This window comes from Nilaparvata lugens, chromosome 3 (genome assembly GCF_014356525.2).
Source record: "Nilaparvata lugens isolate BPH chromosome 3, ASM1435652v1, whole genome shotgun sequence".
Taxonomy (NCBI): Eukaryota; Metazoa; Arthropoda; class Insecta; order Hemiptera; family Delphacidae; genus Nilaparvata; species Nilaparvata lugens.
The window spans coordinates 13,787,207-13,931,385 of NC_052506.1; the positions used below are offsets into that span (position 1 = coordinate 13,787,207).

The following is a 144,179-nucleotide window of genomic DNA, read 5'->3' on the forward strand; positions in this document are numbered from 1 at the left end:
GAACCGGGTTCCCTTAAGTTGCCTCTTGATCTTGGTGAACAAAAAGAAGTCCGGTGGTGCCATATCTGGACTGTATAAGGAGGATGTAGCAACGTTACCCTTGACTGTTTGGCCAACTGCTCGGTGACGAGCAGGCAGGTGTGTGACGGAGCATTGTCGTGATGGAGGATCCACGAATCGGCAATCCCCGGACGGACTCGATGAACCCGGGCGGTTAGTTGACGGAGCACCTCTCTGTAGTACTGGTCGTTTACAGTTTGGCCACCAGACATAGAGTTTGTGCCACCCGGCCAAACTGTAAACGGCCAGTACTACAGAGAGGTGCTCCATCGACTAACCGCCCGGGTTCATCGTGTCCGTCCGGGGATTGCCGATTCGTGGATCCTCCATAACGACAATGCTCAGTCGCACACCTACCTGCTCGTTACCGAGCAGTTGGCCAAACAGTCAAGGGTAACGTTGCTACATCCTCCTTATACAGTCCAGATATGGCACCACCGGACTTCTTTTTGTTCCCCAAGATCAAGAGACAACTTAAGGGGACCCGGTTCGGGACTCTGGAAAACTTTCAACGTGATACGACGAGGGCTCTAGACATCATGGAGGTTGCCGACTTCCAGGGAGCGTTCAGGGATCGGAAAATCCGGTATCAGCGTGTTATCGACTCCAATGGGGACTACTTTAAAGATTTCTAAAGAAAAACTCTACATATTTTGCTAATAAAAGTTTTCCTGAGGTCAGTCCGGTTACTTATTATACAAATCCTGTATAAGTTCAAGCATTACTATTATTATTGGTAGACCACTACTGCTCATTTTTAAAGGGTTGTCATATTAGATTCAGCTAATGTAAGCTGAACTGGAGCAGTTCTCAAAAACAGAGCGATTGTGCTTTGATACTCCACAAAAGTATTGCACGTGTTCGATGATTGGAGCTTGAGTTTAGTGAAAGAATAGAAAATAAAATATATTATTTGAAAATAATGCACATTTGTATCATCCTTGATGAAAGGTTGCTTGAGTTTTTAGAGTTATGAAAATTGTTTTTAAATTATCTTCATTAATTCCATGACCTATTAATGGAATCATCAGTGGAGTGGCCGTAGTCGAGTGGATCAGATGCTGGCTTTATGATTCAGAGACCCGGGTTCAAATCCCGGCCCGGGCAAGATATTTATCTCGGGCCACTCCCGTGTATCGGATGGACACGTTAAGCCGTCGGTCCCGGTTGCCTAAAAAGCAGTCGTTAGGTCATGTCAGAGGCCCTGAAATTGATCAGTTGCGACCTGAAAACTCTGACACCAGACCTGAGCCAGCCAGGTCACACGATATTATTATTATTATATCAGTGGTATTCTCATTGGACTATCTAAATTCAAATTCTCCAGATTTATGAATGAGAACAAAAAACTTCACGGTTTCTCATTTCTATACGAGAAATTGTTACCTTTTTTAATCCCCTTCCAACACAAAACTTCCTCAGCTTAACCACCTGATCAATGAGTCCAGATTAAAAATTCACTATGTGAAAAATTAATTTCCCTGATCTCAAGAAATCTTTTTTTGTCAGATCTGACAAGTTTTTTCCTGTGTTTTAAGCTTTTGCTTTTATATACAATACCGGTACACATATATTATTCACTTTTTTATCAGTAAACTTTAGTAGAATTTTCACTTTTAAGGCTGTACAAAGGCTGAAAATAAACTTTCTACACGTGATATTTTTCTAAGTTTTTCAATTTGTATATCATCAAGCTAACAAAATGAAAAAATTTTCTCAGGAAAACATTTTTTTCCGATCATTACTTTTTGAGATATGAGCGCCTGAAGTTTGAATTTTTTGGACAGAACATCTCAAATTCGGTAAGATATAGATCCATGAGATTTAGAGAATAGATTCTTCATGGTATTGTTGATCTAGTAAAACAAAAATTTTCTGAAAATATCAATTTTTGAAAAAGTTATTCAATTTACCAAAAATAACTCAACTAAAAGTTATTTTTAGTAAATTGAATAACTATCTTAAAAAGTGATATTTTCAGAAAATTTTTGTTCCACTAGATCAACGATACCATGAAGAATCTATCATCTTCTGAATCTCATGGATTTATCTCTTACCGAATTTGAAATGTTCTGTCCCAAAAATTTAATCTTTAGGCGCTCATATCTCAAAAAGTAGTGATCAGAAAAAAATTCCTGAGAAAATCTTTTCATTTTGATAGCTTGATGATATACAAATCGAAAAACTTTGATAAATATCACGAGTAGAAAGTTTATTTTTAGCCTTTGCACAGCCTTAAAGAGAAAGGTTTCTGTAATGTTTTAATGCAAATGAACGATAATTGAATCATCAACTGACATCACAAAATACATCAGTTGATTGATAAACACAATATAAAACATGTAGTACCTTTTTTATTGAAAACATTTTAAAAATTCAAAACATTTCAACGACTAGTTTCGACCTACTTTGGTCATTTTCAAGTTGAAATATAATACATGTTTTTATATTGTTTTTATTAATATGAATAAAGTAGCTCATACAAGTGATTTTATCAGTTGATTGATATGGCTTGAACCTCACTACAAAGAGAAATTTCCTGTCATAAATTTAATGAAGAATACAGTGCGATACAAATCGTAATCTGCCTCATTTTCATGTTTTCAAAATCCAAAAGTTGTGACGTAGTTTTGATACTGAACCAAATCCACATGTGAGATGGATCTCTTATTTCTGCTTGCTCCGTCCATATTACTGTCCTTGTCTTCTCCATAAAATGAAATTTTGAATTGTAAGAGAATAATCATGTAGTTGATCCATGTGATGAGGATCTGTAAAATCATATGAATAATTAGAATTACAAAATAACTGTGGTATCCAAAATAACTGTAAAATCTATCGTTATCTATTTTGTTGTACCTTGACTGCCAAGGTAATTAGAATACCTCAATACCTGTATTCTTATTAGCTTCTCATCATCTACTGTGTATCTGTTTTTTGAAAGGGTTTATTTAGAACCAAGTTTATCTGAGTGTTGTGTTGAAATTTTGTAAATTATGCGGCGTCGGTTTTTTTAACTAGGCTACAAAATATTTACAGAAGTTCTATCATGAAATTAGGTTTTCGTTTTATGTAAAGACTATTGAAAAACAGGTCTGATTTGAAAAGTGCATTCATCCATTGAATAAGGACATTTATAGAATAATAAGGCACATTAAGTGCTGGTTCACAGCAGTCGGTTAAATTTTAATCGTGATTAATTTCATGAGAACCAATCAGAGAAGACTATTTTTCGAAAAAGCCTTCTCTGATTGGTTCTCATAAAATATATCACGATTAAAATTAAACTGACTGCTGTGCAACCGGGCCTAAGACTTATAAAAAACAAATTCCAAAATTTTTCATTGTTGTCGCATTATTAAGGTTATTAAATACAAAGTAGAAAGATTTTTCTGAAGCTATTGAAATTTTTTATAACTTAACTTATATAGAAATAGTAAAAGTAATGTCAATTTCTAGTTGAATCTTATAATTATTTCAATCTCATCTAACTTACCGAACAAAATAATTGTCTGTCAATCCTGCCATAGCCACTAAATATTATTTGCGTATTGGTGATTGATATTTTTTTCAGAAACCGCTTTCCCTGCAATCATAATGAATAATTGTTAGAGGTTGAAAATTACTGAGATTCACAATACATTAGTAGTGATAGTTGATGAATAGTTACATTGCGACATTTAAAAATGCATCAATACCGTATTAAGTTACATCAATGTAATAATTGATATAAAATGAATATATTTTTTAGTTTGTAAACGAAGTATCTTATCTCCGCACATTTCATTGGTATAGGCTATTATATTTTAATCTCGTTTTTCCAAAGATTGAACTGAATTAATTGATATTATAATTTACTTATTTAATTTTTTATATAGCAGGAAGACTTTTCATTTCATGGACTCATAGACATTACAATCGGATTTATGTATCTATATTTTGACTTTTATACATGCATCATAATATTTTTTTTTCAATAAATGGAAAATCGTACTCGCCTGTTCATGAAGAGTAATATCACTTAGTGCATTGTCAGATAGAATTCCCAACATTTTCTTTTTGGTGTTATCAACCAACTGTAAAATTACACAGCAGTCATTAGCTCTTAAATCTATTTTTTATAAAGTTCGTTAAATGAAAATTATAGTTGGGTACTTTTCTATGAAAATAGATCAATCTCATCCCTAATATATTCTCAATATCTATTCATTTCAGTTATTGTTCATCTAGGTACTTTATCTGAACTTAGAAAAAACAAGAAGCCTATTGATCTCAGACGAATAAGTTTAGCATTTAGAGATTCAACATTGAATGTGCATCATGAGGCAGATAATAATTTTTCATTTATCAATTCTAATAGAAAATAATATCATAATCATTTTACACAGATTATTGAACTGGAAATGAGAGTTATAGTCTCATTGATTTGGATAATATTCTTCCTTCCACTAATATAACACAGCCTAGCATATTTAGGGTATAATATTGGAAGTTTTTCAAAATGAGTGTTATTGTAGCCTGTCACATCAAATAAAGTCGAATTCTATTGTCGTCTGCGACGAATAAACTTTCACCTGAAGTAGTTTAGCGTTGAATTTCCCTCTGTTGATTCTGCAAACTGCATGATCCTTATTACCTTATTGCTATTATAATTTTATTATTATAATAAACTATTACCATATTCTTATTACATATCTCTCCTCGCTTCTGTTGAAAAAATCAAAATAACAAACTAATGGTATCAGACTTGACTTGACTATCATACTGGTAGACTAGTTTATGATAATCTATACCATAATAAAGGAAAGAACTGGCTTATACACGTACGGGATAGGAAAATTTTGTTTGACGCAGCATCACGTCTGAACTACTGAACTGATTAACTTGAAATTTTGCATAAAGATTTTTAATTATTAACAGAGTATGGTTATAGGCATACTTTTAATTTTCCAAGATTTCATTACGTCAAGTTTTCAATTGTGAAGTTTTGTAATACCCTTGCGGAGCACGGGTCACCTGCTAGTAAGTAATAATTTACTTGGCTATTTTCATGTGAGGTGATACTTTGGAACAAACATAGTGAATTTCCTAACTGACAAGGTTTGTTTACCATCTATCAATATATATTCGACAAAGGTAAGTAGGCTACAGTATTAGAAGGTGATACTCACAGCTTTTTGTGCTGATCCAGCTGTGGTTGAGCCAAGCCAGAGGTACACCAGGCATATCGTCGTCTGGCCATGTAGTCCCAGGACAAGGTCGGTGAACTGTGACCTCTCTTTCGAGTCTCGGAGAACCTTCAATAAGATCTCGATGGTCATGTAGCGAAAAATAAACTCGTAGAAGACAAACCCATGGAAAAGTAACTGTAGAAAATTGATGGCCAACTGATAGCCGTAGATGCTGGAGAATGTCAATGTTAGACGACTTTGCAGCTTGGCCAATTTCACCCATAAGTACTCATAGTGAGCTCGGTCAATGCAGCTTTCCTCCTGTCTCAAGTCTTCTTTGTAATCGTCGGAAAGTTGCAGAGCGGAATTTCTCAGCGCATCAGAGAGCATGTACCACATTAGCTCTGTGTACAGTCTTATCAGATATATCACTGAGTAGAAAACAGTGACTAAGAATGATAATCTGGCATCGAAAGGAGGCCCTACACAACAAAGAACAGACAAGTTAGATTGGTCTGGTAATAAAACATATACATTTTAAAAACATATTGTCACCTGGTCATATGGGACATATACAGGGTGATTCATAATTATGGTAAAATATTTTAATACGTGATAGTAGAGGTAAAAATAAGAAAAAAAGTTCCTATAAACATATATCCATAAACGCTTAATTAGCGAGCTATACAAGGTGAAAGATTTCGCCCGGAATTCAGTTCCTCTGTTGAAATACACCGATGCTGAATTGTTTGGGGACTAGTTTTTGAAAAACTTTTGCTGGATTCATATGGAAAAATATCTGAAGAATTGAATAAGACTAGTCTGGAAGCTGTAGTGTGAGTAGTTTTTGAGAAAAAAGTTGAAATATGCAAAAAATCTAAGTAGAAAAACACAGACTTCTACGTTTGATGCCCAATAACTTTCTTTAATGACCAGTAAACAAATAATTTTTCGCAATAAAAATTGTAGAGAATTTAATTCTGAAAAGAATGATGTAAGCTGTGTAAACTAAATTTAAATAAAAGTTGGATAAAATGTATTCTTATGTAGTACATTACACACCAAAAATTTGCTGTTTTATGAGGAGAGAACTAATAATTCATAGGTTGTAGCTGATTGCAAATAGAATATGGATTTTAATAACAGCTGTTCCAAAACAGCTGATTTATTTTGTTTTAAATAAGGAAATATTTAAAAGAAATTATCAGCTGAAAATTATTTTCAGAAATATTTTAGCTCACTGTTGAACAAAAAACAAACTGTAAGTTAGGCCTACTGCAGCCGTGCTGTGTTTTTTGTTTAATCTATTAACCAGTTATTTGTAACCATTTCACTTTGCTTTTGTGTTAAGTGTTAACTTTTTAAAAAATGGCAGGTAATTTTAGACATTATTCATACTCCGAATTAGCTGACATGCATTTTGAAAACAAATAATTAGCGAATGGAATGTTTTTTTTTATGGAATGGGACACTACTCTAATAGTACTGAAGCAAGACGTTTGTATCAAGAGAACTTTCCTAACCGAGTATGTCCAAGTTCAAGGTTTTTTGCCATTATTCATCAACGTCTGTCTGAAACAGATTCTTTGATATCCAAAGAGCACATTTATGCAGGCAGACCTCGATCTACTAAGACTGTTGAGTTAGAAGAACAAGTGTTCTTAATGAAATTTATGAACATCCCGAGAAGAAAACGAGAGAATTGTCAGTGCAGTTTAATGTCAATCAATCTATTATTTGGAGGATACTAAAAGAGCAACAATTACATCCATACCACCTCCAGAAAGTTCGTACTCTATTGCCACGAGACTGTATTCCCCGTGCTGGTATTTGCCGATGGATTTTAGTAAAACTTGTTTACCCAAACTTTTTAACAACCGTTTTATTTACCGACGAGGCACACTTCACAAGAACAGCTATCGTTAACGTCCACAACTAACATATTTGGGCAGCTGAGAATTCTCATGCCATCAATCCTAATCTTCCACAACATCAGTTTTCAGTAAACATTTGGGCAGGAATCATAGGAGCAATCTACTTCTGTTCGAGCTTCCTCCCAGGCTTAATGGCATATCTACTAGTCTTTTGGTATAAGTTTAATGTCATTTAGATATGCTACTTTCATATAAAAAAAACGTTTCATAAAAAACCGAATATTTTATTTGCAATCAGCTACAACCTATGAATTATTAGTTCTCTCCTCATAAAACAGCAAATTTTTGGTGTGTAATGTACTACATAAGAACACATTTTATCCAACTTTTATTTAAATTTAGTTTACACAGCTTACATCATTCTTTTCAGAATTAAATTCTCTACAATTTTTATTGCGAAAAATTATTTGTTTACTGGTCATTAAAGAAAGTTATTGGGCATCAAACGTAGAAGTCTGTGTTTTTCTACTTTGATTTTTTGCATATTTCAACTTTTTTCTCAAAAACTACTCACACTACAGCTTCCAGACTAGTTTTATTCAATTTTTCAAATATTTTCCATATGAATCCAGCAAAAGTTTTTCAAAAACTAGTCCCCAAACAATTCAGCATCGGTGTATTTCACCAGAGGAACTGAATTCCGGGCGAAATCTTTCACCCTGTATAGCTCGCTAATGAAGCATTTATGGATATATGTTTATAGGAACTTTTTTTCTTATTTTTACCTCTACTATCACGTATTAAAATATTTTACCATAATTATGAATCACCCTGTATATGAATCATGCATATATTTATCTCATATTGATCAGGATTTTAGAGTTTTTAAATTAAAAGTTCAATGAACAGTATTTTGTCTGAACAATCTTTTGTCATCGACAGAAAGATTGTTTATTTTAATTGTTGTCAATATTAACGTTAGCTTCTCTCTGTTTTTATAGCAAACGTGCGTTTGTGCGACAGATAGAAATATGTACTTGAGATGGCTTTTATGTTTGGCATTGACTGAGTTTATATTAATACCCAAAATTTAGCTTTCGTTCGGCAGAGTTCGTTCGGTAGGACTGTGAGTAAAGTCCGGTTGTTCTGGTGAAAAGGATATATTTTTCTCTTGTTTTATAATACAGTTTTCCTGTCGCAGTTCGGGCAGTTTAGAATTGTATTATTGAATAAGACGGGATCTGAACTTATTTTACTAGATCAGTTATTTTATTTTTATTTAATAATAATTAACGTCGCGTTTCAACCAGTGAATGTCAAAGGGGGAAGCCATCTTCAAAGATGGGTGTTATCCTTTTTGAGTTTTCTTTTTTATATTTTTCATAACCACAAAGATTGTATCTCTTAGCAGCAAGCAAGTAGTTTCCCCATTAATTTCATTTAAATATTGTTTTCTTCTAATAAAGTAATCTTGATTGTTTTAATTGTAATATATGTTAAAGATTCATTAAATTATATGGTAGATTGTTCACCTTTTGATTGTATCATTACAACCATCAAAAACCATTACTTATAGTCTTCTTTTCTCCTCATCCTTACAATATACTTTTTTCATAATAAGTTGGTAGGCATACTATTCATTCCTTTCAACAGTATTGTAATTAATGTGAATTTAGACTACAAGAGCAACCTTTTGATAGTATATCGCAACTTAGTGAATATTTCGTAAAAACTGTACAAGTCTTTTTATCTCCATTTGATAGACTAAGGTTGAGCTTCCAACTATCTGAGGCATGTCTAAAAGATTAATACTGTATTAATGTTTTGATTGAAATTATGAATATCTGTATCTGAAAACTTGAATAACCGGTATTGTGATTGATTTGAGCAACACTACTCCAATATTATCATCATATATGGTTTTGTATAGTTGTACAGTAGTGAAGGTGGAAAAATACTATATACTATACTATAATAAAGGAAAGAACTGGCTTATACACGTACGGGATAGGAGCATTTTGTTTAACGCATCATCACGTCTGATACTGAACTGAAATTTTGCATAAAGATTCTTAATGATCCGAGTATTCTCGGTTTAGGATCATCTGTCTTGAATATTTAACTTCCTTCCAATCAATTTTCCTTTCCTATCCAGGGGCTTCCTCATCCTAAATAGTCTCGGTCGCCCTCTTGACGTACCTTATTCATCCGATTCCTTTTGTTTTACTCATTCATTCACTATAAATAATCAAGCATTAAAATTCAAGTAAAAGTGACTCATAACAGTTATGAAGTAAGATTGGTATTTTTCCTTTTTTCTTTTAATATGAGTGTTTGTGGAAAGTGCTCCAAGCAGATTATTCGTACAGAGAAAAATAAAATAGTCTGTAAAGTGTGTCGGGTTACATTCCATGGTACATGTTGCAAGCTCACAATTAATGAAATAGAGTTTTTATCTGCCAGCAAACAGTGGATGTGTGAAGCGTGTAACAAGGAGAGAAGACTTAGTAGAGGTGAGCCCAACTCTTGTTTAGTTAATACGGAGTTTTCACAAACCACAAAAAGTATGGGAATTACATTGGAGGAGCTCAAAGAAATCCTGGAAAAGCATAAGCAGGAAATACTCGACGGCCAGAGCAAGCTAGAATCGCAACTAAATAGATCAATTGAGATGTGCTTCGGCCTAATAAAAGAAAATTCTCAAAAGATAGCTGAACAGCAGGAGACTATTGTTGCTCAAAAGGCTATGATTGAGACACTAAAGGCAGAGAAAAAGAAATGCGAGTCGAATATGAGTGCTATGGGGAAACGTCTCAGTGAGGTTGAACAGTACTCTCGAAAAAACACGCTGGAGATCTTCGGAATTCCTGAGAGCGCGACTGAGAGTGATGCATCACTCAAGAAGACCGTCGTCGACGTAGGGAAGCGCTGGGGGTCGCCATCAAGGAGGAAGCAATAATCGCCTGCCATCGTATTCCAGCTGCCAATCGCCCTGACAAAGGTATCATTGTTAAGTTTCTGCGAGGAGATGAACCTGACGGGCTGCTCGCGAAGAGAAAGGTGAAAAGAGACTTTTCAACTAGACACATACCTGGACGCACGGATGACAACCTCATCTACATAAATATCTCGTTGTCTAAGGAGAGGAGGATTCTTTTTTCCAAAGCACGTAAGTTGAAATCACAGTTCAACTACAAATATGTGTGGACTGACAGGAATGGTAGGGTTAAAGTGAGAAGGGATGACGACAGAAAATCTAAGGTGATTGTGATTGATGATGAGAGTGAATTGAATCGCATTATAGAGAGGGAAACTTTGAAATGCGGACCTAATGATAGTTAAAAATTTTACAACTTATTTCAATTATTTATCATACAATGTCAGACTTAATTCAATGTTTTTTTCACAATGTCATAAAATGCTATCCTATGTTACTAATTTTATTCCTTGCCCTGCAAATATGTTGTATTGTATGGTGAACTTTTTAATTTCTCCTGGAATTCTCTATTACAAGAACTTAGCCTATACTAGTAATAAGGTCACGAGATGCATTGGAGTATGTGATTATGATTATGCAGAGTACTACAAGCATGCCCATATTATGTATGTAATAGGAGATTATGCATCTAGGCAGATCATCTTTATTTTTGATTACATATTTGTATTGAAATTTTTCTATATCATATTCTCATACCGTGCTGTGGTTCCATTGTTTTTTCTGTGTTATTGTTGTTTCATGTCCACATACACTAAATTTACTTCTAAAATTATTTTTGCGTTGATATTATAGATTATGCCAGTAGCAAAACTTCTTTGTTCAATTGAGGAAACAAATACATTTATTACAGGATCAGAAGGCATCTGCATATATCACCAAAATATAAGAAGCATGCACTCAAATTTCGACTTATTTCTATTGCATCTTAACAGCCTTTCTGTGAAACCATTAATAATTATACTTAGCGAGGCGTGGTTACAGCATGAGAAGGATGTTCTCTTATACCAAATAGATAACTACGAAAGCTTTTCCGCATTTTCTGCTTTGTCTAGAGCTAGTGGTATAGTGGCTTATGTGCATAAATCTGTTGTTGCAGTGTTGGGAGATTTCGCAATTCCAAATTGTGATTGTTTGCTTTTAAATTGTATCTATGGTAGTCTCAAATTTTCGGTAATGGGAGTTTATAGATTGCATATTGGTGATCGTCAGTTATTTGTTAATAATTTGAGACTCGCTCTTGAGAATATTCCAATAAATGAATTAATTTGTCTAGGAGACTTTAATATTGATATAGGCTCAAACGATATAATTGCGGATGATTATCTTGACTGCTTAAACAGTAATGGGCTCGAACAGTTGATTGATATCGATACTAGGGTAACAGAGATATCATCGACTTGCATCGATCATTTCTCTTATCGCTCTATCCGGGTCACTATCAGTAGAGTTGCCGTAATAGATAACTCAATCACAGATCACAGAGCGGTAATAGGCTTCTTGCCAGTTGGACAAATGAAAAGAACTTTGTGTGATTGTCCTGAAATAAATAAACTAGATTATCAGCTACTTTCTAATAACATCAGATCCCATTCATGGACCAATATACTCGAAATAGATGACACAAATACTGCATTTAACAAATTTTATGAAACCTTCAATAGTATTTTAAATAGATCCACAATTAAACGTAAACTAAAAAATAAAATCAAAATGATAAAACCGTGGATGACACCTGGATTGTCAAACAGTATTGCTGTAAGGATAAATTATATAAGTTACATAAACGAATGCCAAATAATACCGCTTTAAAGAATAAATTCATAGCAATGAGAAATAACGTGAAGCAATGGGTAAAAAACGCAAAATGTAAATATTACTCTGACAATCTGCTTTTACACTCCAAGAACTCTAAAAAGAAATGGGAAATTCTGAAATCATTATTACCTGGTGAGAGCAATAGTATTCAAAATATACAGTTAAATGAGGATGGAAAAATCATCAGTGATAGTAAAAGCGTTGCAAATTTGTTCAACGAGTATTTTATTGATCTACCTGAAAAACTCTCCCAATCTCTTCCACAAGTATCAGATGATATAGTCCAGCAGTACAATTACGAATTTCAAAGCGAGCAAAGTCATACGACCATCTTTCTCAGCCCGATTGATGAATGTGAAATAATTCAAACCGTTAAAAAACTCAAATTAAACGTCAGCTCTGGTAATGATGGATTAACATCAAGAATCTTAAAGGAGAATATCACTCACTTGTCCACTGTTATAGCATACTTATTTAATTTGGCGATAGTTGAAGGGCAGTTTCCAAAAATATTGAAAACAGGTACCGTAATCCCTATATTTAAAAAAGGGGATAGGATGTCCAAAACAAACTACCGTCCCATCTCACTCTTACCTACTCTATCAAAGGTGTTTGAGAAACTTATTAAAAAAAGATTAATGAACTTTTTAGATAACAACTTTTTTTTCTCCAATCAACAGTTTGGTTTCAGGCAGAATCTCAACACCGAGCTTGCCCTTCAACATTTCCTGCAAAATATATACTTAGGATTAAATAAAAAACAAGGTAATTGTGCTGCTGGATTGTTTATCGATATCAGTAAAGCATTTGATACTGTAAATCATGATCTTCTGCTACATAAACTGTGGCGAGCAGGTATTAGAGGTGCACCCTTGGAACTGCTTGGAACTTTCCTACAGGGAAGAAGTCAGGCAGTAAAAATTAATAATCAAATTAGTGACTTGCGTGATATCTGTCATGGGGTCCCTCAAGGGTCGGTCCTGGGACCTATATTATTCTTGATCTACATTAATGACTTATTCAATGGTGACTTTAAGGGACAATTAACAACTTTTGCAGATGACACTGCCTTATCATACAGTCCGGACCAACAGGACCAACTTGCTTATGACATGCAACAGGACTTGAATAAACTGTCATTTTGGTTCACTTGTAATAAGTTGGCAATGAATGTTCAAAAAACTAATTACATCTTGTTCAGTCTAAGTGGCAGTAGAAGTTTTCCTATGCCTATCTTCCTCCACGGATTTCACTGTAGGCGTGACTCTTGCAGTTGCCCTGTTGTGAAAATGGAATCCAATGTAAAATATCTAGGGGTGCTTCTAGATCATAACTTGAATTGGAAGTCCCACATTAAGTCCCTCAAGAAATCTCTTCAGTTCTACCTTAGAACAATATTTAAATTAAAGCAGATGTGCAATAAAAGTACCCTGAAAGAGATTTATTACGCATTTGCCCATTCAAGAATAAGTTATGGATTGAGTTGTTGGGGAAGTACATATTATTCCATTTTGGATCCCATTATAAAGCTACAGAAGTCTTTTATCCGAATAATTGCTGGTGTAGGATACAGGGATAGCACTTTACCACTATTTCAAGAATTCGAGATACTCCCTCTGAGACACATGTATATCCACAAGGTACTTAATATTTTCTACCTGCTGAGTGGGAATGATGGTGTAATAGTAAGCTATTGTGAGGTGGTGGAGGGCTCTCATTTGACGCGAGGAGTACTGAATCGCCATCTCCGAGGATTGAGACCTAACTGTACCCTTTTCAAAAAATCTTTTATGTTCCTCACCCCAAAATTTTCAATCTTTTACCTATACACATCAAGATTAATTTTGGGTCCCAAAATAATAAGTATTACATCAAAACTAGCATAAAAAGATGGCTACTAAACTGCGATAGGGTTGGGGTGGAGATGATGTACAACTCCGTAATATAGTTCCAAGGGCTGTTCATTTATTTCCTTGTACACTGCGTATTTCCATATTGTGCTTGCTAATTTTGACTTTTGTCTGAGATTTGCGTATCATGTCTTATCTTGAGCTTGTTGTTATTTTATTTTATGCATAGAATTTTCCACTCTTGCTGATTTATGTATTTCTGTCTTTATCAATTCATCTCAAATTAATTAATTTATTATTCTTATTGTATTTTTTCATTTAAAGAAAATAGGTATTGTATACACTATTTTAGATAGTTCTTAGTTTTATTTAGTTATATATTTTTCTCTCTTTCGTTTTCGTTTTCAATAAACGTCTTGTATTCTATTTCAAAATTTCTCCAATCATTCATGTAACTTAGAATGTCGCGAGACTTCACGTGAAAAAGGAATCGCTGTACCAAACATGCTTTCAAAGTCACTAATGAAGATACATAGTAAGCTATCATGTTTATGTTATGGTTGCGTAGAAAAATAAGGAAATAAATCATATTTATGCAAGTTATAACCACAACTACGATTGAGTGGATGAGAGTAATTATAGAGCAATAAATCTTCTGTAGAATGGAGTGGAGTTTTCTGTTTCCATCAGGTTTGATATGAAAAGAGTAAATTCCAAGGAGAAGAAGAGAATAGCCAAGTAAGTTGAAACTTTTTTGAATTGTTGAGGTGGATGGAGTTGCCATTCTTTGATTTGTCAAAGCTGCAAAAGAAAATAATACAGTGATCAGTTAATCAACAAACGCCACTATATAGTAGCGGCAACAGCTAGAAACTTGGGAACACATTTACGAGAATATTAAATATATTTTATAATAATTCATTACGGGTACATTGTAAACATAATTTGGGAAAACATGAGATTTGGGTACCGTATCTTATTTTTGTATTTTGAGAAAGCAATATTCTTACGTTAGTAGGACAAGAAAAGTGAAATAAATTTGAATTTATAATTTTTTCCTACAGTTACCTTGAAAAGTGACCATTCCTGCACTGATTACAGACCGCAAAGAATCACTTTTCTTTTTTCGCAAAGTAATACTTTGCGCACTAGAGCGGAAAAGTGATTCTTTATCTATTATCTTGCAGCCATCCCAATCAGCTGTTGACATTGTTGGCGTGTATTTTGAATGCAAATTTGTTCTATCTATATTATTTCTGATTTTCAAATAAATAAAAATGAGAACTCATTAAATTATACATTTTGAATATTATTAATTATTCATTATTTCAAATAATTTTTCTTCATTCATAAATTGATTGGTTGAAAACTTATTTAGAAATAAAGATTTACTCAAAATTATTCAAATTTTCAAATTAATTGGATTAATTTAATTTTTTATTTGAATAAATTATCGAGTATTAATTTTCAATTGAATTATCAAGTTCAAAATAAATTAAGAAGGAATACGGTTTAATTTGATGGATTTCAGCCATCATTTTATCCATAATCAACCACTCATATTCAATGGTAACTGTAGGAAAAATTTAATGTGAAATACGTTAGCAAAGTTCCTCTGCTGCACTCAAGAAACCATTCCGCCCTCGCCTACGGCTCGGGCGTAAACGTTTCTTTCGGTGCAGCAAACTGTCACTTTGCGCACTAGTTGCGCAAATAACTAATCCAACTTGCGAAAGGCCAATGAGAAATACCGTACAATTCCGGTATAATTAATTGATAGACACATTATTAAATGATATAATAAATAGGACATTTTTTTAGCCTAAGCTCATTTCACACCGCTGTCTGAAGCGCCTCATTAGATGTTACGCTTCACACCTCAGACCGCAACAGAACGTCGAATACAGTAGTAATTTGACTGTGCGTGTGTGTGTGTGTGATATCCATCAAGTGGATGATCACACATGTCACACGTAGACCGCTGAGTCAGCTTTACGATTCTGCTATGGCATATAAATTACTCCAATACTACTTGCACTCCACTAAAGCTACTTGAAGTAGCTACTACTAGTATCCTATCAGCTCAAAAGCAAGGATGGTGTAAAATAGAGAGCTTTAGCAAATTTAATTATAAAAAAATAGAGAGCTTAAAATAGCTTATTATAAATATAGCTTATTATAAAAAATAGAGAGCTATATATTTAAAATAGAGAGCTTTAGCAAATTTAATTATAAAAACACAGAGTAATTAATTTTATCCCTTATCAATCAAACTCGAAAATTGTGGAAGACCTCCACATTACTTCTACAGAGCATACAGGTCGAGCTTACATTAAAAGCATTATATCACACTTTTTTCTATGTATTTAAACACGACATGCAGTCAAATATTAAGTAAATAATTAAAAACTTTCAATAACTAACTGAAGTACTTTCGACCGTCTAGCGATCATTTTCAACAGTGCCGACCGGATATGTTTTGTTGGTTAGGAAGATTTTTGGTGTTTATTATGTAATCGAAAAGTTTGTTAAATTTTAAATTCAGTTGTTCATTTAGTATGTTGTTATTGTCTAGGATGGTGGCTTTATAAATTTCGAACTGTTCTGATGTATTTATTTCATACCATCATATCATGTATTTAATTTATAAAGCAGCCATCCTAGACAATAACAACATACTAGATGAACAACTGAATTTCAAATCTAACAAACTTTTCGATTACATAATAAACACCACAAATCTTCCTAACCAACAACACATTTCCGGTCGGCACTGTTGAAAATGATCGCTAGACGGTCGAAAGTTTCATTCAGTTAGTGAAAGTTTTTAATTATTTACTTAATATTTGACTGCATGTCGTGTTTAAATACATAGAAAAAGTGTGTTAATACATAGCAGCTTGGAATGGATCAAGAAACCATCACCTTTAAGCATTATAAGTTTAGAATTTACCTAAATTTGGTCCTGTTATAGCTTTCAACTATTTCTTGAATGAAGCTAAAAATGATCAGAATACCAAAATTCCACTGTGCTATACGTACAGTACAGGTCAACTAGTTGGTGTGAAGCAATGAGAACAAAAAAGTGTACCTATCCCTCTTACAATATAATGTGGATCACGCCAGTCTCACAGGAGAAGGCAATGCTTCAACTTGCATTATTAATGATCTCTATTACGTTGTGTAATTACTGATTATGTTAAGTGTAGTAGTAGTAAAAGTATTAATTTGGATGAGTGTAACATTAATTATTGTTAATTGTTCATTAATTTAAGAGTATCAAGTTGAATACCAAGTTATTATTTATTTCATTTTCAACAAAATTTTGGAAATGCGAGACGTTGAATGATGTTTTGGTGGGAGAGACACTTTGAAAAATATTGCTGCAGAGTTTTTAAATACTGAAGGAGATGGAAATTTAGTTTTGTATTACTGTGAAGCAAACGGTAAAGGCTAGATAGTTTTTGCAAGCTGCATATGGATTTGACTTATCTAGTAATTACACTGGAAAATAAATTATAAATCAATATTTAGTGTTAGTGTCAGTATATAGTGTTTCGAAAACAAGATTTTTTAATAAGACAGACTACTATTCACGTTTACACCATTCATGAATACTGATAATTTTAGATATAGGATACGTCTAATCGTTTATCATCAATTGAGAGTTTTGAGAATTTAAAATGTACGTACTTTGAGAGATAAAATCAGGGAGCCAAATAAGTAATAAACATTAGTACTGAATAAGAAACATTAGTAAGCAGAAAAATGGCAGAACTATAAAATCAATCAAAAATAGTTTTTTAACTATTATGACGACACAACAGACTAATATTTTGAATAATAGTTACTAAAAACTAGTACTGACGTGGGTGAGTACTTAACTATTTGAATACTCAAAAAAGAAAAATCATACGAATTTACTTTGAATACTTAACTATTATTAAAAATATTAGACTGTAGGCGTCGTTATAATAGTTCAACAAACGAATTATTAAATCGCAGTCCGTCATGGATAGCGAATAGATGAGAATAATAGTTTCTTGGCTGGGTCAGAGTAAGGACCTACATCATCCACGCATTCTTTCCATTTATTAATTGTCCCTCAGTATATAATTTGGCCTAATTAGAGATATAAGAATTATTCGAAAAATGACATGCATTAAGGCTATCCCCGCAAGACAAATTCCGATGCAAAAGATTCCCTTGTGGACAAAAACTCACGGCCAGCCACACTGACGATTTGCACTTAATTGGAGAGGTGATTACCGTCTTCAAACTTCAATTATTATTGCTACCGTATTTAAGGTTGGTGTTCCAGTATGTAAATCACAACACTGTATTTTGAATATATATATATGTTTATTATATACCATTATTAATATCACAACTTAGAATAAACATGACGAGTTCTTACAAAATGTATGTAAAACAATAAAAATCACTGTAAATGTACATCAACAACAGATAATTTCTGTAATCGTTTGCAAGTACATTGAAGTCGCTGTAAAATAATTTTATCTGCTTTTAACGGAATATTATTAATTTTACACATATGACGAGTAACTTTATAAAACTCACTGGCACACTCACAAAGAACAAGACCATCAATACAATGTAGCAATAACTATTATTAGGATAAAGTTATTAGAAAAGATAACAATATTAAATATCATAGATAGGTTAACTTCTTTGGGTTTTAACAGACAAATATCAAAATTTGGGGCTACAGTTCATTCTTGCAATAAATCTTAAAGATAAATATTGTGAATCACATTTTAAATTAGAAACTATCTGAGAAAGACACTCATTGAAATGTTATCGAGTTTCGACAAATTCAGTTGATTTTAGATTAAAATAATTGATATTTAAATTATTGATATAATTCTAAGTAGTTGATATTTTTCATTCCAGTTCAGAATTGTAATAATTCTGTATAAACGTTCAAGGATAAAATGTTACATATTACATATTTTCTTTGAACAAAATAGTGATATAATTGGAAATCTCATGGAGTTGATCTTTAATTTATTTTATTATTTATTTATTATTAAAAGAAACAGTATGATGAGCTATGGTGCGGTTGTATAACAATACTCCCTAAATTAGGTAAAAAATATGGAGAATCTATCTTGCAAGCAATTCAAAACTAGTAGGCCTGCGCAACCATTTCAATAAGAATGCCAAGTTTCTTAGGCAAAGGCCTACTTAAGAATACTCTTGAATAATGATTCATACAATAACGTATTTAAAGATGAAAATAGGTGAAGATTTTTTTCATTTTTTTTTCATTTAATTATGCTATAGATGCTGCACCAGGAGTTGGCCACTAGCTGCTATTTGAAACAATGAAAACTAGGGGCCTTCTAGAAGTGCAGTTGATTGAACAAACATATCAAATGGACATTTCACTGGTTAACTGCTATAAACCACGGGAATTGCTATTGGGCAATATTCCAACAACTCACCTGAGTAGTATCAAATCACACAAAATCTTATGTAATCTACTGATTCACGGGTTTCTTAGAGACCAAATCCATGAACTTTCCAACTCTAGTGTTGTAAATACAAATTAAAAATTATAGAATTATTTGTGCTGATAGAACCTACATTCTTCTATCATTACTAAACGTTTTATACTCATATTCTTCAAATTGGAGTTTACAAAAAATATGACTAGCTTATTTATCATATAGAATAGATTTCTAACTCAATCACAGAAAAGTATAATTTGTTCTTTCACATAAATATTTATAGTGAGGTCCACGTTATAATGGCAGTGGATTAAGATAGGAGAATAGCGATGCCAATTCTCTGAATTAATTAATTATATTTCTACACTGTCAAAAACATAATTGGCATCGTTGTGGACCTAGAAAAGGATAGTACCACCGGCTTTGTCGAATGATAGAAAAGGAAAGCAGAACCAAAGTTGATCTAATACTCTCATTATAACGTGGACCTCACTATAGAATATCTGTTCCAACTCCCTCATTGGAAAAACAAATTAATTAAATTGAATGTTAGGGTAAGGAGTTTTGGTGGAGTATATAATATATCTCGTAAAACAACGGTACAATAGAATATTCTAAGAGGTCAAATAATGCTACGTAAAATATGTTTCAAACAATTATTCAAAACTGAAACTGAATTCTCAAATTCAACACTAATTTTCTTAAAATGATAATAGTATTGTACCTAGGCGTTTGCCTCAACCAATAAATGAAAAATATGATAAGAAAGGCCAGCTTGGCCAACAGGATAAATTAAATTAAGCTTCTTTTGCGTTGCAATTTGCAATTGCAAAGAATTGTTCTAAAATTTCAAAAAAAAAATGTATTAAACCTTATTTGAAATTTGAACAAATTGAAATTTTGAAGGAGAAAATATGGTACTTCAATAGGACAATCACAGTAGAAATTGATCGAATAATAGAGTAAACTTGGAGCTATAAATTTCGAAGCCACACATTTATAAAATGATTGCATTGAACCACCTTAAGATCTAAGCCAGTTGACATGGTATGATTCATTCACTGACTATAACAGCAGTATGCTCTCCACATTATAATGGGAGATTGTTTATAGATTAAAAGTGTTCAACATTCTACCTTCAAGATGAATAATTTTTAAGGTACACAAGGTTTCTCGATATTCGTCAAGGTCAAATTACAAACGTGGTGTTTCAATTACGTCATATTCTGCTTTAGCAACAGAATAATCAATGTTATTTTTAGTGAGCAGTTGTTACTAAAACGTTAGGATTGGTTCTTCTCTGTGATCTAGAATATCTGCAAAGAAACAAAGTAATATTATTTAACGTAAGGCAAACTTCAATAATACATTTATTATCAATCATAATCATATAGTTATAAAGACTCTAAAGCCGTGTACACACTGAACAAATGTTCAACAAATATGTTTGTTGAGGAGCTTAGGGACAAATATTTTAAAATGTTTGGACAATCATTGTTTTTCAAACAAGAAAATTAGGCGGGATGCACACCGGAGAAACGCGTTTCGTGAAAAAAGTTTCAGGAAACGTGAAACGAAAGTTGCTCGCAATCGACTGATAAGATTAAGCAGGGAACGTTTCTTTTGTATGCATGCGCGAGTGAAACGGATTGCATGAAACAAGTTTCATGAAAGAGGGCTTCACGAAATGCGTTTCTCCGGTGTGCATCCCGCCTTACTGTTTTTCCAAACATTTTCAGATTTGACAGCTGTAAAACATGAAACCTGTTCTTCCCACTTACAAATATTTTGCTTGGTGACGCGTCCACACTGGCCACGGGCAAACATTGTTTGTCAAACATGATAAAATTTGCCCAAACTTTTTCAACAAACATGTTTGTCGAACATTTTTTTCAGTGTGGAGACGGCTTAAAAAGTCTCAAGTTTTCTTCTGTGTCAGATTAGTAATTGAAATGTAAATCTACCATAATTAGTCAAAATGATAAATTTTCAGAAAACATCACCGAACAAAATTTTCTCGGCGGTTTTATATGTATTTTGGGGCGCTGAATTCGAATCTGAAATTTGCTGACACGTCAAAGGAAGTCAGAAATTTTATTGTCTTCATTTTTGTAGGCTACAGAATGCTTTTTCTTGAAAACCCTGAGGTATTCGAGATAGAATGGAAAAATTGAAAAAAGTCCTAGAATTTGGGGGTTTTTAGGAGTAAAACACACTCTAGCGTGTCAAAAAAATTTTTATTCGAACTCAGCGTCCCGAAATACATATGAAAACGTATGAGAAGAATTCTTTTAGGGCTGTTTAGTGAAAATTGACCATCTGACTCAACTAAGTAATGTTCATAAATAAATTTGCAAAAATTCATCTGAAATAACTAATTTACTCAACCAAGTAATTTAGCTTGGTAAAAATGTATGTACTCTTTCCATAAACAAGTCAAGTTTTCAATCTGGATGAAGAAGAAGGTAATTGAAAAGAGGTACATCATGTGAATTATCCTGTATATCAATCACTACTTTGTCATTGCCTTATTGTGGCAAATATGATATGGAGAGAATACATTGAATATGTCATATTACTTCATGCATATTTGTGTCAGTGGCGGGGGGTGGAATACTCCACCGTTCATCGCAAAACCACCCCCCACCTACCACTCAAGTGGGTCCAAATGCCCTCTTTTAGAAAATGTTAGAAATGCTAGCAAATTGTTGACTTTTGAAGCTTTTGGAGTACCTGAAAATTTTCCTCTAAGCTCGCATACAAAAGGCAGCGAACTGAGAAGAATTCTCTCCAATTTCACCTCTTGTATAATTTTCAGTGTATCCTCACTACCAACGTAGATAGAAAGGCAGTGATCCGAAAAGAATTTCTTCCAAATTAATAATACTGTTTTCCTCTTCAACTTCCACCATGGTTCACCCTTCACATTCATGCACATGAAACACTATAAAACCACTATTACTAACTTACACGAATAAAGATAACCTCACTTTTAAAACAATAATATTTCAAATGCGCGAATTTCCGTTGAAGCTTTAGAGATGGTGGGACGTGGGAAAGAGGAAGAACGCAGCTACTGAAAACCCCCGAAAGTAGCCAAGAACGCTCGAAGCATGAATACATCGCAGCCGATTGCCATGTATTTCGAGCATTATTTGAATGGTCTGAAACCTGTAGGCTCTAGCCATGGACTGAAGGGGGACTGGAGTGATCCGCAAGCCTTCTGTGCTTCTTATTTATATTGAGCGTCATACTCATCATATTCTAATCGTTTTTTTTTCAATTTCGGAGTTTTTGAACATAATTTCGGGGTTTGAAGCATACAAATGTACATTTGATAAGAGTGGAGATTATTGACCGAGCAAAGTGAGGTCTAAGATTCAAGTCGACGGTTTGGCATTTCTCTTAATGTTTAAATGTTTGTATGTTGCGCATTTACGGCGAAACGCGGTAATAGATTTTCATGAAATTTGACAGGTATGTTCCTTTTTTAATTGCGCGTCGACGTATATACAAGGTTTTTGGAAATATTGTATTTCAATGATAATATAAAAGGAAAAAGGAGTCTCCTTCATACGCTAATATTAGAGTAAAAATCAGACTATAGAATTATTCATCATAAATCAGCTGACAAGTGATTACACAGATGTGTGGAGAATCCAGTCTATTGCTGTATTTCCATAAGGTATATAGTTTCAATCAGGTACTTGTGGATGAGAATACTGCGTGAGGTCTACTGTTCAAAGAACTACTACTAGTATTTTTAGTCCAATTTCTCTACTCATCGCCGCATCAAAGGATGACCGGACGCCTCGCCACTGTTGTGTTTACAGTATATGTCATATAAAGTGTTCACAAGTCAATTAAAATGTTACCTACCTTTAATAATGCTCCCCCATGGTAACGTAACATATGTTAGGAATGCATTCAATGGAACTGACTGCGCTCTCTTGTTTTCCTTCCAGAAGTGAAATGTCTGCGTGAAACCACGCATAGTCCACAGTGGATTGTAGGCTCCATCATCAAGTTCTGTAATCAACAAGTATGGCAAATTAGCACACCTTAACATACAAACTAGATTCAGTGGTTTATATTATCTTGTTCAAATGTTTTCCAGATTTACTAAATGAATAAATTGCAGTTTAGTTGATGCAAGGAGGTTTTTGTTAATAATTGATTTTGTAAAATCAATAATTTGTGGGTCTCTTCAAATGTTTTCAAGATTTACCGAATAAATTTCAGTTTAGTTAATGCAAGGAGGTTTATGTCAATAAATTATTTTTTAAAATCAGTTATTAGTGAGTCTAATTGCTACTAAATATTGATTCATAATGATCCACTGATTGACCCATTAAAATTGGCAATTGAAACTCTGAATTATTCTACAGGCTAAATGGATTCTATCTAAAAGTGCGGAAGAATATAACTTACAGAATTTAATCATTTCAAAAGGGCAGATCAAATCATTGTTGATCAAATATTTCTTAGATTATATTTACTTCATCTGTTATTTCTAAATCAAACATAATTTAAATTTAGAACCCGAGCTAATCCATGACTTTGCCACACAAGACAAACCACAATATAGTTGAATTACACAATTCATCGTCGCATCTCAATACAACTCTTCTAATACAATCACTTCACAAAAATCTCAAATGGAGGAAATAATTCAACAATTTAATCTGAAACATATATCAAAAGTAAGGATTCAAAACTCACAGGTTTTCAAATTTTGCGCACAGCTCAAAAGAAATCGAAGCCAATTTAAAAAAAACATATTCGGCTTAATCGTGCTATAAAAATGCAAAGAGATCAACTTCACAACATGCGATACACTACTTGGCAAAACCAGATGAAAACTTGGCAAACACGAAATAGATTGAATAGAAACATGCACACTTACTAGATAATAGAGCTCAGAGATTCAAGAGGAGTGAACTTAGAATAAATTTACTTTGAAATGCATATCTACAAAATACTGTTTAAATTGAAAGTATTGCAGTTTAGTTTCCGAAGTGATAAATTTCTATCTCTTACTTGAGTGAAGTACTAACAGACCAGAAGTGAATTTTAAAACTCTATTGCGAATGAAAATCAAGCACCAGGTCATGATATATATTGAACCTTATATGATTTATCTATAATTAATTTATTTATCAATTTGTACAACATTACTCTAAATGATATTAGAAGAGGAGAACAGGTGAAATTTTTTATAATGATCCTATATAACCTTTAAAAATTTATGAATTCAGGGCTACTTTCTTGTATTTATAAAATAGAATTATAGTACCCTTTAAAATTAATAAAATATAAAAAAAACAAGAATACAAATTGTAAGTTGCCAACGTTACAATTTGTATTCTTGTTTTTTAATATTAATTTAAAGGGTACTATAATTCTATTCTATTCATTATAGTTTTAATGATACACAATTATAAATTAAAACCAATAACTGAATATACATAACCCATATTGAAGAGATAAATCCACTCTGATGGACCAGACCATTTGAACAACACTGATTTCTCTCATGATATTCACAAAAAATAGTTTAACAGATGGACGCTAATTTGAATAAATAGATGGAATGGGTTGATAATTTCATCTTCGATTTGATATGAACCTTTCATTGAAAAGTAAATTCCAGTGTTTTTTGGTTTGTTTAGTGGGAATCCCTAACACGGAAGTCCAACCTTGCCTGAAACCCTGAATATATATCATTTGAGCTGTCAATGGGCCAAATGACTTCAGCCGGGACCGACAATTATTTGCCCATCCAATAACAAGGGAGTGACCTGACTAAAAACATTTGTTAGTAACCGCGTTTGAACAACCCGAGGCTGCTATGCAAGTATCATATTATATGACCTTTGTCATGATTGTTATCAGTAAGTATTGTTCATCATCGAGAGAGGCGAGGTTTTTGAGCTAGAATGGACAGTTATGATGATAGAGTGGTAATAGAATGGAACATACCAGTAAGGCTCCGCCGAGCGAACGCCTTTCGGCCGCCCACATCGCACCAGTAGGTGATGGTGGTGCCATCAGAGGCCATCTTCTGGGCGGGAGCCACATACTGTTTATTCAGCCACTGCATGCGCTGGTTCTTGAAGTCTTTTATGTTTTTTGGCAACGAATTGGTCGAGTACTTGTACTTGGGTTTGGGTGGCGAATCGGCGGCGACCTGGACACTGGACGCAGTGACATCGACGCCCACCTCCAGGTCGGTGCCCTCCCAGCTGGACGTCGACAGGCAGTCGTGGAACTCGTCCTCATCGCTGTCCGACGCGTCGGCAACCTGCTCTTGTGGTTTCATGCCCATGCAATGATCGTGACAAACACAACGAGAAGTGGTACAGCAAGTAGTGGAAGAAGAAGAAGAAGCTAAATGGACCCGCGTACAATCTACAAACAAAAAAAGAGAGAAAAACACGCTTGCAGTCGACCGATAAACAAGCTCGCTCAGTTTGATCAGTCAGGGCACGCTGATGACATGCAAGGGCAAATGTTCGAAAAGAGGAATAAGTATTGGCCTCTTCAGATGGGATTATTAGGCTGGTTGGTTGATCAGAGCACAAATCTCAAGTATGTGTGAAGTCTGTGTGAGCCTTTGAAGTACTTGTAGATAGGAAAACATATTCTACATAAATATTTGTTGAAGAAACAAATATCTGTTTATATAGTATCAAGTTATCAAGCTTATATAGTATCAAATTTCAAGTTTCTTGTTGGAGAAACAAAACTTAAGAAAGAGAAGCTATCTTCAAAAGTTAATAATCATTAAAAGGCTCATAGATGTTTGCCAAGAGCTACCTATCTCATAAATTCAATATACTCAAGTTTGGATCATTAAAAAAATATTCATTTCTCATTTTTATTTTAATTATATTTATTCAACAGAAGTACCTACAACTATTTCTTGTGAAAATTTGAATAAAATTTTGGTTGTTTTTTGTTTGAGAGTGTAATTGATTGAAAACATTTGACAAACCTACATTGGGACTGTAAAACTGCTAGAGGTACATTTTTGGGTTGATTTAGTGTCTTCTCAAAAGTTTAATAATAATTCTACACTACCGAATCTTATAGCCTATTACTTTGATTTTGGTAAGAGTACTTCTCCAATAGATTTCTATTTATTTGTCCAATAGCTTCAGTACAAAGAAAAGTGTTGTTGGTTATCCATCTTGTTTTCACTATTATTATTACTATTTAATTTTGTAAAACTTTAAAGTGAAAAAACACTCACATTCTTTGATGTGGCATATCAAATAATATGAGTGTTTTTTCACTTTCAAGTTTTACAAAATTTAATAGTAACAAAGAAGAGCTTAATAGACATGGAAAATCTCGAGTTTTTATGGCAATTCCATCAGAGTTATTTGGATTTAGAACCACAGAAGAATGTGGTGTTATAATAGTTTAATATCGTTAATGTAATATTATTGGAAACTACAAAAAAGCTATTTACAGTAATTTGCTATCTTAGAAAGAAGAGGGGAGAATTCTAACTATAACTTTATAGCAATGAAATACGAGTAATTTATGAAGAATCCAGTCAATAAATACATTTTAGAATACATCAAATTTACAAAAGAATTTTTGGTTTTGAAAGAGGTTTATTATTGAGTTGCAAGGAGTAAAACATACTAAAATTCATGGGCGTGAGTATATGGTGGAAGGGGAATGAGGATTTATTTATTTGTTCCCACAGTGAATCGAAAACGATTTACTCTAGAGAAAAATATTTTGTTTATTTCAATTATTCCATTTTCAATGAATAATAAATAAAGATCACTACATTTTCTACAACGTTTGTTCTTTACAGTTTTGTCAGAAATTGAACATTTTATGAGATACGCCGTCAATTTTTATTCTGGTATACATATGTAGCTTTCGGTGTTGTAACAAGTCAAGTCTATTTTGGTATAACTTCAGCCTTGTGATATGAACATCCAAGATTTGTGGATCGATGTCATAAAAAGCATTGATTCTTTGACTTGCCCTTATTGGATGACCTACGTCTACTGTTCTCAGAACTACTAGAATATTACAGTACAGGGAGATGTATTTATTGTATGAATCAATTTAAAGAATAAATATGTTAAAGTTCAAAACGAACCATGAGTAACAGCTAAGTTAGGTTCCTAGACAGCTTTTATCAAATTTCCGTATAACTTATCAATGTTTCATAAAATTATATTATTGATTCAAGGTTTCTCGGGCACAAGTTAATAGGCTACATGATTGGGAAGTTGTTTCAAAGAAATCAAGAAAGTGATTCTAATAGGGTTGTTCCTCCAATGAATCTAAATAAAAAGATTAATGAATTATGGTATTTTTGATAAACGAGTGATTGTTTCTTAATATGAGAATGATGTCAAAATCAAAGCTTTGACAATGAATGGAAAATTTCAGCGTCTAAGTTTAGTGAAATTCAGAAAGATAATATCAACACACGTACATGCAAGCACAAGAACAGTTCAGCACATGCAACATGTGCAGTGTAAATAGATGCGTTCCAAAACAATATTGGAGAAAAATATGATTCAATTTTGACAGTTCACTGTATAATAAGAGATTACATTTTATGATTCCAATTTGCCTTGAATGTTATAATATTATTAGTTATCTTTCCTGGGACTTGATTTTTTCATTTTTTTGGTTTGCTATCATTATTTCGGATAGGTGATTGAGTCACAAAATAGTTCTATTTGTTCCCTGATACTTTCTACCTAAAAAGTAGTCGTCATCTCTCAACTTGGTAGAGAGTTACTGGGAAGGATATGTTTAATATTCTTTCCAAAGAATGGACATTGATATGTCCAAAGCTCCGACAATTTATGTAGATGCATTCCAATATTATCTTGTATAGTTATTCCAAATTGATTTTTTCTTTATATCATTGTACAGTACAATAATTATTTTCTTAGTTTATGATATGTAAATTCATCTGAAACTTTGCTGTATTGTAAGCTATTGTATAAGTGTATAAGCCAGTATATATTGTAATCTACATAAATAAAGTACTCAATCAATCATCATCCCTCTCATTCATTAACCACGTACAAGCCTAAGAGCTTATGTGGGCATCACCCTCAGTATTATTATTTTATTACTATTATTCCCCAAATTATAATTTGATTGACCTATTCTAGTTTATTGTATATATCCTATTGAAAAATTCTAATACTAAAGCATGTGATCTTATATTATACAAGGATCTTTATCCACAGTCAGATTTTGAAAATGGATTAATCAATTTACATTTATTGTAAATATTATAAATTGGATTTGATCTCACACTAAAATTAACTCAAAGATTTTCATACTAAAAATGAGCTTGTAATAACTTTCAAAATTGTACAACGGTATAATGCGCTAGCAACATTTGATAAACTCCTGCCGGAGTAATCGAGAGTTCAGAACCCTCAAAATGCAAAGGTTTTTGATGATATCATGACCATAAACTCCTGCCAGACTAATCGTGGATTAGATCCCTCAAATTGTAAGGATCACCAACTCATCTCATTATCAACTAATAATTGAAAGGTCATGTGGGCATCATCCAATAAAAAAAGTAACTCACCTACTGAATCTACAAACTACAAGATAATTTTAAACATTGTATCAAATTTATAAGTAAAGCTTTCTATGATATATTCGACCGATCTGACACTACATTTATAAACAAGTGACTCAAATTGTGACATTTGACTCAAAATCAACTCTTTTAACTTAAATACTACCGCTACTATTTACTGAACTTCAAAGATAACGGAATTATTGTTCAAACTACTTATCTAGACAGCTTGTAGTCCATCATTGCTAATCTATTACAATCTAAAGCTACTTGATTCTCCATCTAGATTCATCATAATATTACAAATTGATGTGAATGAATTAATCCCTTGGAAATTGTATATAATCGATAATTATTGTTTATTATACTCGTTAATATTTGGAACAAAGTTCATTAGATTTGAATATCAATTGGAATAAATTAATTATTATGGTGTGGATTATTGTTGTGTACCTAGAGATCAGCGGCAACTATTATACGATAGTGATTAATAATTGTTCAGTGTGAATTTGATGAATAGCCTACTAAATAATTTCATTTCAATTACTTGCAAATGGATTTTAAAAAAGTTCAATTAAAAATCACACGAAAGGAAGAAGCCCCATCACTGGTGGGGTGACGATGAAAGTTGTGACAAAATCAACTAATTGGAATGAGCCCCATCACTGGTGGGGTGACGATGAAAAAGTGATTAAAATTGCCACATGATAAACGAATTTGAAAAGTAAATGCTGGACGAATAGGCGGGTAAAGTGTGGACTTACCATCGCGCACATCTCCGGCTTCGACTTCGGCCATGCCGTCTGCCATGTGATCGAGGCCCTCGTTCTCAGACCTAGCTCTGTTCGACATTCCTGTCATGTCTGCCTTTGTTCGCCAGCCTCCTCTCACAAAGTTGTTCAGGTTGGCACTCGGATCACTCAAACGTCTCTGAAAAGTAACGAATTAAGTTCAGAAAATCATAGGATATAGTGAGAGACAACTTATGTACACTTGAATGCAATTTTGTGAAGTGAAGAAATACGAGAGTTAGGCTCAACTCACACTTACAAGATATAATTGTCTCTATAATTGAGTATAAATTATCACATACAATAAGTACATTATCAAAATGATAGGGAGAGGAAAAATAAGGTAACCTTGTGCTATTCTTCTCCCAAATTTAGATGAGGTTACATATAGTCCAAAATAGGTTAAGGCTCAACTCACACTTACACGACTCAAGTCAAGAAGACTCGACTCTAGTCATGTGTTTCCAAATGGTGACACTCAGACCAGTCGATTCAAGTCTCCGCGACGTCACCATTTGAAAACACATGCTCTCGACTAGAGTCGCGTCTCTTCTTGACCTGAGTCGCTTAAGTGTGAGTTGAGCCTTAACCTATTGTAATTGATGAAACAAGAAAAGTTCTTGGTGTTTCACCAAATTACTTTAGTTGGTAAACTATCAAATCAAATCAAATTGGTTTTTATTATCCATGATAACAGGGTAAAGAAAATTCGAATCATACAAAAACGTTACATCTTCTGCAAACAAATAATAATCATAGATAAAACTTACAGATGAAATTAAATAACTAATCGTAATAACTAAATCTAACTGCAATATATCGTAGTTACAGAAAACACAACACTATTTTTCTAATAAACTTCATGAAAACTCTCCATAAAGGCAAAGCCTGTATGTGGAAGAGGATATCAAAATCCTTCATTGGGTGTAAAAAAGATGTACTACAATAATTGAAATTTGAAAGGTGCTTGTTTCAGGTTTAAAAGAACCATAAGTGAAAAGGTTTATGATGTTTTAATTAGTGTGGTTGGAGAAGCTATGAAACAGTGCAAACCAACTATTTGTTAAAAAACAAGTTTTTCAACTGAATGTGTTGAAAATCATTTTATTGGACAATAAACAGGCATTTTTACATGTTCAACTTGTAAATTTTAATACAATTGTCTGAAAGGAATAAGATTTTCCAAAAAATAGTGGCATTTAATATTATATGAGAAACTAGAGATTATTTTTATTCTGTTTCAATAATTATTTATCTAAAAATGTTTCTTTCGAGATTTTGTTATTGTAATGTAGAATAAAAAGACTAAGAAATTGTTAAATTAATTATTACTATTACTTTTTATTTAATATGAATAATTACCTCAATATCAACTTCTCAACTACACAAAAAGTTATTGTAATGTGTTGATATCAACATATTTTAAACTTTTCTTGTTAATATTATAATATTCATGGAAAGATCAGGTACTGTGATTCGGTTTCATGGAATGTAGAAGTCAACTAGAGACTAAATTATATCTTCAAGAGTATATAAATAATTCTTACTTTTGTTTCAATAATTATTCATCTAAAAATACTACTTAGATATCAGATATTTAAATTTTGTTATTGCAATGAGTTTATATCAAAATTTGTAAATACTTTTTTGCTAATATAATAATACTTAAGGAAAGATCAAGTTCTGTGATTCGGTTTCATGGAATGTAGCAGTCAACTAGAGAATAAATTATTTCAAGATTAATATAGATAATTCTCACTAATCGTTCAATGGCAATTTAATATTAATAGTTTACTTGATGCCTGTAGATGAAGAATTCCTCAGGGTCCTCGTCCCAGTCGGAGTCCCACATGTCGGTGGCGCAGTAGCCAGGCTCCGAGGTCGGAGTTTCCGCGCCACATCCTGACAAACATTCAACAAATATCTTCATCTCACAATAAAAAATGTAGAAAAATACAGTAACATGAATTCTAATACATTTTTTGAATCATCAAAATATCTTGAACGTGTGCGCTATTCCCTTAGAGCAAGAGCCTGTCGCCATCTAAAAGCCGCAATTATAGCTCATGCTAAGGCTGATTGGGTTGAAGCCTTGCCTCTAGTACTTCTTGGTATTCGATCTGTTTTCAAGGAAGATATCAAGGCTACTACATCCGAATTAGTCTATGGAGAGGCTCTTCGTTTGCCCTTTGAGCTGCTTTCTTCAAAACCACAAGACAATAATCTTGACATCTCGGACAGTTTTATTTTAATGACTCATTATCACTACATCTCACTAAACACTCACATTAAACATCTCATTTATCACTACATCTAACAAAACACTCACACTGAACATCACATTTATCACTACATCTCACTAAACACTGTGTAAGAAGAAAATTTACTGTCTATAAAACTGGAAAGTAACCGACAGGTAAAATGATTACATTGAAGAGTTCAGATCAGCATTTCATTCACTGTTACTGGTAACGAAACATCGTGACTTGACACCAGTCACATTGAGCTGATAATAATATTGTTTAACGCATTTAGTTACATGTGAAATCCAAACTGAAAATCGATATTAATAATTATTCTAAAATCAATTCAAATTTAATTCCTGAAATATAACATTTCATATGATTGAGATCAGTTAAGTTTGAAAGTCATTCAAAGAGCCAATATAAGGAAAAATATATAACAGAGTTAATGAGAATCCCATTTTATAAAAAAAACAATCTTAAAAGAGATAATTTTTTATGAGAATTGGGAGTGACAAGTTTTTAAACTATAGAGTTTACTGTAAAAAATGTATATCAGAACGATCACGGTGTTCTACAAGCCGAAACAAAGAGAAAGACTGAATTATGGAAAAATCACTAATCTTCCCCTATCAAATGAAAAAGACTAAGAAATTGTCAAAAAACACAGATTTATTGATACTTAGAAAGACCAGTTTCGGTTATTACACCATTGTCAATCTCTGATGAACTCAGTTTATCTTTAAAACAGTTTATCAGAGATTGACAATGGTGTAATAACCGAGACCGGTCTTTCTAAGTATCAATAAATCGGTGGTTTTTTGACAATTTCTTAGTCTTTTTCATTTAATATGAATAATTACCACAATATCAATTTCTCAACTACACAAAAAGTGAAAAAATCTTCCCCTTTTTTCCGTAATATGTAATAATTTTGCTTTTTATTGTAGGTTAATATCTCTGTAATGGATCAGATATGTTCACAATTTGAAATGGTTGGACGTTATGGAAAATTCCCAAGCCTTTCAATCATTCAGAGTCGAAAATACTGATCCATTCACGAGATACGATTCCTTTTATCTCTCAGCAATGCTGAAGTACCGGTACAGGAGTGCGAATTGAGATTAATCAATTTGGACAAATTTTGTTTTGTCATGTAGATTGTAGAACACCGTGGTGGCACTGAGATGGTGTGATCTTTGGTGTGACAAATGTGTAGAATATACCTTTTGGCTTAGTCACAGCCATTTCTGCATGGCCTTTTCCTTGGGGTCCTTTCATTCTTACAAACTCCACTCTTTGGGTTGAAGAGTTGGAGAATAGGCCGAAGGTCATTCTATGAGCAACCTTACTACTCATGCTTGCCTGGAAAATCACAAGAAATAAAAGCAAATTAGTTTTGGGACTTTTATTTTTTTGGGACTTTTGGCATTTTTATTCAGAATACGGTTTTAGTCAAACATTCATTGAGATAATGCGGATTGGAATAATATAGAACTCGACGCATGAGAGTTATTTTTCTATTTTTAATGATAAGAGTATCTTATAAAAATACATCTCTTTATTCAAAGAAGATTTTATTATTAATTTTCATTGATTACTTACTCTATCGTAATCTACTTAATATTAGTAGATTATAATAGATACAAGTGTTAAGATGATATCAGATACTTCATTCATCGAATAATATAGTGTGAATAAAATTATATTTATGTGTTGGAATTATTGAACAAACAAAATAACAGTTCTCAGAAACGTGAATATGACTGGAACTATTACAATAGAACTAATATTCTTACAATTTCCATTAATTGATCAACTGTTTTGAATTATTGTACCTAATATATTATAAGTTGAAAATGAAGAATTAAATTGAAATATTTGGATCGACATCAACAAGACGGATAAAATCATCTGCTAGATAAGTAGGGATAGGAAAGAGGAAACGCTTGTGCTCCATTCCTCACCAATTGTTTTGCAACAACTGAATGATTGGGTTGAGTACCTCATCACTAATGAGGTAAGATTAAGAAATCAGTGTCTCTCAGGCTTTCACAATTCGAAACGCACCTGTTCACTTCTGTTATATCAAACCTCTACATACCTTGAGTTGTCTTATTTATATGCCTTAATAATAATTAAAATATGAAAGGATTTAAATGCTAAATTGAAATATTAGAAAGTTGAATAAATAATCAAAGACGTTACTTAAAGTTGTGAAATGTAAAGAATTGAACTGATGTATCAAGATTTAAAAAATAATCAAAGACGTTACTTAAAGTTGTGAAATGTAAAGAATTGAACTGATGTATCAAGATTTAAAAAATTAGACTGCATTGCCATTATTCTGGTGGCCTTACACATCAATGGAATGCAAAATTCGAATTTTATTAAATATAAATTGAAAATGAATTATCATATTTTGTAAAATGCAATTCCTAGCCATACATACTCTAGCATCATACACCCTCTTCAGAGCATCATATCGTATAGAGCCGAGGAAAATGACGGACTGAATGTCACCGGAGCGGTCCGAAGCGACCAGCTCAACACACACCATTTCCCCATCACGCACCATGATGTCAGAGAACACCTGCAAAATTCGACACAACAAAAATTAACACTTTACAAATCACATTTGTAACAAGTAGGCTAAATATAATCATCTTATATGAGTATGAATAAGGAATGAAAATCAACAATAACGCTATAGTGAGGTCCACGTTATAATGGCAATGTTTGGTTAGCAATGGTATTGCTATCCTTGCCTATCTTCAACAAAGCAGATAGCGCTGTCTCTTTTTCGCTTTGCTCTGTTGCCTGATCGTCTTCTAACAATGTCGAATTAACAGTTAATTAACAAAATATTTCATCTTAATCATTAAAATTCATTAAGAAATTATTGAAAAATATAATTTCTTGCTTAATTGACCGAGCGAAGTGAGGTCTAAGATTCAAGTCGACGGTTTGGCATTTCTCTTTATGTTTAAATGTTTGAATGTTTATATGTTGCGCATTTACGGCGAAACGCGGTAATAAATTTTCATGAAATTTGACAGGTATGTTCCTTTTTTAATTGCGCGTCGACATATATACATGGTTTTTTGGAAATTTTGCTTTTCAAGGATAATATAAAAGGAAAAAGGAGCCTCCTTCATACGCCAATATAAGAGTAAAAATCAACTATAGAATTATTCATCATAAATCAGCTGACAAGTGATTACACAGATGTGTGGAGAAGCCAGTCTATTGCTGTATTTCCATAAGGTCTATAGTTACAATCAGGTACTTGTGGATGAGAATACTGCGTGAGGTCTACTGTTCACAGAACTACTAGTAAAATATAATTTATAATATTAAACGAGAATGAACAGTTAATATTACATCAATAAACCTGTATCAGCTACCGTATATAAAAGGCATTGACAAGACAGAGGATCGGCAACGTTGTTCTGCTATCTTTCTTCATTGCTATTATAACGTGGACCTCACTAAGGTGGCTAGTATTAATACAAGGTAGATTTCTGCAAGATTCCTCACTCATCGCGGGTGCAGAGTAGATTCGATCTCCCTAATACCTGGTTATTTCAAAACTTGAGACAGCCACTAACGTAACCATTCATCAGACATTTAATTTTCGACTGACAGGCGAACAGTATTCTGTAACAGCTGACCTGAAAGAGCACACAAACTATTAAGTCAGAAGTGACTGCCACTAACGTTCAGGTTTTCGACTGTACAGTCGTAATATCGGGCCCTGATGGGATCGGGCTATGCTGATACCCTTAGGGGCATGGCCCTCACAGGCTGAGCTCTTTTGGGTTCGTTCTGGCTCCCGCCTTAGGAAGTCATGGATCCACCAGCCGCTGGCGCTAGTTCTCTTAGTGAAGGGAAAAACGCCAACCAGGAGGAACCATAGCACACGGATGACTGTGTAACTCCGTCCCTGGGAGTAGCCTAGCCACCCTAGCTTACAGTAGTACGGATGGGTGAAGGCTCTAGACCATGAGGTTCATGGCTTGACCGAGTCGCCAGACTCTCCGTCTCTGGGAGTAGCTGGGCACAGTGAAGAAATCTGGTGGAGTTTCGGTGACGCCAGTGAGAGACCAGACTCCCAGAGACTGGGAACATGGGTACCCCCGTTTCTAGAAGTAGCAGGCATGTGAAAACCCCGGGAGGCCAGACCTCGGGTCCCAGACTGTGGGAATTGGGTACACCTCCATATCTGAAAGTAGCATCATAGCATGTCGAAAAATCCTCTCACTGGTCCTTCTTTCCGAAACGCTCGCGCCCCCTTTTGGGCGCCTGTGTGGTGGACGTGCAAACGGCTTACAATTGGGAGCCACGAGTATTTTTCCTGATCTGTAGACGAGATAGAGGATACGTCCGGGCTTGCCCAGCCCACGTACCGCCGGAACTGTAAGGTGGTGGTTCCACTCAATGCAGGCCAAACTTCTCCGTGATTCTCACCTACCGACTTGGCAGTAACGGCGGGTAGTAGATCGCGTGTCACACCTCACGGGATATGCTAAACGCAGGCGCCCATTTGGAGGTGTGATGTTAACGGGTGGTGTCACGGCCAGAGCCATGTAGTCGTATTGTACATGTGAAACGTTACGTTAATGGCGTCCTGTCGTCTTGTTCATCTTGAGTACCTTATCGTCTTGTCTCTGTGAGAAGATATTCGATGATTAATTTTCATTTACGATGATTAATTTTATGAGAGTATGAAAAATATAATATGAGAACCCCTTTTGGTTTAAGCGCCGATTTTTCATGTAACTTTACAACTTATCCAAGAATTGGGAAAAACTCTCTATATAGGCCACTTACCTCGTTGAAATTGTCTACCATGAAACAAACATAAGGATATGTCATTTCTTCTACTTCTCCCTTGGTATCCATCCTTCTTCTACTAGGAGACGCATAGACTTTCTGAAAAGAGCACATTTTTAAGCATTAATAAAGTTTACTAATTTACTAAACTTACTATGTAATATATATTATTAAAAATTGATGATTTTCTGACATTTTATTCATGATAAATGAATACTATTTAATAACAATTTATTGTCAAACAGATTTAAAATGAATGCCAGATCGAGAATCAAATTAACGATTGGTTTTTAATGGGTGAAGGGTGACAACCAGCACAATTCCAGATGAGTTGAATGTTTTGAGTTTAGTACACTGAAAACTTAACTAGATAACTGCTCCTAGATGTAATATTTTACTCATTTTATTGAATTAATAGATACGATTGATTGAATAGAACAATTACAATTTTCATACAGGGAGGTTACATTTTTAAACTTAAAAAACTCTCTGAACAGGCCTATTAAATATTGCACTAAAATGAGTAGGTACTTCTCATGTAAGTTGAAATTTCTGTAAAATTTTGATAGAGTATTATCATAGAGAAACAATAGCGTAAGTAGATAGCCCATGGTATAGGGAGTTTATGTCACAACTTTTACTGTTATCTCAAGCCGATTACTGTCGATTTTTACTGTTTTGTTGGGGTGAGAGTGTATGAACGGCACAGTATGAGAGACTACGAGCGTCACACAGCTTCACGGGAAAGAACTAAGTGGACTATCAACTTGAGATAACAGTAAGAGTTGCGACATAAACGTCCTATACCATGGGATATCTACTTGAGCTATTGTTTCTCTATGACTCAACTGAACTTAACTAGATAACTGCTCCTGGATGTAATATCTTACTCATTTTATTGAATTAATGGATATAATTGATTGAGTAGAACAATTACATTTTTCATACAGGAAGGTTACATTTTTGAACCTAAAAAACTCTCTGAACAGCCCTATTAAAAATTGAACTAAGATAAGTACTTCTCATGTAAGTTGAAATTTCTGTAAAATTTTGATAGAGTATTATATTATAAAGTAGAAACATAAATTAGGTTACTGGAGGAAGAAAAACATGAAAAAATCTTTACAAACCTGAGAGTGCCTCCTTAGAACTTGTAGTTGCTTTGGTGAGGTACGAGTACAAATTGCTAGAGTTAAAGTATAATCAAATTGATGGATTATTAGATTTAGAAATACAGTTTCTTCCCAGTCCATGTCTGGATCACCTATTGGTAGTTTTCTACTGTCTTTTCTATAAACATCAACTTCAGTCTGAAACAAATGGAGAAAAATATATTGATATTAAAAGTACAATAATGGATGAAGTTTTAAAGTAATGTTATATTAGGTTTCCTATTATTCAAATAAGCTACATTACATACTTAATGAATTAAAAGATAATATCGTGTGACCTGTCCGGCTAAGGTCTGGTGTCAGAGTTCTCATGTCGCACCGGAAGGGCCTCTGATATGATGACCTAACCTAACGACTATTTTTTAGGCGAATTAACATGTCCATCTGAAACGAGTAGGCCTATATAGATACTCAAATATACCGGGTGTTTCAAAAAGAATGACCCAAGTTTAAACAGTTATATTTATTTTTAAAAAATGATGTGCACAAACCAATTTTACATCAAATACTCACAGAAGTATCAAGTTTATGATGATGTATTATAAGTGTTCTATGTGCCCTCTTTCTGAGGCTCGGAAGACATCTAGACGGTAGCCAAATTCATCCCAGACTGTTCGCGAGATGTCTGTCTTCTCGGACTGTAGCTACTGCATTAGTTATCCTAGTTTTAAGCTCCTCAATATCAAGTGCTAAGGGAGGAACAACGTTAAAGATCGTGTTTATGTTCCTCCCTTATCACTTGATATTGAGGAGCTGAAAACCAGGATAACTGATGCAGTAGCTATAATCCGAGAAGACATCTTGCGAACAGTCTGGGATGAATTTGGCTACCGTCTAGATGTCGTTGATGATTTTCTAAAGGATCTTTCATCTTTATAGTTGAATTGAAAATTAATTTACCAAATTCAATAAATCGGTCCGATTCGACTTAAATCTGTATGCAGATAATCGGTTTAAACGGAGGAATGTCAGCTGTTCGTTCAAACCCTGTATGAAACACACTATGATAAATGTAACCATATCTACAAGTAAACGTGGTTTAGCGGTAAACGTAGAGTTAGCATATGGGATATGGCCCTGAGAATTAGATCGAAGAGCTTGGTTTAGTAGCCTATCTTGAGAATGGATCTATCAAGGATCTGTGCTTGGGCCGCTGTTATTTCTCAAACTCATCAACGATCTCCACCTACAGAATTCTAGTCTGCTGTTTGCTGATGATACTACCATAGTTGGTAAGGGCAGTGGACCCCTGGAAGCTAGACGCTGTGTACAGGAGCTGTTTTCCGAGGCCAAAGAGTGGTTTGCTGCAAAAAAACTCAAGTTGAATGAGGCCAAGACACAGGAGATGCTTTGTACTCTTAGCATCCACACTCCAGGGGATAAAGCAGTCACTTTGCTTGGCTTTGGAATTGATGCCAAATTAAGTTGGGAGCCGCATATTGACCAGGTATGCAGGAGACTGTCTAGAGTAATCTACCTGTTCAGAAAGCTGAGAAGCCTCCTGAGTCTCAAGAGACTTCTAATGATGTATCATGCAGTGTTTGGCAGTCATGCGCAGTATAGAATTCTTCTCTGAGGCCATTCTCCGCATGCCAATGACATACTGCTTCTACAAAAGAAGGCACTGCGGATCCTTACCTACAGTGACTTCATTGCCCATTGTCAACCCATCTTCAGACGCCTGAAGGTGCACACCGTCTTCGGGCTGTATATACTGGCCTCTCTTACTGCAGTGAAGATAAACAGGGCTAACATGATGAGGAGGAGTCAGGTGCATTCATACGGTACCCGCGGAAGGCTACAGTTGGAGATTCCACGCTGTAGGTTGTCAAGAGTGAAGGACTCTTTCCCAGTGTTGGCACTCAAAATGTTCAACCTGCTGCCGGGCTCGGTGAGGGATCTTCCTATAGGTGTCTTCAAGAAGAGGCTGTCAAGGTGGTTGATTGAAAGAAGATATTACAGTGTCAATGATTTCCTTGGGGATAGCTTTGAGGGACTGTGATGCCACGCCATCTTGATTATCAAGTTTCAAGTTATTTTTATTTTTTGACGCGATCTATCCGGGAACACCTGGCTAACGATCAAGACTTTGGATATATTGGATATATAATTATATGATATGATCGGTTCTTTACTAAACTAGAGAACCTTTCTGTTGAATTACAAAGCAATTGATTACCTCAAATTTTGGGAGATATCTTGAAGTTCCCTTAATATGTTTTTTTCTAACAAAGAAAAGAAGGTCGTCAGCATCTATACAGTGCTCTGCTTGGAAAAGGAAATGGCGAACGAACAAATCAGTCCAATACGAAGAGCCTTGTAGCACCACAAATCCTGAATCTGCAAACAAATTTATGGTGATTATGTAATTATTGATAATTAATAGGCCTACATATTCAAGTTATTATGTGTTGAAATCATGTAGAGTTATAGAGAGTATACATGCGCAGCAAGTATGAGTACTGCATGAGCATGTAGCTTATGGACACACACCCTAATTGTGTAACTTGAATTAAGGCTGTGCAAAGGCTAAAAATAAACTTTTTACTCGTGATATTTTTCCAAGATTTTTTTATTTGTATATAATCAAGCTTCCAAAATGAAAAAGTTTTCTCAGGAAAACATTTTTTTCTGATCATTACTTTTTGAGATATGAGCGCCTAAAGTTTAAATTTTTGGGACAGAACATTTCAAATTCGGTAAGAGATAAATCCATGAGATTTAAAGGATATATTCTTCATGGTATTGTATATCTAGTAAAACAAAACTTTTCTGAAAATATCAATTTTTAAGATGGTTAGTTATTCAATTTACTAAAAATAACCAAAAATAGCTTTTAGTTGAGTTATTTTTGGTAAATTGAATAACTTTTCCAAAAAGAATTGAAGAATCTATCCTCTAAATCTCATGGACTTATATCATGCCGAATTTGAAATGTTCTGTCCCAAAAATTCAAACTTCAGTCGCTCATATCTCAAAAAGTAATGATCGGAAAAAAATGTTTTCCTGAGAAAACTTTTTCATTTTGATAGCTTGATGATTTTCAAATAAAAAAAACTTAAATATCACGAGTAGAAAGTTTATTTTTAGCCTTTGCACAGCCTTAAGTATGTGACCTGGCTTATGTACTGATGTACTCTGACTCTAAGAAACATAATTACATGAATTATTGAATCACCCTTCACATAGCTGGGTCGTGCTAATTCAACTGGTAATAGTATTAAATACTATTATTAGATTGAATAATTTGTAGGAAGTGTTTATAGATAAGTAGATTTAACCGATTGTCAGCAAATAAATTATCAAACTTTTACTGGTGTCGTGTGTACAAAGATGTGCTAGTGTGCCAAACCGGCATCACTACACCGTAATAACAGAGAACTATAGTGCATACAAAACAACTTCCGACTTGGAGGGATATGCGGAGTAGAGAAAAGTAGGGATATATAGTGGCGGCGATGTTGCCGTGCTACAGCCTTTGATTATGGAAACGTAACCATAATCAAAGCTACAGCGGACAGTGTTCTGCAGTCTTTAGTGAGTGTTGAACTGCTCATGATACGCATGAGTAGTTTCCTCTCTGAAAGCATTGATTCGACTGAGTCTGATCGACAAATAGGCAACTGTGCTACTTTCTATGACTCTATTCATCACTGTAATTGGCTGATCTCTCTCCATTTATCTTCTCCTCATATTCCTCCAAGTCGGAAGTTGTTTTGTATGGACTATGGAAATTCTCAAGATGCATGCTGTCAAAGACCCAGAGCTCTTTTCCGATGTTGGCACTAAGGTTGTTCAACCTGTTGCCACAGGTAATGAGCACATTGGAAATGCTGGCTTCGAGATAAGGATTGAAGGTAGGCTAGTATCCAATTTATAGACTAGTATCCTATACTATAGACTAACTAAACAAAATTTAGATTGATAAGCCCACGCCTCATACATTTGGCGTCCAAGTATGCCATACTCCATACCCAATCATTTCAGATTTTTATAGTACCATTTAAAGATCTGTGTTAAAAATCAGGAATTATACACATTTTTTTTGTATTTATAAGCATATAAATGGCTTAGTCATGGTCGAAAAGTTTAATTTATTTTTGCACTTTTCTCAAATTCTGTTCAAGAATAAAATAGTAAACTTAATAAATAATAATGCAAGATCATAATAAACATAAAATATGCTGTAAATTACCTACGGTCTTGTAACTTATAAAACCTTTGTGAGATTCAGGTCTACGTATTATTTCTTTAGTATACAGTATGTCTTCGTAATTATTGCCGTAGTTACTGTTTGTGAAATTTTTACATTTAATTTTCTACCTGTTCCTTTTAATTGAAAATAAAAAATTAGCCTACACACTACCAATTCATCGATTTGGATAACAATATGCTTAAGATAGGTTTCAGTAGTCTGCCAAAAATAGTGGCAATGCTGTCAAATTCCTATCTCATTTTTCCATAATTGGTACATTTACGATTATTATTTGCCAGACCTGAAGTAGAGGCAACATTGAATTGAAAACTGGCCATGAAAGAATTCAAAGAAATATTATTGATTAGGTACGGTACGGTATGTCAACTGATTAGATAACAAACAGTATGCTAAGACTCACCATCTTTAAGTAGCTGTCTCATTTCTTTTGTTCTTTGAAAATTTATTTCTTCAAGTAATTGCTCCAGGGCTGATGGATTTTTTAAGAAACTAGCTCCAGAAAATGACATTTTGAAAACTTTGGTTACAAACAAATCTTAGCCGAAGTTAGGTTATAAAAAGGTGTATGAGAGCTGTCAACAGATTACATTTCATATTATGAAAAGATTAAAAACTAATGATAACAAAATATCCTAGTTGAATAAAAATTATTTACTTTTACTAGAGGAATTTACATTTAAATTTTGTAAAATACAGAAAAATAGATTTCTTGCAATAGCTACTATGTCATGCCAAAACAGAAAACACTTGTAATTTTAGTTTCTGTTTAATTCGCAGTTCGCGCTACTGTACCAACCAATGAGAACACAGCTCCTGTCAAACAGCCAGCCAATGAAAAGAGGTTTTATTGTATTGATTGGATATTTAAAATGATGAATCACAATCAATGAAGGATTTTCCTTCAGGTGATAATATTATCAGCAATTTTAAGCTAATGTGTATATGAGGTTTCATCTTATTCAATTTCATCAATTTATTTTGTAAAAATGTATTTGATAGAATGGCATGAGTTTTATTATTGTCTAAAGGTCCATCCCCGTTTCTACCACATTACAGTACACTGCCCATGAATAATGCAATTTCTATAATACTAAAAATGACTAGCAATATTTTAATTGAAAAATAACAGTAAAAATTAGGAACCTAGTAGTCTATAGTTTATTGGTAGAAAATTAAATTTGAAGACTTTACGAATATAAATTGCAAGCACACCCCTTTTTCATGTCTATATCAACAAACTACATTAGCCAGAGAATTAAAAATTTGCAAAATCATTGCTAAACAGAAATCTGTTTTGGATTTGTTTGCAATTGAAGAGATACCGGTAGACTATTTTATTTTTCTCTTTGTCCTTCAAGACAATGTAGAACTATCAAGTTGGATTCCAGCATATCAGCCTCAACTTTACCCACACCACTTTTATTAACCTTCTAGTCGTGACCCCGGGTCCCAAGCAATTTTTGTTTTAGTTATAATTTTGCGTCCGATTGCTTTACTGTCTATTGTGACCCATGTAAATTCATGTCAGTAGACACTTAAACTTGATGTATAGTGTTAGTTCTCTGTGACTTGTTGTTTTCGTGAAATGACGTTTCTGGGTCCCAAGGGTCACGACTAACGTAACTTTTTTGGTTTTTTCAAATGCACATTTTTATGCAATAGTGATTGGATTCAAGCAGTCAATATGTTTATTTTGAATAGAGACTTTGAAGAATGTACAATTGACTTCTAGATCTCTATTTCAATGACATTAGTGATCCTAAAAATAAATTCAAAGTTCAAGATAAGAATACTGACCCTGAGTGGGATGATAATGAAACCAATGAACTTCAGGTGATCCCAGGAATTCTAAACCTCCCCTAAAAGTGAACTTTATGAGACCTTATATATTTTTAATGTTTCTAGTAGTGTTCCATGTAGGTTTTATAATAGTATTCATCATTATAATTTCATAAGTCTTGCAGAGATTGTGCAACATGAAATTGAGGGTAGGGTAAAAACTACCCTAAGAGTGAACTATGACCTTCCAATTTTTTTCTATCTTTCTGTTAGTGTTGCATGTGAGATCCATCATAGTATTCATCACTATCATTTTTTGTTCACTTTATATAAAATAATTAACAAACGTTACTTTTCACTACCCTAAAAATGAAAGGTTCGCAAATTTATTTTTATAATTATAATAAAGATCGATTTCTGCTTTACATAAGTGCTCAATGCGTTCATCAATAACCCTTGAACAATTAGAATCATAGAATAACATTAAATCTTGAAATATTCAATATGAAAGAAGCGGGTCCCTGAGACCAAGGGTCACGACTAACGTCAGAAAAAAATAGGGTCACGACTAGAAGGTTAACTTAAAGTGTAAATAAAAAGGTATTTATCTATCTTATCAGTGTGGTCGATGCTGTAAAAATATAATACCCCTGGATTACAATAGGGCTATTCATACTCGCTCGACCGGTCTGAGAAGAATAGTCCGATTAGAACTCTTGGGAATAATAGTAATATCTTCACTGTACCAGACACGTACACTAAATACTGATATAGTATGTGAGTATAGATCAAGATATCCAAGACAGGAAAGTCTTCACCAGGAAACTAAAGCTCTACCTAAGCAATAGACCATACTACAGCCTGGACGAGTTTGTAGACGAGCACACCTACAGACCATAAGAGATAAACGACCCCTACAAAAGGAAAGATGAAAAGTCTATCCCCGCAGCCCTGGCTGCTGGTGAAGACTACAGTATCAAGTAAGTAACATATCCCCGCAGCCCTGGCTGCTGGTGAAGACTACAGTATCAAGTAAGTAACACTTATGAGCTTGTCAATTGCATAAGTCACGGATAGTCATGATCCGTTTTTTTATTGCGGAGGTGCCCTCATAAGTTTTTTGCCTGAGCTTGGGTGATTGATGAGATGACCAAACATCCATTCCACCGGCGTGATTCGAACACAAGAATTGGGCGGTGCTAACAGACTGAACTGAACCCAACCTGGCTTGCAAATCATTTTCATCAGAAGTCTGCAGGAGCAAATCCTGATTTGAAGGGCGAAATGTATAGGCGAATGATTGAGAGTATAATCATTAATTTGTTCATTTATTTACACAAAAATCCACACAGTATCAAACAATGAACATGAATATACAAACTGAATACACCCAAATGAGTTAGTGCTTACGCTTTCAACAAGGCAATATATGAATCTTAACAATATTAAGTATATTCAGTCTTGGACTACCTAATGGTTGAATTAGCCAAAATTGTAGCTTCTTTAAGAGCACATAATATATTGAACTTTCTAATACCTAAGTTTAATTCAAGAGAATTGAATACTGGTCATCAATAATATTGAAAATGAGTTGATTGTATTACATTTAGAAAAATTGATTTTTAAATATAACATTACTGAAGATTGCACGAAATACAATTTAGCCTATACTATATAAAAATACTAAATTCCAAGATAACATAAATCAGCAAGAGGGATTTTTTATACTAAAAACATCAAGATAAGATAAAACAGTAACAATGTCCATAAATGCAAAAATCACTTTTCGCTAAAAATTTTAATCCCCATGAAACAGTAAAAAACAATTTTCGGTGCTTGTAATACAAGCATTATATCAACATTCAATAATATGAATATTATTTTTCAAAGTGAACTACAATTGAAATGTTTGATAATAGCTATATCAAGCTGTTTTGCATAATTGGACATCCTTTTACATCAATTGAATAAGATTTATCCATACTTGTACAAAAATAGGATTGTATACTTTCAAAAATATTGTCTAGACAAACTAGCAACACTATAAATTGTAATTGGTATGATTTACAAAAATACATTTTATATAAAGTAATAAATGTATAATTCAAGAAAATTATCCTTTCAAGTAGTAAGAGTCTGTTCCTTAAAAATGTATCTCTATTCATTACACATCAAGAATATAAAAAGTTTACAAGTACAAAACAAATAGTCAAGTATATAATAATACCTTTTGAAAAACATTACAGGCTGTATATCATAATTTTACAATAACTCATCAATTTTTATCATCAATAGACCTACAATGCAACATTTACAAACTGCATAAACTCCAAAGGAATCATGACACTAATTTATTTTTTGCATATTATTTCCTACTAAATAAAGTTTTCCATTTTTTCCTGAACTTGAACATTACAATACTTTTGATAACAAAGGAATTATAAACTACACACACAAACTCAAATCAATAAGAAAGTAAAAAATAGAGACCACCATTAAATTTTTACATTAATATTTGAAGTCTGGTTGTGAAAAGATTAATCATGTCATATAAATCATGCCTTAAATCTTCATAAATCTATTCGAGGGTCTATTTACACTTACATTGTGGTAGCGCATCTACATTTAACTTAATTCCATTATAACTTGTTGTTTCCAACCAATGGAGTTTTGGTGACTTCAAAGAAAACGCTGAAACAAGAAAATTCATTATAAGTATCTCAATCAGGTATAAACATGGATTTGACCCTTTGAACAATAAAAACTATAAAAATGAATTTGAAGTGGAATTTCAAATCAATGCTTAATTAAATTTATTTTTAAGCTTTCTAGGTAGAAAGTGGGTTGAATGGTAAGTTGAAATCACCAACAGTATCTGTATCGATTGCAAAATGATTAAAATAGAGAAAATAGCATGGTTCATATAAAAATTCAGAAAATGCAAGTGAAATATAAAAATTCAAGCTACAATATTACAGTGAATAAAAATAACATGGTAAAATTGTATAGTCGCAGTCGACTATAATAAAATTTTAATAAAACGATCCGGAAAAAAAGATGAGATTTTTCAATAAGCCTAAAATGCCTAGTCCACACTTTCACCAAGTCGCTGGTCAAGCTAGTAAGCTTGGCCACGTTGGTCTTGCCATCCACACTGTAATGTGACCATTTGTGAATGCTTGGCTGGACACTCGCCTTCGCTCGACTTTTCTCAAGGCACAAGGCGAACTAAGGCAAATGAAGTCGAGCACTGGCAAAGCAGCCACATTTGTATGCACTTGGCGAGACTGTGAATGCGGCCTAAATAAAATAACATAATTGTTATAAAGTTGATATTATTAGCCACACTTTCCTCCGCTTCTATACTTCCATCTTTCTTTTTAGACCAACCAGCGGCAAAAGAGCTGATTAATTAAATCAATAGAAATAGGCTTGAATTCCTCGTAAAGGCATGTCATCTCCAACTCTTAGGCCCGGTTGCACAAAAGCCGGTTAAATTTTAATCGTGATTAATTTCATGAGAACCAATCAGAGAAGGCTTTTTAAAAAAGAACGCTTCTCTGATTGTTTCTCGTTAAATTAATCACGATTAAAATTTAGCCGGCTTTTGTGCAATCGGCACTTAGGATTTTTAACGCTCATTGGTTGATTCTGTCACTAATGAATTTTTATAGTAAGATCAATTACTAAACTTCATAAACACTCCAGAGAAGTGTCTCAGTCACGCTAAAGGGATAACAGCAATGAGCAAGTCTCATAACTACCATTCAACAAAGAAGGCTGACCTCCATAAGGAGGCATAATAAGAAGTATACAACCCAAATCCAGGAGTGAAGCTCGAAAAAGCTTCAGAAATAGTGGCTCTTTCTGAAGTAATGTTCCAGGTCGATCCCGACGCTGAGGGTTGTTTTAGTCCGTAGTTAGTCTTCACAAGAGCTTGGCACAGCGTGCATAAATGCATTTCCACCCCCATAGAAAGAATATAATTCTCGTTTTAAAGAATGGTAGTCACAAATTCATCGATTACTCGCAATTAACTGAGAAAAAATGTTAATACTTACTCTTGTGAGTACTTGTTCTTTATTGATTTTAAAGCTTCTTTGGGTTTTTTGTGCAGGTAGTCATTCAAGTGGAAAGCTATATCTTTGAAGTCATCCAATTTATATCCTAGAGAGAGAACAATGAAATTAGAATGTTATATTAAATGAATTAATGATAGATCACATAAATTAATTGATAATAATATATAAGTAGGTACCTATGATTCACAACGGACATCTCGTTGAGTTAGTAATTTTACTCAATAAAATAATATGTATTAACATATTACTGTTATACTGTATAATGTCTCTTACAGCGTTATTTTTTCTTGTTTTTCAATTTATTTCATTCTTTATTTTTATTTTCATATACAGTTTTTACTTTGAAAAAAATTGATATTTTCAGAAAATTTTTGTTTTATTAAATCAAAAATACCATGTAGAATTCATCCTTTGAATTTTATGGATTCATCTCGTACCGAATTTGAAATGTTCTGTCCCAAAAATTTGAACTTAGGCGCTCATGTCTCAGAAAGTAATGATTGAAAAAAAATGTTTTCCTAAGAAAACTTTTTCATTTTGATAGCTTGATCCTTAAGCGATCCTTGATCGTGACCTCGCGCGCCTCTCTCTTAGGAGATACTGAAATGAAGTGCAACTAACGGGTGATTCTCATAGAACATAATCTCATGAGCCTATATCATTGTGCGAAATATCACTGTGAGGACAATATAGATGGTGATGATGGTTGAAGCTGAAAATGAGGTGTTTTCCACAATACAATGAGCATTGTTGTCAAGTGTACCTGGAAATCTATATGAGATAGAGCGCTCTACCTAGTCTCAGATTTTAGAGCACAGAGGGATTTTGAATTTTACATATAGATTGTAATCGGGATATATTGTTTATCAAATACCAATTATGATCAAAATTGATTTTTTTTTCTTTAAATATCACTCATATTTGAAAAATCATAACTCAGTACTCATTGGAGATAGAGAGTTCCGAATGATCTCATTTCATTCAGAATTTTATGATCTTAAAAAAGGCAAGAAGAAAATTTTTCTGTCCGATCACTGATTTTGCCGGAAATAGCTGAAAACTGGAAAATGAACCTAAAATACGAACTTTTTGGGCCACTCTGTATTAGCACAAGGGAATTTTACAAGAAGAATTTGGTTCTGAACCTCTCTCATGTATCCAAATAAAATATTAAAAAATCAGAACTACGATATAAATTGCAAGCAAACCCCCATTCTTATGTCTATATTGACTGGACTTTACTGTTCCCCAATATTTATATTTGTCAAATATTTGTTTAAATGTCAATAAATATTGTTAAACATAATTCCTTAGAGTTTACTGAGACTCTGTGGTGTCGCATCACAGCGGAGACACAATAGTAACGCCGGTTACACACTGGGCGGTTTCTGCCGCGGCGGCGAAACTGCCGTCGCCGCCTCGAAAAAAAGTCGAGCTTACACATTCAGCGGAAAAAATACCGCCAAACATCGAGCGGCAAAATTACCGCCACGTATGATCAGTAGCCAAAATAATTCTTGTAGTTCTTCATCGCAAATGTGTTGTGACTTCTCTGTTTCATGAGTGTTCAGTTAATTGTTTTTGCACATTTTTCAAAAGTATATATTATTAAGTGTTTAACTTAAAATGGAAAGGCAACAACTTTCACCACTTTTGTTGTACCGTCGAAGGAAAAGAAGACAGCAGAGAAATCGCCTTGCTTTGGATTCATTGAAATGAACGTTTCTATTAAATCGACAGCGATATACAACATGTTACAATTTTTTCCTTGTCATCCAGAGTTTCAAAATCCCCCCTAATCTTCATACTCACTTCCTTCCACGCATTCCTTGTTGCATCTCGATCCTTAAATATGTCGAGGGTTTTGTCCCACAAAACTGGCCTCTGTTCTACAAATGATATTAACAACTCATTGTCTATTAACTTACTCATTTTCTCACACTCGTCAACCACAAACACTTAAAACAATAAATAAATGTTATAAACAACTCACAAACTTTACAACAAGACACAAATTAAATGGCTGATTTTCAAAGACCTCTGACTTGGAGCAACTGGGGAAAGACGACTGATCAGCGGCGTCGGTAGACAACCGCCAAATGTGTTAACGCCAATTTGGTCACGTACGCCACTGCGTAGACAAGAGCGGCAAAAACACCGCCAGCCGCAATGGCAGTGGACGGCTGCACAGCTGCCGCCAACGGCAATATAGCCGAGCAGCGTTTCTGCCGCCCAGTGTGTAAGCTTCCATTCAAGTCCATAGACTACTGCTCGAACGGTGGCGACGGCGAAATTACCGCCCCGGCAGAAACCGCCCAATGTGTAACCGGCGTTAGGCGATCGCTCAAGGAGGGGTGGAACCCGGGATTAACAATTAAAGACGGGATACTTGCGGGGGGGCGGCAGTTGCCGTTCTCGCCCAGGGCGGCAAAGTCCCTAGGGCCGTGCCTGTAAGTAGGTACCTATGATTCACAACGGACATCTCGTTGAGTAAGTAATTTTACTCAATAAAATAATATGTATTAACATATTACTGTTATACTGTATAATGTCTCTTATTTTTTTTCTCGGCGTTATTTTTTCTTGTTTTTCAATTTATTTCATTCTTTATTTTTATTTTCATATACAGTTTTTACTTTGAAAAAAATTATTATTCTCAATCGAATTATACATTATCAAATTACATGGTTAGTCTTCATTGAAGTAGAAAATTCGTAGCAAAACATTGGCTCCGGTTGGGCTTGATCTAGAGACCTTCAATTCCAGAATCACACCCGTTACCCTTGCGCCTCTAACGGACTGGGCGAATTGATGATTTGTTAGGTATTTTCTCTTGCGTTGGCTATAACTGGCAAATTAAATAAATTTGTTTTTAATAATATTGAAATGACAATTGATTAATAAAAATAAAATTGAGCCTATAAACATTCTCGGTAGATTCAGAATCTTAAGGCTGTGCAAAGACTAAAAATACACTTTCTACTCGTGATATTTTTCAAAGTTTTTCTCTTTGTATATCATGAAGCTATCAAAATGAAAAAGGTTTCTCAGGAAAACATTTTTCCGATCATTACTTTTTGAGATATGAGCGCCTAAAGTTTAAATTTTTGGGACAGACCATTTCAAGTTCGGTAAGAGATAAATCCATGAGATTTGGAGGATAGATTCATGGTATTGTTGATCTAGTAAAACAAAAATTTTTTGAAAGTATCAATTTTTGAGAAAGTTATTCAATTTACCAAAAATAACTCAAAAATAAACAAAAATTGATATTTTCAGAAAATTTTTGTTTTACAAGATCAATAATAGCATGAAGCAATCCTCTAAATCTCATGGATTGATTTATCTCTTGCCGAATTTGAAATGTTCTGTCCCAAAAATTTAAACTTTAGGCGCTCATATCTCAAAAAGTAATGATCGGAAAAATAATGTTTTCCTAAGAAAACTTTTTCATTTTGATAGCTTGATGATATACAAATCGAAAACTTTGAAAAATATCACGAGTAGAAAGTTTATTTTTAGCCTTTGCACAGCCTTAACGCAGAATTTCAAATAACAGTTTATTATTATTTATATTTTTCAAAGTTTTTCAATTTGTATAATATCATGAAGCTATCAAAATGAAAAAGGTTTCTCAGGAAAACATTTTTTTCCGATCATTACTTTTTGAGATATGAGCGCCTAAAGTTTAAATTTTTGGGACAGAGCATTTCAAGTTCGGTAAGAGATAAATACATGAGATTTAGAGGATGGATTCTTAATGGTATTATTGATTTAATAAAACAAAAATTTTCTGAAAATATCAATTATTGAGAAAGTTATTCAATTTACTAAAAATGGCCAAAAATAACTTTTAGTTGAGTTATTTTTGGTAAATTGAATAACCAATATTGATTTCTCAAAAATCAATATTTTCAAATTTTTTGTTTTACTAGATCAACAATACCACGAAGAATCTATCCTCTAAATCTCATGGATTTATCTCTTACCGAACTTGAAATGTCGTCCTAAAAATTTTCTTTAAATATTGATTTTTGAGAAAGTTATTCGATATACTAAATATGACCAAAAATAGTTTTTAGTTGAGTTGTTGGCCATTTTTGGTGAATTGAATAACCAAAATTTTAACCAATATTGATTTCTCAAAAATTTTTTGTTTTGCTAGATTAACAATATACCATGAAGAATCTATCCTCTAAATCTCATGGATTTATCTGTTACCGAACTTAAAATGTTCTGTCCCAAAAATTTAAACTTCAGGCGCTTATATCTCAAAAAGTAATGATCGGAAGAAAAATGTTTTCCTGAGAAACCTTTTTCATTTTGATAGCTCCATGATATACAAATCGAAAAACTTTGAGAAATATCACCAGTAGAAAGTTTATTTTAAGCCTCTGCACAGCCTTAAGTTTGACGCCCCGCTCCGCGAGTAGACGCTTCCAGTGTTGCATCTTATTACTTAACATGATATTGTTCCCCACGCAACGCCCCGCTCCGCCTTCAGTGTGTTTGCACCCTAAGAGGCGAATCAACAGAGGGAGAATGTTGTGAGTACGTACCGCTATAATACTCGAGAGCAGGTGACCAAACATCACCGTTGTTCATGATGCGTGCGATGTGAAGGCTGGCGGCAGCGAGCTTCGAGTCCGAAATGGACACAGTGGAGTGATCCATCAACGAGTACTCCAGCACGTACCTCGCCAGTGTCAGCAGGGGCATCTCTGTTTTCACACACTAAAACACATCAACACACGTTAGTAAAATCACACTATTGACTAGTAGTTCTCTGAACAGTAGACCTCACGCATTATTCTCATCCACAAGCATCTGATTGAAACTATAGACCTTATGGAAATACAGCAATAGACTGGCTACTCCACACATCTGTGTAATCACTTGTCAGCTGATTTATGATGAATAGTTCTATAGTCTGATTTTTTACTCTAAAATTGGCGTATGAAGGAGGCTCCTTTTTCCTTTTATATTATCCTTGAAATGCAAAATTTCCAAAAAACCTTGTATATACGTCGACGCGCAATTGAAAAAGGAACATACCTGTCAAATTTCATGAAAATCTACTACCGCGTTTCGCCGTAAATGCGCAACATATAAACATTCAAACATTTAAGAGAAATGCCAAACCGTCGACTCGAATCTTAGACCTCACTTCGCTCGGTCAATAAAATAAACTGTGGAACACAATAAAACTTAATAGTAAAAAACATGACTCATAGCAAAGAAAAGTTATTGAATGAAAAAAAGATTGAAGTCAGCATCTTTAAATGGTGTTCTCCAGATGGTGTTCTCCAAGAAATAGGAAAGTTTAAAGTATCCTTTTAATCAGCCTTAAGAAAATTTAAGTTTCCTTTACCACGATGTGTTACAATTTATTCCACACATCTTATTTTACATCTAATTTTTTACGTCTAGTATGTGCTGGATGATAACGATGTTAGATATTAAGATTGTTTTACATTATATAAAAATAGAAAAACAAGGCTAAGCTCATAAGAATGATAGTAAAACAACATGACTGAGCTATGAGATAGGTATCAAATTGTACTGTACGTCAGACTTACTACCCTCCTTGAATACTGTGATGAAGAAGAAAGCCTTTCTCTTGATCCAGTTATTCAATACTTACTAAAGGGTGTTGAAGAATTGCAAATCATGTTGATGTGGATTCAATAGCCACTGGGTTGCGCCCTTAACAAATATGCATTATTACAAGCGATATGTTGATCAAGTCATAAACCGTGAAACGAGTTTTTTTAGAAAATATTAAACTCACACTGTATAGATTTCATCGTTGGGGGGGGGGAGGTTTAGAACACATCACATGACATGTTATGTGACTAGTACTATTCTATAGTGAGGTTCTATAATGGCAATGTTTGATTACTATCCTTGTTTCTCATTCAACAAAGCGGATAGTGCAATCTCTTTCCCGCTTTTTTGCTCTGTTACCAGATCGTCTTTTAACAATGTAGAATTAATAATCAACAAAATATTTCATCTTAATTACGTAAATGTATTATGAAATTATTGCAAAATATAATTTATTGCTAAATAAAATATAATTGATTATTTTAATCAACGAGAACAAACAGTTAATATTACATCAATAAACCTGTAGAAGGCAGTGACAAGACAGAGGTTTGGCAACGTTTTTCTCCTATATTTCTCCACTGCCATTATAACGTGGACCTCACTATAGTTGTCATACGTGATCAGATCAGAGATGGATAGCAACGCTGCATGTCCTATCATTTCTATCAACTCGCCTAATAGAAATCCCATCAAAATAATAAATGCTATCACAAAACTATAGTAGCATCTATTTAATACAGATCATTGTGTCTTTAGAATAGTATACGTCACTCTGTTGATGAACTTAGATCTACAAGGCGATTCATCAGCCCACATGCAAATAATAATAATACTGAGGGTGATGCCCACATAAGCTCTTAGGCTAGTGCGTGGGTAATGAGTGAGAGGGATGATGATGAAGAGAGATGACGACTACGTTTTTAATGAATTAAACCTAGCTTCGCGGTGCAGGCTGGATGCTTGTCTGACTCGGACTAGGCGCTGAGACAGCAAATAATAGCAGCGTTGGTGGGAATGCGAGCGGCCGCAGTAACATCTTCCATCCAGCAATGGTTTGCGTAGTTCCGCCTAGCGGACAGACGAAAGATCAATCCAGTCGGTTATTTGATCCCTCCAGCCAGGCTCAGCCAAGCAGCCGAGACAATAGAACTATGGAGTGGCGTTCGCGTTCATCAGCAGTTTTCTTTCTCACGATTATTTTGATTTTTGTGTTACCTATAATCAATAATAACTCCTGTCACCAGTAAAAAGTTTCCAGAAACGTGGTGTACTACCATATTAGGCCTAATGACTTTTCATGATGATTTTTAATTATTTAAAAACATTGTTGACATTCTGAGCCTTTAGGCTAAACTTGGGGTCGCTGAGAACGAATCTGCAATCAGAATTTCTCTATCACGAGAAATAACGAAAAAACCCAGCTGTTGATCTCAAATGACAACAACGCCAAGCTGTGAGAAACCATCCTGCACTGCGGCGCTAGGTTAAGAGGTTAGTTATTCTGAATTTAAAAGAAATAAATCAGGTATTACCCTTGCATATCTTCGTAGAAATCTGTAAGATAGAGGATATCCCAGATCAAAGTCCAGAACCTCTAAGAAACTGAATTCCATGTCCAATAGTTCTGATTTTGCGTAAGCGTTGTCGCAAATGAATACAAATTCCTCGACAGACGGTGGGCACCGTTCCTGCAAAATATATGTCTACTGTTAAACAAATACATCACTAATACATTTGAAAACTAATATTATTATAATCAGATTATTCCAAAATTTACAATAAGGATCATGACATTTTCACTTTAAAGTACCGTACTAAAAAATGCATAATCATTATGAATTCTGAATTCCGATGGATGCTGTTTGTTTAACATGGTAAGCGATTTCTGTCGCTCTGTAAGCTGTCGCACGGCAAGCGATTCCTGTAAGTCGTTCTCTGTCAATTGTATTGTACGTAGACGTTATATATTTTACAGTCTTCATAAGCTACCTAAGTACATTAATCGAGCACAGTCATTAACAATTAATGGACAATCTAGTGTCATCAGCTTTCCTTAAGGTACTGACTTGTTTCCTCAGCTATTTATAAAATGGTTATATGATGTCTTGAATATAAACCTGCGTACAGACTTGAGCGCCACGAACACGCGCATTTCAATTTTCATCAGCTGATTTTCAGCTTATTATATCTGTACTTGTACAGAAACATTAAGATACAGATATAATAAGCATAGCATCAGCTGATGAAAAGTCGAATGCGCGTGTTTGTGGCGCTGAAGTCTGTACGCGCCTAAACTCAACTATGATATCCTTTGTAATGATATGTGTAAAGTCGAGACTAATATCCTACTTAAATAAATATAAAATCTTAAATAGTTCGCAATTGGGTTTTCAAAGTGGCCTTAATACTTCTGATGCAATATTTAGAGTGAGTAGAGAAGTTATAAATCATTTAGATAGAGGAAAAAAGTGCTTGGGAATCTTTCTGGACTTCCAAAAGGCTTTCGACACAGTGGACCATGAACTCTTGCTCAATAAAATGGAAATTATCGGTTTTAGAGGCATAGTTTTGAAATTTTTTAGGTCGTACTTAAACTTAAGGTCACAAGCCGTAAAAATTGATGATACAATTAGCAACGATAGGAGAGTTGAAGCTGGGATTCCACAAGGAACAGTGCTTGGCCAAATTCTATTCCTAATTTATATTAATGATTTATTAAATATTGATCTAGACTGTGGCTCTCTCTACTCATTTACGGATGACACTGTAGCTCTGTTTCATGGAAATTCATGGATGGAAACATTTGAGAAAGCAAATAGTGGTATAGCAAAGATAAAAAATTGGTGTGACCACAATAAATTATGTATAAATAAAGATAAAACTGTGGTTCTACCCTTTTACCTCACAATGGCTGGTAAGCCCTCTGAGGAGCACCAACTTAAAATTATTATTCATAAACCTGACTGTAACCAGTCTTATTGCCAGTGTGTTCCTCTCTTTGTTCATGATTCTGTAAAATACCTAGGCATCATGATAGATTCTCGACTAAGGTGGGAGCCACATATTTCTTATGTTTGTAATAGATTAAGGAAAACATTTTATAAGTTTGTTCGATTGAGAAATATTCTTCCATTGTACCAGTTGAGGATGGTATTCCTTGCCCTAATCTCTTCTGTAATTGAATACGGCATTGTTGGATGGGGAGGTTGTGGATCTTCCATCTTACAACCCCTTATTTTGCAGTATAAGAGAATTGTAAAAATATGTCTGAATAGACCAATTAGATATCCCACTAACCTAATCTATAAAGAATTCAAAGTTCTAAGCCCTGAGGATTTATATAAATTGAACTTATTAAAATATGTATTTTAACGACCATTCGATTTTCCAGTGACTCCTGAACATGGATATACAACTCGTGGTCAAGCCACAGAGAAACTGTATGAGCCGAGATGTGTAACTGCATCTGCGGCTGGTCATGCAGCCTTTCAGGGTCCTCGTTTATTTAATGTTTTACCTTTCGATATTTCTAGAGAGTCCTCCTCATCGATTTTCTGTAGAAGGTTAAGACTGTATTTATCGGCTTCATAAATTGTTTCGTTTCGTTTTGTTCATTGAAATGTTTAACTTTATTCTGTAAACTAGGCTATATAAACTAAGCATTGTAATCAATTTGTTTCTTTTTGTGGAAGATGTGTATTTTTCTTTAGATTGCTTAATGGCATAAGATAATACTATTTATGTAAGTAGCTCTATATAGTACTTGAAGCAGCTGAATCGTTTTTCTTATATATTTTCTGTAATTCATAAGACGAACCACTCCTCGACGCAGGCCTAGCCTAATGAGGAGTGCACTTGATATTTTTTATGTTATTATGCTTTGTAAAATTGTACAATGAAGTGAATAAAAGTTATTATTATATTGCATCATTTTTCTAAACAAAAATCAATGAATAAATAATACTTAATAAAATACAAATTTCTTATATGAATGCCCCTCCAGTGTTAAATTTCACTTCTACACTCTAAACTAGAATAATAATGAATCAATGAATGTTAAATTTCCCAATAAATATCAAATTTTAGTAAAAATGTGATAAACATAACTTTACTTCAATAAATTAACCTTAATTTGGACAGTCTAATCAACTGAATCAAGGAAGAGTTATGGTCTTGTTCCTGTTTTTTTATTACAAAATTTTGTTATTTTTCAACTTAATAAATAAATAAATTGTCACTTACTTCATATTTGCAAGCAATGAAAAGGCTGACAGCGCCGACCAGTTGTAGATTATCTTTTGAGATGCTCTTTTTCGATAGATAACTGTCGACCAATTTCACGCCCAGGTAGAGAGTTTCATGATTCAGCTCGAAGTTCTCTTGGACTTCCACCATCCAATCCACCAGAACTGATCTCATATATTTGGTAATGTGTGGCTGTCTTTCAATGTATGCCGGAATCATATATCTTGCCTGAAAATAGGAAAAATTTATGATTCTAAAGCAAATATCAAACGGCCGAATGAGTTTGCAACTATATAACAACCATCAATGATTCAATTATAATACTTTCAGAAATTTTGAGGACTAAATTTGTGTATCATTACTTTCCTGAGTATTCCAGCAATGGAATTGGACGACGTTTTAGGAGCTAATAGAACCGAAGTATTGAAAATCAGATTGTCGATTTATGTAACTTATAAGTAATAAAATAATCAAAAGGAACACCAATTGAAATAATTGATACATTCTCCATATAGGAACATCCTACAACATTAAATATTTAGTTCAGCTCCCCGCTAGTTATGAGATAACACACGATAATAGATCCTCTGAATCTTGAAAACTAATATTACGAACCTGCTGATACAGTTCTCAGCTTGATCAAATTTATCTTACACACTGGTGTTTTATCTGTAGTATTTGCAAAGGTGCATACAGACTTTCGCTCTGCTCCGCAACCGAACGTCACTCCAGCAGAGCGATTGATGATCGACCGGGTAGCAACAGTGGTTCGACCGGGGAACGCGAGAAGATCTAATATCTTCCGTAACGTTCATGATGGGTGCGTAGGCGGAGCGACTGTGGTTCGATGGAGGAACGAAGGCGGTACGAGGGCAGAGCGTGCTCGGTGCTGGTTGGAAGCGCGTATATGTGTACGCAGCTTTACAGGTAACAACGGAATAATAAACACTCTACAGTATACACAAAATGTGAGAAGTTTCTAGATAAGTTTATAAATAATGTTTCATGTATTCCTTGCACTAGCACGCAGATAACAAGAAAATACAACTAAGCTGTAATTGCAATTCGGCGATTGATCACTGCTGTTGTCTTTAACTAGAGGTAGATTGTCAAAGTTAAAAAATGTATATTTTTGACGTTTCATTTTAACCTTGAATGTAAAAATGTTCAACATTCGAACATTCTTTTTGAATCATCCAATAATTGAAAAAAAATCTTTATCGCCATAAGCTACATAATATTTTAGACAAAATTAAGCAATAGAAGAAGTTTTGGGAAATGGCCAGTTTTTTCTTTTCTGACTATTGTATTGTTTGTTCTATCCAATAAATCAATACTAATAAATGAATTCTATTACTATTGTATTGCAACCAACATTTTTGCAAGAATTTGTTCAATTTCTAACAACCCTTAGAATATTTAATAACAAATAACTATTTATTTTATATCCCTTAATTATTGTGTATTAATGGGAAAACTTGAAATAGTAGTCAATATTGTTATTTGCAGTTTCTCACCTCTCTTGATTTCAAGTAGCTGAAAATGTCAAAAGCATAGTCGGAGACCTGGCCAGGATCTTGAGCACATATTTTATCGAAATCCTCGACTCCCTCAGGCACGCATGGCCCCAGACTTTCTTTCTTATCAGACTTCTTGTCGGAGTTTGTAATATTCAACCTGAAAAACAAAAACCACAATAATTCTGGAACGTCGCTGCGATCGTTTCATGCATTGATAATAATAATTTGGTCAGTTTTATACAGCTTGGAGTAGTACTATTGAATAAAATATGTATTTAAGCAGATCCCGATTGAGAATCAAGAACAATGCTTTTGTATGCTAGTACTAGAGTTCTACTCAAAAAGATTGAATTGACTCGAAAAACCATTTAATGGACTCGCATTATCAGTGAAATGAATCAAAAACATAAATTTTGGGCAATCCATTTCAAATTTGAGATTGAAGAACACATATATTATTATATTCAAAGACAAGGTCACCAACACAAAACTTGTAATATGAAACATATATTATTATATTAAAAGACAAGGTCACCAACACAAAACTGGGCAAGTGTCCGTTGAATCTTAAACATTGTTCAATCATTGCCAATGGATGCCAAAAATAAATGTAGCCTATACAAAACAGTGTTAATTACAGTCTAAGTGAACTTATTTTCCATCAAAAAAGTATTTCAATTTCATTTAGACATCATTTAGGGTGATGTCACACCTTGCCGGACAAAATGACCGCTCCGACCGAGAGAAAAGGCTTTAGCATTGGAGTAGATGAGATGCATTCCAAACGCCTCCGCATACATAAACAAAGCGCAGGACATATATTGACTAATATGTGTCGCGTCCTGCCTGGTGTGTATCACCCTTAGATACATAGAAGATCAACCACTCAACGAAAATTATAATGTGAATAACTATTTATAACAATTGACGGCTAGAGCAAACGTTTTGGCAAATGCCAATATGAATATAAGCATATTGACATTTGACAAACATTTGCACATTGTCATAGTATCAGTCATATTGAGAAAATTATGATTGAGAACTATATTGAAGTATCTCATTATTGAAAATATCAGTATTTCATGCATTTAATTGAGTCAGGTTCATTTTGAAATAGAAGTATGTTATTCAACTACCCTATTATCTGTGCCAGAACGATATAATTCCCAGTGATTCAGTTCACTAAGAAACTACTCAACATAAGTGTCCGTTAAGCAGTTTCAACAAGTAATACCTTTAAACTAAATCTTTTATTCTAGTGCTATTTATAAATACATTTTATGCGATTTAGGCCATGTAGTAATTTATAGATAGGCACAAAGCAATGTTATTATAAAATCACTTTATTTAATATGTTGTCAACTCATTACAGAGCACACAATGCATTTCGTCTAACAGTTCTCTGATTTTATGGCTAATTAATGAATTTGAACTCACTCTTCAAGAGCAACTTACTCTTTCAATGCTAAAGCTTAAGAGCAACTACAAGTAACATAGTAATTGTATTTTGCCTAACAATTTTATAATTCAATGGCTAATGAATGAATTTCAACTTACACTTCCAGAGCAGTAGCATTGACATTGTATTTTGCTCAACATTTTCGGAATTTTATGATTAATGAATGAATTCTAATTTTAGCTTATAGTAACACAGGCCTTGCATTTTACCTAACAGTATTATAATGGTATGGGGGTATGGCTAATGAATGAATATTCCAACTTACTCTTCAAGAGCAGTAACATAGAAAAGACTGTCGCCACTGCTGTTGCCCGTGTCACTGAGTCGGGCCGACCGTCGCAGCGGAGGCTTAGCCGCCTCCGGTTGTAGAGTCGCCGCCCCCACCGCCTGAGGCTGCAGAGCCAGTGTCGCCACACCCGCAACCACCTCTTTCTCCACCTGCTTGACAGCCTGCTTCCTGGCGGCGGCGGTTGTTGTCACCTTGGGAATGACCAGTGCGGCTTTCGCTTGCACCTTGGCAGCAGTCGGCTTCTTGGCCGCGGGGGGAGCGGGAGCGACTGTGTTGGTCGTCGACCGCAGCGGCTGGCGTTTCATGATCGTTCCGAACGCTTTCTTGACGGCCCCCGTCTCTTTGGCTCCCGGCTTGCCACCCGGACCCACGTTCTTCTTCGGCACATCCTGAAAAAATTACAATTGAATACGACGGCTTAAATACTTTGAATAGACTACATTTGTGTATTCGGTGTTTCTTCGGCAAATCCTAAAAAAACTGAGAATTGAATACGACGGCAAATTCTTTGTGTACTCTGTGCTAGGTAGCACCGAACAGGATTTTCAACATCCCATAATGATTGATGGAGAAATACGCAAATTATAACCAATTGTAATGTTCAACCATTATGTTTAATGTATGTATTTGTATTACCAATTATTGTAAAAATGCAGTGAAATAAACGAATTATTATTATTATTATTATTATTATCTTTCACACAAAATTGGACAAATATAATCAATAACACTGGAATGTATTGGGGAAACAACTAGAATTCCAAATTCAGATTTATTATAGTACAGTGAATATGACAGAACCTGAAAAAAAAGATTATAATCACAAATTGCATGCAGCAGTGTTTGAAGTACAAGTTCGTCAAGTAGACACTAAATCAGAAAGCTACTGAAACATCCAAGTCGGTAGTGCGAACTGCAGTAGCAGTAGCCTACATTACAACATATTTCTTAGTGGGGTGATATTTACCCCGCGCGAATGATGCCGGGTTGAGAAAAAATATTCTTGTAATATTTAAATTCCTAGCTTACAAGTCAATCTACCTTTTAATGTAAGAGAATATTAAATGAAATAGCCTCAAACTTATTATTATTATCATCAACTCAGAATGTATAAAATAATTTACATCAAATAGATTTTAGGTTGGTAAAATCATATAAAATTAACAATAAGGCTAAAAATAATGGTTGTATTCAGTTGATTTTCTCCAACGCATTTCTGTTGATCAACATTATTTATTATCACGGTCACAAGCCAGAACGACTAACTATAATGCAATTTTTTGTAGAAAGAAATTTCCAACTTTTCTTCAACTTTTAACAATTACAGACTCTTCTTCAACTTTTACACATAAATTTATTTGTCAAACTTTTGTACTTTTCTTCAACTTTGAGACAATTTTCTATCAGCAAGTTTTCAATTGTTTTGTTGCTCTAGTTATTTTGCAATCTCTTCATTATTTAAAACTCTCTTCCTGTAACTTATATAATATTTATGGATAAATTTGTTGATACTACTATTGTTTCAAACGGATTCCTTCTGGGAAAACCTACTAACTTAGCAGGGCCCTAATTTGTATGATTGCGTTAATAAAATTTATTCAATGTGTAAAAATGTATCACACTTGAAGACTACGCAAATAAAGTTTGATTTCAATCATTATTGGTCTATACTTTGAAATAATTTACACTCAAGTGATTTTGAAATCAAGCTTTGACTAAATTGATAATATAATTTATTTATACATTGATACATACCATAATATCATTCACATTAGAATTAATGAGATTGATTAATTGTAGATTAGAATTATTGATCTAGTAGGTAAATGAAAGTTCACTCACATTCGTGATGTCACCAAAAGCGGATCTTTTCACAGTTTGCTTGGTGGTTGGCGATTTTTCAGCCTTCCTCTTGTTGATATCTACATTTTCGTTTCTGATTGAGCCGGTGTTTTTGGGCAAACCAAGGGTGCTCTTCTGTCGTCCAAAGCTGGTAGTTGAAGTGAGTTTCTGCGGTGCTAGCGACACCCTTGTCGATCTCCTAACGACGTTAGTCGGTTGACTAAGCTTGGGGCCAGGCATTATAATTTCTAAAAAAAAAATTGAAATATTTAGCCACAATATTTGAATCAAGAATGAGAAGTTCATTTTAGTTAAGAGATGTAATCATAACATAGGTGGATAGTAAATGCATAAATATGCAATTAGAAAGTAAACAGTAACACAAAGCATAGAACTGTTCTCTGATAAGCAGAGTTCATAGATTATTTTATTATAAACTAGCAGGTAACCCGTGCTTTGCAAGGGTCAAATTCTGTACCTCAGAGTTAGAAGAGCGTAAGTCTCAAACGGTTGATTTTACAAGAGAGTCCAAAAGTATTACAATCCCAGCCGGGGCTAGAAGAGCGTAAGTCGAATCAGCATTACACTTACTTGTCAATTATTGGACTCCCGTTGTTTCAGTTAAAATGCTTACTAGACTCACACTCTTTCAGCTCTGGCTATCTTCAATACAATCAAATGCAGAGGACTTACGCTCTAATCTTGAATCTATAGAATACGAAAAACTGAACCAGACCCACTAAAAACATCATTTTGTCAAAAATGGACTTACGCTCCTCTAGCTCTGAGGTACAGAATGAAATCTTGAAGAATTGAAAATAGGTCTATAACCATACTCCGTTAATGAAGGATGCAAAATTTCACGCTAATTCATTTCTAGCAGTTCTCACGTGATGATGCGTCAAACATAATTCCCTATCCCGTACGTGTATAAGCCAGTTCTTTCCTTTATTTTAGTATAGATCATTAAAATAAACAAGTATTTACTATCTTATTCAAGAACCGGAATTCCAGAAAGGTTTGAAGAACGATTTAATCAATATGGTACTTTTGAGTTTAATTCAGTGGAAAAATATTAAACTGATAAACAGATCAAGTAGCCTAATTCAACTAGAAACCAGAATTCACCATTAAAATAGACAAGTATTTTCTATCTTATTCAAGAACCGGAATTCCAGAAAAGTTCGAAGAGCCATTTCATCAATATGGTACTTTTGAGTGTAATTTAGTGGAAAAATATTAAACTGATAAACAGATCAAATAGCCTAATTTAACTAGAAACGAGAATTCACCATTAAAGGCGCAGTTGAGGAGTCAATCTTCGAATTCAACCTCAAATTTAATAATTATTTTCTGAGTTTTCAAAATTTAATTATGTAATTCTAACAACACAATCCATCCATTTCCACATGATGCAACGATAAAGGTGACACTGTTTGGAAATCCACTAACTACGAGCATAGAGAAACAATAGCATAAGTAGATATCCCATGGTATAGGGCGTTTATGTCGCAACTCTTTCTGTTATCTCAAGTCGATAGTCCATGTAATTCTTTCCCGTGAAGCTGTAGTATGACACTGGTAGTCTCTCTCATATTGTGCCGTTCATACACTCTCACCTCACCCCAACAAAACAGTAAAATTCGACAATAATCAACAGTAATCGGCTTGAGATAACAGTAAAAGTTGCGATATAAACGCCCTATACCATGGGATATCTACTTACGCTATTGTTTCTCTATGTGCTATGAGTTACACTACACAATGCTATACATGAGAAACATAGCCGTTCCAGAACAGCCATTCAATTCAACCAGCTACCGAAGTATGTTATCTGCATAATGCATAATATAAGAGTGTCGCACGATAGTTATAACAACCAAAGACCATAACTTAGATTCTATTTGAAATTCGCAACAAAAAAAAATCCAGTGAAATATTCTTATATCAGCCTTAGTTTGCGAGATATATAGATTTTTCGATATTTTTTGAAACAGTCAATAACTACGAGTAGAACACTATTAATCAAAATCTAATTCTAAGGATATGGTTGAGAATAGAAATAAAATTTCAATAAAATTATAATAATTTGTTCCTTTGTTTGGCGTTATTGACTTTTTATGAGTGCTCAAAGTTGAAAAAGTAAATTCGTCGAGTTCAAAGCTAAATTTCAAACGGTGTAGAATCTATGGTCTTCGACTGTTACACCTTTCGTGGGAAACTCTGTATATATGTTTTTTTTTTAATTAGTCACATCAAGCAATGGGAAAGTGTTTTATTAATAAAGAAAAGTAGGTCACTAGAATTACAAATACTGGCCACTGCAAAATTTTTTCAATGATTTAGCAGGTAGAATTTGGATTAAATTTTTTATTGTGTTGAGCATTTTGATTTTACTTTATATTTGTGATTGTGAAACAGTAATACTAGGAAAGAACCAACGACACACTTTTTCAACTCATTGTTGGTTCAATAATATGCTGCGTAGACGATTTTAAATACAGTATCTAGGACGAGCATAGTCTAAAGAGTTTCAAATTAGATAACTAGACAACTTTAAAATGTTTAATAGCCTAAGTAAACTGAGTATTAGTAAATAAAATTAGATAGTGGAAGATAATGGAAACCCCTGAAATAGAATACAGCGCATATTTATAAGTGCTTCAACACACAGCAATATTTGAAAATGCATTTCAACAAAAAATTGGCTAATTGCACGTTAAAAAATCATGATTGTGAAACAAAAGAGTTGATGACATACTTTCTAGATCCTCTCCAATATTGTTTGTGATGAAATTTATCGATTTTTCATGTTTTAACATTTTAATGAGGAATTAAGGCCAATGACTATCAAGAGTAGGCTATCAAGTACATTTTTCATTCAACTTTTCATAAATTTATTCTAAACTGAAAACATCATTAATCTAGGATAAGTAAATTATTCATAGATAACAAAATTGACTTTGAGAATACATTTTATTGATCAACAAATTTTTAAGTAATCCAAATTTCTCAATTTATAGAAAATTTATCCATGACTCTAATTAGGCCTACATCTACAAGATTACCGATTGTTATTATCATAAGTTTATTTACCAAAGTATTATATTTTGAATGAAATAAATGAATTAATGTTTTCGTTTTCATATTAATGGTTGACCGACAATACTAAACTTGTAGCTTATCGAATTCTCAAATTTTAATGTTTAAAAACAAGTTTCTACTCGATTAAGAATATTATCTTGATATTCAATAAAAAAGATGATGTTGAATAAAAACTTGTAATTTCAATAGTTATCTGTAATAAAGGATTATAACTCAATTTTGTCCTAACATTTAGGACAAAATTTAGGATCTAATTAGGTAACTTGACTGAAATTAATTGCATTTAATAGCATAAATTGACCATATTCGGAAAAAAGCAAAAGTTTATTTAAGTACCTAGGCTAAGTTATTGAACTTAGAATCGGTTTGGGAAGAAGCAGCGGTTTAACTCAGTGGTCGCGCTGATAAGCTATCGCTTAGAATCATGCACCTGCTAGTCCCGTTGAAAGGGTAACCGCTTGAGCAAACTGCTCCGAATATGGTTCCTCAGTTGTAAAATCGCTTCCCAGTGATTCGGAACTCACTTAAAACTGTAGGCCAATTCATGTTTCAATATCATCCGCCTCATTACCCACACAGAAGCTTAGAGCTCATGTGGGCATCACCCCCAGAAAAAAATTAACAGAATGAGTTACTACAGAAGACAAAAAGGGTAGATGTCCAGATGTCAGAAAGTCCCGCTGGTACAAAAAAGCTGTTTTGAGTTGAATAGCTTCAATTTTTTTAATTTAAATACCTTTTGTACTTCAATAAGCTGCTTAATATGGTTTGTTAGAGTTCTACAATTACATTAGGCTATAATAAAACACATGATCAACAAAAAAGCTGGATGCAACGAAAAATATATTTTCATCTGAGAAAAGAACAGATATAATAAAAATTCTTAATACGGTAGCTAATAGGCTACGGCCCGATTGTACAGAAGCCGGTTGAATTTTAACCGTGATTAAATTTCACAAGAACCAATCAGTAAAGGCCTTTTTGATAAGACGTCTTATCTGATTCTCGTGGTATTAATCTCGATTAAAATTTAACCGGCTTTTGCGCAACCGGCACTATGACAAATTATCCCGAAAATATCCTACTTAGGCCTATTAGTGTTTTTAGCTTTTGTACATAAAAGTGGGTAACATTATTTTAGAATAAAAAATAACCTGAAAACCAGTCAAAAAATTTAAATGAAAATTAAAGGCCTAGGTATATACTAAATTTATTCTATCAAGATAAATACATCTGAAAGACCAAAGCCAAATAAAAATATACTAGGCTTTCCGCATGTTCAACAGTTTTCAAGTTGCAGAAACATGATCATGGCTGGCAGTCCGGTCCGGAACACGAATCTATAAATTAACTGATAAAATCAAGTTTTCATTCAATCATGTTGAACTTTGTCAAACTCGAAATTAAACCTTTGATTAGAATGATGGATACTATTCTCAATGAAAAACATAGATCTATAATTGATTTTTCAATACGGAATAATGCAAATCGAAGTATCAAATAATCTAACTTGTGATTTTAGGTTTGACAATAATGTGAGCTGAAAAGAGGCTAGAAAACGCCATCCTCCATTTTGAAGCAAAATCATGTCGCGAAGTAAAGTATTAAATACGAATCTGAATTGAAGAATTTATAAGAATAGAAAAGTTCTAATGATTAATTAATACTATAAATTAGAATATTTTAGAAACTTACGGGCTTTACAACAAAATGTTCATGAAAAAATAACCGACTATTCACAGCACTTTTAAACTTCAACGGTTAAACTGGGAATGAGCATTTGACGGTTTGATGCTTTGACGGTTGAACTTTTTGAATGCCTTCTTAATCATTCTTGATTATATATTTCCTTCTAATTCCAATATTGATTTGTTTTTATGGATAAAGTAGATTTTTTGTAACACGATATTGATGAATTTGCTTCAATGTTTAATTATTGATAGAAATTTCCACTTCTATTATTAGAAGCATCTCTCAGTGCATGGTACCTGAACTCGACACAAGTGGATCAATAAATTCTCCGCTATGTAATTCAACCAGTTAGGCAAACCTATTATACAAACGTAGTGACAGATTAACATTTTAATAATAATTATTGGAGAGATCATTCATTTATTTTTATTGTATTTATAAAATGCAATAAAAAAATAAATAAAATTTTCCACTAAATTTGAAAGGTGAGGTTGATCATAGATGATTTAGAAGGTTGAGGTCTATAGTGAGGTCCACGTTATAATGTTAGTAGAGAAAGATAGCAGAACAACGTTGCCGATATTCTGTCTTGTCAATGCCTTCTGTAGACGGTAGCTGTTAAAGGTTTATTGATGTAATATTAATTTTCATTCTCGTTTAAAATAATAAATTATATTTTATTGAGCAATAAATTATATAATTTTTAATGTTAAAATATTTTTTTAATAAATTTAAATGATTAGATGAAATATTTTGTCAATTAATTATTAATTGTACATTGTCAAAAGACGATCAGGCAACAGAGCAAAGCAAGAAAGAGACATCGCTATTTTGCTTTGTTGAATGATAGACAAGGATAGCGCCATTGCTAATCAAACATTGCCATTATAACGTGAACCACACTATACAGTCCAGTCAAATGGTCGTTTTTCAGGAAACAGCCTCAAAAGAATTTTTCTCAACTGTTCTATATGATTGTATTTTGAGCGCTGTATTCGAATCTGAAATTTTCTGACACGCCGGAGGGCAGCTTCATCCCCAAAACCCCTAAAATATTGGACTTTTTTTAATTTCTCCATTTAATCTCGGAAGCTTTGAGTTTTTGGAAAAAATTATTCTCTACAAAATTGGAGATAATGAACTTTCCAATAAATTGAGTAGTCACGCAGGATTCTACCATTCTTGGTTAAGGAGCTACGAATTATGAAAAAAGGGGTTTTCAAAATTATGCAAACCTACCACTTCTACCCTATACAACTTGGATATCTTTCTAGTATATATAGAAAATCACACATCACGTGAAAAAACAATTCATCATGAACAGGATTCCTTAGTAATTTTCGAATTCAGTGGTGGTGGGAGGGGGAATACACCCAAAAATAGAAAATAATGTCCTACAGCAAGAATAAAAATTTTCATTTTAATACCTTTTCAAGGCCTTCCTAACAAAAAATGCATAATATTTCGGCTGAAATAATCTCAGGAGGGTTATTTTTTATGAGAATCACCCGTTAGAAACATTTAATTTCAGTATTTCCTAGTGGAGGGTATGTCATAAGGATATGTCAAGGATCAAAATTTTAAAAACTTAAAACTTTTGACAGAATGATCAGATCTCCTCGTACAACAGCTTGTCAAGGCGGTACAAAATCATGTATCATAACTGAAATTTTATGAAAAAAAATTCCTGCTTTAGTGTATTTTAGCCCATAAATATACAGAAAAATAGCCAATTTCTACATTCAAAACTGTGTATCTCGGTAACCCGAAATGATAAAAAATGGAACTTGACCTTGATTTTAAGAACAGAATCTTTTCTTTCATGTGAGGTGAATGAATTTTGTAAAAATATAATCGTGAGGTAAGATACGTTTGTTTTAAAAAATCAAGAAATTTGTGATATTGTTCACATTTTCACAGTCTTGACAGTTTTTCGATAATAAACAGTCATTTAAGGCGACGTAGCTTTTAAAGCATGTAATTCTCTTCTACTTGAAACCAATCACAAGTTTCTATCATCTATCTTACTCGTTTTAGAGACTCTTGAATAACAATAAAATTCTCTACAACCTTGTCTACGTTTTGGATTTTTTATCTGAAGTGTTTCACATGATACGCAACTTTGAATATGCAATAAAATTGTGGTACTTCAATAAAATTCATTTCCACAGTCTCGCAAAAAGTCTTGAAAGTTGCGTATCTTGTGAAACATTTCAGATAAAAAATCCAAAAAGTAGACAAGGTTGTAGAGAATTATCTCCTCTTTTCACTCCCATGAATCGTTTTTCTGATTTCTATACTGTTCAAAAGTTACAGCTGATTGGAAAAATGATTATTTTCATTTTCTTATTTTTTCTGCGATTTTACTGTTATTAAGCTGACTCAATGTCATTTTTTTCAACTACAAATACAGACAATTCTTGTCTGCTATTAAATCAAGCAATTTCTATATTTCCATTTTTTGTTGTGTCCAGATAAAACACCTTATAAGAAGTGTTTCAGGGATCACATTCCAAATTTCATTTGAATCATGATTCATCCGATTAATATAATAAAAAAATATTTTTGATGGATAGAATGTGGAGATAATACTATTATTTAAAAGATAATAATTCCAATATAATGTCATATTCGACTTTTGGGTCTGGTGGCAAACTTGCTATCAGCTGGTGAGTTGAGGTTATGTTAATGTAAACAACATTTACACAGCATTTTTAGACCTAATTATTTCACAGTCTCACAATAGTTTTTATACTTCTTTTAGTTTAAAATTTCTGTCATGCAGTAAATGTATTTCAAGTGATTAGTAGATTGAGTTCTCTATTACCATTGAATAAAGTATAATGATGTAATATTATTGTTTTGTTATTTCTGTTTCTGTAATTCTTTTATATTGAGGGTAAGTCGCATTTCAAATTAATTTTAATCTCTGCATCGAGAAAAAAATTGAGTTCACAATTTGTTATGTTTATAGTAAGTTGCTGTAGCCTATAACTCTAGATCAATATGAACATAAAATAACTGTTTTCACCCTTCATTTACTACAAGCTTTATCCAAAAATAAAGTGCCCTCTCTTCTTATCTTCCTGATGAAGGAAACTTACTGATGTTTTGTTAAAAATCCACGTTTATCAAAGACTTTCTTATTTTATCAAATTTTATCCTAAATTTACTTTTATTCCGTACAATTATATTCTCCACAGCCTCCCTATAATAAAGACCATAAATTTAGCCAGACATATAAAATTCCCTTTATTTTCTTAACTTTTTCAATACTCTTTTATCGTTCGTTCCATTAATGATTAGGTACGTATTTACGTATAATAGTACGTATTTTATCGATCTAGAACCAATACACTCCTGGGTAGATTGATCCATTCAAAATACACTTGAAAAAAAACTGATTAAAGGCTTCAACTGTACTTGATCACGTTCGCAGTGTCACAGATCAAAAGTATTCTTTTAAAAGCGTCATTAATATTCTACAGACTGATCAATCAGTCACTTAACTTAGCCACTAATTCAACCGATTTCAAAAAAATGACAGAAACATACAACCTGCTATGCTCAGCAGTAGTCTGTAAACCAAATTTTGGGACTGATAGAGGTAGAAAGCAAAAAGGTCACACAAATGAATTGTATACTTCAGAGTTGGGAAATATTAGATTCCTTGTTACCATGATATTTGCTACCCACAAGATAAACCCATCATTGCAGGGAGAAGTATGCAAAAACTACTCGAGAGTCAAGCAAATCTACAGAGTGGCGTTAGATGGGGCAAAGAAAGACTTCAATGCAAAATGTATCGACAGATCCCATAATCTCACAAAAGCAGCATGGAATCTCACAAAGGACTCTTACAAGGCATACACTGTGTCAAAGTGTAGGTCTAGTCCTGATATCTAGTCCTGAAGGGCTTTTCTGAATATTGTGGTTGAGATAGTGGATGGCATTCCAGACTCATGTCATGATCCAGCTCCGCCAGTGCCCAAAACGCCACCTGAATTTCATGGTTTCATGCCATTGAATTCAATTCAGCTGGTGAATATTCTGGAGGGTTTTAAAACCACCGACATTAAAGGTGTTGATGGCCTATCTAACATAATTATGTCAGAAAATTTTTAGTGTGTTGGTTAGCTCGCTCCTTCTGTTGGTCAATGCCTGTCTCATTGATGGGATATTCCCAGATTGCCTCAAAGTTGCAAGAACTGTGCCCATATTTAATAAAGGCAATCCTGATGATATTGGTAATTTCAGGTTATTTTCCTTTGTGCCAATCATCGGTAAAATTATAAAAACCGCAATGTTAAGGCAAATGAGTGAGTATCTAGAACATGATAACTTGGTGATATGCAACATGGTTTTGGAGTTTACAGGTCCCACATCAGTTCACTTGGAGGGTACAAGAAGCTTATGAAGGACAGGGATCAATTATTGAATTGATTGGCATTGTGTAATCTCTTAAAAGCCTTTGATTGTTTGTCTCTCCTGTCATCTTGTTGAGGAAGCTGGCTAAACATGGCTTTCAGGGAACAGCTTGGAAGATGGTTGCTGACTACCTCAAGGCTAGGAAGCAGGTAGCTTCAATAATGGGTGCCTCATCAAATGAAGAAAATGTACCACATTAGGTACCAAAAGGTTCAGTATTTGGCCCGCTGCTGTTCCTGTTGATGATTAACAATTAGCACCTGGATAGTTCTAGCTTGCTTTTTGCTGATGATACCAACATCATTGATCAGGGTAGAACGGCCCCATGATGCAAAATTGTAAGCTCAGGAGCTTTTCTCAGAGGCCTAGTGGTTCTCCAATAATAAGCTGAGGTTGAATGAGACCAAGACTCAGGAGATTGTGCTTAGTCTCAGTAGAACAGAGATTCTTGACGCCGAACCTGTGACCTTACTTGGTTATGATATTGATAGCAAATTATCGTGGGAGTCTCATATCACCAAGGTTTGCAAGAAGCTCTCAAGAATTGTTTATCTACTTCGGAAGATTAGGGGACTTGATGTTGGACGCCTGATGATGCTGTACTATCCAGTATTTGCGATACACATTCAGTATGGCATCTTCATATGGGGACATTCGGCGCATGAAAAGAACATACTCCTGCTCCAGAAAAAGGCACTCCCTGTAATGACGTTTAGTGAGTATGAAGCACACTCTCAGCCCATATTTGAGCGTTTGGGCATTCATACAGTTCATGGCCTGCACATAGTATCATTGCTTCTACACGCCAAGAGGAACATCTGCAAATTAACTAGAGGGGGAGAAGTAAATTTGCATAAAACTTGAAGGAAGGGTCAACTTGGATGTACCGCGCTGTCATCTACTTATTAGTAGTCATTAATATGACTCATCTGTTTCATATTTTTTATAACGCAATCTATCCACCAAGTGCTGGTCATGGATGGAGACTACTGAATTACTGAATCTGCCAAGAGTGAAGAACAGTTTTCTAGTGTTGGCTGTGCGAATTTTCAACTGCCTTCCGAACTCAGTTAGAGCGCGACCAGTCAGTGAGTTCAAAAGCTCTTTATCAAAGTGGCTCATTGGAAGAAGCTTCAATCAGTTAGAAGATTTTATTAAGAAAACTCTGCTGGACCGTGACACTGCCTACAGTTTTACGTATTATGTATTATTTGATACGATCTATCCAGACAGTAAGTAGGAAGACCGGGCTTTGATAAGAAAATTGGATAATTGGACTCAGATATGGACGATTTGAAGACATACAAGATATTACACATATATACTATGTTCCTAGTATATTATCACCAACATTAATTTCTTGTAATATTATTGTTTATTGTTTCAGAGACTAGTCATTTATTGGTTCAATCTGTATTATTGTGATCACTATGAAAGTGTAAGATGATTGAACAAATCTTCAATTTGGACTTCTTGCTGGTTCGAGATTGCTTCCTACACTTACCATATTCTTGGCTAAGAAAATTGAACTGTGAAAACAAAAATGTAAGTAGGTACCTAATTATAAATAAAAAAAGTACATTAATTATAAATTATATCCACTTTATAAATAAACAAATAATTCATAGTATATTTCATTGAGAGTTTTCCTGTGTCAACTAGAATATATTATTTATGAATATACTGTACAGTTCTGGGCACAGCCTGGTATCGTCTCCCTATCATATTATTGTAAATTAGGATGTGTGGCTCTGTTAAAAAATGGATGAACATTAAGGGAAGGCAGATAAATTTGTCAACTTCTCTAGTCTCTACACGTGGTGCCAATCAAATAAATCAATGCTATTTCAAATTTACATAACTGAACACTCAATTTACTTTGTAACCAACGTGTGTGATAGATATTGATTAAAAACATTATTTTGCAGCCTCCTACGGTAAAGCTGACTCAAGATGACAGAATATTCCATTTGACTTGTAGTCCACATTCCAACAGCGGGTTGAATGAGAATAGCATAGGAGTGAGTGGTATATATGCCAATAATCTTGGTTTGAAAGAAGGTTATGTATGTGTTTCTTCCGTCGGTGAGCCTCCACCAATCAGAGTCGTTCATGCTTGTGCAATGACGGACGATGACTACGAAATGATTGTAAGTTTTTTAAAATCTTCAATTCCTTATCATTTGAACAAACACATGAAATTCAATATCATGATTATTGTACTCTTCAATGTTTCTTTCCATTACGAATTGCTTGTTGAATATCACTTTCAAATACTTAAATTACGACATAGCAGTCTGATTTTTATGATCATGCTTTTTGCTTCTACTCAACACTCAAGAGTGTTGAAAAAGGGCCCAGTGCCCGAAAGCGCTCAGCAAACGTAAGAGGAAACTAATAGCTTTTAATCATAAACATCAGACAGCTATGTCGTAATTTAATTATTTGAAAGTGATTATTATTGCATGGTATTAATTCCAGAAGAACTGAATAAATAAATAGATGAGAATAGTTGTTCTGAAAAATCTTAAAATGAATATCTAGAGAAATTGATGTTTCCATTACGAAACACTATATAATAACTCTGTTGTAGTTCTGTCACTTTGTTACTTGTAAATATTTGAAAAAAAAACTCTTACTTCTCTTGGAGTATTGAGGAATGCATTTCACTCCTGACTTTCATCGGCTGATGAAGCTCCTCTTCAGGAGTGAAATGCATTCCTCAATACTCCAAGAAAAGTAAGTGTTTTTTCAAATATTTACAAGTAACACAGTGTCAGAACTACAACAGAGTTAAGTATCTAGAGAAACTTATACAAAATTTTTTTTTTCGTCAATCTTTCGTGACCATTTTTTCAGCTTTTCTCAGTTGAGAGATGACTGAAATCCTAGCCAGTCGCCAGTCAATTTTAAATTTATTACAAATTTATTTTACCTGCAAAGCTCTTCGAAGCGGTTTTAATAATATATGCTTATTTGCTTGTGATCTAATAATAATAATAATACATTATTTCTAATACTGTACTTTGAAATATTTTTGGGACTAGAATCTTCTTTCAATGTAAATGATCGCTTGGTTCTATTACATTTTTTCTTTGTCGAGTGCAAATTTACAAGAGCTCACTTAGGTGATGGGAAAGATAAGGATAAGAGATGAATGAACCTTAGCTTTAGGTGGTTTCCAAACCACCAGGAAGTGATTTCTCAACTTATAAATGAAAATAATTAGCGGAGTCGGATCTTCTAGTTGTCACTTGTCCAGCGGGAGTAGCAAGCGCGTAAAACTTAACTTATCTGATTGATAGCTTTCCAGTGCGACCACGGGGCCAACTGCTTACCACTAGGTTCGATTCCTTATTTGGTTTTACAACTCTTTACCACCATCTTGAAGAAAACATCATAATATTTGAATAGAGATATCTTTTATTATAAAATTAGAAGTCAAAATAACAAAACTTGTGCGGGAGTAGAAAGCGCGTAAAACTTAACATATCTGATTGATAGCTTACCAGTGCGACCACGGGGCCAACTGCTTACCACTAGGTTTGCTTCCTTATTTGGTTTTACATCTCTTTACTACCATCTTGAAGAAAACATCATAATATTTGAATAGAGATATCTTTTATTATAAAATAAGAAGTCAAAATAACAAAACTTCTGATTAAATTCAATTGTCAATTCTTCTCTACATACGGACAAGTTTTATGATATATTGTGCTAGAAACTCTAAATTTTCTTCAATTGTACGGTTTTACAAGTCATATTTGGCAACTCATAACGCAATTTTCATTCTCAGGAGATGAGTCAAACTGAGTTGGAACTAGCAATTTTAAACCAAATCCAAGTTGTGTCGATTGGGCAACCCATCACTGTTTGGCTGTCGAAGTCCTTGCACTGCAATCTTGTTATTGGTAAAGTATTTTCAATGCCTACAGTAACCTATCATACTGATCAAATAATAGGTTATGGTGCAAAAATTGAATTTCTTGAAACGCGGAAAAAAGTGTTGTGTAAAGGTGTGACTATCACAAAAAGTAATCAGTTGAAGCGTGGTTTGGGTGCCTTATAGCATTCTCAAGCATTACTTTTGAGTAAACGAAATCCTGTTAGTCTTACAATGTGATGCATCAATGTCTAACAAAATTTGTATTACAGATCAATAGTCTTATTTCTAAAGGTGCAATTCCTTAGCGGCGTCTCGAGACGCGCGTCTAGTGCACATAACCTATAAATTTTTTAGATTCAATGGCTCATTGGTTTTTTACCTTGTCCGAATGTTATGGCGGCATATGAATTATAAGTGTTGGCTACTATATTGCTTTTACGATTCATATCTAATGAATCGAATGTAATGAATTCATAGGCTAAGTTCTCCAGCCGCGGTGGCTCTAACCACGCGTTTGGAGTCGCTGCTAAGGAACTGCACCTTTAGAGGCAAACTACAGCTGCGTTTACACCAAAGTTAGTAACAAAATGCTTTTTTTCCGTCCTTATAGATTATATTAGATTGAACATAACTTATCATACACATGATGAACAAGTCAAGTTCCGATCAATCTAATACAATCTATATGGATTAAGTAATTAACATTTTGTTAATAACTTTGGTGTAAACGCAGCTTACCAGTCAGTGGAAGTTGTGCTACAGGACTAAAATAACATTTTTTAAAAGTTACCATTTATTTGAAGCTTGATAATTTATATCTCCACACACTACAATCATGATTGACAAATATCTTTCTACCAGTCTATTACATGGAAAACCATAGCTGGCTAGGTATTTTTCTCCTTCCTTTTTGCACATTCCACCATGATGCCTGTTTTTTTAGAAATTTATAATTTGATTGTGCTGTTTTGTATCTTGATTTTTTTTGTATCTTATGTTGATTTGAATAAAATTATTAATTGATTGAATATAAAAAATAGTGGGAAGAATCTATAGTATGAAAATTAGCCTTCAGTCAATATCAGCGCATTATATTATAGAAGTGCATTCCTGCTGTTTTGTTCTTTAGAGAAGAACATTCTCATAGACCTATTCATACACCTACTCTAGTACATGGGTTTCCCATAGTTGAGAAGGTTAATTTCCAATAGAATTGAATTACACATTTTTTTATAGACCTATTGTTTTGTATTTCAGATATTTTGTACTTTTTATGTTTTTAATTGCTTGTTTGTATTTTTTTAAGGAAATAAATTAATTTATTATTAATATTTTCCTGTGCACACTAATATAGAGCATTTCCGATTGTTATTATTATTTATCAGAAAACCATTTCGTTAGGGAACATATTGTTGAGAGTGTTTAGTTTTCTGGCTAGATACAATTTTGAGGCGTTAATATTTCTGTTTCAGATAAATTAGACCCACCGATATATTTTGGAAAGTTGATGAATCTCACTGAAATTGTCATTGAACCCACAGTCTCCAGTCGGAAATCTGACGATTTTCTTGAGAGGAAGATTGATGCAATGAAAAACGATGATAATAAAGAAAGCTCTAACAGTACTGATATGGACAGTCTGCATTTCAATTCGTCTATCGATACTGAAACAAAAAATAATAAACATTCTGGTGTTTTTAGGGTGGTGGTAGTTGAAGAAAATAGTGAACAGTGTTGTGATGACCTACATAATCCTCTCAAGAACCCCTACAATGTGTTTGTTAGTAAAGATATCGCAACTTGGTGGCGAAGGAAACCAGTTATTGAAAGATATGCTAGCGTTTGCAGTTTGAGGAAAATTCCCAAAGCATCTGCTAAAACATTGACAGAGACACCAAATATCTACGTAAGATTGTATGCTATTGATGAGTCGTGTCACCAATTGCCCACCGTGAAAAACGGGAGTAACTGGAGACACCAACCACTCTTCATTTCACCAACTGTGAAAGATCTATTGAAGCTCAGTAATGGGGCTAAGATCAAGCTAGACCTCTTTTCTCCGTGTTTGGATGAAACCTTGAGTAAAGTTGAATTGATCGCACCTTTGGGACTGGTGAGTAAAATTAAATTTTTGTGCTAGAATTATTGGAAAATTGTGTATAACAATTCGGTTACGCAATATTTATTTCTATATTTTCAATCATGTCCACATGAGCTTTAATATTTATATTATATTAACCTTTAATATTTATAATATTTTTCACTTGTGAATGAGAAGGCATAAACAGCCATGAGCGTGGTGTTATTTGAACCCACGTCTCAACTTTCTAAAATCCATCTAAATTTGATTGCGGTTTACTTGAACAAATTGGAGTCTTCAAATTTCATTTCAAATTAATAAATTAATTATTGAAGTCGGTTACTTGAACTAATTGAGTCTTCAAAATTCAAATCAATAAGTAAACTATTTGAATCAATTAATAATTTTCATTTTGAACCTATAGAATCACACAATACCTGAGTCCGAATGTGATTACGCCAAGTGTTATTATAAATAAATAGAAACTATTAAACTACAGCTTTGAAAACATTCTTATGGGCAAACTGAAAAAACAATGTTTTACTGAACATTGTAACAGAAAAATGAACCGCTTAGTGCCGGTTGCACAAAAGCCGGTTGAATTTTAACCGTGATTAATTTCACAAGAACTAATCAGAGAAGACGTCTATCAAAAAGATCTTCTCTAATCTGTTCTCGTGAAATTAATCACGGTTAAAATTTAACCGGCTTTTGTGCAACCGCGCCTTAGAGTTCATTAAGCATGACTTGAAATCTCAAACATCTCATTTCAGTGCGTTATTTATTTAATCATCGATTGAAAATAACGTTTCATATTCTTCAGTAAAATTCTTTGTGGTTTGATGTGAAAATTTCATATTCTTTAAAGATTTTTGTCCTATGAAGTATTCATCCTAGCTTGAATAATCGAATGAGTAACTATTTGCTTCATTCTTTCACCTATTTGTTGAACTTGTTAATCTTGAGTAGGCTAATTTACTATCTTTAAGGATCACGAGGAAGTTGAAACCTGGTTCCGGAGTAAGCTTCTAGCCACTGGAAATGTACTGGTCAATAATGAAGCACCTTTGCCAATGTTGACAACAGATAAAGTGGAAAACATAAACGTTGTTTTGGATCCTGCTTCTCTCACCTGTTGGCCGTTTTCTGCAGCTGAAGTGCAAACGTGTACTTTGACGATAAAGGATGCTCAGATTCCAGAAGACTCAGATAAGTAAGTTGACACTTGTAAGCAATGTTCATCCATTTTTTAATCTATTTTGAAATAAATGCTCATTCATGCATCATTCATAAATATAATTAAATATGGTAAATACACAACAGCATGATGTAAATGCATGATGACATTTCTTAAAAAAAATTCTTATAGGCAAACTGGAAAAAAACAATGTTTTACTGAACCTTGTAACATTGTAACCGAAAAATAAACCGCTTATTGGTTCAAGTGTAATAGCTTTCCAGAAAATATGAGAATATAAACTCTAAACGCCAATTAAAAAGCCAACTTTTGTTTGTTGAATTTTAGATAGGTACTCCGTTTTTAATAATTTTGTGTTCTTCTCTGCTTGAACAATCTATTCATTTTTAGTACATTCATTCTAACTTACAACAGAGTAAGACAAAATAAACATCATTGACAGCAGATTTGGTCACAAAAATGGCAATGCTGTACATCTCCAATCATTGATCCGATTACATTTTCAATTCATTTAAACTACAATGTAAGATTAAATTTCAATTCATTAAACTGTAACAACGTTTCAAGCAAGTTGAGTATTCTTTAGTTCATCGTAAAATAATTAATTTGTAGAGGATGAATTCATTCTTCTTCTCCTCTTATAATTCATTCATACATGAACTAATCCATTCATATCTTACAGGTCAAAAATTACTGAAGATCAAACTCCTGAAGAATCAAAATCCAACGAGAACCATACCAGTAACTTAGAAACTATCAATCCACAAAACTGTAGGTAAGTCTCTAACCATATTATGAAACTTTTTTTTTCAAATCTAACAAGATTTTAGTCAGCATAAATTTAGTCATTCTTGTATAATGTTCTCACGAACAGACCGACAGGTCCATGTGAGTACAGTTTCAATTATTTTGTGGAATAGTTTAAACATAAATATAATCTTCTTTAAATTAGTACATTTACTGATGTTTTATAAATCTGTTCTTTTTGTGAAACAATAAATCAATTCAATTCAATAATTGCTTGTCTGGCCACCTGTATTTCACAATAAAACTCTTTATGAAACTATGAAAACAAAAAATACAAATTCGAAAAAGAAACATAGAAAATCTTTGAGTTCCAAAGAAAAATTGGGTTTAAGAACGATTGGAAAATTATTCAGAATCATGATTAGAACGATTGAAGTGGAATAATAGAAACTCAGAAAGTATTAGTTTCTCTTGAATTTCCAACAATGATTATTCATCATGATTGGTAGAATATAATAAATTATAATGTAGTTCATACAATATATATTGGGATCATTCATAAAATAATTCTGAATCAAGAATCATAATTTTTCTTCTATGTATTCACAGAGCGTTGAAGAAAATCATCAAGGATGGAATATGTGCAGTTGAATTAGCCCTCAATTTGATTGATGCGCCTTGGATGAGGAATACTTCTCATATGAAGGGGAGTAAAAACATACTCATCACTGGTATGCATCATATCAGAAATATTATTCAATCATTAATTTATCGAAGCTTGTACACTCTGATGAATGTGTACCAAGAGTCTTAGAAGATATGGTGGGGAAGCGAATCAGAAATTTCCATCCAATTTTTTATTCATTTAAGAATCATTTCATTTATTCATTCATTCATTTATGTGTTGATCATTTTCCACTCCATACTCAGCATATCTCAATTTTTTCAAACTCATAACATTTATTTTAGTTTCATTTGAGAATTTTTTATGGCGATATTATAATAAATATCGGGGACCGAGCTTTGCTCTGAAGTACAAAAGCATAAAAAAATATTACGAAAGAAGAAATTATAATAATATTCATAGTTCATACAGAAATGTTCTATCTAATCACAGTGAATTGAGATTAATTCCCAGAGGTATGCAAAAATTTCCCTCACAAAGGTCCGGTTGCACAAAAGCCGGTTAAATTTTAATCCTGATTATTTTCACGTGAACCAAATCAGAGAAGACCATTCCAAAAAGATGTTCCTCCTGGAATCAATCAGGATTTAAAATAACCCGGCTTTTTTGCAACCGGCACTAAGTACCTGATTGAATGATTACAAAAGTTCAACAGCTGAGTCATAATTTTGACACAGTTCCACACACATGAACTCGCTCACTCGACGAAATAATTATTATCAGCTGTTTTTCCATGGATGAATAATAATTATCCTATATATGCTATATTATCCTATCTGTCCTTCAGCGAGTTCTCCCAGGGATGAGACCTAGTGCAATAGAATTTTTATATTATAAACCTATGTTCTGAATTTCGTGAGAATCGTTAGAGCCGTTTTCGAGATCCGGTGAAATACAAACATATAAACATCTAAACATCCAAACATATAAACATCTATACATATAAACAGAAATTGCTCGTTTAATAGTATAGGATATTAGCCAACCAGGTCATTATCTATCTATTTCGAGTCTGTTACTCTTTCAATGGTTTCGAAAATCGGTATCTGACATTGAAATAACTATGAATTTATCTTCGAATTCACTTCAATTTCAGGTTCTGGGAATAAATCTTCTGCAGATTCACTCTGTGACATTCTTTCTGGCCGACCTCATTTTGTTTACATCTCAAAAATCGACTGCAAATCTCTTCGAGGTGAGTTATATAAAACTGGTTTTAGTCTAAGTTCGATTTTGAGTAGTTTTAGAGCTTTACATATTATTTTTCTAATTTATGATATTTTCATAGAAACAAACACTACTTCATTTTGATTTATAAACAATTTTGAAGTGGTAGCACTTATTTTTTTAGTCAAAATTTAAATTGATAGTGAAAAATAATGGATTAACTGTGAAAAGTGAAAGTGAAAAGAATGGATTAAAACTGTGTTTACTCTGAACACGGTAAACACATTATTATCACTTTTTATCTATCGCCAAATTATTTTATCCACAAAATAATAGTGTAGAAGATACTGCAAACAAATTCTCTAGAACTAAATGAAGATACTTGAGATATTGTCAAAAATCCACTTTGACAAATAATATCTCAAGTCTCTTCAATTATGGAAAAGTTCCACAACATCAATATTCACTCTACAAACTTTATCTCTAGAACTACTTTGAAAATACTGTACTTCACTTTTTATTTATTGCATTTTACAATAATTGCAAAATTCATCTGAATCTCATATATTTCTCATATTTATAACAGGGAAGAAAGTTGATACTATTGAGAAAACGTTGAAACAGACACTAGGTGATAGCATATATCATCAGCCCGCGGTGTTGCTCCTGTACGATATTGATGCACTAGTTGGAAATCCAATCCATACCAATGAAGAGTCAGCTGAGAACAATCCTTGGGCACAGACTATCCATCAGTAAGTTGCTCGTTCAGTCATCAGCCCACTTTCTAATCAGTTCTCTTCAAATGAAGTATTTCAATCGGGCTACTTGAATTAAATCATTAATTAAATGAAGAAATAATTCCATAGTTGGCTTAATCTTTTTTCAAAACTTTTTTATATAAAATACAACTACTATTTTCGGCTTTCAAGCCTTTTTCAATCCTTTATTCAATAAAAAAAATTACTTTTTGAGTGGCTGGTTTTGAGACCTTTCTATTGTTTGACAGAGGTTTTTGATTCTACTTGATGTAATTCTACTTTGTTGTGACTTTAAACTATACTTTGACTTTATTATTTTGTAATTGTATTACTATGACTTTGTCTTCGAATTCACTTCAATTTCAGGTTCTGGGAATAAATCTTCTGCAGATTCACTCTGTGACATTCTTTCTGGCCGACCTCATTATGTTTACATCTCAAAAATCGACTGCAAATCTCTTCGAGGTGAGTTATATAAAACTGGTTTTAGTCTTAGTTCGATTTTGAGTAGTTTTAGAGCTTTACATATTATTTTTCTAATTTATGATATTTTCATAGAAACAAACACTACTTCATTTTGATTTATAAACAATTTTGAAGTGGTAGCACTTATTTTTTTAGTCAAAATTTAAATTGATAGTGAAAAATAATGGATTAACTGTGAAAAGTGAAAGTGAAAAGAATGGATTAAAACTGTGTTTACTTTGAACACGGTAAACACATTATTATCACTTTTTATCTATCGCCAAATTATTTTATCCACAAAATAATAGTGTAGAAGATACTGCAAACAAATTCTCTAGAACTAAATGAAGAGACTTGAGATATTGTCAAAAATCCACTTTGACAAATAATATCTCAAGTCTCTTCAATTATGGAAAAGTTCCACAACATCAATATTCACTCTACAAACTTTATCTCTAGAACTACTTTGAAAATACTGTACTTCACTTTTTATTGATTGCATTTTACAATAATTGCAAAATTCATCTGAATCTCATATATTTCTCATATTTATAACAGGGAAGAAAGTTGATACTATTGAGAAAACGTTGAAACAGACACTAGGTGATAGCATATATCATCAGCCCGCGGTGTTGCTCCTGTACGATATTGATGCACTAGTTGGAAATCCAATCCATACCAATGAAGAGTCAGCTGAGAACAATCCTTGGGCACAGACTATCCATCAGTAAGTTGCTCGTTCAGTCATCAGCCCACTTTCTAATCAGTTCTCTTCAAATGAAGTATTTCAATCGGGCTACTTGAATTAAATCATTAATTAAATGAAGAAATAATTCCATAGTTGGCTTAATCTTTTTTCAAAACTTTTTTATATAAAATACAACTACTATTTTCGGCTTTCAAGCCTTTTTCAATCCTTTATTCAATAAAAAAAATTACTTTTTGAGTGGCTGGTTTTGAGACCTTTCTATTGTTTGACAGAGGTTTTTGATTCTACTTGATGTAATTCTACTTTGTTGTGACTTTAAACTATACTTTGACTTTATTATTTTGTAATTGTATTACTATGACTTTGTCAATTACCTTTATTGGTCTACGACAATAAAATCTATTTATTATTTCTATTTATTATTTATTCATTATTCAAGTTTTTTACAAAAAAGTTTTGAAAGAAAAAGGAACTATGGAATTGTGTTTCCATTAGTTTTCTTCAATATGATGAACCACCTTGTATTAGTGTAGTCCATATCAATAATAATTCTGGTTCTTTATAATATATTTTCCTTCTAATTATCTTGATCCTTATTTTTATTTTTGCAGATAAATTTCAATTTCAATAGGAGCATTTCAATATTAATACCTTATTTGAGAAATGTTTTTATTGATTGATCATCATATATATCTCGAAGAATCCACATCGCATTTTGCAGTTCTCTGAATCTGTAATATCTATCATCAACAGAATACCATTTCTTTGTGTTGTGACGCAATAGCCTCCTCTCACATCATGTAATAATTTATCCTCTATATACTAGAATAACCCCATCTAAATGACTTTATTTACATAATCCTATACTTTTCAACGAGCAATTTCTGTTTAGATGTTTATATGTTTGTATTTTACCGGATCTCGAAAACGGCTTTAACGATTCTCACGAAATTCAGAACATAGTAGGTTTATAATATAAAAATTCGATTACACTAGGTCTCATCCCTGGGAAAACTCTGAAGGATTTATTCATCCTTGGAAAAAGAGATGATAATTTCGTCGTCTGTTGATGATGGAAGTGAAAGAGCGAGTGCATGTGTGTGGGACAGAAACAAAACTATGACTCAGCTGTTGAACTTTTGTAATCATTCAATCAGGTACTTAGTGCCGGTTGTACAAAAGCCGGTTGAATTTCAATCCTGATTTATTCCAGTAGAACCAATCAGATTCAGAATCAGTAGATAGACAACTATCTTTTTGAAATGGTCTTCTCTGATTTGGTTCACGTGAAATTAATCAGGATTAAAATTTAACATGCTTTTGTGAGATAAATTTTTGCATTCCTCTGGGAATTAATCTCAATTCACTGTGATTAGATAGAACCTTTCTGTATGAACTATAAATATATTGTAATTTCTTCTTTCGTAATAAATTTTATATGCTTTTGTGCCTTTTGTACTCCAGAGCGTAGCTCGGTGCCCCGATATTGTTAATAAATAATATAATACAAATTAATTCATTCAATCATTGATACAATACTATAGGACAGGAGAGAAACATTTCCCAGTTACAGATGGAAATTACTGAGATATTGCAAATTACAACATTTAATTTGGATTTTTGTTTAATAATTATTATTGATTCATTTCCTAATTCGTGTAAATTGTTATTCCTGTCCCCTTCTATTGTTCTTGCAGAACTTGCCTGATGTTGAAAGACATCATATCAGATATCGAAGCATTTCAGAGTGTATCACTACTCGCTACAGCACAAAGCATCAAGAGTGTTTCAAAAGATCTTATACGATCAAAAAGTCATGGATTTTTCTCAACAGTTTTGGAAATTCCTCCCCTCTCACAGGTACATAATTGCTTTAAGACTTTCTTGCATTCATTTAATGCACATCATACCATAATTTAATACTTGAAATAATGAGTATTATTGATATTTTCAACAGTCTCTTTCCTATTTCCTAAACAGAATGGAATTGAACTTTAATTTCATAATGATCAATTAGTTTGAACAATTCATCTTGAGATAAGGGCTTCTACAATCCTAATAATCGAAATCAATAAGGAAAATCAAGTTGATGTAAGGAGAAAAATAAGTTTTTTGAGATAACTGACATAACTGGAATATTTTTATCAACTACAATCACAGAATACGTTAGTTATTAGTACTAGTATATTTATTTTTTGAAAATATACATATTTGAGGGCACCGGGAACTAAATCCCATTATTGCCCTCATAACGCACATTGAGTATACAATTTGAGAAACAATACATTTTAATGAAAATAAAATAGCTAATATACTATTCAGTTTTAGGAAAAAAACTGAAACAAGATACAAACAAAATAGTATAAAACCTTGCAAATATGAAACTTATAGTAGCAGATAAAAAAAAAGAAAGACGACTAATACTGAAGAATTTAAGAAGAGAAGAAAAAATAAACAAAGAAAAGAGAATAATGGGAAACTCTGCATACATGAAACTTATAGTTAAAAACACTAATATAGTATGTAAAGATAATTAAGATAATTATGTTAGTAGGAAAACTGTTGGCATAAACCTATTGTAGGAATAAGAGCGATTAAACTGGAAATAACAATAGTATAAACTAAAATTATATGGACTATGAAGCAACAATATTACCAAAAGAGTTACAAAAATTATTCCACTGTGGCCATCCAAATCAAAGACAGTTTAAACAGAAAAACAAATCAATCGCCTAACAATGACAGCAGGCCATTAATGGCAGGCTATAGATGTATAATGGGTATATATATTATCAGTCTATGCTACTATGTTTTCCAGTAAATAACTACTCAGTTTTTTTTATCGATCAAGTCTTAGCAACACCAGGATCATCATTAGTAATACCGGTACTAATTAATATTGAAGTGCTATTCTCATTATCAAATAATTATACTTTATTAATTCTTGTGAATTTTCATTCACAAGAAATTTTCATTCCCCGTGAATGATATGCTTCCAAACAAAGCGTAAGTTTGCACCAAAGATAATATTTATCAAAATCAATGTTTTTTTTTCAGGAAGACCGAATTGATATTTTGAAAGAAATGTTGAGACAAAAATTGAAAATAGGTGTGAACGCGTTCGAGAATATCAATTTAGACGCCTTTGCTGAGAAGACTGATAATTATGTATTCGAAGATTTACAGCAGATTGTCAATAAAATTTGCTTCAAAGCTTGGATACGGAAATGTAAGTAAGTCTTGCATTACAAGAAATATTAACCCTCTTATTATATTGTCTTCTCCTTTTTTTGTAACCTGAATTGTTGTAAGAAGTGAGAAGCGAAGATCCTTTTCCCAAGGATCCTTTTTCCTTGAATCCAAGATTCAAATATTTCTAATTAGCAGACGTTCTATCCTGCAATTTTTATTTCATTTTCCATAAATATTTCTGCTAGGACACTGAGGATAGCGTAGTTCATGTATGCAGGCTTAAAAATATGTCTAAAAATCTCATTATCAGTGCCTTTCGTTTATAGATTCCATACTCTTGCAATGCAAAATTGAAACATCAAGTTTTCTTTTGCAGCTGAAGGAAGTGGAGAGTCTGAATTGACTGTAACCAGTGATGACATTATTTTTGCCATTGATTCTGTATCACCCAGTCATCTGAAAACGATCAAACTCTTCAAGAACTCCAAACATAATTGGAACAGTATCGGTGGCATGAAAAAGCTCAAAGATACGCTTACTGAGCTCATAATTTGGCCAGCTAAGGTATTAATATAATTTAATATTATTATATACCGGGTGTCCCGAGAAGAGGTTTACACGTTTGATTTTATATTACGTGCCCATTCATGCACCGACATTTTTAAAATTTTACACAGTTTACAAAGTAGGTTCTAAAAATATTCTGGGAAATTTTAACTCCCTAAGCCTTGTAGAAACAAAATGGCGGCATATTGAAAAACGATACTTTAAAAACATTAGGTGTTTTTGGTTTTATAAAATATTTCTATTGTTGCACTTTAGGGCAATATAACTTTTGAATAAATTAACTAGAACAAGAGCTAATAAAAAACATTAAAAGTCCAAAATTATTGAAATTGAAACCCATCCACAGCAACAAACTGATAACGAAATGATTAAGAAATGATTCGTAAGCTCTTACAAAGAAACTCCACGGTATCCGGAGAAGTTCCTCTTCTATTGATCGTTTTAGTTCCACATTATTGAATTTATGGGTTTTTAATTCAATTAATTTTTACTTTTTATTTCAAGTAACCCCATAAAAATAAGTCACAAACAGTTAAATCTGGTGATCGGGGTAGCCAATATAAAAAATCACTTCCACGACCAACCCAACGGCCATGAAGTTTGTCATTTAGTAATTGCTTAACATGATTTGCGAAATGAGGTGGAGCGCCATCTTGTTGGAAGATTGCTTGATCAATTTCTGGTACCATAAAATGAGGCAATACTACTGCAACGTAGTAAACAAATAAGATAATAACTTATGAAAGTAGTAAGCGAATTGGTAAAATTTTCAATATGCCGCCATTTTGTTTCTACGAAGGTTAGGGAGCTGAAATTTTCCCAGAATATTTTCAGAACCTACTTTTTAACTGTGTAAAATTAAAAAAAAAATCGGTACAAGAATGGGCACGTAATATAAAATTAAACGTGTACACCACTTCGTGGGACACCCGGTATATTATGCATATGCTTTCATAGGCCAAGTTCATAATAATTTTGCAATTAATATATTAAATACTAATAGACTCGAGTAAGTTCTGGAGACACTGACAAGCCTCTTCTCCAGCAGCATGAACTTCAGTCACAGAATACGTTAGTTTTAGTATTAGCATATTTATTTATTTGAAAATATACATATTTGAGGGCACCAAGAACTAAATCCCATTATTGCCCTCATAACGCACATTGAGTATACAATTTGAGAAACAATACATTTTAATGAAAATAAAATAAATCAAAATCAAATCAAATTCTTTATTGCATGATCAAGAAACATTACAATAATACAAAATCATTCACATGAGGAGAGAGTAGAAATTTCTTATTATCTAGACGACAATAAAGGTATTAAATTAATAAGTCATTACAAAGGAATATTTGCCATTCTACAAGATACAACAATGCAAATGAAAAAAATTAATATTTCATGCGACTCATCCAAGAAGGCCAAAGCCTGTGTTTGGATGGGAGTCTGTACTATATAAATAAATGAAATTAATGAAATATGAAAAGAAAGAGTTTGATCAAGAGATAATAGATTTTTGTAGACAGTATGTACTGTAAATCCAGGACATTGACGTCTGTTACAAATAAATATATAATAATCAAGAAGTATCGAAATTCTTGGAGTAATAATGGATAGAGCTGTATTAGATGATACCAGAATATAGAGCTTTACTAGAATAGGATTGGAAAATATGAATCTCTGCTGAGCTAGGGATTGATTTTAACTTTCAAAATTCCGTTAAGAATATGAGACTAATTATTAAGTTTAAGTGTTACATTTTAAACTCAGATAAATGAGCTACATCAAGAAAATTATACTAATCATCAGCAGGTAAACAATATACATTTAGTACTACAAATTGTTGGTGCAATACTTCTAACTTAATCTATATGTACTAATAATAATTAGGTGCATGTTTGTAATGATATGATAGATGTGACCTATATCAAAATAATAGAGAAGATGCTGGCTTTTTAATTTATGCAGGCTTAAAAGAAAAATTTTTCAAGTAATGCTTATAAATATTATTACTAAAATACTATACATTAAAAATATGTAAAGACAACAGGATCGAGATTAAATCATTAATCACTGATAAATAGAGGTGATTATGGAATCAATATGTTCCCTACCGATCTCTCTTAACCACCTTTTAACGTTCCTCTTGTAAATAAGAAGAGTGCAGTCGTCATAATTACGGAGTATAGGAGGAATATTCCTGTACAAGATGTGAGCTATATAGTGCGTGTTGGTTGTTGAATGAGTTCTTATTAATCTTGGGATTTCTATGCCTAAAGAATTAGCTGAGCGTGTAGAACGGTCATGCGTTATTCTTTTGAATATATTATTACTGTGCCCATGCATGTAAAGGAGTAAATTCTTGACGAAAAGTTGTCTTATGTCTAGGACATTAAAATCGTCATATATTTCATTAGTAGGAGTACGAATAGGTTTACTCAAGGCAGTTTTTATTATTTGTTTCTGAGTAATGATTAAAGGGTTGAGAATTGATTTAAAAGCACCTCCATAAGCCAAAATACCCGACGATATTATAGATTGGACGTATGAAAAATAGATATTTCTCAGTTCATCTTTAGATAAAATTTGACGTAGATTGAGGAAAATGTAGATAGATCTTCGTATTTTATTTTTTAATTGTATTATATGTTCCGACCATTTTAATTTGTCATCAACTATTACACCTAAATACTTGTATGAGCTAACTCTCTCAATGGACTCACATTGACATTGCATATTATTTGGGTTTGTACAAGAATGTAATACTATTGAATCTACTGATGGCTCCTGAATTTTTCTTAATGATATCTCTATAAATTTAGATTTTCCTATATTAAGAGTTAAGATATTTTGGTCGAACCATGCCTTGAGTAAGTGGAGATCGCGGGATGCTTTCTGGTACATTTCCTCTTTATTTCTACCATAAACATGCAGAGCCGTGTCATCAGCAAACAGAAATAGATTTCCAGTGAGAGGAAGTTTTGCCAGGTTATTTATATAAATGAGAAACAATAAAGGTCCCAATGTGCTGCCTTGCACCACCCCATAATCTATCGAATTCAATTCACTCTCAACGCCCATTATTTGCACAGCCTGTTTCCTGTCCGTTAAATAGCTTTCAAACCAGCTGTAAGATTTATTTCTAATGCCAATGATCTCCAATTTTCTCATCAGCTTTAATCTATCAACTGTATCGAAGGCTTTAGCTAAGTCGAGGAAAATTATACAGTTATTTAGATTATCATTCAGTGAGCAGTTAACTTCCCTTGTTAAATTAAAGAGAGCATCTGATATATTTTTGTTATTTCTGAATCCAAATTGTCTTTCCGTTAAAATGTTATTATTTTCAATATAGGAACTCAACTGTGACTTTACTATTTTCTCCAAGATTTTTGAAAAAATACTTAAAAGAGATATTGGTCTGTAGTTATTTTTTTGAGATTTGTCACCATTTTTGTGCAAAGGAAAAACTCTAGCTATTTTGAAACTATCAGGAAATATACCTTGTTCAATACTTAAATTATAAATGTGTTTCAGAGGAGTTAAAAAAATTTGTATGTTTTGTTTGAAGAATCTAGTAGGAATATTGTCGTATCCTGGCGCAGACATGCCTCTCAGTTTTGAGGTAAATTGAATAATCTCGATTTCACTAACGGGTTTCATTGTAAAATTCGAATCAAGACGGTAGTTTTCATCATTCAAAACTGGTGGTTTTGTAGAATCTACAGCGCGGGCTAAATTCTCCCCAACACGTGAAAAGTAATCATTAAAATCCTGAGCTACAGCCTTGATTTTCTCTAGTGGAGAAATGGAGCTATCATGAGCTGGCTCGAACTGTTCAAGAGGAAAACCATCTTTCTTATTGCTTCTGCCTGAAATTTCATTTATAATGCACCAGAACTTTTTAGGATCTCCACCACTCTCATTTATTCTATCTTTATAGTATTGATTTTTGCTTATTCTTAATAAATTATTTAGTCTATTCCTATAGTTTTTATAATGAGTTAATAATTCTCTATTGAAAGGTTGTTTTCTGGTTTGTTTATACAATTTATCTCTTTCCCTAATAGATCGAACTAAGCCTTCGGTTATCCAGGGTTTAATTTTTTTGAAACGAGAATTCTTTGAAGAACTGGTTTTTTTGATTCATCTATGTTACGTTTAATGATAGAATAGAATTTGTCTGTAGCAATGTTGACTTCCTGCTCTATGAGAACGGAATTCCACGTTTCCTCTCTGAATGTAGATAATAAGGTTTCATTATGAATAAAATATTTGGGAGGATCAGATTTACTTTTATTTGTGAAACTGGAAGTAATTTTTATTGCTTCAATGTAATGATCTGTAACTGCTACTTTAAGAATAGCTGATTGTATTATATTAAGGTTTGCATTGTTAATAAATATATGATCTATTAAAGTGCTACTAGTTCTCTGTTCTCTAGTAGGTTTGTCAATGCAATTGACAAATCCATGCTCATAGAGAACATTTAAATATGAGTCAGTTTGTAAATCGTTGTTCAAAATGTTAATGTTAATGTCTCCTACTAATAAATTTGTTCTACCTCTACTCGAATTATCATAATAGTTATTAAGTTCGTCAATGAAATGAGGAATATGAGACTCGTGGTTCCGATAGACAGCCAAGAGACAATAATCTTTTCTATCGTAGTGGAAAGTAATTTCTAAAGCATTAGCTCCTCCTATACTGATGCTTCTACCAACTGCTGATAAGGAATTTTTAATAAAAACAAGCACTCCATCATTTCTATTGGATTTATCTTCAGTCTGAAACGAAGTGTAGCCGTCCAACTGTTTGTTATCGTCCACCTCAAGCCATGTCTCAGATAAAACGATAACATCAATTTCACAGCTTAATGAATTCAGCCCTACTAGCAAATTATCGAAATTCTCATTATAGCTCCTTATATTCTGATGTATTAATCTCAAGCAACTCTCGTCTGAATCACAAAAATTATTAAAAGAATCAAATGTATCAAACTCTTTGCATGTTATTAAATTAAAATTTTCTAATTCTTCTTCATGCCTATTCATTGTCATGAAAAGAATGCTCCGCCCGCTCAACTGTCTCACCTTATCAATAACCTATATGGTTTATATATAAAAGAAGAAACCTACTCTATTTTATTATAAGATGAAATGTATGGTATGTAAATTTAAGAACTAATAATCCTCGCTAGAACAATTCAAATCTCAGGTAAAAGCGTGGGTAAGTTCAAGACTTTTTAAACAAGATTATACGATAGAATAGAGATAGAAGTAATCATGCTAATTAACGTGAAAAATAAAACGTTCTCACAGTATTAAATGAGTGGATGTTGTAATGTGGATCACTCAGTCAGGCGTTATCCAACTTATTAGAAACAATAACAATCATAATTACAAAAATAAAGCTAATGAAAAATTAATAAATTGTCATTTCAAATTGACATTAAAATAAATCTAAATCAAGATACAAATACTGCAAATTGAAATTATATTTGAATTTACTTCTAGTACGCGCAATATTAATTAACATGGAAAATAAAACGTTCTCCTTGTAAATAAAATTCGTGAATTAGTAATGTATCGCTCGATCAAGCGTCGCATAATTAAGCTATGAAACATTTCAAAAAATAAATAAATACATGATTCAATAAAAACATGAAAAATAAACTACATGATTTCAAATCAGAAGTTTTCATAGTAAATTTAGGTTTAAATATAAGACTGGAAATTTACATTTACGTAATTGAATTCATTTCAATTACGTGAAATACGTAATAAATTTTTCAGAACTGTGATGTTAGGTTTAGAAATATCTCTCAACCGAACTGCGCATCCCGATCGAGCGACAAAAAACAGCATCCACACCCCACTCACGATCACGTGAGACAAAAAAAACGTTATAACACTGTCTTAACAAAAAAATTGCTGACATTCGTACGCAAGCAAAAAATAAAAAGTTTTTTCATACAGTGTCAAGCGATCGATACAGTTGAATAATAATTCTACATACTGTAAATATTCATGCATACGAATAATGAATATTACGGGATGTTATTTATAAAAAAGTTGACAATAACTGTAAAAATTAATACATTCATTAGTTCATTTTGAAAGACCGTTTATCCAGTAGAGAAAAGAGAGTTTATCTCATGAATTAATTGATAAATCTCAATGGCATGACAGTTTGATTGTAAGTGTTGCAGTAATAATAGCCTACTGTATTATTCTTATATATATTTTTACTATAAATCACTATAAATTGACAGTAATTCATTGCCATAAATTCACTATGAATGCTCTATTATTTATCAATCATGTTTAGTATTTTTTATATTGAAAAGGAGACTATTAAAATAATTTACTAAACTTGGAAAAAAATTATTAATATTGTATTGAGTTAGTTTCAATTGTTTTAGACTACTTAGTGTAATATTCTATTTATCAAATAAATAAGTTGATACATAAGTAAAATTATCAACAATTGTATTCAAACATAATACATGACACTTGAATTATAAATAAAAAAGGATAATATAATTGAATAAAATTAAACAATCTTGTTTTAGCTTCAATCGTTCCAGCATTCCACTTGAATTAGAATATAACTAGCTCGTATTCAGACCATACCTGAATGTTGATAATAGTAGAGTTCTCACCCGAGTTCAACCACTTGTTTTCATTCGTTGGTTGTGGCAGCGTGATCGATGTCATGTGGGGACCACACTCTGATTTGCTGATCGTTTGTGTTCTTCTTCACCCACATCTTGCCGTTGCTGAACCAGGCTCTATGGAGTTTTTTCGCTTTCACCAGGTTTTTGCCATAGGAAAGAAGAAATTTGTTCTGCGGTGTCAAGTGTTCGTTAACATACACGTCTCCAGATGGAAATGAAGCGTTGACCTCGGTTGCGTTGAGGCGCTGAATTTTATTCTTCTCAATAGCTGCAGCCATCCACGCATTACGAGTACTTCTCGAAATGTAAGACACGATGATGGAGGGGATTTTGGAATTCTTTGTTGCAGGAATACGATGTGCTATGGATATTTCAGACCTACAGTAAGACAAGTTCAGTCCTTTTGCAACACTTTCAATGATTGAATAAATATCTTCATTCTCAGTAACCGGAAAACCCACTATTTCTAAATTGTTTTTGCGCGAGTATTGCTGCAAATCATTGAGATCTTGTCTTGTTCTCCATAGTTCCTCCGAGAACTTCTGATTCTTCATCTTTAGACCCTCACATTCACCTTTTAGATTTTCAGTATCAGTTTTTAAAAGATTAAATTCACTTCGGATATCGTTCAAAGCAGAAGTATTGAGATTAACCGCACTTTCTAACTCCGACAATTTTTTCGTGTTGACATCAAGTTTAGAGTCCATAGAGTTCACTGTTAGATGGAGGTTTTTTATAGCTTCGAGAATAGGATCTTGCTCTACAGATGTTGCAGTTGCAGCAGGTTTAAAACATTCTTCGCACTGCCATGTATCTTTCTTGTCTTTGAGAGCAAGTAACTTAGCCGGCGTACGAATGCGTGTACATGCTGCATGATAAGTTTTAACGCATTTGGAACACTTTATAATATCAGCAGCGGTAGGCTGAACAGCTAATTACACTTGAAACACGACATAATTGCTATTTCACCGAAGCACAACTTGTAAAATAATTGAATTTGAGGTTATAGTAATAACAGAAAATCAACTTAAAACAAGCTAGTAAGATAGTCGAGCGGGCTTGTTTTTCACTATCGGAGCGTACTGATAAAGACTACCTTTCCGAACGGCATCCAATAGCTAATATACTATTCAGTTTCAGGAAAAAAACTGAAACAAGATACAAACAAAATAGTAGAAAACCTTGCAAATATGAAACTTATAGTAGCAGATAAAAGAAAAAGAAAGACGTATGACGAAAAGACGGACTAATACTGAAGAATTTAAGAAGAAAATAAACAATGAAAATAGAATAATGGGAAACTTTGCATACATGAAACTTATAGTTAAAAACACGAATATATTATGTAAAGATAATGAAGATAATTATGTTAGTAGGACAACTGTTGGCATGAACCTATTGTAGGAATAAGAGCGATTAAACTGGAAATAACAATAGTATAAACTAAAATGATATGGACTAGAAAGCAACAATATTACCAAAAGAGTTCCAAAAATTATTCCACTGTGGCCATCCAAATCAAAGACAGTTTAAACAGAAAAACAAATCAATCGCCTACCAATGACAGCAGGCCATAAATGGCAGGCTATAGATTTATGATGGTATATTATCTATGCTACTATGTTTTTTATTAAAAAACTGATCAGTTTTTTTTTCATCGAACAAGTCTGAGCAAGATTAGGATCATCATTAGTAATACCGGGTACTAATAAATATTGAAGTGCTATTTTCACAATCAAAATAAATATTTGTCTTTTTTGAAAATTTTTGTTACAACGTTTCCCGTGAATGATATACCACCAAACAAAGCGTAAGTTTGCACTAAAGATAATATTTATCAAAATCAATGGTTTTTTTTCAGGAAGACCGAATTGATATTTTGAAAGAAATGTTAAGACAAAAATTGAAAATAGGTGTGAACGCGTTCGAGAATATCAATTTAGACGCCTTTGCAGAGAAGACTGATAATTATGTATTCGAAGATCTACAGCAGATTGTCAATAAAGTTTGCTTCAAAGCTTGGATACGGAAATGTAAGTAAGTCTTGCATTACAAGAAATATTAACCCGCTTATTATATTGTCTTCTTTTTTTTGTAACCTGAATTGTTGTAAGAAGTGAGAAGCCAAGATCCTTTTCCCGAGGATCCTTTTTCCTTGAATCCAAGATTCAAATATTTCTAATCAGCAGATGTTCCATCCTGCAATTTTTATTTCATTCTTCATAACTATTTCTGCTAGGACACTGAGAATAGCGTAGTTCATGTATGCATGCTTAAAAATATGTCCAAAGATCTCATTATCAGTGTCTTTCGTTTATAGATTTCATACTCTTGCAATGCAAAATTGAAACATCAAGTTTTCTTTTGCAGCTGAAGGAAGTGGAGAGTCTGAATTGACTGTAACCAGTGATGACATTAGTTTTGCCATTGATTCTGTATCGCCCAGTCATCTGAAAACGATCAAACTCTTCAAGAACTCCAAACATAATTGGAACAGTATTGGTGGCATGAAAAAGCTCAAAGATACGCTTACTGAGCTCATAATTTGGCCAGCTAAGGTATTAATATAATTTAATATTATTATATACCGGGTGTCCCACGAAGAGGTTTACACGTTTGATTTTATATTACTTGACCATTCATGCACCGAACTTTTTTAAATTTTACACAGTTTACAAAGTAGGTTCTAAAAATATTCTGGGAAATTTTAACTCCCTAAGCCTTGTAGAAACAAAATGGCGGCATATTGAAAAACGATACTTTAAAAACATTAGGTGTTTTTGGTTTTATAAAATATTTCTATTGTTGCACTTTAGGGCAATATAACTTTTGAATAAATTAACTAGAACAAGAGCTAATAAAAAACATTAAAAGTCCAAAATTATTGAAATTGAAACCCATCCACAGCAACAAACTGATAACGAAATGATTAAGAAATGATTCGTAAGCTCTTACAAAGAAACTCCGCGGTATCCGGAGAAGTTCCTCTTCTATTGATCGTTTTAGTTCCACATTATTGAATTTATGGATTTTAATTCAATTAATTTTTACTTTTTATTTCAAGTAACCCCATAAAAATAAGTCACAAACAGTTAAATCTGGTGATCGGGGTAGCCAATATAAAAAATCACTTCCACGACCAACCCAACGGCCATGAAGTTTGTCATTTAGTAATTGCTTAACATGATTTGCGAAATTAGGTGGAGCACCATCTTGTTGGAAGATTCCTTGGTCAATTTCTGGTACCATAAAATGAGGCAGTACTACTGCAACGTAGTAAACAAATAAGATAATAACTCATGAAAATAGTAAGCGAATTGGTAAAATTTTCAATATGCCGCCATTTTGTTTCTACGAAGGTTAGGGAGCTGAAATTTTCCCAGAATATTTTCAGAACCTACTTTGTAAACTGTGTAAAATTTAAAAAAATCGGTGCAAGAATGGGCACGTAATATAAAATTAAACGTGTAAACCACTTCGTGGGACACCCGGTATATTATGCATATGCTTTCATAGGCCAAGGTCATAATAATTTTACACTTAATATGTTGAATACTTATAGACTCAAGTATGTTCTGGAGCCACTGACCAGCCTCTTCTCCAGCAGCATGAACTTCAGTCAGCCCTCCATGATATGAGTATTGTGGACTCTCAGGTGTTGTGGATATCAGGTGTTGCAATGATTGAATTTGGCCACATTGGCACAGAGAGTCAGAGGTGTATCCCTATGCTGTAATTTAATACTCAATATAATAAAGATTTACTGTTTTGAATGTAGCTGTTTCCGCATGAATGTAATAAATATTTCGTATTTGTCATTACACTTCTCTGTTTATGGGTTTTACAGAGTGAATAGTTTTATTTATAAACGGTGAAAATAATGGAATCATTATGAATTTTGGTTCACAGACGATTAATCAACATTCAGTTTATTCCGTTTATTATATTCCTATCAACCTGGATCTTTTAAAAATCCCATCTTTCCAATTGTTATCTCAAGATACCTTATCCACTCATTTATAAATGGTGAAGATAAAGGCATCATTATGAAATTTGGTTCAAAGCTGATTAATAAAAATAGCTTTATTATATTCGTATCAATCTGAATCTTTTCAAAATCTCATCTCTCAATTGATATCATTTTAAAAGCTGATTATCTCCAATTCACGAGTCAATAATATTATTGAATGCGATTGTCCAAACTTTTTAAATTCAATCCACCATTGGAAATGAATTATTATAGAGAGTGCTCTGAAAAAAGCTGCCCATAAGTCAGGGAGTGATACCTCTCATTAAAAGAATAAAAAAGTACTAATTAACGTAGGTCAGAAAATGCTTGGTTACCAAGCTATACAGGGTGAAAAATTTTGTCTGAATTTCAGTTCCCCTGCCGAAACGAAGCCCTACGGATATTTGTTTGCTTTTAATTAAGATGTGAAATTTAGCGTACTTTATGTAAAATGACCTGAAAAATTGAATAAAACCGTTTCCAGACCTTTAGCTTCAGTAATTTTTAAATATGTGATGAAACACGCGAAACTTGGTCCGAAAAACAAGTTCCTTCAAGGTTTAAAGCAGATTTACTATGTTAAATGTACAATAAACACATACATTTTTTTCTACAGAACTTGTAGAAAATATAATTTCAAAGAGAAAGATGTAGAATAAGTCTATAATAGACAAACGCAACCTTAGAAAAATAATCCTTAACTATATAAAAAAACGCATGAAAATAGACAAAATCTGCTAAGCTATCTATTTTTCATGCGTTTTGTATGTAATTAAGGATTATTTTTCAAGGTTGCGTTTGTCTATTATTGACTTATTCTACATCTTTCTCTTCATAATTAAATTTTTTACAAGTTCTGTAGAAAAATTTCTGTTCTTATTGTACATTTAACATAGTAAATATGCATTTTCAGACCTATGTTAATTAGAACTTTTTTCTTCTTTTGATGAGAGGTATCACGCCCTGACTTATGGGCACTTTTTTCAGAACACTCTCTATACTGTATGACGTGTATTGGTTAGGAAACCCTTAGACAGCCCCACCTTCCGTTTCAATTATGTAAATGCGAGCATATTAACAACAACTGATGTCCTACTCTTTTAGGTTGGTAATTAATATTTTGTTACCTCTTTGCAGTACCGCAAAATATACGAGCAGTGCCCATTGAAAAGTGAGAATGGTGTGTTGCTGTATGGTCTGCCTGGATCTGGTAAAACACTCATCGCAAGTGCACTTGCGGGAGAATGTAATCTGAATTTCATTAGTGTGAAGGTGAGTCAAGACATTTTCATTACCATATTATAAGTGTGATAACTATCAGTTGGTTCAATTCTAACTGACTATTCTAGCAATTCTAACAATAAGTGATGAACAAGATCTTAATAAAGTTTGCAGATCTCTTGTAATATTGTCGAGTTCATCCACACATTTATTTTATAAGCTTGTACAATACTCTACTTACATACTTACTCCTTGTCGCTACAGTTCATTCAGAGCCTTGACCTCATTCAAAAAATCTCTCCATTCGTCTCTATCGGCGTCTCTATTTTTGGTAGAGAGTTAGTGGGGAGGATATTTTTAATATTCTTTCCGAAGAATGGACATTGATATGTCCAAAGCTCCGCCAATTTATGTAGATGCATAACAATATGATTATTATCTATAGTTATTATATCACAAATTGCTTTTTCATATCATATACAGTTCAATAATTATTTTCTTAGTCTATATTATGTAAATTCATCTATAATTTTGTTGTATTGTAAGCTATTGTATATAAGTGTATAAGCCAGTATATATTGTAATCTACATAAATAAAGTACTCAATCAATCAATCAATCAATCGGCAGCCTTACGTCTCCATCCCCTGACACCCAGCTTCCTAATGTCGTCCCCCACATCCTCCAGCCAACGCTTTCTCGGACGTCCTCTCAGCCTTCTCCCTCCTGGATTTTTCCTGAAGACCTTTTTTACAACTCTTGAGTCACACATTCTCTCAACGTGCCCCAACCAACTCAAACGCCTCAGTTTTATCTCGTCAACAATTCGACATTTCTGGTACAGATCACGCAGCTCTTGGTACAGCTCTGGTACAGATCGTATACGCCATTCACAATTAACATATACAGGGCCAAATATATTTCTCAAAACCTTTCGCTCCCAAATATTCAATAGATCCTCATCCTTCTTTTTCAAAACTCATGTCTCTCTGCTCCATGCAAAACAATTGACTTTATGACTATATTTGTATTTTCACTTTCCTGGACAGGGTTTTGGATCTCAAATATTGGGTCAGAGCATCATAATAGCATCTGTTTGCGGCAGCTAGTTTTGCTTTTATGTCAGTCTCAACATTATTGTCGTCTGTTATGATAGATAGAACCAAGATATTTGAAATTGCTCAATCTTTCAAAACGATAAATTAATGTCAACCTCAAATCTATACCAGACCCTCAAATCTATAATGTCAACCCTAAATCTTATACCAGTGTCCTGGACCCTGCTGCTTTTCAAATATTTGGTTTTGCCTTCATTTATTGATAGTCCGAGATGTGCCGATCCTCCGTTGAGTTGCCTGAATGCTTCCTCTAATGTGTGTCTATTCCTTGCAATCAGGACCACGTCATCTGCGTATGCCATATATTGAAGCATTCTGTTCATTATTTAACCTCCTGGGTTTACATTTGTACAATACTCCCTTCTATCTATTTGAAAGTATTATCTTACATAAGTAAGTGATTGAGGAGTGATGAGTGATTCTTACAAAAGATATATATTTCTAATAAATTCTAGCTTATGATTAACAATGGTACGTATTTTGTCACTAGATGTACTGTACTCAATTGCATGCTATGAAATATGCAGAAGGTCATCAAATTCCTTGTCATCTTATCCTATGAATTTAGGGGATAAGTAAGTCTATCTATTCAAGGCCCATTGATGGTTTACATTGATAAATAGTTTTATTCATTGTTTCCAATAGAAACATTTATGGTAATGTAAATAATAATAAGACTCTACTTTTTCCATCACTGTGAGTAGAATTACCTGGATGATATCTGGCATTACTTATAATTTATATTTTCATTCCTATTCAGGGTCCTGAACTGTTATCAAAATACATTGGAGCTAGTGAAGAGAATGTGCGAAACATTTTTGAAAGGTAAGCTCGAAGTATTATTGTTTTTAAAAGCATTAGAATGCACTTCATTGGTTCTTAGATTTCTCAAGGAAGTACAATGAATGATAAAGTTAAAGTCTCCCACCGACCTTTAACCCTTTTACTATTCTACTTTCAAATTCAGGATGAACAAAAAGTTTGTATAGTCGAGTGAAATTTATGGAATAGCATTTTTTTAATCACATGTCCTCAATCTTTTTATTCTCAATATCTTCATGTGTTTTAATGGAGTGACCCGTGGGTTGGTGAATTAAGTGCTTGCTTAGGAGCCCAGAGGAGCCTGGGTCTAGATTCCCCAGATATGATCAAAAGTATAGGAAGCTCACTCTCAAGTTATCGGATGAGCACGTTGAAATGTCGATCCCGGCTGAAGGTCCAATAAAGGCTTGAATGTTATATTGGCCTTAATGATGACCATAATGCTAAAATCATTGATTAATGTTTATCAAGAGTTGCATCTACTCTGTATTTTTCTGGAAAGAGTGAAAGAGTTTTATGTACGGTATTCTAATTTATGTTCCAGAGCTCAAAAAGCGAAGCCCTGCATCCTATTCTTCGATGAATTTGACAGTCTTGTTCCAAGGTAAAATATGTTTTTCATTTTTGATAATCTATAATATTATGCATTAATAACTTTCATTAGTATTGAATTTTAATTTTTTAAATAACAGGAAAATTAGAGTTTTCAAAAGTTATTTTTTCATTCACAATAAACTATTTACAACGCCTAAATCATCAATTCTCACTATTATAACGGTTAGCAATTGTTTAATTAAACCGTAAATTTTTCTTTTTGAACATATTGTACTGTGTAAATATAAAGAAAATAAATAAAAATCTCAGTACCCTTTTTTTTTAAATATTTTATCACGACATGTTTCGGTCATTTATGCCATTATCAAGTGATATGAATTAAATAAATAAATACTAATGGAAGATTCTTATTTTGATCATATGTTTTTATGAACTAGGACTGTAAATTTTGGGTTTAAATTCGCATGATTCTATCAAAAATGGGGTTATTGGTGTCTAATTGGATTAAGTTTATTATTTTATCTCTGTTTAATTTTGCTGCTTTATAAATATGAAATTCTTCTTTGACATTCAGTTTTTGACTTTTATTACCATAATTAAGTATTTTCATATTGGAATTTAAATCTGTAAAATTATGGCCTGAATCTATCAAGTATTTCCATTAGTATTTATTTATTTAATTCATATCACTTGATAATGGCATAAATGACCGAAACATGTCGTGATAAAATATTAAAAAAAAGGGTACTGAGATTTTTATTTATTTTCTTTATATTTTATTACAAGTAGCCCTATACAGGAAAGAGATATGCACTGTGTAAATTTAATTGAAAGAATAAGACGTTGATGTTGTCAATACTACTATATTTGTTCAAAAATTAATACACATTACAGAAACAGGTTTTATGTTAACACCTATCATATCTTCAGCTGAAATTGCTGTGTAAATTTGGATATTATACAATATGATAGAATTTTTTTGATAATGATAATGAGATTTACTCACAAACAGGTCCATGTGAGTTCCAACCATTTTTTTTTAATAGCTGCAACATAGAAATAATTGAAGTGCATTTTTCTCCATCGTGAAATCCAAATTTCCTTTTTGTAAAATCGTGCATTTATTGATTTTTGTAAATCTCTGAATTTTCTAAAATAATAAATTAAATTCAATCTACTTAAAACTGTCAGCCTATTGATAAAATTACTGCATCTCATTTGACGAATACAGCCAGTTGGAAGTGAATGCCACTGGTGAAGGACAGAAATGAGAAATTAAAAAAATTTTGGTTTGGAGAGAAAAAAAGCGCTTGGGTTCTGTTAATTCCTGCCCGATTTTGAAAAAGGAAATTTAATCACAATATAAAAATATATTTATCTGTCTGAAGTGAATCTAACTATAGTAATAGCTTAAAGTTTACACATCGTCGAAAATTTCATGTTTTCTGTTTGAGTTGACTCAATATTGACAAACATATTCATGAATTGAAACAAAATAATTAGTTGGATACAGAAAATGTTGAAACCAGTGGAAAGCACTGAATTATAACTTTTCAACCTCTTTTTTTGGCGTATTAATTCATTTTATCTTATTCATCAACATTCCTAATTCAAAATATTCAAATTACTTTTCCTGGATCGAAAATTTGTGACTGTGTTCGAACAATGATGTGATTCATAACCTAATTTGGACAATATGAAATTTTGATCAAAATTTGGGAGAGAAATAGTACAGGCTCAGCCTAGCTTTTTCTCCCTATCATATTATTATGATGACAGTATAGTGTACAATAGATGAATAAATAATAGAAGTAAGAAGATATTTTGGCATAGGGCGTTTTGTTCCAAATTGTCAAGCCGCCGACGTATTTAGCCAAGTATTATTAACTAAATATATATCGACTGTATTATATGTGAGGTGGAACTACCCTTGGGTCTCCACACCATTAAAAGCCATACACTAATAATAATATTATCGACTATTGTTGATTGTAGGCCACGGACACACATGAGACGTTTCTCAGACGTGTCGACACAGCACGACAGGGCAGGAAGCTCTCCAACTGGCTGATTCTCGATACGCAAACCCAATCAGGAAATTAATCTCAATATGGAAATATATTTAGAAGAGCTTCCTGTCCTGTCGTGCCGTGCTGACTCGTCTGTAAAAACACCTTGTGTGTCCCCTGGTCTCACAGTCTTGGCCGAGTTATAGTGTATGGGCGGCAAGCTTAGGTGAGACTACCAGCGCCAAACAGCTTCAAGAAAAGAACTAAGTGGACCATAGACTTGGCGTAACAGTGAAATTTATTTGGAACCTAGCGTCCTATACCATGAGATTTATCTCCTTGAGCTATGTTTTCTCTATGGTTATATATTGTTGTTTTGGTAGACGCGGGCACGACAACACAGGCGTAACCGACCGGGTGGTGAATCAGATGCTGACTCAGCTGGATGGTGTGGAGGAGCGGCGTGGGGTGTGGGTGATGGCCGCCACCAGTCGACCTGACCTCATTGACCCGGCACTTCTGCGACCTGGACGCATCGGGCACAACCTCCATTGCCGTCTGCCCACACAGGTATCAATCATCTTCTCCTTCTTCATCCTTTCACAATCTTGACATTACTGCCTCTGTGTCCCAATCAGTCCATACGTTCCTGAGATGTCTCCGATCTCTCATTCTAATTGGCTGTTACCAAGGTCTATTAGATCGAGGTCATGACACCAATGTAAATTGGAGCGAGACTCAATGGGCAATATGAATAAAACCAAAGCTTATGCTCATGAGCATGGAGCATAAGGTTTTGCTCATGAGCATTAGGTAGAAGCATAAGCATTTGCTCATTTTTATATGAATAAGCTTTACCTTATACTCTTGCATGGAGCATAAGGTTTTGCTCATGAGCATTAGGTAGAAGCATAAGCATTTGCTCATTTTTATATGAATAAGCTTTACCTTATACTCTTACCTTATGCTTCTGAACTCTGGAGCAAATGCTCACGTATTTTAAAGATTTTTCATCAGCTGATTCGCCTTTGTGGTCTTACTTTGTTTTTATAGCTTGAGTAAGCGCTGAATATGCAAGTAGGAGACATCGCTTGTGTTTGCGTTGTCTGCTATGTTTTCTATTTATGAATTGAGTTTCAGGTTAGTTGTTGAGTTTAGAATTTTAAAATAATAGCGTGAAAAAATGTCATCCTCAGCATAATCTTATAATATCAATAGCCTTCTTATAATCGTCTACACTCTCATCTTAAATGCCTATTTCCTATTTTGTGATGGCTATCTTTATATTAGATAGTTATCTTTTGTATTTATTCTTTCGTATGAATAATGGTGATATATATATATATATATATATATTATATATATATATATATATATATATATATATATATCATGCTTGAATCTAAAAAGAGTTTTATAGTTCTCAACTTTCGGTTGTGATCGTATCTGGTATAGTTTCCTCTTCCTCATAGGAATCAGTTTAGCCATTTTACTATGAGGAAAAGGTGAAAAGCTGCTCTAGACTAGACTCACCTTTTTTGAAGCATTTGCTTCAAAAGTTGAGCAAATGCTCTAGTTAATTCATACAATTTTGAGTAGAAGCTTTTACTTTTGAGCAAATACTTGAACTTTTTTTTGTTGAGCATGAGCCAAAGGGTTTTCCCACGTTTATTCATAGAAAATGAAGTAAATGCTCCATAATTTAGAAGTATAAGCAAATGCTCAACTTTATTCATAAGGCCCTTTATGTCTATCCCATATTATATCAAGATATACTACACTATCTATACTATAATATAATACTACTTCTACTCCTTAGTACTACAGCTTATTCAGAGCCTTGACCTCCTTCGAAAAGCCTCTCCATTCCTCTCTATCGGCAGCCTTACGTCTCCATCCCCCTGTCACCCAGCTTCCCAATATCGTCTTTAGGGTTCTTACATTCCTTGTAGCAAGGAAGGTTTTCTCTATTTTCTGGGATTTTTAAGTCTTTCGGTTGTTCCTATTTCATTATTGGTGTCCGTGTATTTTTCCTGTTATTCCGGTCCCATTCCAAGGCTTTTTTAGCTTTCGTAACAATGAATTTTTACACGGCAAGGAAGTTAGCCTTGCGCCCTAGGCTAATCCTAGGCAATATCCTAGGCACTTGCTTCCACTGTAGCTCTCAGAGTGTGCCTACCCTGGATTTGATTCGGGTTAACTCCCTGTAGTGAGGTTCACGTTATAATGGCAGTGGAGAAAGATAACAGAACAATGTTGCCGATCCTCTGTCTTGTCAATGCTTTCTATAGACGGTAGCTGATACAGGTTTATTGAATAGATGAATTTATTTGCCAAAAACAAAATACAAAAGAGCTTCACAAAAAATAAATATAAGTATAAATGCTACTGCACTTAAATTAAGATATATACATAAAAATTAAGGAAATGATAATTTATTTAATTAGATTGATGTAATGTAGTTGTTATTTTTAACTGTTATGTTGTTTTAGTTGTTATGTAGAATTAACTGTTCATTCTCGTTTAAAATAATAATTATATTTTATTAAGCAAAAAATTATATTTTTCAATGAATTCATAATGAATTTTCATAATTAAGATGAAATATTTTGTTAATTAATTATTAATTCTACATTGTTAAAAGATGATCTAGTAACAGAGCAAAGCAAGAAAGAGATAGCGCTATCCGCTTTGTTGAATGATAGACAAGGATAGCAATACCATTGGTAATCAAACACTGCCATTATAACGTGGACCTCACTATAGCCTCTTCCGCCCTCACCGCCGTTGGGATTTCTCCTCATTCGCCTTTGAGGCCGTTGACCGGGTCTCACCTAGTTACCCTTTGCAGGGGTCCTCACAGGGAGCTACCATCCGGAGCCAGATATACCTTGGTTTTTCAAGAGGTGTATCTCCTTCCGCAGTGGTTGTTTGATGAGACAAAATGCATCCACCGCTTGCTAGGGTTAGGATTAGCACACCCGTTACAGTATGCAACTCTGGTCTGCGCACAGACATTTGCCCATTTTCTAAAAATTTATTCACATTAGGACCGAATTCACCAAAACGAAAACTTGGTTTGAGCGCCAGTTGATTCTAAATCAATAAAATAATGATATATATTATTACAAAACCAATTCAAAATCATCTGACTTGGTTCCAACTGCCGTTCAAACCTAGTTTTCGTTTTTTGGTGAATTTGGGCCTTACTGTATTCATGAGATTGTTTATATTATTTAACAAATCTTGTTTTTGTTTGTATTGAAACTGTGTTTGAGTAGATGAGATTTTTATTTTGTAAATTGCATTTTTTTGGAAATGAATAACTCTCTGTCTTTTCAGTCTTTCATAATGAAAGTCCCCTGAGGGAACTATAATACAATACTAGACCATATTCCTTATAAGCAGTGAACAAGCTCAGGTGTTTATCAGCAAGTGAACAAACTTTTCAACAAGCAACAAAATGGACGCGTGTCTTAACCTCTTTCCACAGACCTTCGCTGATACACAGGGCCCAACTTCGGGTTCCGCTCATCACTCTAACTATTGACAATTCACGACTGATCCCATTTATTCAACCTCTAATAGTAAAGATGATGAGCTGCCTGCATTTATCCGTATTCCTGTAAAAATCTTCTCTGCTAAATTCCTTTTTTTTATTGATTCGAATTTATTGCTAAAAAATCATAATTGTACAATAAGTTTTCTACAGTATACAATACAAAATACACATTAGGACTTGTGTAAAACAATATTATTAATGTAATTGACAATTTTACTTGAATAATGTTGTATACAAGTGGATTTCTCATCTTGTGTTAGTGAAATAGAATCATTTTTATCCTGCAGGAAGAACGATTTGAAATCCTTCAAGTCATTGGAAAGGATTTACCGTTGTCATCAGCCTGTGACTTTCGAGACGTTTCAGATAAAACTGAGAATTTTACCGGTGCTGATCTAAAATCGCTTCTCTACTCAGCTCATATGATAGCTTATGAAGGTAATTTCATGTTTCACTTATCAGATTGCTTATCATGTATTGCAGATTACCATTCAATTGAACGTTATTATCTTGATATACATTTTCTTCACTTGCATGGTCTGAGTTGTCCTGAACAAGACAAGATTCACAGCTTTAATAATTAGTTTTTAAACGTTTAAAACTGAAATTTCATTCTTGGCGTATGTAGCTCAAATAACAGTGATGTCTCTATATTATTATTTTTTTAAATACAGCCCAACTCTTGAGCTATATTATACATTATTAATTAGTGTTTCACCGTAAAATATCATCATTTTCAAGATACGAATGGATTAATGTCCTTCATGTAATTATTATGAGCTGTAGTCCTCAAACCACAAACTGATATTATTGTCTGGTCTCTCAGTAAATCAAGAAGCCAACTATAGTCCATACAAAATTACTTTTGACTTGGAGGAATATGCGGCGCAGAGGAATGGAGGGAGATCAGTCAATTACAGCTATTAATAGAGTCATAGGTAGAAGCGCAGTTGCCAATTTGTCGATTAGACTCAGTGCTTTCAGACAGGAAACTTTGTATTTGTATCATGAACACTTGAACACTCACTAGAAATTAGAGAATACTGGCCGGTTCAGAACGGCATCTTCGCCGCCGCTAAAATACATGTTACGTTTCTTTCATGCATGTTATTTTAAATTTCATTAGATCTTTGAATATTAATAATAATACTTGATTGATAATAATTTCACGTGATATAAAAATGTTTATTGCTACCTATCTCTGCTGCGCATATCCCTCCAAGTTGAAGGTAATTTTTTGTACGGACTGTAATTAGTTATGATGAAATTTGTGAATACAATATTGATATTGTGGAACTTCTCCATAATTGAAAAACACCGACTCTGTTGACAATTCCACTTGACACATTTGTATTCCTGCTACACATTTGCAGATCTGTAGTTTTGTTTTGAGACCAACACATGCGGCTGAAAGCAACTATTGTACAGTTGAAGATGTGTTGGTTCCAACACGGAACTGCAGTCCTGCAAATGGGTTGATAAAGTGGACTTGTCTGTCAATAGTTAATGGATTTCAAAATTTTCAGAAATGGAGGATTCTGAAAACAACGAGGTTGGATCGAGTGGTGAACCGTCTGGAGCTGGAGTGAGTATTTCTCCATATTCTATCATATTAATCTATTTTATATTATGATCTGATCTGTTAAATTGGTTATGAATTTGATGGATTATAAAGATCACTTTTTATTCTCAGCTTCATTTCGCTCTAGAAAGTAGATTTTTGAAAATTGTTAATATTACAACATTTTTCTCTCCCTGTCATTTTGATGATGTACTTATTGTATGAATGAATAGGGAATTTAAATTTGAATAGCCTATTAGAATAATAAAGATTTGAACTTGATTGATGATAATTTCACGTGTTATCAGAATGTTTATTAAGTGTCATCAAATTATTTTCAATAAAAGACTGTAGAGTTTGAATTATTATTTGCATTTGTCTTTCAGAGCTAATGGTTGATTTTATTCAACGTAGAACGTTTCGTAGAATGCATGTATTTCGCTCGCAATATGATTGAAACTAATGATAAGTCAGATTTTTGTTTATTCTTTCACAAATAAACTCTAAACAGCATTCATTTTTAATATTTGTCCATTCTGCCTTGTCAAGTGCTCAGTGAGAGTCTAGTTTAGCATTAGTCAGTTTCGCTAAAAATATTTAATTTTTTCAAACGAAACGTAATCCTGAAAAAGTAAACATTTACTCTATTCTTGACTAGATCTTGAAAAGAAAACATTTTTGTGTTCTTAAGTGAAAATTTAAAAGGGAATCAAATTAGCATGAAAAACATTTTAAATCAAGCTTCTATCCTGAATAGTATTTATCGAGAAAATTTATCTAAAAAACTAATATCTATCCTGGAGTTTTTGTTTTTATTCTCAAGATTCCACAGAGTTCATTCGGTGTGAATCATAACTTGTAACTTATTTCATAACTTGTAACTTTATTCCAATTAGTTTACTATAGTTTTACAAATCATGGTAGCTCTTTAAAATCTTTGATCCTAATTAAGCGGTTTCAATCAATCTCAAATGGATAATGCTTCACTGTTCATTAATTCATTATCATTACATCACTTCAACTGTTCTGTTTTAAGATTGTAAGAGATAGTGTAGTCATTGTTTCAAAAATAGTTACTCGAATATATTGGATAAATATGTTAACTTCTTTTCGCTTGAAAAAATCCTCTTTCGATTGATGGTATCATCTAGTTTTAAATAACCCAGATAAAGACCACCGACTAAAAAAAAACTATAAGTCTAACAAACTAGCATTATTAATTAAAACGTTAAAAGTTGTAGTTATTTCAACATTTATTTTAGTTTATTTCAATGTGGAAATTAGTGAAGAATTTGAAAGTCGCACATAACCTTTATTTGGACAATTTATTCTATGAAATTGGGATGAAAAGAAGTTTTGGACTGTAGTCTGTTTCTTTGTCCATAAGTTGATTGTAAATTTATAAATAAATAGAATAAATAAATGAAGCTTCTTATATAACTCATCGATTATATATTATTTGAAAATTTATGCAATAATTTGAAGAGTAATTTCCGAGCATTCAATAATTTTAGAGTGATTTATCTTTAATTGAAGCATGTGAATTATTCCCCTTCCTTGAAAATATTGGTACGTTTTTCTGTTACATGGTTACCAATTCAATTCTATTCATATACATGTCAAGCCACATAAACATGATTAGCAGCTATTGGCTGGAATGTTGTTCATGCTTTGAGTAGTGCTACAGTTAGCGTGCATGTTGAAAACGGAGGGTTAGAAAAGCAATTAACGTATTCACATCTGAATTGGAGCATATAGGGTGGTTGCCTTTCTTAGCCCCTCACCTCGCCCCTAAAGCAACCCTCTGCAACACTTACAACCAACTTTGGCTTCCTTATGCTCCCCCACCACTCAGCATTCCTCATGCTACCAGGTTTATTAGTGCCAGTTATCTCTCGTTATCATTCCAAGGACGGGGAAGGAAAGAGAAGCGAGACTGGAGACTGTTATCAAGTGGCATGAAGACGATGGAAGCAGGAAACGAAAGGCATCGCGACGCCATATATGCTCATGGCGTATCATGCGCAACTGAATTAATCCCAATATAATAACATACTGTGCTATCTCCTCCAATTAACTACTGTGCCCAAGTACACAGCCGATTCCACCTTGTTCACATGCCTTCCTCAACTTGATCAGAATGATCACTATCTTGCAACTTCTGTTTATTATACTCTCTGTCTATAATTAACAAGACTAGCGTTAATTCTAACACCGTGCAAGCAAAGTAATTGAATTATGATCCCCTGTATTCAACTTTGAAACTTCTATCACTTTTTTTCTATAAATTAACTAGACCGTACAAGCAAATAAACTTTTTTTCTATAATTCTAATTCCATACAAGCAAATCAATTGAATGATCTCCTGTATTTGAGAAGACATATTTTCCTGTATTTATCTAGAAGACATAACCTCATTTGAACTTTTAATGTTACCTAAATTTGGGAGAGAGATAGTACAAGGTATTCTTAGTTTCTCTCTCCCAATCTGTGCTTCATTGTAAAAAAGAATAAATAAATTAATAAATAACTATTCAACATTGAAATTTCTATCAATTTATTTTTCCATCAAATTAACTAGACTAGTGTTAATTCTAACACCGTACAAGCAACGTAATTGAATTATGATCCCCTGTATTCAATTTTGAAATTTCCATCAAATTTCTCTATGAGATAAACAACACTAGCTTTTAACATTGTGCATAAAAAGTAGTTTAAAAAAATTTTTGTTTTTCATATATTTTTTGATTATTTTTTCTTTTCTTATATTTTGCAGATCCTCTGGATTATTATATTTTTTATTATTCTTTTTGGCACTGATTGCCTCAATATTTGTTCATTTCAGAATTTCACTAGCCATAATTATTGTTGGCTCATTAGTTATTGTATTTTCTTTCGTTTTGGAGTCGGGAAACTTCATTCTAATACTGTTACACGAAATTTATTTTCATTGTGAAACTTTAGTTTGTGTCTTGAATGATACCTGTTATCAAGCTATTTCCTATCTCGCTTATATCAGGATAAAGGAACAAGGCTCTGGTCCTCCTGGTTTTGTTCTTCATTTTACTCTCAATATTTCCGGTGTTGCCATGTATGTTTCTCAGCTCCCCATTGGCACCAGTTGTAATTAATTTAACACTTATTCTTTCTCAAGTCCACTGCCATTTGTGCGGAGCGCATAAAAATTCATTTTTTATTATAAAAAATTGATCTCCTGTATTAGTTAAACTTCCATCTTTTTGTTTTGCAGTACGAATTGAAGCAGAGTGTTGTCGGAAAGTTGAGCATTGAGCATCGGCACTTATTGTCTGCTCTGAAAGATGCCAAACCGTCGCTGAAAGAGTCAGAACTTCAGAGATATAATAGAATGTGAGTAGAAAAAAAACACAGTTTTGTTCAATTTGTTCTAGAATCATGATTCTATGAAACCTGTTATGTTTAAGATGAATTAGTATCAGAGTTATCTCTTATATACAGAAATAATATTGGAAGAGCGACTAGCCCACTAGTCATAGAATATGTTTAACTGAGAATTGTAACTTCAATTGCAAACAATTGAATCAAAACAGAATTTCTTCTCAAAATACTTGTTATAAGGCAAGTAGTCATTCACTCTTTTCTACAATTCGTATTTTCCAATATTCTTATCTCCTATCTAATGAAAATGGAACCACTGCTTTCTAGTGTAACAAATGAAGGCATTGGAAAGATAGATAGTTCATATTATAAATAAACGTATAATTATTTTTATACAATAATTTATTTAATCTCGACATTTTTCGGCTATATAATGTTTATATATTATAAACATGTCGTGATTAAATAATTTTAAAAAGGGTACTTAGATTTATATGTTTATTTATATTCAAAAGTAGATTTAAAGAGAAAAAGATACAATAGTTCATATTTTTTGTGGTGATAGATTGCTTCTAAATTTGCTTCATGTTTCCCGTCTCTAGCGATTTAGAGTTTCAATTCACACATGATTATCGTTGTTATTTATTGCTTTACTTTTATACTTTCAGTTACGACAGCTTTAAAATGTCAAGATCGAAAACAGGTGCCCCGATTCAAGAAAGAGCTCCAGAACTTCTGCAGCAAACAGTTACTCTTGCCTAGAATGACAGCAGGTTCTCACAGATATTTGTTCCGGTATTCATAAAAAATATTGTTTATTAGTGTCTTCCATATTTTACGGTTTGTTTGAATGGTGATGTGTTTTTTATACGGTGATATGATTCAAATAAATACATCTTAATAAAAACTTGTCAAAAGATCTCAAAATTATGCCATAAATTTATATTTTACACGATGCATGGTAGGTTAACGAAATCTTTGACTTCCTCTTACACTCATAGTTCAACTGATAAGTAGGTTATATCAATGATGATACAATATACAAGGTGTTCTGAAAAAAGGTGCCCATAAGTCAGGGCGTGATTCCTCACATCAAAAGAAGAAAAAAAGTTCTAATTAATAGGTCCGAGAATGCTTAGTTACCAAGTTATTAAGGATTTTTTTAAGGTTGCGTTTGTTTATTATAGACTTATTCTACATCTGTCTCTTAAAAATTAAATTTTCTACAAGCTCTGTAAAAAAATATTTTGTGTTTATTGTACATTTAACACAGTAAATCTGCTTCAAACCTTAAAGGAACTTGTTTTTCGGGACAAAGTTTCGCATATTTCGTCACATATCTTGAAAAATACTGTAGCTACAGTCTGGAAACGGTTTTATTCAATTTTTCAGTTCATTTTACATAAAGTACGCTAAATTGTACATCTTAATTAACATCAAATAAATGCCCGTAGGGCTTCGTTTCGGCAGGGGAACTGAAATTCAGACGAAATCTTTCACCCTGTATAACTTGGTAACTAAACATTTTTGGACCTATGTTAATTAGAACTTTTTCTTCTCTTGATGAGAGGAATCACGCCCTGACTTATGGGCACCTTTTTCAGAACACTGTATATTATGTTTCACTCTTATTCTAGGCTTCCTATAAACTATTTTATTATAGTTGTAACAAATTAAAAATTAATCATGTCATTCAAGTGAAGTTCCCATAAGTCAAATGAGATCATATGAATCGTTCCAAAACTCTGGGAATCGTCAATTTACGAAAACTACTAATCATTTTTTAATAAAACACATTATAACAATGAAACATGAAAACAATGAGTAATCATGAATAGGTTACTATGTATAATTTATACAACAAATTTGAAATTAATCATGAAATTCAAGTGAAGTTCCCATAAGTCGAATGAGATCATATAAATCGTTCAAAAACTCTGGCAATCGTCAATTTCCAATAATTACTAATCATTTTTGAAGAAAACAAATTATAACAATGAAACAAGAAAACAATGAGTAATCATGAATTGTTCACTTTGTATAATGTATTTTAAATGAGAATAGAGTCGAATGCTTACAGTTTTTAGTGATGGACGATATTCTCGGTCGAGTATCTCTTAGTATCATTTGTATGAGATCGAATACTAATAGTAGGAATGATAGGGAACAATCTGCAATCTGCCTGAATTGTGCCAGAAGCAACCGACTGCGCTCATAAACTTATCACATTTCCAGAGATACTATGGACCCATTTTCTACGTTCTCTCACTTGGCGTTAATCAGGAAAAATGATTGTGGAAGTTTGTAAATTAGTGTGCGGCTGCTAAGTTTGGAAGGAAAGGCACGCTTCTGTAGTGGAATGTTGTTGTGAGTTCAGTAATGGATGTATAGTGGAACACGAGTTAACAATTAAGAGGCGAAGAAAATTTGTTGAGCGGTGAAGTTAGTGAGTTAATTACATTATTATGGCTATCACTGTGTGCTCTTCTTAATGGGAGTTTTTAGTTGATCTATGAAGGGCGGCGCCTCCAGACGCTCATGCACTTCATTATAACTTGTATATTGTATTCCCGGTACTGAGAGAAATGTTTCAAGTCGAATATTATCGTCACTATTTGCATCCGTATAACAAACCAGATACGCTCAAACTTTGTGTATTATCAGAATTTCCATTTTTAGAGTATCAAATATTATCTTCAAAGTTGTAAAGAAGTTGAACGTTGTTTCCAAAGATCTCGGATTAATGGAGCCAAGTGGAGAGGGAAATACACGAGTTTGTAACAGAAGCAATTATTTTGGAGTTTGTTAAGGAAGGATGCTGAAATAATTATGCACCCGGTTATTTCATTTCCTCTTGAGACCCGCGCTGTTTTAACCTCTTTAACTATTCCTCACATCAAGCGATACTCACTCAACACCAACAAGCTTATCATTGAAACTTTTCCCTACTTCAATTAACACAATATATTACAAGTCTACAAGACCTCTTCAAACAATCTACAGCATTCTGCAGTGATTTCGAAAGTACATCAAATTCCATTCAGAATGGTATTTATATCTTTAGGTTCTATTCATATTTATTTTCTCATAAGTTTCAAATTATAAATTTGAATACATGATAGGATGTTCTGTATCGTAATTTCCAATATGTTATGTTCTTTTTTTAGAATAAAGAAAACTATTTCTGTAGTGGATGATTTAATTTATCGTCATCAGTTATCAAAACATTTAATCTTGAAAATGTATGAACTACTGTAGCTTGTACCAAAAAAGAACTATATTCCAAATACAAGGTGCTCTAGAGAAACTTACTTATTTGAAAAAAATCCTGTACGTTGAATTGGTCGTGTAGAGGAGCTGGAGGGGGTGTATCTGGAGGGGGAAGTACTCAAATTTATCCTCCCTCAAGTAAATTAGCCATCATGCTCTGGTCTAGAAAGCAGCGGGCCTTCGCAGTTGAGAGCTACTCTTCTAATGGTCGATCACCTTCCGCGCTCGATTTAAAATTCCTCCCCACAGACTCGTATCTGGCCATAATTCGATTCTGTCGTGGGTTAACTCATTTCAGGAGTGTGGAAGTGTCGCTATACCCAGAAATGTACTTCAACGAACCATCAGAACTCCAGAAAATATTGAAAGAGTGAGGCAGTCAGTTGTGCGTTCTCCAAGGCGTTCGGCTCGCAAACTCGCAGTTACTATGGCTATTTCTGACTCCACTGTTTGACGAATTTTCCATGAAGACTTTCAACTTCATCCCTATAAATTTGATGTTGTTCAAGAATTAACTGAACGCGATTTGTGATGCATGTGATATGCTGATTGACAACCTGCCTGATGACGCGGTCATTTTTTTTAGTGACAAGGCTCATTTCCACATGCGATTCGTCAATGCGATTTTTTATGGGGTTATTTGGAATCTCTGGTTTTATGTCGATCGACCATGGACCATAGTACCTCTCAAGAACAACACTCGCGACGTCATTGCCAACATACAGATTGATATACTGTAACGAAATTTCAAAAATCGACCTCTTCAATATATGCGTAATGAGGTCGCCATTGGTCTGAACTCATTTTCAAGACTGCATGGAGAAAGAAAGAAAGAAAGAAAGAAAGAAATATTTATTGCCAAAATCATTAAACAAACTTTACTAATGTGAAAAATATAAAAAATTTTCATATACAATACATTGCAAAAACTTAAAATTAAAATATTTTCCATTTAAAAATCGATTATAATATTATCATTGGCGTTACCAGCAAAACTAAGTAGTTTGAGCGATGGCAACGAGTAATCAGTCGGCTATAATTAGTGGCTTGAGATTCAGTTGAAAATAGAAAAAAATGTAATAAAGAAAAAAGAAACATATGGAATGTATGAGAAACTAGAAAAAAAATTTCAATCCGAAAAGAAGAAGTACTAAGAGTGAAATACTAGGAGAGCAGAAAAACTAGAATGAATTCATAATAATTTAAAAACTCAAAAGAAAAAGAGATGATTTATGTAGCCTAATTGTTAATCTACAATTCACTGTACATATTATGTAATCCATTTAGTAACATAATGTAATTCATTTGTAGCATATATGCAATTCCTTTTGTAAGCAAAGAGAGAATTAGAAAAACAATACAATACAGTACACATGACACAAAAAATAAAACTTAAACTCAGAGAGAGAAAATTAATCTGGGAGTATAGCCCTACTAATAATAAATTCAGAGGAACTGAGGAAGACAGTATATGTACATCAAAGATGTATATGGTTGCTGTACAACCTAAGATGGAATAAGCATATAGATAAGATGTGTAGCAGAATGAAATTCATGATTCATAAATTCTATAAATTGAGCTTACTAAAAGAGAAATCTTTAAGTAAAATGGTCTATCTTGCATACGCCCAATCAGTTTTTCAGTATGGAATTAGGGTCTGGGGTGGTGCTTTTAATGCTCATTTCAATAAACTAAATATTATTCAAAAGAGTATCCTCAAGGCATTAATTTTAATTATATTAATTCCTAATTTAATAATGTAAAATTATAAATGTATATCTCATAGAAAAATTGAGATATTGTATTCTCAAAAAAATATCTGAATTACTTTTGTTTTTAATGACCTTTCAAATGAGTAAGTTTCTCTGGCGCACCTTGTACAAAGAAACTGTTGTTTCTTCATCTATATGCTTGTACCTATAGAACGTGTGAATCAAATCAATGGACAATACTCCTCTCCAGTATTATTCGGCAATGATATTCTACTTCCACATTGCTTAGATGGTAAGAAAGTTGTGTCTTGCATATTTCACATCTCTTCACTTGTTTGTCCTGCATTTCTCGTTCGACATCAGGTTTTTAAGCCGCACATCTCAAGTTTAGCGTCTGGTGCGAATCACTGTTTATTTACACAAATCTGACGAACGCAAAGAAGAGGAGAAAATGATATTAGAGAGGAAAGAAAGTTTCGTGTGAAAAGTTGAGTAGATTTGTTGGAGGGTGCGAAGGGTGGGGGTGGAGTGTGCTTCGTTGCGAGAGAAATGAGTAGAAAAAATCGAGCGCCTTGTTATCAAGCTATTCATTATACAAGTTTTCGAAATGCTCATTGAATTTCTCTAAAAGCGTAACCCAATTTGGTCGGAGTTTTCTTGCACTGTGAAGAAATCATATTATGTCACACACACATTAGCGCGCCTCGAAGAATTGAAAATCTTTCCAAGTTTATAAGAAATTAGACGCCATTCATCACCTTTTAAGCAGACGAAACATCAAAATGTAAATGAGCATTATGTATAAGAATTTCCTTTTTCAAGAATTTTCTCTGCGTTGCTAGTCTCCCGCTCCTTCTTTTCCTCGCCAAGTTCCTTCATCCAATCTGTTTCCTCGTTGAATGGGCGTTCTTTCTTCTCAGCCCGATTCTAATTACTGTCATTGTTCGCGCAGCAAAGGCTCTGCCAATTAGCTCAAAGCTCAGACTAAACTCTATTAGCGCTTCGGTGCCGGCTCCAGTCTTCTTTTTGCCAGCCAGTATTGTTAATCCGTGCAAGTCTCATTCTCGTGTCTAATTCTGTTTGCCCGATTTGAATAAGTACTGCAAGATTGCAACATTGCCTCATTTCAATGGAAAGAATTGAATAAAAAACGGAGGATCTATAGCTTGTTTTTCTATCTTATTCCATTTTTCATCTTCTAACGTCATAATTTCATCATATTATTCTCAATATTCTTAAATTATATGGATGTTAAATTTAATTTCAGTGAAAATTATCTTCATATTTAGTGTAATGTTGATGAATGTCAAATTACTGTCATTGTTCGCGTAGCAAACAATACAATATATACAGTAAAAAATGCAATAAAAATACAAATAATACAGTATATTACAGTAACTATATAAACCATATATATGTAGTTATATAGTTACTGTACTGCATATGAATGGAATAGAGGTCGAAATTCACTGACATATACACTTATTCTCAACATTTGAGAATTATATTACGATACCGGTACCTACGTGTTTACTAGCATTCATTAATAAGAAGTTACAAGAGTAAATAAGGCAAATTTATAATACGTTCAGGAATTTCATTGGTATTACGTCCTGGAGTTCATGACTCATCAGTTGCAGTACTTTTGAAAAAATTGATTTCTCTATCAAATTTTCATAAATATATTATGAATCATTTTTGCTGTAGTCTAAGAAAATCCATTCCTGAATCACAATTATCCGCTTGAAAATAATTTTCAATTACGTTAGAACCTGATCTGGAGGAGTCTGATTTCACTAAGCATCAAACCTTTAAAACTGTAGAAATCAACCTGAAAAAACCTTACTCAATAACTGAAATATTTTATTGGATTAATATGGAGAACTTAATTGATTAGACTTATTGATTAGAAGACAATTGCTATTTTAACCGTGGAAATTTGTATTCATTGAAATACATAAGAATCAATGGTAGTTCTTGTTTTCCTCAATTCTAGGCAAAATATTGGAACCTGCATAAAATTTCAAGATATCTAGAATAATTATTCCTAAAAATTGGCATCAGACCAGATGAAATAAATCCCTGTTCCGATACATAATACCGGTTTTAGGTTGGTCTATCTACAAACTTCGGTCTGCTAACACCGCGTAGTTCATGGGTTCGAATCCTGCCGATGTCATGGACGTTTGAACATCTCATCAATTCACAAACGCACTTTCCATTACAAGCAAAAAGCTCATGTGGGAATCATCCGCAATAAATAGTATCCAGAATTCCTGTACTAGTAACATACAAATTCAATCTAATTCAAATTTTATAGGATTAATAAGGAGAATTTAATTGATTAGACTCATTGATTAAAACACAATTGCTATTTCAAACGTGGAATTTTTTTCATTGAAACACAAAAGAATCAATTATAGTTTTTGTTTTCTTCAATTCTATGCAAAATATTGGAACCGCATAAAATTTCAAGATATCTAGAATAAATTATTTCTTAAAATTGGCATCAGAACATATGAAATAAATCCCTATTACGATAAATGTTTATTCACTTTTGTGAATAAACAGGCACCCGCAAATCTTTTTTCCGTTTCTCGAATTAATCACAAAATCTTCAAAAAGAGGGGATGACTGTAGTGTGACAAAAGGGAAGTAAACGCTTGGAATAGATGGTAGGAGTGTACATACAGCAGCGGGAGGTGTGCTAAAGAAGGGTATAAATAATTGTATAAAGGTGGGGGAGAAGGACGAAAGGGAAGGAAAAGCGCTTTAAAAGCAACAAAAGTGAACCAGTGTCGAGGCGTCACGCTGGAATAAAGGCGCGGCATTCTCTCAAGGTGTGTGTAGGAGGCAACACCGATAACGGCTTCTGTAATATACTTGTAGTATCGTTTCTTTCATTTCCCCCTGTTCTTCTTTTGCAGATAACAGCTCCTATCTTCCTCCTTGGCTCTTTTCTATCTATTGCCTCCCTCCATTATGTAACGGCGCCAGAATCCTATTATCCCTTCTACCAATTTTCGCGCGACACAGTTTTATCTGACGCCTTACACAATAATGCATAAATTGTAGGCTTCTGTTGGCCGTTCCACTCCTGCCATCATAATAATGCCCTGCTACTCCACCCCCCCCCCACACACCCCGTCACGGATCTCCTGCTCACACCCCTCAAATCTTTAAATTCACCACTCAGTGACCCCTTCATAGATATTTAAATATGAAGATCTTAGCTAGGTAATTAAAAAGTAGTCTTCACTAACCCAACCCGATCTTGGATCTCCACACTCTTGAAATCTTCAAATTCACCACTTAGTGACCCCTTGATAGTTATTAGAATATGAAGATCTTAGCTAGGTAATTAAAAAGTAGACTTCTCTAAGGTCAATCGATAATGAAAGATTGGAATATTTTAAAGGATTGGTGAAGGTTTCCTATAGTAAGGTCCACGTTATAATGACAGTATTTGATCAACTTTGGTTTTGCTATCCTTGTCTATCATTCGACATAGCCGGTGGTACTATCCTTTTCTAGGTCCACAACGATGCCAATTATGTTTTTGACAGTGTAGAAATATAATTAATTAATGCAGAGAATCGGCATCGCTATTCTTCTATCTTTATCCACTGCCATTATAACGTGGACCTCACTATAATAAAAGTTTCAACTTGATAAGGTGCGTACAGATATACGCGCCGCGAACATGAGCAATTCACTTTTAATCAGCTGATTATATCTGTATTTTTACAGAAACAGTAAGATACAGATATAGAAAGCTTGGCATCAGCTGATTAAAAGTGAATTGCTCATGTTCGCGGCGCGTAAATCTGTACGCACCTATAGGTATACGTAGGCTAAAATGTAAAATATACTGTACAAAAAATATTGTTTAATAATTGAATGAATAAATTATGTTTAGTTAGGTGAATAGATAAAAGTTTTGATGCGTTTCGGTAAAACATTATCGCAATCCGTTTTTGAACTATTCTCAACGACACTACAGTCTAATATCTTTGAATATTAGTTATTAAAACTAGTACTCACTGTGAAGCGCTTTCGGATTTTTTAAATTCACTCTCAACACTGATCATTGTTGAGAATGAACAGTGTTGAGAGTGGATTCAAGAATCCGAAAGTGCTCCACAGTGAGTACTAGTTTTAATAACTAATATTCAAAGATATTAGACTGTAGTGTCGTTGAAAATAGTTCAAAAACGGATTATTACTCGCAGTTCGTCATGGATAGTGAAATAGATGCATAATAGCTAATTGAACGTAGACTTCACTACACCTGGTCAATAATAGTTGACCATAATTGAGATCGGAATATTCAAAGGGATTGATGAAGGGTTCCAAGTGGAAGGTAAAACCTGATCGTCAACGAAGGCTAAGATGAGTTAACATTTGCAGAAAACCGTTCAATTAATTTATTAAGGTGCGTACAGATATACGCGCCTTCAACACGCTCCGCGCACGCTCCGCGCATGCTCCGTAAACGCTCCGCACACGCTCCGATCATGAACGTTACGGGAGATGTTAGCTCTTCTCGCTTTCCACTCTTGCTCCCCGGTCGATCATCAATCGATCTGCTCGAGTGACGTTCGATTGCGGAGCAGAGCGAAAGTCTGTATGCACCTTTAGATGGTGTTTAGCTAGGGCTACTCCCGTGTTTCGGATGGACATGTAAATGCCGTTGGTCCCGGCTGCCTAAAAAGCAGTCGGTAGGTCATGTCAGAGGCCCTGTAATTGATCAGTTGCGACCTGAAAACTCTGACACCAGACCTGAGTTAGCTAGGTCACTCGATATTACTATTATTATTATTAGCTATTTAGGTGAATTGGTACAATTTTTGATGTGTTAACCGTTAAAACATTACAATAATATATAATCAATGCACAAAAACAATGCTACAAGGATGCTATAATTTTTCTAAAGAAACCTTATAAAGCACTAAGTTACAATATTGAGATGTATCTACAGTACATTTTCGTTTCAGTCATCATCTACCAATACAGTAATTCATGCAACTAAAAACAAGAATTACATTTTTTATTTGAAGCTCAGTGTCTAAAATTTTCAATTTTAGTGTATGAAATTTTTGGTTTCTGGTTTGTCCTTATCAATATAAATGATCAATCAATTCAAACTCTCTCATTTCAATTGTTAAAAAGCTACCTTTTCTCTCCTCTGTAGGCTTTCCAAATGTTGTGTAACGGAATTCAAAATATTGAAGCAATCAATCGGCATTGATCATCTCACCTAATTTTTCCCCCAACGAACGTTTTCGAGTTACAGAATAGGAATGTGATTAAAACACCGCCTTACTTCCACAAAAGGCGAGAAGGTGTAATTATTTCTCGACGCTTGTTATGGAACCTCATTATAATTGACATTTTGAATTGTTATTCGATAAACATTGCATCAAAGCCATCCATCGTTTCCAGAGACTTTGTTGAAACAAGGTCTTTTCCAAAGTGCACAATATTATTAATTAGCGAATACTTTATGCAACTTCTCCAATATGAGCTCTGTTTCTTTTCATTATCAATAAGAATGAATACATCAATATTGTTTGGATAATTAATCGAAAGATGCCTTATAAAGTGCTTGGAATATTGTTAATTTATGAACGTTCACAGCTATAAAATCTTACTTTCAAAGTATACTGTACCTTGGAACGAATCGTTCTCAATCGATGCGATGTGATGATTGGAGTTGAGCGTGTGTGTGAGTATGTGAGGATGTGTATATGTGACCAGCCTGCGGCTTCTATCAGCTATTTGCTCATTTAAAACACATTATTGCGTTCAGCATTTTCTCACCCGATAAACGAGCTTCACACCAGGTGCGCTTCAAATAAACACCAACAACCACAAGCAATCTTAAGAGTAACGGCCAAAATTTTCAATCTACATCAATCCACATAACTCATTCAGGCATAGTGATTGAAATTTTTTGAATAAATATTATGAGTTCACGAATTTCTGATCATAGTGAAGATTTATTTTATTGTTTACTCTCTTTCCATATAGTTGACCGAGAGAAGTGAGTTCTAAGATTCAAGTCGACTGTTTTGCATTTCTCTTCATGTTCATATGTTTTTATGTTGCGCATTTACGGGGAAACGCGGTAATAGATTTTCATAAAATTTGACTGGTATGTTCCTTTTTGAATTGCGCGTCGACGTATATACAAGTTTTTTTTAGAAATTTTGCATTTCAAGGATAATATAAAAGGAAAAGGAGCCTCCTTCATACACCAATATTAGAGTAAAAATCAGACTATAAAATTATTAATCATAAATCAGCTGTCTAGTGGATTATGCAATGACGCATGCAATTCAACATCTCAATGTAACTTGATAAAAAATCAGCTGCTGTGTGGACTATTAATTGCATGCCTCATTGAATGCAATTTTTATGCACTATTAAATGAACTGTTGATTGCATGCAATAAATTGATGACTTGAAGTAGTAGTAGTATAGTATCTTCTCCCGACTTTTCTCTTCTTTCAACTCGGTAAGATTTTGATGATAGTAGCATCAAACATTAAGCTGTTTACTGTTTACAACAAATTATTAACATTGTCGATACAACAACCCAAACAGCCATTATAGACGTTTATACACCGATATCTCGCAGACATGACAGAATTTACTCTGATGGACAGTATTTGAGGAGACTGTGGTTTATAAATGCGCGAGGTCTACTGTTCACAGAACTACTAGTTAGACAAAGTAAATACAGATTAATAAAAACATACACTTCAAGGCTGTAACAAAGGTGATGAAGAATTGAATGCTCAATTAGTAAATGCTAGTGATGAATTGTTTCTATGATTTGTAATCTTTGTAAACAACATGTTACTCTCAATTCTCATTATCATAGAACTTGCACATCAAATATGCATATTATTCGATTCCTAATTATGATTTTTGATTAAGGTAATAGTTTGGATGAGTAAATAGAATATTTTGTTGAAACTTCTGTTAACTACACATTTTTGTAGAATATTATAGACACAAATGGACATAATTTTGGATACAAAAAATTGCACCACTAATGCGATATTTTTCAGAAATTGTTGAGTATTCCGACAATCACAAATGGGCATAATTTTTAATACATAAAATTGCACTTGATTTTAGCATTACAAGAAGTATCATAGGTAACTGCTGGAATAGATGTTCCTTGGCGATAAAATTATTACATTAATACCATCAGATCGATATGAAAAAATCTACTCTACTCTTTTGATTACATAAATAACATCAAGCTTACAGATCGATATGAAAAAATTCTACACTATTATTTTGATCTCCACTTCCAAAAGTAGGCTTATCAGGCCTACAGGTTTATCCAAACTTCATTCAACAGGTCAAAAAAGTGTTCTTGTTAAATCACGTACTTTGATTAAAGTGCTTGATCTAAAATGAGCATTTTATTGCTCGATTGGTGATTGATCATAATTTTAATTAATAGTGTAGTAAAAAAGAAAAATTAAATAACATTATTCTTCACTCATGTCCACAGTTCAACTAGGAAACTGACATCAATTATTTCCGTTAGCTTCTATCTCACCGTGATAATGATATTGTCGGTTTTTCAACAAATTTAATCTTTCTAGTTGCTAGCAACATCATTCCTATAGTCTTGAGGACTGTAGTACAATGACTTGGTGAGGACTTGCTGACTTATAGTACAGTCAGCCCAAGTTCATCATAAGTGATCCTCTCAATTTTCTCCAAAGAAATACAATTGTACAAAAATATCATTCCATAGCAATATTTTGCCTTTGTGAGACATCTATTATTGTTCGGAATACGCACGGTTATCTAAACTCTACACTATTTGTTCTGTTCAGTTACAGCCCGGGAGATAAGAGACTGTAATGCTTATATTGTTCCATCTCCACTTGTCCGGTGGTAGCGTCGAGGGTGTAACAGTTACTGTTGGCCTGTTATTGTATGGTTGTTGATTTCCGACGTCGGTCTGCTTTCTTTCCATTACATAAATAGCATCAAGCTTACAGATCGATATGGAAAAATCCACTCTATTAATTTGATCTCCACTTCCAAAAGTAGGCTTATCAGACCTACAGATTTATCCCAACTTTATTCAACAGGACAAAGAAGTTTTCTTGTTAAATCACGTAGACTTTGATTAAGTGTTTGTTCTAAAATGAGCATTTTATTGCTCAATTGGTGATTGATCATAATTTTCAATTAATAGTGTAGTAAAAAAGAAAAATTATAACATTATTCTTCACTCATGTCCACAGTTCAACTAGGAACTGACATTTATTTCCGTTAGCTTCTATCTCACCGTGATAATGATATTGTCGGTTTTTCAACAAATTTAACCTTTCAAATTTCTAGTAACATAATTCCTATAGTCTTGAGGACTGTAGTACAATGACTTGGTGAGGACTTGCTGACTTATAGTACAGTCAGCCCAAGTTCATCATAAGTGATCCTCTCAATTCTCTCCAAAGAAATACGATTGTACAAAAATATCATTCCATAGCAATATTTTGCCTTTGTGAGACATCTATTATTGTTCGGAATACGCACGGTTATCTAAACTCTACACTATTTGTTCTGTTCAGTTACAGCCCGGGAGATAAGAGACTGTAATGCTTATATTGTTCCATCTCCACTTGTCCGGTGGTAGCGTCGAGGGTGTAACAGTTACTGTTGGCCTGTTATTGTATGGTTGTTGATTTCCGACGTCGGTCTGCTTTCTTTCCATTAACGGAAGTGGATCATGCTGTTAATAATAGAGTTTGTCCACTTCAATACGCGGACAATTTTTGGGATCTCTCCCATTCCTATTCGGACGTCTCCTTTACAGTTTCCTCGCAAGAATACGTGTCAACAATGTATGAAGAGGATGTATTTCTCACCATAATAATATCAACTGAGAATTTCTGGAGATGGATAAGCAATAATGTTGTAAAATTTACAAAATTGTGCTCCTAATAACAGTTAGAAAGAAGTAAAGGAAAAATATTACATGGATTAGTCATATGTGTGGGAACCCTTCAATAAGTTGGAGACTGTTGTTGATATAGTACTGTCACTTTAAGGATAAGTTATTGGTCAAATACTCTACCTGTTGACGTACAAATGAATTTCAACCCCTCATCAGGGGGTGACTTAGGGGTTGTAACTCGAATTTTCGAAATGTAAACACCCATTATGTGGTACATCATTTTAAAGGCCTTTTTAAAACAAGAAAGATCTCATTAATAAAATGTTCTAAGATACTTTTATCTAAAATGGTGTCTGATTGAAGTTTTAGTTTTTAAGGAAATGAGGGGTTGTAACTCGAATATTTTGAATGTTAACACCCATTGTGTGATACATAATTCAAAGACCTTTTCAAGACAAGAAATGTGACATTAAAAAATTGTTCTATGATACTTTAATCCAAATGGCGGCTGATTGAACTTTATCAATTATTTCTTTAAAAACTAATACTTCAAACAGCCACCATTTTAGATAAAAGTATCTTAGAAAATTTTTATTTATGAGATCTTTCTTGTTTTAGAAAGGCCTTAAAAATGATGTACCACACAATAGGTGTTTACATTTAAAATATTCGAGTTACAACCTCTAAGTCATCCCCTTATGAAGAGTTGAAATTCAGTTGTACGTCAAAAGGTAGAGTATTTGACCAGTAACTTATCCTGAAAGTTACAGTATTATATCTACAACAGTCTATTTATTGAAGGGTTCCTATACATATGACTCACTCTCTATATTATTATTAAATATTAAATGGAAGAAAATACTTTGAAATGTATTTATCTTTGATTCAAAAATTGTTCCAAGGGTGATTGAACATCCCATGAGAAAGGATTGGATTTTTGTATTTTCAGTGAGGCAGGAAATTTCAAACCAACATGATTTGTACCGGTAGGCCTAACTGCTATTTCAAATCTGAATGGAATCTCACACTTCCACTTGGTCACTTGCTGGATTTTGAATTTCTTGATCAACATAAGAATATCAGTCAGCATCATCAAGTCGGATTTTTCATTACAAGTCTGAGAAGGCTAAATTTATTTTTTCGAAATGGTAGGCTGTATTTAACTAGCAATTGAATTTGAATGGCCCACTTATATATTATACAATATAATAATTAATAATTACATACAATTTGTATTCTTATTTTATTATTTTTAAAGGGTACTAGAATTCTATTTTATAAATACAAGAAAATAGCTCTGAATTCATAAATTTTTAAAATTACATACAGTCCACTAAGTCCACCTATGACAGTGAATCGGAGAATGATTTCTTACTCACCATTCATATTCTTGATTATAAAGATTACCAGCTCATCAACTAAAAGTAATTTTTCCAAATTGAAATCGATTTACTGCAGATGTATTCTCATTTCGAGGAAATCTACTTGAGTATTAATTTATTCATCACTGCACACTAACCGACTATCTTCCTCATTTTGATGCCTTATGAATCAGTTTGATTTATCAATCTAGTTCCCGGTTGCACAAAAGCCGGTTGAAATTTAATCGTGATTAATGCCACGAGAGACAATCAGAGAAGTCTTCTTAAAAAAAACGCCTCTGATTGGTTCTCGTGGATTTAATCATTCTACAACAAACTTTTGTGCAACCGGTCATATGCAATTGATATCTAGAACATTCAAAAGGTAATCCAAAAAAATATATTCTGTGCTAATCAAAAGCATTTTATATGAAGATTCTCTGAAACCTTCAAAAGGAAATCTCAAAAGATATATTCTGTGATAATTAGGGATTTAAAATGAAGTATTGTGCATTATAAAACAATGCGGTGTTCATGTTTATTCTATGCGATGAGGTGTGTGTATTCATGTAAGCCGCTGTTGACAGAGCAGAGGTGTTGGAGCGGGGAAGATCGACAAATGATAGGAGGGGCGGCCAAGGCAGGATTGGTAATACAGAGGTCGAGTGGCGGAGGGTCGCGGCCGGAGGCGTTCATACAGTGAGATTCACCCTAAACTGTCAGAGCTCTGTGTAGATAAGAGACTGAAATGCTTATATTGTTCCATCTCCACTTGTCCGGTGGTAGCGTCGAGGGTGTAACAGTTACTGTTGGCCTGTTATTGTATGGTTGTTGATTTCCGACGTCGGTCTGCTTTCTTTCCATTAACGGAAGTGGATCATGCTGTTAATAATAGAGTTTGTCCACTTCAATACGCGGACAATTTTTGGGATCTCTCCCATTCCTATTCGGACGACTCCTTTACAGTTTCCTCGCAAGAATACGAGTCAACAATGTATGAAGAGGATGTATTTCTCACCATAATAAAATCAACTGAGAATATCTAGAGATGGATAAGCAATAATGTTGTGAAGTTTACATAATTGTGCTCCTAATAACAGTTAGAAAGAAGTAAAGGAAAAATATTATATGGATTATATATTATTATTAAATATTAAATGGAAGAGAATATTTTGAAATGTCTTGATTCATTTATCTTTGATTCAAAAATTGTTTAAGGGTGATTGAACATCCCATGAGAAAGGATTAGATTTTTGTATTTTCAGTGAGGAATGAAATTTCAAACCAACATGATTTGTACCGGTAACTGCTATTCCAAATCTGAATGGAATCTCACACTTGCACTTGGTCACTTGCTGGATTTTTCTTGATCAACATGAGAATATCAGTCAGCATCATCAAGTCGGTGTTTTCATCACAAGTCTGAGTAGGCTACATTTATTTTTTCGAAATAGTAGGCTGTATGTAACCAGCGACTGAATTTGAATGACCTATGTACTTATCGTACAATATATAATAATTAATAATTACATACAATTTGTATTCTTGTTTATTATTTTATTAATTTTGAAGGGTACTATAATTCTATTTTATAAATATAAGAGAATAGCCCTGAATTCATACTTTTTAAAAATTACATACAGTTCACTACGTCCACTATGACAATGAATCAGAGAATGATTTCTTTCTCGCCATTCATCTTATTGATTATAAAGATTACCAGCTTATCAACTGAAAATAATTTTTCAAAATTGGAATTGATTTACTGCAGATTCATTCTCATTTCTTTCTTCATTTTGAAATTATGGGTTCGAGGAAATCTACTTGAGTATTAATTTATTCATCACAGCACACTAACCGACTATCTTCCTTATTTTGATGCCTTATGAATCAGTTTGATTTATCAATCTAGTTCCCGGTTGCACAAAAGCCGGTTGAAATTTAATCGTTATTAATGCCACGAGAGATAATCAGAGAAGTCTTCTTTAAAAAGCCGACTCTGATTGGTTCTCGTGGATTTAATCATTCTCCAACAAACTTTTGTGCAACCGGTCATATGCAATTGATATCTAGAACATTCAAAAGGTAATCCAAAAAAATATATTCTATGCTAATCAAAAGCACTTTATATGAAGATTCTCTGAAACCTTCAAAAGGAAATCTCAAAAAATATATTCTGTGATAATTAAGGATTTCAAATGAAGTATTGTGCATTATAAAACAATGCGGTGTTCTTCATGTTTATTCTATGCAATGAGGTGTGTGTATTCATGTAAGCCGCTGTTGACAGAGCAGAGGTGTTGGAGCGGGGAAGATCGACAAATGATAGGAGGGGCGGCCAAGGCAGGATTGGTAATACAGAGGTCGAGTGGCGGAGGGTCGCGGCCGGAGGCGTTCGTGTAGTAAGATTCACCCTAAACTGTCAGAGCTCTGTGTAGATAACTTCAATGCTTCCCATTGGAACAGAGCTGCGGCGCGCAGTGGAGCAGGCAGCTATTTCTATCAGGCAGGCAGCACGCTCAATTACTCACTGTTCTAGCCGAAATGTGCCCGTTTTCTGCCACTTTGCACTAATTTCACCGCTCACGCCCAGCTGGCGAGGAGCTATCTCCTGGTTGAACAGGCCTGCCTGACAATATCTCGCCCCCAGCAGCCAATCCCAGCCAACCTTCATTCTCTCGTCTCTCTTCTTTGCAAATTGCAAACGTTCATTATTCTAGTGTGACACCTCCTCGCCGTGAGCACAAATTGCAATCGCTGCTGTGCCAAATCATATTCGCCTTGTTATTAAACAATTTAGTGTAGATGCTGGCAAACAAGTGGCGCGCCATAATGATGCATTAAACGTGGTGCTGGTTGCTGGCACGCGCCACTGCATTCCAATATCCATGGACTATTACATCACAACTCATTTATCGCGCAACGCAGCTCAGGAAATGTGGCAAAATGTGATTTATCCAGTAAATGACAACAACATGAGCCGCCTACAGTCTTCATTCCCTATTGAATAATAGTGGCTTTCCTGTATCTTTCATTAAGGTAGAAGATCATTTCCTCAATCGGTCCTTAACACAATGGTCCAAACATATATAGGCCTTAAATCTATTAGACAGCTTCCTACTCATTTGAAAAATAATTGAATAGACTTAAAACGTTATCAAAAATCCACTTTAATTAAATAAAAATTAATATTTCAACGTTTTAAATCTATTCAATTATGGAAAAGTTCCACAACATCAACATTCACGCTACAAACTTCATTTAAAAAATTGTGAAGATGTCGATGTTTTTGAGGAGTTGAAAAGTTTGTTGATGCATGGATTATTCTATACCACAGAAGAGTTTGTGTGTAGAGAGGGTTCCTTTGTGTGATTTTTTTCTACTTTTTTTGTATTACTGTATGTATTTTAAATTTTTGAAAATTCCTATACTCTGATTATAGTCTCTGGGAAGCTTTAAAATTCAAATTCAAATTCAAATTTATTGATTCTCAAAAAATATACAACACTTTCAAGACAAAAAATATATATATAAGAATCTACACCTGCAAGGAAACCCTGTGCGCAGGTGTGAGTTGCAATATAAATGTTTTTCAAAAATATTTAACAAAAATGATCCAAAACAAATTTCTTGAAAAAAATACAGAATAAAAACTAGTACTTAATAATAAAGAGGATACTAAAAATAAAGGAACGGAAGGAGAAAAGACGGAAAAGGCCAAGAAGAAAGAAGAAGACGAAGAAGAAGGAGAATGAAGAAGAAGGGAACGGTAAGAGGTAGGTAGTCAACTGCAACCATGGAGTAGACGAAAATTAGTTTATTTAAATATACAAACAATTTATATAAAAACAAACAAATAGATTTGCTCTAAAACATTTTCTGAGTTTTGTGAAGGACATCTATCTTTACTTTATCTAATGAAAACAATTAAATATTGTCAATACCACCTATATTTTATTTTTGCAATTTTTGAGATACTAGTTTTGGTAGCTGTATCGCAATCTCTAGTTAACTGGAGAAAATTTACTAGGGATTGATAATGGTGTAACAACCGAAACTGATATCTGATTAACCAATCTATTCGAAATAAATAAGTTGTCTTCAGATACTGTTGTTGGTGAGATGTTGTGATATCTATCGATCCATAATGAAAATAAATCATGATTAATTGGAGAATAATATTATAATTTTGCATTCGAGGAATGCTTTACCTTATAATTTAAGATGTAATCCATTGTAATTATTGTTACATGAACATTTGAAATTGAATGAAAACTAATTGATATTGTCAAGACAAGTAATTTAATGAAAACACTGGGATGTTGTCAGAAATATCACTAATTCATTGTTAAATTAGATACATGTTTCAACACTAACAGTGTTGACACTGAAGATGACATGCAGCATTAGTGTTGAAACATGCATGTAATTTAACAATAAATTAGTGATATTTCTCACAAAATCCTAGTGTTTTCATTAAATTACTTGTCTTGACAATATAAAGTCGTTTTCATTTAATTTGGAATGTTCATGTCACAAAAATTACAATGGATTACATCTTAAATTATAAGGTAAAGCATTCATCGAATGCAAAATGATAATTATTCTTCAATTAATCATGATTTATTTACTGGTGAACGACAGATCGTCACAAGTTTGCCAATAGAGTGAAGAACTTAACAAACTGCAGATTCTCAACCACTGAGACAGAACTTCTAGGACATGGTACCAAATACAATTTTATTATTTTTCAGTGAAACTTGGTACCAAAGTTAACAACTACAATAATTGGAAAACATCAGTAAAACATGAATACTTATTTTTTTTAAATAATTATTATTATATAGGCCTAATATAATAATAATAATGTATTTATATCATTTTAGAAATACTTATTTTTTTAGTTGTTAATACTACTACACTAATCGAAACAGTAAACAAAAAACTGGCCTGTATCATGGTAACTAGAATGTCTCCAAGAGCAGTATTTCAACAAACAAATGTGCTGACATTATTCTTCAAGCCAGATCTAAAGTACACCGCAAAAACACCAATACGGAACCAAAAATCACCATTTTTATATTCACTGAAATTATATGCTTACTGCAATCCCTCGAATTTTCCACTACCCACGCACAAGCAAATAAAGCTCATGTGTGCATCATCAGCAATAAAACATTTTATAAACCAATAAAAGAACTTGAGAAAGCAATTGAAATTTAAGAATTCAATTTAAAACGGAACCAAAAATCACTATTTTTATAATATACACTGGAATTATACCATGCTTACAGCAATCCCTCGAATTTTCCACTACCCACGCACAAACAAATAAAGCTCATGTGGGTGTCAGCCACAATAAAAAATCTTATAAACCAATAAAAAACTTGAGAAAGCAATTGAAAGTTTAATTTAAGAATGCAATTTAAAAATACTGAATGATACCGTGTTTTTCATTATTTGTTCAAGCCCCTCACTTTACTGAGTGCTGGTGAACTGGGCGATCTGTTACCAAACAGTAGGCAAGTAAGTTATTATCGGAGTTACGGCTTGCATTTGCTGGAAGCGAGTGGGCAAGATAAGAGGGGTGACCGGGTGACTGCCGGCACATAATTGAGACGGACGAAAACTGACGAGGGGTGATGTGTGCAGATTTGGTTTATAGAGGGTTGTTTAGGAACCGATCAGCGGACGAGATTCAGTGCATGAAAGATTGTGCTTGGGGAGGGGATGCTCGACCTTGAGGACGGGCCTCTTGTGAATGACATCCTTGGAGACGTTTATGCAGTTCCATTTAGCCGTGAATTTGCCCCCTTCTTTCATCCGGAGAAAGTAAGAGCAACTGGAAAAGATATAGACAAACGATGTACTCTATGACAAGAAAAATTCCTTTCATCCAAGGGCTCTTTCAGTAGAAGCACCCAAACCCACACCCAGCCAGCATTACTGGAAGCCCATTTCACATCTGCGTGGTTCCTTTCAGCGCACAAGGGTGCTCTCAAAAGAACTTATTCCCAGCCATTATATGAAAATATAATAAGAATCTTCGTAGCGATTGCGCTGCTCGAATTAATTGAGAGACTCTATAACATCCGGAACGTTTTAATTACTTCCTCACGAGCCTCCTCGAATAGAAGAGATGTCTCAGAGAAAGCAACCGACAGGTTACTTGAGCGTTCAGCTCAGCGTTTCTGTTTTCTTTCACCTCACCATCATGAAAGAACTGTTCAAATTCGACTGGCATCATTCTAATCGTAATACACTTATTATTGTTGAGATTCATAGAATATCCTGAGTGAACCTCAGTTGAGATATTGAAATTTTAGAAAATGAACGTTAGTGAGACTCATCAATTGAGGAAATTACAATTTTGTAAGACTTTTTGTGTAGTTGAGAAGTTGATATTGTGGTAATTATTCATATTGAATGAAAAAGACTAAGAAATTGTCAAAAAAACCACTGATTTATTGATAATTAGAAAGACTGGTTTCGGTTATTACACCATTGTCAATCTCTGATAAACAGGTTTAGGACCGAAACCGGTCTTTCTGATTATCAATAAATCAGTGGTTTTTTGACAATTTCTTAGTCTTTTTCATTCAATTTTGTAAGAGAAGGAAAATGGCAGCAGACAATCATTTTGAGCTCTATTCATGAATGATTCTGAATGAATATATTCAAGCACAATTGGTTGCTTAGGGAGAAAAATAACCTAACAGAAACCAATAATAATCAGAACTAGCCTTAGTACTGTACCGTAGCTGGTTTGAAGATTTTTAATTGTTTCTCAAAGCGTGTTTGACTGAGAACATTTTTATGAATTATTTCTGAATAAGAATCTGAATAATTGAATAATCATTTTTACTCTTGATATTTTTTTAGATATTTCAATATTTTTTAGATATTTTTATTATTTTTTTAATAAATAATCATTGCTACTCTTGATATTTTTTTAGATATTTCAATTTAATTTAAATTGGAATATTGTGTTAATTCATGAAAGTCATGAATTGAAATATTTTAGAAAGATAATTATATTCTTTGGATTCAACAGGTATTTTAATTGAACTGAGGTCTTGAAATGGAACTATTGGTAAACCTCAAATTTCTGTAATATTTCTTGCAATATGAGTTATTTTGGAGAAGCATCAATATAATAATTTCCATGTTAACCAAGGTAGAATTTTATAGACTGGTTTAGATGTCATACTGAAGTATGACAGTCGTAAGGCTTAATGATATATTCAGGCGAGGTGGAACTTCCGTCAGGAACTCCCCACCAATAAAAGCCATACGAATTTTAGGTTAATGTTTAATTTTAAGATTTAAATTCAAGAGAAAGTTTTGAAAGTCAAAACTTTTCTATTAAAACTTTTAGCGTAGACATAATCATCATTGCCAGTTTTTTATCTTCAGCATATTACTTTTTCACAAATCAACAAATGTTTTTCACCTAATTCACAACACAATTTGATTTTTGTTTTCTCTAGTATTGCCATCAAACTTGCATACAGTATAAATATGTTTTTTTCTCTACTTTCACCTTGATTGAATTGTATAGTTATAATTATTATAGTTTAGCTTACCTTGTTAAATCAAAGTTTTTCAATTGGAAGTAATAGTATCGTTTTCTGTTTTGGTACTCGTCACAGCCACTCAAACTGTGGTTTTGCTGGTTTCGCCGAATTAGTATATTATTATGTTAAAAAAATTATACTTCTTATTCTAAAATATTACATATTGTAATCTGTATTCATTTGTGAACATTTTTTGTAAGGCAATAAATTTGATTTGATTTTCTCATTATTGATTTTTGCAGATATTATGCCTTTGTATATAGAACACTATTTTCATTTTTATCTCAGTCAGAAAATTTTTTAAATACATAAATAAATAAAGTATTTGATCCAGTTTTATTCAAAATATTGAAAGGATCTCAAGGAACCAGAGGAAAAGTTCTTACAGCATAGATGAGTGCATTTCTGAATGAAACGCATGGTTTGTAATGAATGAGCAGTAGATAAAGAAAAATAGACTACTAGAATTGAAAATCCTGTCTGTTGTGAAATACTTCATTGTTATTTGAATTCTATTGTTGCCATAGAAATTAATTTGTTCGGTTGGCGCGATCAGATCTTGATTGAATCAGCAGTCGGAAATTAAACGCGGGGCGCGCCGATAAAAATGATTTTATAAATGCGAAATTTTATGCGGAGTGTTGATATCATTGTGCGATGGTGGTTGGAAACAAATGCAACAAAGAGTGACGTTCATGAAAAGCGCAAAGATAATAATGGTGGGTTTGTTGAGGGTTGAGGGGTTTGAGCTTGTCGGGTAGTGGGAGGGGGTGGAGTAGTGGCACTCTATGGTGCTACTGCTCGTAGACAATAGTCGTAGATACAGTGCACAATTAATTTAATCCGCTGCGACAAAGTGGGGTTGTGGAAGCCGAGCATTGTGCGGCGACGACTACTCACACATGTCAGACCATTGTGCGGCGATAATCGCGTTTGTATGCAATCTGTTGATACACAGCTCTCCGCGACAGACATTGTTTGGTCACGCCAGATTACGCCCAGCGACAAAAACTCGGCGCATTCGATGCTAAATCCCATCGCGAGCGCCTCCTTCAGGATTACGTTTTGCCGCTCTTCATTTATAGACGGCGCACAGCGACTCATGGTCATTTCATCCAAACAAGCTACAACCATTTCATGTATTATAATGTACATAAATTCCAGTTTAATCCCAAAGTCGCTCTCTCAATCAATGTAGTACTGTATTGTCATCTTTTATTCAACTGTCATCTATTTATCTATTCCATAACCATTTGTGGAGATTTGTATTGAATTTTCAAGATACTTTATTTATTGTATTTTTAAAATACCAATTTTTCAGTATTCAGTGATTTTTTCAGTTCACATTCAATGTAGTATTGTCATCTTTTGTTCAACTGTCAACTTTGTTTATCTATTACATAATCATTTGTGGAGATTTGTATTGTATTTATTTTTCAAGATACTCATTTATTTATTGTATTATACTACCATTTATTTCTCAGATACCATACATAATTGTAAAAACCATCATTATTCCAAAACCGAAAACTCTTATGTTGAAATAAATCCATACTTCTTAGCATTTATCAACAGTACGGTATTCAGTATTGTAATTTACCACAAAAATGAAATGATCAGCTAATATACGAGTGTCAATGATACATTAAATGAGAAGAATCATGTATGATATTATAGTTTAATTCCTGTTGAAATCTATTGTGTTGGGTAAAACAGATTTATATAAATATACCAAGGTATATTTGGGTGAATGTAATACACTAGACAAGAATGTATATTGATTGCAAAATTGGTTTTTGAAGAGATTTACGAATATAAAATAATATAATTATAAATGAAGTAAACTAAATAAGATATGAAACTGTGAATTCTGTGCCTCCTGTAATGGTATTAGTTATTTGAGAAGAATTATGTACCATTGATGTTATTATTTGATCACAGTTGAAATCTATTGTGTTGGTCTACTTCACTTATACCTACTGTATTCATGAACCTTTTCAACAACCAATTTTACAATCACACAATATACATTTTTTTCTAGTGGTACATTACATTCCACCCAGATATACTATGAGAAATAGATTAAAAAATACTTCTAATTCTTATTTCTTCTATTATTTAGCTGGTGATGCCAAATTACACATGAAAATTATCTAGTTATGATGTTGGTATTATTTATGCTTAATTTTAATTTATTATTTTATACTTTTGATTATAAAATCATGTATTTTCTTTTATTATGTTTTGAATATGTATTTATTGTATGGCAAATAAATGATTTATTATTTAAAAATATATATATTTAAATGATCTTGTTGAGTAGTTAAACATGGTCAAAATTAAATAACAAAATGGAACTCCTTCCTAGAGCTCAAGCTTTGCTTTTCTAGGAGGGCCTTAAATTGAGAAAAAATAAATTATCCAACGAGATTGATAAATCGTTCACCTAACGAGAACTTATCACTAACTTATTATTTTTGACTAGGTTGTTTTCAATAATGATTGGAATCAGATTGGCTTGACAAAGCCACACGAGTTTTGATAGAGCGACGAAAAGGATGACGGAGACACGATACGAATGAAAGAATAAACTCGATTATATTGAATTCAGTCTAAAGAGTGGCATTTGTGAGTGCGAGAATCATCCTTTTGTGGTGGCATTTGTCGTCTCCCCGCCCCTCTCCATCCTCCACAAAACCCACCCCCACCCCATCCAAGAGCAGCGCCACCGCTACCCCAAGTCTATAACAAAATCCCTCATATTACCCGCAGAAAATCTTTCATATATATTTTTATCACGCAGCCCGACAAATATAAAGACTAAGCCAATACCCTTTATTCCTTTCCTTATAGCGAGAAGCTCGTTTTTGTGCGAAGCCAATTGAATAAAGGCGGCCAGAAATTCCCTTTCATAGTTCTTTCTTCCCTGCACACATTCATTCATCCCTTATTCCCTTGTAGCGGATTTCCCACCCCAACACAAGACAACGATCCAATGTCTCTCGAGTCTCTTCTTGGTTGCCGCCCTCCGCCCTCGCCGCTCTATAAATTACATTTCTTTCAGCTCCTCGTCGCCGTGCGGTGCGCGCATCGCCAAATCCCTTGAATAAGCAAAAAATAAACAGCCAAATAAATAGGCAACACTGGCATGGCATTATCTAACGAGCAGCCACCTACTCCATATTCAATTCTCACCGTACTTTTGAATAGTGATGAAAAAATATTTGATTTTTCTCTCATATTTTCCAATATAAAAATAAATGATTAAGTTAATCACTGCTTCTTCTTCTAGAAAATAATCTCTTATAAAGTAGGAATTGAATATAGACAATATGGACTTCCACTCTAGATAGTATAGTAGTGGATCGTAGATCTTGAACATAAAAATTGCTTTTTTTCTTCAAGGGCTACTCTTAAATATGAATAAAAATTATAAATTTAAGTACCCTTTTTAAATTGTTCAATCACGACATGTTTCGGCTATATTATGCCATTATCAAAATTATATAATGGCATTGTATAGCCGAAACATGTGACCTTTAAAATCAAAAGGGTAGGCTACTTAGAATTATAATTTTCATTTAAAAGGGTACCTACTTAGATTTCTAATTTGTATTTATATCTTGAACATAGTCTATTATTGAAATAGAAGGTATGCCATTAAAAAATCCAATACCTGTTACCTGAAATATAAAAATATAAAATGGTGCATTTAATTCGAGTCATTTTAGCCAAGGGCCATTTCACAGTCATAGATACCTGACCAACTTTTATCAATGATTTGATTCTCTTTATTATACCTGTGTTAAGACTCTCAAATACTCAAAATGGCTGAAAAAGATTTGACCAGATAATAATATGGTAATAATACCAGATAATATGGTAATATATGACAGGGTAAGTTTGTTTTTCAAATATTGATGAAATAATGTCTAGTTTACATAGTTTACAGGTATTTAACTCAGCTTCAACTAAAGCCTCTACTGAACTTTTAACTATTAATGATTTTTTTTACTTCAACTTTGTGTGTAGTTGAGAAGTTGATATTGTTGTAATTATTCATATTAAATGAAAAACACTAAGAAATTGTCAAAAAACAACAGATTTATTGATACTTAGAAAGACCAGTTTCGGTTATTACACCATTGTCAATCTCTGATAAACTCTGACAATGGTGTAATAACCGAAACTGGTCTTTCTAAGTATCAATAAATCTGTTGTTTTTTGACAATTTCTTAGCATTTTCAACGTTTTACAGTTGAAACATAACCTATTTTTTGGACATTTTATTAATTTATTAAAATTTGGGAATGGAATAGATTTGAGCCAAGCCTGTTGTTCCTTCCTAATCATATTTATAATATGATTTGTGATTCTGTCAACGAATAAATAAATAAAAAATTTTTCATTTAATATTAATGAAATGATGACTTGTTTACTCATCTTCAACTAAAACCTTCTACCCTCTAACTAAAGCTATCCACAACCTCTACCTGGATTATACTTTCAGTTGAATATTCCACTTGGATCAAAGATACTCTCCACAATTTTTGCAAGCGATCGTAGGCAATCATTGGGCTAAGATAGTTTCGCCGGCACGTTGTCAGTCAGGTGGGGCGCGCGCTATCTCTTCCGGACGCAGGTGTGCGCGCGTGTGTGTGTGTGTGGCGTCGCGATGCATAACACGGTTGTTGATGGCAATCTCTGGCGACTATTCAGGCCACGTCCGTCGCCCAACAATCAGAGACGACGGCGCACGACAAAGGCACGGCAAATTTGCGCCCTCTCATATGCGAAGGGCGCGCACAGCACAAAGACGAGCGTGCATGCATGAACAACTCATCGGTATGACCGGAGCGAGAACTGCAACAATGCCATAATCAATTGGAGGCCTGTCGTCGTCTAGGCCCTCTTCTATTTTCTATTTCAATCGGCGGCCGCTCATCGACGACTAGGCCTACTTGCTACTTTGGCCCCACCTATCAAAAATACAGCAATTGTTTGCAGCAATCCAAATTGCTGGTGAAATCGGAAGTCGACCCAACTGAGGAGCACGTGACCGCCCTCCAAATATCTGATTCAAAACGCCTATCATGTCTGACAAGAAGGCGCTGCACTCTCTTCATTATTCCCACTTGCCAAAGCTCAACCTTCACAAAGTGAGCTATCAATCTAATATACATTTCACATTTGAGAGGAAACGCTTTCAATAACAAAAGTAAGATAGTGAATCTTTTACAGGATGTGATTTTCGTACAAAAATGAAGCTTTCACTTTTACCAAAGCATCATGAGTTTTTTCAAATAAGTAAAGGCTTATTTGTTATTACTCGTAGAAACATTGTGAAACTTGTTTCAATGTCAGATTCTAGAATGGTATATTTTTCACTGTTCTATTCACAAGTGGCTTATGGCATAGAGTTGTGGGGAAGCTCAGCAGAGTTAGGCTAGTTTCACACTCATTCGGTTCGTTTCGTTTTCGGCAAATTCCGATAAGTGTGAAACGGTAATTCGCTTAGAATTCGGTACCGAATAGAAACCGCATAGAACCGAACGCCCACTTGACTAATAAATTCTATCAGGTTTCAATTCGTTGCTATCGAGAAGCTACTACTTTCACACACTTTCGGTTCGGTTCGTTTTCGGCAAATTCCGACAAGAGTGTGAAACGATGATTCGGTTTGAATTCGGTACCGAATAGCAACCGCATAGCACCGAACGCCCCCTCGACACGAATAAGTTTCATCATATTCGAATACTAGGGAAACAGGAAAAAACAAAATCTTTTACACAAGCTTGCCTTTTTTGTTTTTATTCTAACCTGATAGCGTGATTATCTGTTTCAAAATTTTCCAAGTCAAAATCATATGGTCAATTCATTTCTGTTAGTTTACAGGAACATTTTTTTCTCTATGAATAGTTTGCTAAAAAATATGAAAGATGTAAATTAAAACTCAGGGAGAATTTTTATTTTTCAACGAATATTACATGATTTCATCAATGGAGAGAAGAGATGAAGTTTATATACCATGTGTCAAAACAAGGAACAAATTTTCAATTTAAAAAAATAATCTCTCTGAACATCCAAAATTGACATAATCAAAAATAAATTATTCAAATAATTCACAATTTTTAATCAACTTTAAAATTTTGTTGTTCAAGAAATAACATCTTACAATCTAACACCAGCTGTTATATTTAAATATACCAGCATGAACTGTGAAAATCCAAACACAGCTGTGTTTGTGAAGAAAATACCTTATTAAAACCGTACGAATTAAAACCTGACATGTATGAAAAGCCTCATTCGTTTTCGGTAACGAACCGAACCGAATGCGTGTGAAGCTAGCCTTACACTTTCTAAAAAATATTTAGACTAGCCTACAAAAAAGAGCAATCCGCTACTTGGCGGGCCTGAAGTCCATTGATTCTTGTAAACAGGCTTTTGTTGACTTAAATTATACTTCTTACGCTACCATCGATTTATATCTCCAAATTGTTAATTTTCACTCACAAGCATTTATCTGATCTGAATACAATTGCTGATATCCACACTTATAATACCAGAGGGAGAAATAAACTGTCTGTGAGACAACACCGATTGCAGCTGTATGAGAAAATGCCCTCTCATATTGAAGCAAAGTTGTTTAATGATTTACCTACCGAGCTGAAGTCCTTGTCAGATATCAGAATTTTCAAGATAGTAAAGTGTATAAATACCTTGTTTCAAAAGCCTTCCTACAGTGTGAAGGATTTTGGTGGTAGAAGGTAGCGTAGTTTGTAAGTACTCTAGTCTTCATAACTGTCTTCCATGTGTGCTTTTTTATTGTGAACTTATTATTGAATTAAAACTTATTGTTATTTATAAAGACCTGACGTTTTTCAACTGTATATTGTAAAGTGTACTGTATTGAATAAAAATATTATCTTATCTTAAAGAGGAAATCCGAATTTTATAATGTGCAGTTCAAATTAATCGATCTACCATTTTTATCAATCAACGTTTTATCTTATTGAATTGAATTTGAAATACATCTTGTGTTTATAATGATATACCGTATCAAGACCTGTTTGAGATATATTGCATGTTTTGCGAATAAACTAAATTGAAAATGACATTTATTTGGAAATTGAAACCAACTTACAATGCTGAAGGCAAGGAACTACCACCTGTATTTGACTCAATTCTTCATATTCTACCTGATTAACAATATTTAAAATTTAAAACCTGCACTTATTAGGAACGCTAACCTATAAGACCACTGTAAATTGCAGAGTATTTTGTATCCTATCCATTGATAATTATTGCTGATAAGTGATTGAGAATGCTTCATCTATTGATAAGATGAGCCACAACGCAACTTTTTGTACAAAAATTGAATGATTTGCATCATTTATCCTTCTCATTGCGGCTCATATTTTATGCACATTCTGTCGTAGGTTGATTTTATAGTCAAAACAGTAATTATTCAAAACCTCAAATAAAATCGTTCTCATCCATTCAATCAAGTTTTATATGTCTCCTTCACATATCATATAGATACAGAATGGTTCACATTGCAAACTAACGACAGATTTGTCACTCAAAACCTGGATTCCCTCATATCAGTGACAGTCAAAGTGCCCGGTACAGTGAAATTATTATTTCCATAATTTATAATGGGACTATTCATACTCGTTAGGCTGGGATGAATGACAATAGTCTAATTACAACTCATGGGAATTATATTTTCACTGTGTCGGTCATCTTCACTGATATAACAGAGCCTAGCTCAATTCGTTCAATTTAATCAATCCCAGTATTCCAGATGAAGTCATCAAGCAAAGCAGTAAATAATTACAATAACTGCAAGTTTACTCGTTTCTAGTCTTTCAATGCTGTTATGTCGCATCTACTTGTTGGCCCAATGTCTACCATCGCCAGTGTGTGAATGAGTGGTTTGTCAGCGCTGGCCTACACTTGCCACGTTGGGTTACCAGGCTGGGCCAACATGTAAATGCGGCATTACAGTGATGCGCAAGCGCAAGGATGTGAAAGCAGCACAGCAAATAGGGCATAAGTTACATTTGTTTGGCCAAATAAACAACTTGTAGTTTACTGGTCACAACACTATCTGCTGCTCACTTTGACAGCAGTGAAATTCAAGTTTCCACAGTAAGAACATAACCTATTTTTATAGACATGTTATTATAATTATATCAAAATTTCGGAACAGGATAGTTTTGGGCTATGCTTGTTGTTCTTTCCTGATCATATTCATATGATTTGTAATTGTATTAACAAATAAATGAATCCCAATCACATCAATAATTGATGCCTCACTAATTATGCTGTATTGAAAACAATCACCTACCTATATACTGTGTAGTATATAAATGATGCATACTATTAGTTCAATTAAATTATATGTTCATTTGAGGCTGTGTAATCACACCCAAATTATTTTTACCAACAATTTATTGGCTTTTGGGCCAATAATATAGTTCAAACAATTGCAATATAATACTCCTATTTTTAAATAAGTAGTTTTGATAAAATATTGGTGCAAATTTAGAGTATTTATGGCATAATAGAAAATTATAGCAAAATCAATCAACTACATACAGGCCATGAAAATAGAAAATTCTAGTGAACAACAGAATTGAGTTGAGATTTGAAGAAATTGATTTGAACATGCATCCCTTATACATGTTAACTATAAAACGCACTCAGCAATATATTAAATATATTCTTTCAATAGAATACTACTAAACAATAGTAAAAGCCAAGGAGCATTGAAAAATAATTTTCAAGTTGAATACACAGCCTCAAATCCAAACTTAAATTTCAG

The 144,179-nt window shown here is 33.5% G+C and overlaps 4 protein-coding genes across 7 annotated transcripts; 1 reads left to right on the forward strand and 3 right to left on the reverse strand.

The window, feature by feature from the left end:
- Window positions 1-2,247: 2,247 nt before the first annotated feature.
- Window positions 2,248-5,800, reverse strand: LOC111056855 (gustatory and odorant receptor 24-like). Its single transcript, XM_039425436.1, has 4 exons — window positions 5,232-5,800; window positions 4,059-4,136; window positions 3,557-3,646; window positions 2,248-2,831 (listed from the first exon to the last, which is right to left on the reverse strand). The coding sequence occupies exons 1-4, from the start codon at window positions 5,628-5,630 to the stop codon at window positions 2,664-2,666; spliced, it is 735 nt and encodes a 244-aa protein (XP_039281370.1). The 5' UTR covers window positions 5,631-5,800; the 3' UTR covers window positions 2,248-2,663.
- Window positions 5,801-18,120: 12,320 nt separating this feature from the next.
- On the reverse strand, window positions 18,121-42,848 carry LOC111048108 (uncharacterized protein KIAA0930 homolog). 2 transcript variants are annotated; one of them, XM_039425437.1, is made up of 11 exons: window positions 42,490-42,848; window positions 40,053-40,213; window positions 37,832-38,011; window positions 36,699-36,800; window positions 34,318-34,458; window positions 33,092-33,230; window positions 31,418-31,524; window positions 29,596-29,761; window positions 25,225-25,653; window positions 23,122-23,271; window positions 18,121-20,558 (listed from the first exon to the last, which is right to left on the reverse strand). In XM_039425437.1, the coding sequence occupies exons 1-11, from the start codon at window positions 42,596-42,598 to the stop codon at window positions 20,518-20,520; spliced, it is 1,725 nt and encodes a 574-aa protein (XP_039281371.1). In that variant the 5' UTR covers window positions 42,599-42,848; the 3' UTR covers window positions 18,121-20,517. The 2 variants fall into 2 exon arrangements, with proteins under 2 accessions (XP_039281371.1, XP_039281372.1); XM_039425438.1 differs by lacking the exon at window positions 25,225-25,653.
- A 2,329-nt stretch (window positions 42,849-45,177) lies between these two features.
- LOC111055557 (G2/mitotic-specific cyclin-B3) lies at window positions 45,178-67,869 on the reverse strand. The gene is made up of 9 exons (XM_039425439.1): window positions 67,716-67,869; window positions 62,916-63,163; window positions 61,050-61,462; window positions 59,323-59,482; window positions 57,803-58,033; window positions 55,093-55,248; window positions 52,510-52,684; window positions 47,930-48,035; window positions 45,178-46,559 (listed from the first exon to the last, which is right to left on the reverse strand). Exons 2-9 carry the CDS (start codon window positions 63,153-63,155, stop codon window positions 46,508-46,510), a joined length of 1,533 nt encoding a protein of 510 aa, XP_039281373.1. The 5' UTR covers window positions 63,156-63,163; window positions 67,716-67,869; the 3' UTR covers window positions 45,178-46,507.
- Window positions 67,870-70,373: 2,504 nt separating this feature from the next.
- LOC111055555 (peroxisome biogenesis factor 1) lies at window positions 70,374-113,423 on the forward strand. 3 transcript variants are annotated; one of them, XM_039425440.1, is made up of 21 exons: window positions 70,374-70,611; window positions 73,528-73,685; window positions 74,069-74,290; window positions 75,937-76,051; window positions 77,499-78,139; window positions 79,096-79,319; window positions 79,987-80,079; window positions 80,661-80,782; window positions 83,031-83,129; window positions 83,688-83,856; window positions 85,536-85,698; window positions 96,142-96,313; window positions 96,651-96,838; window positions 99,427-99,561; window positions 101,388-101,452; window positions 101,994-102,053; window positions 104,397-104,583; window positions 107,863-108,013; window positions 109,102-109,160; window positions 112,387-112,505; window positions 113,162-113,423. In XM_039425440.1, exons 2-21 carry the CDS (start codon window positions 73,584-73,586, stop codon window positions 113,253-113,255), a joined length of 3,180 nt encoding a protein of 1,059 aa, XP_039281374.1. In that variant the 5' UTR covers window positions 70,374-70,611; window positions 73,528-73,583; the 3' UTR covers window positions 113,256-113,423. The 3 variants fall into 3 exon arrangements, with proteins under 3 accessions (XP_039281374.1, XP_039281376.1, XP_039281375.1); XM_039425442.1 differs by lacking the exons at window positions 83,031-83,129; window positions 83,688-83,856 and adding exons at window positions 81,833-81,931; window positions 82,490-82,658 and having other exon boundaries at window positions 70,395-70,611; XM_039425441.1 differs by lacking the exons at window positions 96,142-96,313; window positions 96,651-96,838 and adding exons at window positions 86,896-87,067; window positions 87,407-87,594 and having other exon boundaries at window positions 70,395-70,611.
- The last annotated feature ends 30,756 nt before the right edge of the window (window positions 113,424-144,179 follow it).

Coding starts and splice junctions, on each gene's coding strand:
- LOC111056855 (XM_039425436.1), bottom strand. CDS start 5,630: ATGTGGTACATGCTCTCTGATGCGCTGAGAAATTCCGCTCTGCAACTT. Junction 4,137..5,231: donor CTGGATCAGCACAAAAAGCT/GTGAGTATCACC, acceptor GTAATTTTACAG/TTGGTTGATAACACCAAAAA. Junction 2,832..3,556: donor ACAGACAATTATTTTGTTCG/GTAAGTTAGATG, acceptor ATGATTTTACAG/ATCCTCATCACATGGATCAA.
- LOC111048108 (XM_039425437.1), bottom strand. CDS start 42,598: ATGTCATTTTCTGGAGCTAGTTTCTTAAAAAATCCATCAGCCCTGGAG. Junction 31,525..33,091: donor GGCTGTGACTAAGCCAAAAG/GTATATTCTACA, acceptor AATGTTTGTCAG/GATGTGGCGCGGAAACTCCG. Junction 23,272..25,224: donor CGCTCGGCGGAGCCTTACTG/GTATGTTCCATT, acceptor TGTTGATTACAG/AACTTGATGATGGAGCCTAC.
- LOC111055557 (XM_039425439.1), bottom strand. CDS start 63,155: ATGCCTGGCCCCAAGCTTAGTCAACCGACTAACGTCGTTAGGAGATCG. Junction 61,463..62,915: donor CTTTTGGTGACATCACGAAT/GTGAGTGAACTT, acceptor TAATTTTTTCAG/GATGTGCCGAAGAAGAACGT. Junction 55,249..57,802: donor TCATTGCTTGCAAATATGAA/GTAAGTGACAAT, acceptor TATATTTTGCAG/GAACGGTGCCCACCGTCTGT.
- LOC111055555 (XM_039425440.1), top strand. CDS start 73,584: ATGATTGAACAAATCTTCAATTTGGACTTCTTGCTGGTTCGAGATTGC. Junction 80,783..83,030: donor TAAAAACATACTCATCACTG/GTATGCATCATA, acceptor CTTCAATTTCAG/GTTCTGGGAATAAATCTTCT. Junction 83,130..83,687: donor CGACTGCAAATCTCTTCGAG/GTGAGTTATATA, acceptor TATTTATAACAG/GGAAGAAAGTTGATACTATT.